Raw genomic sequence first — 102,430 nt, forward strand, 5'->3', positions numbered from 1 at the left:
AGGTAATGAATGGGTTCCATTCAAAAGACAGAAAATACACTAAAAGCTATATGGTAACCATTCCGGCACAGTACCACAAAGAATTTCATTAAAAACAAGCACAAAAAGAAACAAATTACTGAAGTGAATATAGTGCCATCTTAATTTTGAATTCAATATTATGAATGATTGTTCTTAAGTAGGAGTGCACATAATAATTAAAATAAAATAATCAGACACTTAACCCAGGGATGGTCTACATTTTAAAGATTATAATCCAGTCTCCATAGCCAGCCTCTAAGTCATCAGATGCTGGGGTTTCAGTTCTCAGTCTCATTATGTTCTCCAATACAAAATCTCTTTTTTCATTTGTTCTTAAAACACTGTTTTCTAAATGTGTGCAGAATACTTATCTCTATGTAATGGAAATGTACCAATGCCATTCAGAAGTTGGAAAACCATTAAACAAGCTTGGAAATTTAATACTTCACACTTATTTATTCAGTTTATAAAGTTCAAACAATTTCGGTTTAGTACCTTTATGAAAACTGCAATTAAAAAAGGCTACAAGATTTTAACCTAGCATTTCCCCTTCAGGAAATGAATACATTTTATTTCATTAATCATTACTGAATACCCAGTTGTATCATTGATTAGTCATTTTAAGCAAAACAATGCTGCAATTTAAATAATTAGATTGTATACATTTTATGCAGGAAGCACACTTGCAGGAAACTTCCTCCTAAAATGTAGAAATTTCTGAAGAATTTTCACAACTTTCATCTCCAATTTGGGTTTGACATTTAAAGTCAAATTTTCATAGGCAAACAGCAGCTGTGCAGAACCTCAGCTGCCCAAGGACAGTGTTGCAAAGAGTCCTTTCTTCTTTGTTCATAATTATTACAAATAAAGCTTTAAAATGTTTATCAAATTATAAAGCCATTCACAAATTCACCCAGGTTCTCAGTATCTATTTGATATTCCACTAGCAATTTCAAGCAAAAGTCAAAAATGAATATAATGTTTTGCCTTTATATAAAGACTTGTTGTACTGGGATGCCCCTTCACAGATTCCATTAAGTAGAATTTCTTGGTGTTCTACTTTCAAATCTATCTTGTTCATCTTCAGAATCTTCATCTGTGGCTGTGAAAAATAATGAATTTTGGTACATAATGTAGTCTGATACACATGGAGAGAATTTGTAGGTTAAAAATTTGTGTACTACATTTCACTGATCAGCTTAAACTGACAATAACAAATTTTAAGACAATTCTATCTAAATTTCAAGAATGATTCCTGCACCCATGAAAAAGGTGATTAAATAGATTACTATAATATGGCAAAGATTAACCAACAGGCTCACTGCTCTTTGAAACCGTTTGAAACTTGCCATAACTTATTCACAGCTCATCCTAATAGTTCCAAAATTCCCCCATTTAAAACTATTTCCACTCATGCATTTAGGCAGGATATTCATCATCAAGTTTTTCAGCAAACTTGTGATATATTAGCCCCCTCAAAACAATGTACTTTGAATTTTAAAAAAACCTAAACATTCTTCTCCAAGAATAATCAGTTTCATCATGCAGCTGAATCCCTTCGTTATTAGATTTTCAGAAATCGAAAAATTTAGAAGCTTCAAGTCACCATTTGAAACATATCCCGGAGGAAAATCAGGCAGGATCTACAGAGGGATGAACAGTTGATATTTCAGACTGACAACCCTTCATCGTGATTGAAAAGGGAGGGTGAAGAGCCAAAAAACATAGGTGGCCAGGTGGGGGGGGGGGGGGGGGAAGGTGGGGTTTAGAGAGAAGTACAAGCTGACTTTACAAGACCAGGTGGGGGAGGGGGGGTTAGAAGATGAAGTAAGCAGCTGGGAGGTGATAATAAGAGGTAAAGGGCTGAAGGAGGAATGTGATAATAAAAGGGCAGTGGACAATGGAAAATTGGATTCAGCAATGGTTTAGCAAAAGACAGTAATGGTACATGGTTGTCTCAATGATTGGAGGCCTGTGACTAGCGGTATGCCACAGGAGGAGCTGGTGCTGGGACTGCTGTTAGTCATCTATATTAATGTGGTAAATGGGATCAGCAAATTTACAGATGATACCAAGTCTGGGGGAGTAGTGGACAGGGATAGGAGAGAAAAAAAAACAAAAGGGAACTAAAGCAGACACGTGAGGTATTGCATTTTGGGAGGACAAACCAGGGTAGGACTTGCACAATGTAAGACACCGAGGTGAGTTGTAGAACAAACAGAACCTGAGAATACAGATCCACAATTCCTAGAAAGTGGTGTCACAGGTGGATAGGGTCATAAAGACCTTTTGGCACATTGGGCTTTATAAATCAGAACACCCAGCACAGCAGTGGGATGTGAGGTTGAAGTTACACAGGACATTTAGGAGTCCATACTTCAAGTGCTGTGTGCAGTTCTGGTCACCTACCTACAGGAAAGATACCAATGAGACAGAGTGTGGAGAAGATTTACACGGATGTTGCCAGGACTTGAAGCTGAGTTTAGGGAAAGGTTAAACAGGTTAGGATTTTACTCCTTGGAGCATAGGAGAATGAGGGGACTACTTATATACAAAATTATGAGGGGTTTAGATACAGAAAATACACCAAGGCTTTCTCCTCCCCGGACACATGTTGGCTGAGACTAGTACGAGGTCATAAGCTTAGGGTGAAAGGGGAAATATTTAAGGGAACCAGAGGGGGAGCTTCTTCACTGAGGGTGGCGACAGTGTTCAACGAACTGCCAGCAGAAGTGGATGCGAGTTCAATTCCAAAATTTATGGAAAGCTTGGATAGGTATATTGATGAGAGGGTCATGGAGGGCTATAATCTGGATGTGAATACATGGGACTAGACATTAAAATGGTCAGCATGGACTAGATGGACAGAAGGGCCTGCTTCTGAGTTGTAGTGCACTGACAACAAGTGAATGAGTAAAGTGTTAATGGTGCTAAAACAATTAATGCAAATGAAGTGCAGCATCAAATTGAAGGATAAAGTATTCAGCTGACATTCTGGACAAAAATCAATGTTAATCCATCTTTTACAAGTCAGCAGGCTAAATAAACATTATATATCAGAACATCAGATTGCCTCAAAATTACTGCAGTATTGCATCATGCCATTTTGATGGGGAACCATTTTTAGTTTTTTTTAAGTATTATTTCATCCAAAGGTGTGTAAGATCTCAATGACCAGCAGTACATGAATGTCATGATGTCATGTAAAAACCAAAAGCCATTCCTCACTAAGAATCTAAATTAGTCCAAAAAAAAAATCAAAACCAAACTGCTGGAGGAACTAAGTTTCTTGCATTTCCCAGAAACACACTGTTCATCCAGCAGTTTCTTTTTGAAGACCAGAGTAGAGCATCTGCAGATTTTGTATCAATTAAATTCATCACCGGCCAGATTGATTTGCCCAGGTGTCAATGCGAATAGCGGTAGGGCCAGCTACGGATTGGAAAGCCCATCCTTGTACAATCTTTCCCCGAACCGTTAGGGATTCAGCAACCCATCAGCACACAAGTAGTAGTGCTCCCAGTGACATTCAATTTTGAGCTTCAGAGAATGGGCCACCAGATCTGTCTATTTCCTGACCTATCATTTCCTTACCAGCAATACATTGAATTCTGCTGTGCTAAGGCATTCCAAGCCTTTATATACTTTAAAAAAAAACCACAAGTTTCTATTCTATAGTAGCCCCTTAAAAAAAAGAAAGCCATGCATTATTCTGAACTGGGTCTCATTTCGTAAAACTAGCCTCTTTATAATCTGAGGTTTTGAAAACACATCTACATCAGGTCCTGGGAACTTCCTCAAATTAAAAAAAAATCAAGAATACAAAGAGTCTTCGTAGCTAGCTTCTTTGAACCCATTACACCATTCGATAATATCCTGAAGGTCCTTCTAACCCAAGTTTCCTTAACACCCTATTCAATGTCTGAAATTCTAATTGCTCCACCTACAGATTTTGAGCCACTGGAATTTTCTGAAAAAATTTCTTCAGTCAAAAGATAATCTTTATTCAAAAGACTCTGTAGAGATCCAGGCACTCTATCTAACCAACACTCCTTCCCAGCATCTCACAAACTTCAGCAAGCTCTACAGAATCAAGTGTATGCTTCCTCAGGTATGGATATTAGAACTAAACAATCTTCCAGTCATCTCAAAGGCCTGAACAGCTTCAGGGGAAGAAAAATCCTCATTTTTTCTCCAGTAAAAGCAAATCCACCATGTCCAATAGTTTATTTAATTGCAATTTTCTACATCAGCACTCCGATCATCTGTAGCCCATCATTTAATAGGATTTATTCAATCTTCATACCAAAAATCTCATTTTCCCAATACACTCTACCCATCAATGTTAATAAACTATCTTCACTATATCCTGTCAAAAACCATAATTTAAGTTTGGAAATGGACAAGAACCCAGCAATAACTAATAATGCATTACAAAGAGTCACTCTGTGCATTCTGAGTTTGATCCATTTATCCTTACTGTTTGAATTCTGTAAAATATTTGTCCATGTTATCTCCTGTTTCTCCCCCCCCCCCCAAAAAAAATAGTAGTTTAGGGTGAAAATGCACATAGAGAGGTAATTATCAGCTTTTAATTTCAGCAATATTCTTCTGTTTAATAGAAGTTGACAAAGAGTATGCCATATCATTTTTAAATGGGTGAAGATATGTTGGCTGACAGGTTCTGTATGCATGGTCAAATGTAGACATTATGAACATCGATAACAATACATCAGAGCTGTGACTAACAGAGTTACAATGCATTTCTAAACAGCCCTCACTTCTGTCAGGAGGATCAGGAAAGAAGTGACAACTTTCTTTGGTGGGGGGGGGGGAGAGACAAAGAGAGAAAAATAAGTTCAAACAGCCTTTGATTTGTTCACACACTTATAAATGGGAAAAGGAAAGCTTCCACATTCCTTTTGCCATTATGTCCAACACAGCACCAAATGCACAATCCACTTAGTAGGCAGCATCTTCAAACAGCTTACAGTTCTCTCCACAGAGATCATTCTACCAGTAAAATGCAAATGTCCCCAAATCAATGCTCAAGGTTGACATTTACATCTAGCCAGTCTACATTCCAACTCACAGATTCCTTCAATATTGTAACATTCAATGATTAATGTTCACATTGGTACTGTTGAACACAAATGTTTCCTATACAACTTGAAAGACCAAAACTATGTACCTGCTCCTTTAAACCACATTTTTGATATACTGTTTTTTAAAAGCAGCTTTTAGAAGAATTTTACAAATGTTTACCAATTCTTACTATTTTATGCAATCATTAACAGCTCTTCAGTCCTCTGACAAAAACTAACACTGAAGATGGTTTGAAATATCAGTAAAGTCTCCAGTACTTCCAGAATTTCAGTCATTCTGGTATACATTCATTCAACGCCAAATGGTTTTTCCACTTCTGGCTTTCGGGTATTTCAATGCAAACAGACAAATCTAATAAAACCTGTTATTTCATTTACCTTACCAGCAAATACTACTACGTAAATAAACAAGTTAGTGACCTACAGTACATAATTTACAAAATGCTGTCAAGCCGACACTTCCAGAATGATTCACGATTGGATTTTGTAAGTCGTATCAAGTAACTGCACTTGAAGCCTATAATTTGGAGAAACTTCTTGTAAATGGAAATCAATTTCACCACAAACTCCACTATAGAGTATACAAATGAGCAAGGCAAATAAAATTCAACTACATAGAAGAATCATTTCAATGCATATTCCAAACCAAAAGTTAACCTTAAAATGAAAAACCTTGAGAAAAAGCCTCATCTCACTCAAAATAACAAAACCCACAGAAACAAGAGCCTACAAATTTCAACGATTGCAGGATTATAATTGAGATATTATTTCTACTTCCAAGGCACTGATTGTGCTTCTATAACGCTAACTTTATAAGCTTCATGCTTTACTGAAGAATTTGTTGATAAGGTACCAACGTAGCACAACTTACAAAAAGAACGGAACAAGTTAGTCATCCAAATCCAGGACATTATATTTAAAGTCAATGCCACATATTGGAGTTGAGCAATATAAACTTGCCTTTCTCAATAATATTTTCCTTGCAGTTCAAAATTGAATAATCAAGTGTACATTTACAGCAGCAAAAACAACTGCCCCTGATGTGCAAGTTTAGATGATTGTCAAGCAACACGATCATGGAAGGTACTGTTGCTAGAACATTGCTGTTTATTTTTAAATCTGCATCAGTACACAGATTTTGAAGACTGTTCATCTCCAGACAAATTTTACCTATTGCTGCAATATGAAATGCATATATAGTCAAAGTTACATTAACTATCAAGCAAAAATTCTCTAGCAGTATTGACACTTCCTAATTACACTCCAGTACTACCATAAAACGCAACCCTAAAAGCCGGAATGCCCATAGAAAATCAAAGCAGAAAAAGAAATATTTTCTCCATGCACTGAACAATATTCTTCCTTCCTATCTATTAGTACATTTTAACCGGTCTATACCTTACTGCCATTGACACCTTTGAGTGTGGAGACAACTGAACAATGACAGTACACTTCAAACAGATTGCTGGAAGGGAAGCTTTTGAATGTATTGCTATCAAAAGTATCTTATACATGCAAGATATTCTTGGAACTCTTGATGTCTGTTTCAGAACAATTTCTCTGCCATTCCCCCCCCCCCCACACCAAGGGTTAACAATGTTCATTACTGGCCCAAGGAACAAACTTCAAAAAATCTGCCTTGCAGCATTTGCAGAACTGAGTCAAGACAGGTACAAGTTAGCAAGAATCAAGTTTCACAGGCAGGGAATGCTTAAAAAGCTGGTCTAAAAAGGAAGCAGAGCCTGTGGAGGATACATTTCACTGAATGTACATTTTCAATGAAGAAAAAATTGTGGGACAGTAAAACTCAAACCCACTGATGTATATTTATTACAAGATACTTAATACACACAAAAATCGATAAATGGCAAATATAAAAAGGACTTCATTAAAAGTGAGTTCTTTTTATTCAATTGCAATTATTTTTGCAATTTCTCTATAAGAGGTGCAGAAGAAAGACTTGTTTGGAAATTAGCCTATTAGCAACAATAAGGTCAGGATAATTCTATGCAAATACTGCATATGAAGTATGTACAAGGTTCAAACAATCAAGTGAAAGATACAATTTCAAATCCTTTATCAACATCAGATAGGCTGAAATTCCTACATTTTAGTGAGCAGCAGCAGAATGTGGGACTATGGGAATAAAAGATGATTTTCAGATCAAAGACTTGCAGCCATAAAAGATGTTTAAAACAAAGGATGGTAGCAGCCAGTGAAAACAGACGATGCACTGGATGTATAAAATTATGCAGTGCATGGTATCGCATTATGGAGCATTTCATATTGAGGAAGAAGGACCAAGGATGGCATAGACATCGGGTACTAAATAGCACTTCGGTGCTTCAATTAACTTAGAAATGAGGAAAGGGAATTTTTTTTTTATTAAAGTGTTGCAGTATGATTTAGGAGGTATGCTCAATTATCTTGCCTATCTAACCATGATTCTTATTACAGTAAATGAAACTTAGTAACATCATGGACTACCTTATTAAAGCTGGCATTTAAACTATTGATGCATATATCACTTGAACAACATTGGCCATTTTGTTACCCCCCACACGCCCCCTGCCCTAAGAGGTGACGATTTGATGGTGTTTAAATAGATTCTTCTGATACTGTAACAAATTTTGGAAAACTAAAGGGCATCCAATATACTGGGAACTGCAGCAATGTGGGAAACTTAAATCAGCTGTTCACAAAGATTTAAAAAAAAATCTGAAGTGGCCCTGTTATCCGTTCAGTTTTAAAGATTCTTTTAACCCTCATATATGATAACTTTTACATTCCAAAAAAAAGCATTTTGTCTGAGATTTATTTGCAATTTCAATGTGAACAGTTTTAATAGTTTATAATTAAGAGCACATTCCGAAAGGGCACAAAGCACTGGATTGCCCAAGTTAGGGCATATGGGCATCCGAGAAACCTACTTTCAAGATCTTGTATGTGCTGCTGAAGGGTTCTTGCCAAGTGGATGAACTGAAAGCAAAAAGTGGACAATGTCAAAACCATATATCTTCACCCTTTGTACCGAAAGGGTGGAGGGAAAACTCAGAAGCATAATATCATCCTGCTGGTAAATATTCTTGTACAGTTCTGTCATGTCCAATTAAAAAGTTCAAAACTACAACCATACACCAAACATGAAGAATGGACAAAGCATTCTCTAACACAGAAACTGCACTAGTTCAAAGACTGAAATAGACAATTAATTGCATTTTAGTGAAGTGAAAGGGTTGTAAAACAGAGCTATCAAATAAACTTGTTTTTTGTATTTCAATTTTTAAAAATAATTAAAGGACTGGTTGCTCTCCTAGCATTCCAGATGGATTTTCTAAATATTGATCCACAATGAGAAAACACTTAAACATCCTGATTACAAGTTTACTTCCAATTTGATAATATTAATGAAACAGTTTACATGCAGATGGTGGCTAGTTTAATGCCAAGCTTAATAACCAAATGCACTGAAGTTACATCATTTAGATATGTCGACAATCTATTATAGCTCATGCTCACCTGAAGTCTGGTCCTTGATTCACTTGTGCCACCCATTATCTCAGAAAATCTCTGCTCGCACAGATGAAGTAAAAGAACAAGGTAAAGACCAGAACTGATATTACGCTGTGCCTAAAATCATAAAAAGTACAAATGGTTATGAAAATTTCAGTTCAGAGCAACCCATTTTCTTCTGCAGATGTGTTACATTTTGACCATACAAATGATAACATTCTAATACCTTAGTGAAGAGTTAACTAGTTTGGTTCCTCTGTTTTGACAATTGCCCTTTACAAAGTTTCCAATAAACTGCTAAAATTACGTTGTTTCATGGACAACTATATTCCAAAAAAAGCACAGCTTAAAGCCTCAAGCAGTGTACCATTTGAACAATATCCTAGAAATGAGAAACATCTGTTTAAAAGCTCAGACACCTGTTCATGGGTTCTATACAATTCATGAACATCAAAATCTTCCAAATCCAGCTGCAACTTTTCCTTGCACAATTCACATGTGATGACAGCAGTCAAATCAGCACCTGCAATAAATTCAACAAACAATATCCATTTATCTCACATCTTTCCCATTTATCATGTTTACCATTCACAATGTGTAAATAATTGCTCTAGTCAACTTACTCTAATGGGTCCGCTTCGCAAGTTTAAATACATTTCTTGCCCATGAAAAGACTGCATCGGGAGGCAAACCTCCCAGCCCCGCTATCTAACTACACATTTTCTTTAAGTGGCATTGTGTTTCATTGAGTCCACTTGTATAAATTTAGAAGCTGGTTAAATCAGTTATTCTGAATCAAGAGAAAATTCTGAATTTTTTTTTCCATCTGGCTCCTGTAAACAACTAGACCAATGGTAGAAATTTGTTCCTTCTCCATTTCCCAGTGAAAGGCAATCTCCTTAATTGCTACCAATAACAGTGCTCTATAACCCACTATTTTACTTTACATTTTAATGTGGAAGGTTTAATTCCAGCTAGTTTTTTTTTGAGAGATCTGAGAACTTGGAGGTAAAAAACAGGTGAAAAGAATCCAAATTTCAACTTTATTAGATCAGGGAAGGAACAAAACTTTGAGAGTTAAAATTTCAAAATCTCATGGTATTACCAAATATACCATCTACTCCCGAGTTTCATCACACAGAATTTCATGGCACTCTTCACAAGTCACTAAGATGCCCACTTTACCTGAATTTATTTTGGATTGCAACCATTTCTTTATACATTCCTGATGAACATATTGCAAGCTGCCAGTGCAATTGCATGGTTTTAGTAAAGGATTAGATGATGTTGATCTAGCTCCGACTTGGCAAATCCGACAAATATCTTCTTCGTCATCATCAGAATCTTCTAAAAGTAAACTACAAAAATTACACTTTAAATTTCATTCCATTTTTGATTCATTGGCAGCAAGGGCTGCAGCAATAGTATATATATATTTTTTTTTAAATGACAATTCACTCTAAATTACCACTTTTACAATTTTCCTTTCCACATATTACATGGTTTTGTTGTTTATATTGGGTTCTAGAGGTGCTGTTCATTTCACATACAATTTAATTTTGTATTAACATCACTTCTTGTATGTGTAAGGGGCTTTCGACTTTTATGTTACTGCGGAGGCTAATTAAAATGGCGTCTTTGTTATGTTAATATGGGGAATGTGGCTTTGTTGTGTTAAACGCTGAGAAAGTTTGCGCTAGCAGCTTGTTTTGGTTTAGAGAGTGATAAGAGGGTGCGATTAACCAATTGGGATAGTTGTTATGGTCTTGGTGTATTTGAAGATACTGTATGCGCGGGGTTTTGGGGCAGAAAGCGGGACAGCGAGACAGAGGATGGATGAGGTGCTGTGATGTCCGCTAACGGGGTCGGACCCCGAGGAGGGTGTTCAGCGAGGAGACGGAGACGGACTCGTGTGGAGCGTCTGGTCGACCACCGTTGTTGGTCCCAGGTGGCCGGTCAAGGTGGTCCGAGGGGTCGCAGGGTGAAGAGAAGGTCCTTGAGCTCCAACTGTTTTGTGCACGAAGAGAGATAAGTGTGGCGCCTTTTATTTTCCTTTTATATTTTATTCTCTCTTAATTATATAGTTCCAGTAATATCTATAAACTGTATATCATTTAATTGCATCTGGTGTATTGTCTGTTATTTGGGCGGGATGGGGTACCTCACACAGCATCCAAACAAACTATTACCCAGTTTGGCGGGGCCGAGGCTGTTTCCCTAGACGACAGCAAGCCGAGCAACCCTGAGGGTGGCTGGGGGGGTGCTACATATGAAGATATACCTGTATCTATATTTCAGTTCCTGTGCAGGTTAATTTGGATTCAACTTCAAACACACATTGGAAAGACATCCACCTCCATTCTCTACATGCCCTTGAAACAGCAATATCTGAGTCTTAAGTTTTGTTAATATTGATAAACATTTCATAGACATGTTTTGAAGTACTATGTTTATTGTTTATCATTAAGATATTATTACACCATGAGTTTACTTGTTTACAGAGCATAGTCATGGAGTGTTGCATGTGCGTATTTCCCCGGTTAACACCGATCACGAGAATTAACAGGTACACAATTCTGTACTGATTGAATTTAATACATATTTTATTTAACTTTCTACAGTTTCACAAGTCAACTCTCCTTAAAAAACCCCGAAGAAAGCCGTTGTCTCGGGTGATTTTTGACTAAGTGCTTAACTCGCTGCCTAGCTTTGCACATCAGCACTGAGGGCAGTAGAATTGTATTTATTTTTCTACTATAAACTGGAATATATCATAACCATAAAAATGATTAGAAAAACCAATTTTATAAATGATGAGATATTTTGGATACGTTACAAAACTGCTTCAGTGGCATCATTTATGAAACCTCCAGATGTAATGAAAGCAGTCTCTTGTTCAACTCAATTTATAAAATAGATAGAATACCAACTAGATTTGACAGAGCAGTTGTGGAAATCATTTGAGAAAGCTGGACCATTATACTTGAGTAACATCCTAGTAAAGGTTTCACTGCTAACAGTGTTTGGGTTGTTAGAGAGATAAGGGGTGCTTAGGAATGTAGGCCATTCCAATCTGGAGAAAAGGCCAAGCAAGCATTTTTTTTTGTGCCTGACACTGGTGGAGATTTTTACCCCCCCCCCGGCAGAAAATGAAGAGTGAAGATGCTAGAGTGGACCAGTTGCAGGATTCAATGGAGCCAAGGTGCAGGAATCTACTGGGGATCAGTGACTTTTGGAAGATTTGAGCTCCAACCTATGTATATTTGACTGTTTATTAATTATAATGGGCCCTTTTAGTCCCCCCCCCTTTCTTTGCTCTACTAACTCTTTTGTTAAGATAATATTCATAAATACACTTTAAAAAATTGTATGCGATCTGTTATTTCCTGCGCTGAGCTGTAACAGGGTATTACAGTATTCACACAAACCGGGGCCTGGGTGGGCAAGACATCTCAATTTCATGGATTTAGCAGGAACACAGTGTGTCCTAAAACGTATGAGGCTGGAGAAAGGTGAGTTTCACAGCACTGAGTTGGGAGACTGCCAGCGAGGGCTAACAAGCCATTTCCTGAGACACCTGGGAAGAATGTCAGTTTCACCTGCATTTCCATTAAAGACCAAAGTGGCAACACCTGTAATCCCAAGATCAGGAAATAGCTTTCAACCAAGAGAAAAATTTAGAAGGCAGGAATTGAGGAAGTAATTGTTCAATCCTTGCTCCTCCCCCACCACCTTTCTTTCTTTTCCTGAAACGCCAACTATTCCTTTCCATGGATGCTGCTTGATCTGCTGAGTTCCTCTGGCATTTTATGTATGTTATTCTGGATTTCCAGCATCTGGAGAATCTCATGCATTTAGGAATTGAGGTATTTCAAAATACAATCAACCCAGGAAACTTCAGAACTTCACTTCTTTCACACAACTGCTTAGTTTTTGTATTCACAGATTCTCTTTCTGCCAAGGTCACCAAGGAATGAAAAAAGCTCCTGAGCAACAGTACTGTTGTCAATCCTTGCAATATGATAATTTCTCCTCTGATGTTATTATTAAAAAAACATTTCTGAATATTCTATTAAACTACAAAACTGACAGCCATATTCTAAAACTTAAAAAATACATGTTACTACCCTGGGTGTTACTATGAGGAATATGTATATTTGAAGAAGAATCATAATCTGGGCATTGTAAAAGGTCTCACAAAAATACAAAGGACTGGGAATGGAGTGAAAGCAAGGCAGAGCAGGACAGAGTGCTGCTCATGACAGTCTCAGAAAGTTGAAAGACTGCTAATATACCAGAAGAGGTCCAAAAACATATCTGGTATCTGTTACATTTAAAGTGTACCAATTTTCCTTAGAAATCCACTCCATAAGAAGGGAAGATGGCAAAAGAAAGGATATTATAGACCAGTTAGCCTAATCTCAGTGGTTGGGAAAATGTTAAGAGTCCATTATCAAGGATGAGGTTTCAGGGTACTTGGAGACCAATGATAAAACAAATCAAAGTCAGCATGGTTTCCGTAAAGGGAAACCTTACCTGACAAATTTGTTAACAGTTCTTCAAGGAAGTAACAAGCAGAGTGGACAAAAGACAGGCAGTGGAGATTTTCAGAAGGCGTTTGATAAGCTGCTCAACAAGATAAAATCCTATGGCATTACAGAAAAGATACTGACATGGAAAGAGGAACGGCTGACAGGCAGGAAGCAGCAATTGGGGAATAAGGGGGACCTTTTCTGGTTGGCTGCCAGGGACTAGTGGCGTTCCTCAGCAGGTCAGTATTGGGACAGCTACTCTTCACATTGTTTGTCAGTGATTTAAATCATGGAATTGATGGCTTTGTGGCAATGTTTGCAGATGATACAAAGATAGGTGGAAGGGGTAGGTAGTCCTGAGCAAGAAATGCAACTGGAGCAGGACTTAAGACAAATTGGAAGAATGGGCAAAAATGTGGAAGATGGAATACAATGTTGGGAAATGTATGATGATGCATTTTGGTAACAGGAACAAAAATGCAGACTATCATCTAAATAGAGAACAGGTTCAAACATTAGAGGTGCAGAAGGACTTAAGAGGCCTCACGCATGATTCCCAGAAAGTGAATTTACAGGTTGGGTCTGTGGTAAAGAAGGCAAATGCAAAGTTGCTATTTATTTCAAGGGGAATAGAATATAAAAGCAAGGAGATAATGCTGAGCCTTTACAAGACAGGCTGCACTTGGGAGTATCGTCAACAGTTTTGGGCCCAAATCGCAGAAAGGATGTGTTGTCATTGGAGAGAGACCGGAGGAGGTTCATGAGGATTATTCCAGGAATGAAGGGGTAACATACGAGGAGCATCTGGCAGCTCTGAGCCTGTACTCACTGGAATTTAGAAAAATGTGGGGGAGGGGGAAATCTCAGTGAAAGCTACCAAATGTTGAAAGGACTCGATAAGATGGAAGTGGAGAGAATGTTTTCTCTGGTGGGTATGTCCAGAAACATAGAAAATCTACAGCACAATACAGGCCCTTCAGCCCACAGTGCTGTGCCGAACATGTACTTGCTTTAGAAATTACCTCGGGTTACCCATAGCCCTCTATTTTTCTAAGCTCCATGTATCTATCCAGGAGTTTCTTAAAAGTCTCTATTGTATCTGCAATAAAGGGCACAGCCTCAAAATTGAGGGGCAACCCTTTAGAACAGAGGCAAGGAGGAATTTATTTTATATATATATATATTAAGCCAGAGAGTAGAGAATCTGTGGAATACTCTGCCACAGACAGCTGTGGAGGCCAAGACCGCAGATATATTTCAAGCAAAAATTGATAGTTTTCTGATTAGTCAGGGCATCAAAGGTCATGACAAAAAGGCAGTTGTGTGTGGGATCCGGGATCAGGCCTGATGGAATGGCTGCGCAGACACAATGAGCTAAATGGCCTAATTCTGCTCCCACGTCTTACAGTTTAACTCAAATACACCTTAAAAGTCACCAATTCAACTCGTACTGCAAGCTATGTGTGATCTGCCCAAGAAATTTTCTGTAAACTCAACTTATTGAATGCATATCATTCAATACAGCATACCCCATTTCAGGTATGTACAGAGAATCAAAGTGCAATATTTTCCAGTTGAAAACGATGCCACTTTTATTGGGACCCTGCATTCTTAGAGAGTCATATTGTCATTGATTAATATGCAAGCAATGATGCAGCTTGTCAGAATTACTGACTAAACTTATAAATTATAACCCAGAGTTTGGTAGGGAGGACTGCATTTCTCGTGCCTAGGTCAAATACAAATATCAATAAGGAACTGATTTTTGGATTTTCTGATTTTCCAGCAGTCATTTAATCAATTATTGGATTTATTCAGTATGCCCGAAAGAAAACGAATCACAGGGCTGTAAATGGTGACATATGAACTTAGATAATAAACTTACTTTGAAAAGATCAGGCTACATGCCTTTCTTCCTCCAAAAGTCATCCAAATATGCATTAATTTAATATTCAAATAGATCTTATTGTATCATTTTCTTGTACCATTTAAGCTCAAAACCTCCTAAAGGTGGCAGGTAGAGCTTCCCTCCCATTGTTCAAGCAAGCCAGGTTATATTGCAACTTCTAGTGCTGTGAATAGTGTGTACATTCTGAAAAAATACATTGTTTCCTTCAGTTGGTCCAGTTTCCTTCTACATCCCAAAAAAAATGGAGGGGGGAGAAGAGGATGTGCACGTGCGCAGGATACATGGAAGAGAGTACACGGAAAGACTCAAATGGGCTGGTAAAAAAAAAGGAACAGTTTGAGTTCTTGTGCTTCCAATTCCATGAACCAAAACAGCCAGGAAAGATTAATAGGCCATTCAGTGTCCGTGGAAAGAGAAACAGGTAACATTTTGAGTTTGGGATTCTGTAGAATGGAGTAATAAAGGGTCTTGACATGAAACTTCCACATAGCTTCTCTTTCCCTTACTGAGTTCATCCCCTGCCACCCCAAACATTTGTTGTTTTTATTTCAAATTTCTAGCTCTCTTTTTAAAATCTTCATCGCCAAGGGACTTTGGATTGCAGTCGCGTTCTGAGGAGATGTGAGGAACAAAGACATTCACTTTTTCTCCAGCAGCATGTCCTTTCCATTTCAATTTTTTTTCCAGGAATTTTTGATCATTCTTCCTTTAATTCTCTACTTAAAAGCCACTCAATATAAATGGAATACAAGAACAGATCAACAAATGAACATTTATGAAACTGTTTCTATTGAAATGCAGTAAAGTATACCTTTCTTGTATTTTTCTGAGTTTTTCTGGATCCTTTGAAGATGTACTTGCATTTTGCTGTTTCTCTTGCTCAGAATGCCCTCTGGTTGGATGTACGAAGTCTACTGCTATCAGAACATCAGAGAAATCATGTTCTGGGCCACATGGCATAGAAAGGCAAATGAAAGAATTGGACAAGACTTCTCTAAATTCTGCAGTATTTCTTGTTTGAAAAGTTTCTGGCGCTGCATTTCGAGTGGAGCTGCCTGCAATAGGTGAAGGCAAACCACTAAAAGGTGGTGCTGCAGCACCACGAACAACATCTGATTGCTCGCTGCTCGAATTCTGAAATGTCCCAACTGCTCTTTGAGGAGTTGGCAACTTATCTTCCCTGGCTTCATTTAAGACACAACTGGATGCTGCAGTTCCATCCCTTCCTTCTCTTCTGGAAAGAGCATATCTACTTTGTAGTGAAGATAACCACGAACTAGTATTGCTATTTTCTGAATCATCTGGACTTAAGTTTTCTTGACCCATAGTGAAGTTCTGAGATCGCAAAACAGTTGATGGTCCTGGTCTTCTCCATCTCAAAAATCCGAATCCCTCAGAAGTTTCAGGGGACTGATTCTGGGAGAAGTTATTAACAGCTCTGCCAATGGTAGTAGCCTGTGCCAAATTTTCAGGCCTCTCACCACATGATGCATTATTAGATTGCTGAAAAGTATTCGCCCTTTCAAGAGACCTTGTACTTGAATGACCCCAATTAGAGATTCGACTGCCAGAGAAAGTTGAAGACATGCTGGATGCCAGACGAGACAATAGCTGTCTAGGTCTACACCTGCTATTAGAAGATTCTGATGCAAAATTATTTAGGGGCCTTGAATGTAATAGAGAAGTATTTCTTTCAGATTCAGAAGTTTCAGCTCTGTGCATGAAACCACCTTCTGCACTCCTTTGCATTACTCCAACACCAGTTGAACAACTGTTGCTGTCAAAAGATCTGGAAGAATTTCTGGAATCTCTAGAGAACGCAGATGGACTGCCTGAAGATGAAGAAAGTGCTTGACTTAAGCTGGATGTGGTACGCCGTAAAGATCCAAGCAATGTCTCTCTTGGTCTTGCACCTTGTGCATATGATGATAAAACTCTTCCAAAACCTATGAAAAATAAAAATATTCAAGCAATAATTGAAAATACATTTTCAGAAAAAGGTTTAAATATTTAAAACAGGTCTTTGTACCAGATATTCAGTTAGCAGAACAAAACCCAAAATCTATTTAGTTAATAATATTAAATTTTATGGTTACAGCAGTAACATTGCCATGTTGGTTAACAAGGTTTTGATAGCTAAAGGGAATAAGTTGCTATTTTCTCCAGTTAATCCAGCATGTATTACAACACAATTAATTTTAAGTCTGATATGTTGGTTATCCAAGTGAGGAACTCTTCTGTACAATTCAGGACACTGACACACACCTCAAATACTAAATCCTGCAAAGCAATCAAGATGTTTTTTTGAATATTAGAAGGTTTCACCTCTCTTATTGCCATAATATAGGTACGCCTTTGATACTCTAAGGGTCCAGATTTGATCTGCAACCTATGCTATTGATGAGTTAATTCAGGAGCTGATACTGAACATTTGCAACAGCGTAAATGGGTTTTCAACTTTAGACAGTCACCTTGTAGATAACAATCAAAGACAAAGTCTTTGTTGAAAATTCTATGTACAAAAAAAGTTCCTAAATGGTATTTGATATTAATACCAGTATCTCCAATTGGGAAATCAACAAAAATAAGAATCCACACAGAAATATACTTTGAAAAAGAATTTGGCATGCAATTATTCAACTTTCAAAATGCCACTTTTCTAAGCAGATCAATTTTCAAGTACAATGGATTCCAGTTAATTGGGACACATTGGGGCCAGTACATTTTAGTCCAATTAAGTGGCTGCCCAGTTAGCCGGTTACATGGAAATATAGTTAAAGATTTATAATAAAAAAGCTACAGTTCAACTGAGTAATAAATATACTTGAATGAAATACAGAACAAAATAGATCACTAACACTACTACAGTACTATAAAACTGTATTGGTTCCTAATAGTTAGTTATCGACAGAGGATTTCATCCAGTGTATGTAATGAACAAAATCAGCACAGACACCAAGTGCAGATAATAAACTATCTTCATACAATGCTTTTGACAACTGCATAAGCCAAATCTTCAAGTAAAATAGTTTTCATTTTCACTCCCGGCGGTTTCTGGTATTTCCAAGCCTGAATGCTTGAAACCGAATGAGTAAAAACAGTTGAGAAGTTGTCTTACTGCTCATTTCTTGCCGGGTATCAGTGATTTAAAAAAGCATTACTTTTTGAACACAAATACATGTAACTAACACTATTTTAAAAAACTATTTGCTCCAAGCACAGTGTAGCATCTAATGGCCACACAAGTGTGCACAACTGATGCTAGTTGGAACCTGTTCAGCAACAGTCTCCTATGCCAATTAAGTGGCAGAGCGTCCCAAAGAAACAGAGAATCCTGGCAACTTCCGTGATTAGCTTTCGCTCTTTAAGTTGTCCTAAGTAAGTGGCTGCCCCAATTAATCAACGGCCCAATTAACTGGAATCCAATGTATTATGTACATGAACATGTTCCATTCAGTTTCTTAAGCACAACGCAAAATGTAAATTCAAATCCTAATACAGATACAATTCAGTTTTCACACCTCAAGTAACAGAAAATGTGCCAATAGCACACTGATGAAATCATATCAGTTTTCTGTAATTGTTGACCCTACAAAATAGATCATAAATGAGATAATGAACACTGTCATGAAAAAGATTTAAATGTTTTAAATATTCAAATTCTGCACAAATACAGTTATTCTAGTAAGTTTCACGTTTTCCTCCCAATTTCACAATTTCCTGCATCAACTATGCCACATTTTTCATAAATTCCTAACATTAAAAACATAAGCTAATAATCATAACTATCACCTTCGCCATGACTGGATGCTGTCCTTTCCATCTTTGTCTCTTTGCAGAGCGCAGCTTCAGTTCTTGATGTTGAGTTAAGTGGTATTTGTGATCTTGGAAACTGATTCTCCCAAATCGAATCTGAGAAAAAGTTATTCCTTTTGAATTATTATTATTTTTTTTTTTTTAAAAGATGAAGTAAACTAATACGAAATAGGAACCAAACACAAGAATACAATAAACAAGCTGTGTTATGCAGAATCATACTTATTCACAATGGATATTTCGAATACGCAATTAAGTACCTAACAGCATTCTACAGCTTAAAGCATACAGCCAGGTTTGCCACAATAACGCAGAGGTGCTGGCAAAAGCCTATTTTTGCTAGTTACTGAACAACCTTCAAATTGCTTTAGAGTTTTTGCACAGAAATCCAAATCTTTTGAATCATTGATTAAAAATACATATACTGGAAACTACCCTCTAGAAATTTAATTTTATTTAATCTTGCTTTAAAACATGAAATTTACATTTCAATCAATGAAAGGAATATAAAAGCCATCTGAGAATAGTAGTAAAGCAGGTTAGATGTGCCAGCTCATTTCAGATTTGAACTTACATAGAAGCAAGGAGCAAGCTGGTCTGTGTGGTGTCAACAGCAGATCATTCTTTAAACTTTGTGGAAACCCATAGTGATGTTACATTAAGCAGACAATGAAGCTCAAGACAATTTATTACATTCAAATTATTGTTGATGTCCATAAATTAGCCCACTCAACTGACTGAAATAACTCCATACAAACCATCAAAAAGTGTTAACAGGTAAAAATGCCACACTTAATGTGTTTACATTAAAGTGAAATCTTAAATATTTATTTATGGTTATTAGATTCAATTCAACTGTTTTTTTGGCTTATAGGAAGATACAAGTAGCCAGTTTTATGCATTTATTCTAGATTAGGCAATTGCACCATCCCTCAGGGGCAACCAGATCATCGTACACAAATGTTTTTGATATGGTACCAGATAACAAGATCAAATTTGAATCGTAGGGGGCTGAATGGCTTCCTTTATGTTCCAACTATGATCTCTACAGTTAGTCATTTTAAGCTTAATTAACATCTAATTAGAGGAAGAAGGTCAGGTATGACCAGAAAAGTCCATTTTACTTCTTCCTACAAATTTATGGCCAGGCGTCTCAAATCACTTCCACTTCACATTCTACCCAACAGGAAAAACAATTTCAGGTAACGAGCCTCATTTTCATAGGAATTAATTTGCTCTGATTACAATCAACTCAAATTTTCTTCTTCACCTGCTGAGTATTTCTAGAATTCCACTTGGTTTCAGACTTAAAGCTGATATTCTACATCAGAGTCTGAATGTGGACTCTTTCTCCAAAATACTGGTACCAAAAGCAAACATACTTGGACAACCTTTGTCTAAAGCTCATTAAGTGCATTCCCTCGTCATATCTTCTCTTTGCAAAAACTTTCACACTTCCCCAGCTTTGAAAGGCCATCAACTTGAAAACACACTTGTTAGAGCTGCTGGATACTAAGAATTTTCCAATTTTTTTAAAGCAAAATGTTATATTTCTCTTTGTAGATGCTGCGTATTTTGAGACAGCTTTATTTTATTTGCCAGCTGCTACAATATTTTATATTTAGGTCACCAAGTAGATTTGCCCATCAACTCTTACCATTGTGGATTTTTTTTGCTGTGCACAAATTGGTTGCCATATTTCTCAAGCTGTAATGGCTATCTGTAAAACACTTGCTAAATAGAAATGGCAAGTATTACATAATTGCAAGATCTCACCTCACTGTCAAGTTAGGTGCATTTTAACTGCCACCTACAAGCCAAATAATCTGCTCTTCAATTGCTCATATAGAGCAACAGGTAGCCCTTGGTCCCTATACAAGCTCAGCTGGTTCACTGAAAAATTACACCACTGTGCAAAATCTAAAGGGGGAGGGGGAAGGAGTGTGTAATAAGACAAAATGCTGGGGGAAAAATCTATTTAGTCAGCATCTGTAGGAGGGAAATTATTTATGTTTCTGATGAGGGACCATTCAAAAGACTCAAACAAGTCAGTTGAGATAGTAGCAAAGGTGCAGGGGAACAGATGGGGGGGGAGCAGTGAAAGTAAAGAGTAGGTAGTGTGGTGGTGAAGGAAGGCTAAACAATGGGTGGAACAGAGGGAATCTCTCAGATTATTTGGCAGGTAGCTTCATGTTCAGCAGTCCAGCCTAGTCACTGAAGCAAATAAAAAGTAATCAGCAAAAAAAAAGTGGTCCTCAAAAAGGAGCAAGTTATCTCAACTCAGAATACAACTGAGTCTAAGTTTCAATGTACCTAGATGAATGATGGTCATCTAAGAGCTTGCATAGTTATCTCCTTTACTGTTACAATGAGACCCAGACACAGCAGTGAAATGGCATGCTAAAATGAGAAGCAACCAGAATTTAGGAATATTTTCAAATGCAGATGTTCCAAAAAGTAATCACCCAATCTGCATTTGGCTTCTCTCATGTAGAGGAAGCCACACTTCAAACACTAAACAAATACCTCAGTTGTCACAGACTTTAAGCACAGCAGTAGATGAGCATGTCCCCACACAATCATTCAGAGTCTTTCCCAACCAGAAGCTCTGGAAGAACCATGAGATTCGCAATCTGCTGAGGACCAGATCAGCAGCATTCAAGTCTGGTGACCAACTAAAATACAAGAGAACTTGGTATGATCTCTGGAAAACCATGTATGAAATGGCAATTCTGGACCAAACTTGAATCACTGAAGGATGCTCGACAGCTGTGGCAGGGCTTGAATACTATTACCTCCTACAATGTGAAACCAAGCAACATAGATGACAACAGAGCTTCACTCCTGGATAAGCTCAATGCCCTCTATACTTGCTTTGACTGTCAAAACAAGGAGGAACCTTTATGAACTTTCACAGCCCGTGATAAACCTGTGATTTCAGTTGGAGCCTAATGTGAGAGCATCCTTCAGCAGGATGAAGCCATCCGGCCTAGCTGGCCAAGAACTATAGACATATGCTCATCAACTGGCTGGAGAGTTCACCGATATCTTCAACCTCTTGCTTTGGCTATAAAAGGTAGCCACCTACTTCAAGCAGACTTCAATTATACTGACGCCCAAGAAGAATGAGGCAATCTGTCTCAATGACTATCGTCCAGTCATACTTATGATTTAGTGCTTGGACAGGTTGGTGATGAAACACCTCACCTGCTTCCTGAGAAGTGACTTGGATCTGCTCCAATTTGCCTACTGCCACAACAGGTCCACAGCAGATGCCATTTCATTGGCTCTTCACTCAAGCCTAGAACATCTGGACAGCAAAGATACTCTTTATCAACTCCAGCTCAGCATTCAATACCATCATCTGCTCAAAATTAATCAAAGACCTTCAAGACCTTGGCACCAATACCTCCTTGTGCAATTTGACCCTTGAATTCCTCAATTGCAGACCCTAGTAGTTTGGATTGGCAACATTTCATCCAGAATCTCCATCAGCATAGATACACCACAAGGTTGTGTGCTTAGTTCCCTGCACTCCTTACTTTATACTTACAACTGTAAGACTAAGCACAGCTCCAATGCCATATTTAAATTTGCTGATTGTTGTTGGAAAAAAAACAAAGGTGAAGACAAATCAGCATATTGGCGGGAGATTGGCCGAGTAGTGTCACAACAACCTCTCACTCAATATCAACAAGAACAAGATAGTAATTGATTTCAGGAGGAGGAAACCAGAGGTCCATCATTGGGGACTTCAAAGGTGAAGAGGGTCAGTAACTTTAAATTTTTTGGTGTGATCATTTCAAAGTACCCATCCTGGGCCCAGTACGATTACCAAGAAGCACAGCAGCACCTCTACTTCCTTAGATGCTTGTGGAGATTCAGCATGACATCTAAAACTTCTATAGATGTGTGGTGAAGAGTATGTTGACTGATTGCATCGTGGCCTAGTATGGAAATATCAATACCCTTGAATGCAAATTCCTACAAAAAGTAGTGGATTCAGCCATCATCACCATTGAGCACATCTACACAGAGCGCTGTCACAGGAAAGCAGCATCCATCAAGGACCCACCACTCAGGCCATTCTCTCCTTCTGCTGCCATTAGGAAGGTGGTACAGGAGCCTCAAAACCCACACCACCAGATTCAGGAACAATTATTACTCCTCAACCATCAGGCTCTTGAACCAGCGGGGATAACTTCACTTGTTCCATCACTGAACCATTCCCACTACTCATGTACTCACTTTCAAGGACTCTTCATCTCACGTTCTTGATATTTATTTATTTTTTTTTGTATTTGCAGTTCATTGTCCTTTGCACATTGGTTGTCCGTCTGTCTTGTTGGGTGCAGTCTTTTATTGATTCAATTATGTTTTTGCATTTATTGTGCATACCCACAAGGAAACGAATCTCAGGGTACGGTGACATTTATGTACTTTGACAATAAATTTACTTTGAACTTTGAAATGTAGTAGACAGAGTCAAAATGCAAGTAAATAGGCAAATGTCACAGACAATGAATAATAGGTAATGTTCCTCCCACATACCCATTTTCTCCCGTAGTTACACCATGATGACCCCTTCACATTCATGGACAAAGTACTCATGATTTGTTCTCTCAATAAATTCAAGGCACTCCTGCAAAGACTACAAGTAGTCATTGAATTTTCAAACCATGGTGCTGCATAAGAAATAACAAGGTGGAAACAGAGCAAGTCAAATAAGGCCAATGCAGAGAGCCTAAAGAGAAAAAGGACAGAAAGGATCAGTTTTTGAGGCATCCGTAGAGACAGAAATGAGTGTGATTTCATCAGTCAGAAATGTTAACTGTCTCTGTCCACAGATATTGTTTATTCCTAACATTTCCTGGCTCTATCATACAAAAGAGGTCAATAGAAAGGTCAGATGAAGATGCAAGAGCCAGAAAGCAAGTGAGAAAGCTTGGACTAACAAAGCAGCTGAACCAAGTTTAAAAGCCGCAGGGATCGCTCCCTACGCGACTCCCTTGTCCATTTGTCCCCCCCCATCCCTCCCCATCAATCTCCCTCCTGGCACTTATCCTTGCAAGCGGAACAAGTGCTACACTTCCTCCCTTACCACCATTCAGGGCCCCAGACAGTCCTTCCAGGTGAGGCGACACTTCACCTGTGAGTCGGCTGGGGTGATATACTGCGTCTGGTGCTCCCGATGCAGCCTTCTATATATTGGCGAGACCCGACGCAGACTGGGAGACCGATTAGCTGAACACCTACGCTCTGTCCGCCAGAGAAAGCAGGATCTCCCAGTGGCCACACATTTTAATTCCACGTCCTACTCCCATTTTGTATGTCTATCCACGGTCTCCTCTACTGTAAAGATGAAGCCACACTCAGGTTGGAGGAACAACACCTTATATTCCGTCTGGGTAGCCTCCAACCTGATGGCATGAACATTGACTTCTCTAACTTTTTTGATGCTCCACCTCCCCCTCGTACCCCATCCGTTATATATTTATTTATTTATTTATTTATTATTTTTTTTTTCCCCCTCTCCTTTTTCTCCCTCTGTCCCTTTCACTATACTCCTTGCCCATCCTCTGGCCTTCCCCCCTTCCCCTTTCTTTCTCCCTAGGCTTCCCGTCCCATGATCCTCTCATATCCCTTTTGCCCTTTTGTCCAGCTCTTGGCTCCATCCCTCCCCCTCCTGTCTTCTCCTATCATTTTGGATCTCCCTCTCCCCCTCTCAAATCTCTTACAAGCTCTTCTTTCAGTTAGCCCTGACAAAGGGTCTCGGCCCAAAACGTCGACTGTACCTCTTCCTAGAGATGCTGCCTGGCCTGCTGCGTTCACCAGCAACTTTTGTGTGTATTGCTTGAACCAAGTTTAAAGATGGAATAGTAAGATGGTTTTGTTTATATGGACAAAGGCTTGTGGACAGAATTTAAGATTTGAGATCATGAAACAGCCAAAAATTGAAAATTCAGAATAGTAAATGAATAAAGGTTATGGTATACTGTTTAAAAAGAACAGGGGCCTAGATTAAGGACATACTGAGTACTTATCACTTCAGCTGGGAAATTAATTTTGCCATTAATAAAATCTAGTCTCAATATTGGCGGCCATGAAGTTAGATACAAGGTAATCAAATTCAGACAAGCCTGTTCACAACACAAATGACTCTGTAGTCCTATGATCACGAGGACTTGCATTTAAGAGCATTCTCCCAGATTAGTCAAGCAACAATTTGTTACAGTCAAACTCAGACTTGTACCTTTTTGCTCACATCCAGACTACAAACGTTCTTCGGAACATTCTTGTTCACTGATAATATGGTACTATACACACAGTAATGAGCTTGCCAGTGAGATTCTTGGATATTGACTCTGGATCCCATGAGTGTCAAGGAAATCTAGTTACCTCCAGCAAATGTTAGATCAGTTCTTTATTGAATGATAAAGCAGAGTTGCACCTAGCAGGGATGTCATGGTCACCTCAAACGGCCAGAGACTGATTTTATCTAGTCCCAAGGACATAGCTGCCAGACATTTCATCCTTATTCTATTGTTGCAGATGAAATTATCTACAATAGTACTGTTATGAGCTAGTGTTATTTTTACAAAGAGACCATCAGTGGTGGAAGTGCTCAACAAAGCAGCCCCCAATTTACAACAGGTCTCACTAATTTGTCAAAGTTGTGGGGTACTGTTCTATAATAAAATGGGAACAATTCAAATCATATTTCAATTATAGCAGAAAGAAATGCTCTGAAACAAACCAGATTTCTAGCAGAAATGAATACTTTCACCCTGAGATTTATTTTCTTGTGGGCATTCAAAGTAGATACAAAGAAACAACTGAACTGATGTAAAAAAAAACACTCGACAATGAACCAATGTGCAAAAGACAGCAAACTGTGCAAATACAAAAACAAATTAAGAACACAAGTTGTAAAAGTCCTTAAGAGCAAGTCCATAGATTGAGGAATCAGTTCAGTATTGGAGTGAGTGAAGTTATCCCCCTGGTTCAAGAGCCTTACGACTGAGGGATAATACCTGTTCCTGAATCTGGTGGTGTGGGACACAAAGGCTCCTGTACGTAACAAGGAGGTTAAGCAATGTGAAGCAATTATATAAATCCATAGTTCAAAATAGCTACTCTTAGTTATGGTAACTGTGGAAGCACGAGATTGATGTACAAGCAAATTAATTAGTAGGCTATTTAGCCATTGAAATCTGGCCCTATGTTAAGTAACTTAGCATATTTTACTATATCTCAACTCTACTTTCCATTACCCCTTTGCTATCAATTATCACCTGCCTTAAAAAAAAAAGATTTTAATCCACTACTCTTTAGGAGCAAAGTGAACCAATGATGATTTTACCTCATCTGCTTCAATGGGAAGAAAATCTACCATTCTTACCTGGCCTGGCCCATGTGACTCCAGACCCACCAATATGGATGACTTAGCTGCCTTCAGTTCAGAGCAATTAGGGAAAGACAATAAAATGCCAGCATTGTCAGTGTTGTCAACATCCTGTGAACCAATATGGAATAAGTTACCACCCAATTAGTCCAATACAAAGCAGTTAAGTGATGCAACGTATCAGTGCTGTCAAGCTACACATTCACATAACCTGTTCAACCCTCTTAGCAGTTTCGCACACACTTTTCTTCTAGTCTCAGCTCTGGCCCATGGCAAGAATGACTGTCCTTCAACTCTAGACATATTTGATCAAGTGTGGCACAAAGCAACCCAACTGTTCACTGACTGAAATCATACTTCAAACAAGACTTGCAAGTTTTTCCAAGGTGGTGCCCTAGGCCAAACAATCTTCAACTATTTCAAATGACTTTAATCCCAAGGACAGCATCCATTGTTCAACTCTTCATTAACCTTTAGAAAATGAGGTGGCACATAACTGCATACAACATTCAGATAATTACTAGGCAAGAATCACCTCATGAAAACCCACAGCCGAAGTATCTCCAAATGCTCCGCCATCAATATCCTGCAATTGAGGAGAGGTTGTCTACTGAAATCTATAGTATTCTTGAGTAACTGTCATACTACAAGAGCAGAGACTAAACTGGCAGCCTGCCACTTAAGAGCAGCAAATACATGAGAATGCAAAATTACCCCTCAATTCTCAGCAAATGACTTCAGAATTATATCACCACATTCACTGTTGCCAAGACTATACCCAAGAATTCTCCACCAAAAGTGTGTGTACACCTCCATCAGAAAGGCTCAAGCTTCTAGGGCAGGGGTTCCCAACCTTTTGTATGCCAAGGACCCCTACCATTAACTGAGGGATTTGTGGACCCCAGGTTGGGAACCTCTGCTCTATGACAATTCCAGAAAACAAGTTCAGGCTTTGCTAGGTTATGCTCAGCAGTCACAAGCGAATAAAACATTTTAGAAGTAGATGCTGAAAACTCAGGCAGGTCATTGCTGAAGTTATTTTGATGTTTCAGGTTGATGATTTTAAGCATAACTAGGAATGTTAACTAAAGTTTAAAGTTGAAGAAATGTTGGAAAGATAACAAAGGTGAAGGTCAATGATGGAGTGGAGACTGGAAAGTAACAAGTAATGGTGGTGTTGGCTGAAAGTGGAGTAAAATGGAGACATTGAACATAAACCATATTACAAGGTGAAAAATCACCATAACTACTTGCCACGAATGCCCTCCCCTTCTCCATCATAGGCCCTCATTTCATTTTGTTCCTTTCTGTTTTTCACCTTTCCACTTAAAAATCTGTTATATTTTTGATGTTATCACTTTATTCCTCCTCCAAAGACAGTCAGCAGGTCATGCAGCATTTCCAGAATGTGCAGTATTCTGCTTCGATACTCATTACTACTTTATATATTGTTGTGCAGCTTGTCAGAAAGAAACATCTTGTCCTGGAAAGCATAGAAGGATTTGAAACACAAGAGATTCTACAGATGCAGGAAATGCACAGTAACACACAAAATGACGGCGGAACTCAGCAGGTCAGGCAACATCGATGGAAATAACAGTTGACACTTCAGCGTGAGCTGCTTCACTAGACTGGAAACAAAGGGGGAAGGCACCTTTACTTCCTGAGAAAACTAAAGAAATTTGGTCTGTCCCCTAAAACCTTCACTAATTTTTATAGATGCACCGTAGAAAGCATTCTTCTAGGGTGCATCACAACCTGGTATGGAAGTTGTCCTGTCCAAGACCAAAAGAAGCTGCAGAAGATTGTGAACATGGCGTAGCACATCACACAAACCAATCTTCCGTCCTTGGACTCACTTTACACCGCATGCTGTCGAAGCAGTGCTGCCAGGATAATCAAGGACACGACCCACCCAGCCAACAGACCTTTTGTCCCTCTTCCCTCCGGGAGAAGGTTCAGGAGCTTGAAGACTCGTACGGCCAGATTTGGGAACAGCTTCTTTCCAACTGTGATAAAACTGCTGAATGGATCCTGACCCGGATCTGGGCCGTACCCTCCAAATATCCGGACCGGCCTCTCGTTTTTTTTGCACTACCTTACTTCCAATTTTTCTATTTTCTATTTATGATTTATAATTAAAATTTTAATATTTACCAATTTTAACTATTTTTAATATCTTTAATATTTAATATTTGTAATCCAGGGAGTGTGAAGCACAGAATCAAATATTGCTGTGATGATTGTACGTTCTGGTACCAATTGTTTGGCAACAATAAAGTATAAAGTATAAGTACATATTGGAACAAGAATAAGGATAGGAATCGAAATGGTGGGCCACCAGGTAATTCTGCTTTTTGCAGATGGATCCAAGGTGTTTGACAAAGTGGTCCCCCAATCTATGTCGGGTCTCACCAATGTAGGAGAGGCCACATTCAGTACTGGATACAGTAGATGACCCTAATAGACTCACAAGTGAAGTGTTGCCTCACCAAGGACTGTTTGGGGCCCTGAATGGAGGAGGGAGGTGGTGATTGGGCAGGGATAGTTCTGATGCTGCTTGCAGGGATAAGTGTCAGCAAAGTGATTAGTGGGAAGGGATGAACGGACAAGGGAATCAGAGGGAGTGATACCTGTGGAAGGTAGAGTGGGGGGGGGGGGAGAGAGAGAGGAGGGTAAAGATGCGCTAGGTGGTAGGGTCCCATTGAAAATGACTGAAGTTGCTGAGAATGATGTTGGATGCTGAGGCTCATGGGGTGGTAGGCGAGGACAAGAGGAACTCGACCCCCGTTAGAGCGGTGGGAAGATGGGGTGAGAGCAGATGTCTGGAAATTGGAGGACCAGGGGTATACCCCAAATCACAAGTGTATGCCTTCAGCAAAACCTGGACAAATGAGTTTTTCTATTTTGGAAAAAAAGTGGTAATCTTAGTAGCTTACATTCACTAATCATTTTGTACATGGGAAACAAAATGGGAGTACGATGAAGAAACTGCATGAATTCCATGTTAATGTAGAGGGGAAAGCCAGCATCTCCCAGACAACTAAATGCTGGAAACCTTACCAATCAGAAATAGCCTATGATGGAGTTTTCATTATACTTTGCGCTCCAAATGCAATCCATGCTGTGATAATTGATTTGCATGTAACATTTCTGGTAGCACGACAATTTAAATGGAACACAAAACACATGGTGTCACTATCCACTGGTTCAATTTGTGACCTTTTATGGATGAAAACACAGATTAATCCTTACTAAAATTAACACCCCTGTCGGTGGCATTGTCAGAACAATTTCATGGTGAATCTTAGTGAAGAAAGGTTGGATAGTCCACTTGTAGGTAGTAGAAACTTGTCTAATATGACAATCCCACCCAAGTGTCAGAATATAGTGCATTAAAACCATGAGGCATTTTGGATACTCATAAAATGTAGGATAAAACCTACCTAAAAGCCATATGATCTTTAAGAGACCAGGTTAAACCACTAATTGCAGACAAACAAGATAAAAATTAAAGCTGTCCACTAAGATCTGAACTGGTCTACCATTCAGCAAGATCTAAAGTGATCCAAGTTACAACTTTGCATGCAGACATTCCATCCCAAAATATCTTTAGTTAACAAATCTTTCACTTGTCAAATTAAACTGTGCCAACTGCTACTGAGCAAGTTACAAAATCTCCATTAGTTGTGTCTCCCAACTTTGCATTTTAAAGGGCTTGGGGCTAATTTTTTTTGCCAAACATCCAGATATGGGGTTACTGGCAAGAAACTTCCCAAAAAGGTTTATCAAAAAAAAAATCACTTCTAGTGCCCGAATTCCAGTGAATAGAATTGTAGTTTATTTAATTTCCTATTCAGAATCAGATTGTCACTGACACATAGTGCAATTTGTTGTTTTGCAACAGCAGTACAGTGCAAGACAAAAAATTACAAGTTACAATAAATAAATGGCACAAAGAGGCAACAGCAAAGTAGTGCTCATGGACTATTTAGAAGTCTGATGGTTGGTGGGGATAGGAGAAGCTATTCCTAAAATCTTGAGCATGGGTCTTCAAGCTCCTGTACCTCCTCCCCAATTGTAGTAATGAGAAAAAGACATGCTCCTGACAGCAAGGTCCCATAACATTGGAACTTAATCTTTGTCTCCAACTATTATTTAGATCAACTTCTTGTCCTGCTCACAGTACAACACTCTGGACAATGATATAGTTGTTGACAAAGTTTCAGGGTTAAAGCACACCTTTTTTGCAAAATCTTACATTACTACATGTCATGTGTCACCTATTTGTCCATTTCACTGGACTGTGCATCTCCTTGAAAGATATTACTACTTTATACTTGCAAATTTTGCCTCTTCCACAAATTGTGTCCTGTACATCCAGGTTTTAAAGGGCGTCAAGAAAAGCAGTAGTCTTAGGGTCAATCCCCAGGGAAGTGATTGTACACTTTCCTCTGCTGTACAGTAGTGCAGTCGTTAGTACAATGCTTTACAGTACCACCAACCCTGTTTCAATCCCCACTACTGCCTGTAAAGAGTTTGTATGTTCTTCATTCTCCCTGTGACTGGGTGGGTTTTCTCTGGGTGCCCTGGTTTTCTCCCACAGTCTAAAGATGTACCTGTTGGTAGGTTAATTGGTCATTGTAAATTGTCCCCTGATTAGGGTAGGGTTAAGTTGGGCATTGCTAAGCAGCATGTCTCAAGGGGCCTATTCTGCGCTGTATTTCAACGAAATAACAAAAAAAGAAAAAACAATTTCCTGTTCCCAAGTTCATTGTCTACTCATGTGGATATGGCTCTTATTTCATGACCTTCAACTTTAATGGTCAACTTATTATACAGTACTAGAAACAAAAACCAGTTAAATTAACTGATCTATAGTTACTGGTCTTATTCATGTCATCATTATATGTTGTATTTGATGTGTTTATGATCATAACCTTCCATTCGTCTTTAATCTGACAAGTTCTAATAAGCTGTTTAAAATTTTTACTTGTCCATCCCTTTATGTAACTCACTGTAACATCAGGCAGCACTTGCAAATCTATAGATATTCATCAGATAGTGCTAAGCCTCTACAATTTCTTTTGCAAACTGGAATTCATGATATTTAGGACAAGAGATTTATTCACTATATCAAAGCCATCTTTCTAGCATTGCCAACAATAATAAACTCAATTTTGAACACTTTCTTCTTGCAGTTTCTAGATCTGTTACCACCCAGTACTGAACTTCTAATCCCTGCCCTCAGGTTTGCCTTTAATTACATAGAGTATACATTAAAAAAAAATCAGGTGGGTGCAGTTTTGAGGAAAATACCTGAACAATTGCTAAAGCAATTGGCATTATTGTTGGATGAACAAGATGATACAAGCTTAGGCCTCTTGTAATCGCTGTTCTCAGATGGGTTTAAAAATCCTGAAGGCGCCCCTGGAAGTGTGTCTGCTTCATTATATAGAATAGGCTGCAAGAATGAAAATAAATGACAACTTTCAGATATTGAAAACTATAATCAAATAATAATAATTTTTCAGATCCGCTAACTTAAGTGCAATTCACCCAGCATAAACAAAAATATTTCAGAGTTTCAGAATTTCTATTTTCTGCAATACTGAAGCCACACACACACATTATCTTACAGATGAAACCGTACCCACAATTTTTCAAGTTTAAAGTGTAAATATTGAACAGACTCACACATCAACTCTAGCAAGCTTATAGTAAAAAAAATACACCAAAATTCTTTCTTTCACCTCCTAATCTGGATCCCTGTAGATCCCACTGAAACTGACAGTTCAAACCTGTTGCTAGACTCAAGTGTTCCAAATTTGCAAGGCCAGAACTTCCGCATTTGACAGCATGTGCTCAGAAGTCAGATTTATTCTTGTTAATGAGCTAAAACACTAGCAATTCCAATGAGATTTTGATTTTATTTAAATAAGCAAATTTGTCCTATACCTTTGATGCCTCTGCCATAAGCAAGTTCAACTATGTTTACTGAATGCTTGCTAGTTCAAGCTCTAAATTAATGACTTGCTTCTTTTAAGAAACAAACACAAACAGAATACTTGGAGACATACAACGATCTTCATACTCTAGGGCCATGAAAGATAAAGTGTTATTTGTCAAGGGAATTACTTAGTCAGTTTGTTCACTAAAAGGAAACAATGACAACTTCAACCGTGCAAAATTACTGATGTCCGTGGGGTGGGGGAGGGAGGTGGGAGTGGAAAGAGAGCATTGAAAAGCAAATCCATTACTCTGATGAAAAAAAACATGTTACTATATTCACTTTAATGTATAGTTTTAAAAAGGGCAGATTAACGCTAAATTGTGCAAACAAGTTTCTGAATTAGCATTTCCCTTACTGCTCCATTATAATCATACAATTTAGAAAGAAAGAGATTGAATGGCATCAGGGGCAGCTAAAGGCTGCATGAGGGATCACTCTTACCCATAACTTTGAGCCTTCAACAGCATGCTCGAGTCTTAACTGCCAAATAAAATTTGCCATGGACTGCTATCCTAACTCAGGCAATTAGTACGGATACTGAAACATTTTCAGTGATACTCATATTTTAAAAACACACAAGTCTGACCTAGCATGGCTGTCTTTAGATTTAAACTAACTCACTTAATATCAAAAAATTGTATTAACATTTCCAATGACCAAAAGCCACAAATTCAACACCTTTACCAAATACTTTCCACTTTACTTACAAGCCCATTAAGGTCATATCAAATATTAGCAACTTTCAAAAACTAGATTAAAAAGCCTTCACCAAGGCCACCGATTTTTTTGCCCTCAAAAGACGCGTGTACAATTTCTCACCAAACTTAATTGCAAGCAATTCTGTCTTCTCCTGTCATCAATTATGGCTGTCTTACCAACAATATTCTTTTTTTAAAAAAAAAATGCAAACACACATACTACCCATCTGTTATACCAGCACAACACCAGCCACAACCTCTGCTCTTTCCCTTCTGGAATTTCCAATATTTTGCCTGGCATTACAAAGATGCCATAAAACATTTTGTCCAGTCATATTCAAAAAACTGGCACACTTCCGTTCATTTTCTCTTCCTTAGTACACAACTTGTGCAGTTTTAATTCATTAACAAGCATAATATAGCTATTTATTTCACAGCTGCAATAGACAAGAGTGACTAAAAAAGCTGTTACCTGAAATTCAGCTTCTTGCTTTTCACTTTCCCTTGTTGCATAGAAGTCATCCAGGACATTCAACCTATCCTCGTACAACATTTTTGCTTCTGTTGAAGATGTAGAAGTATTATGCACTTCCACTGATACTTTTCTGGGTATCCTCGAAGGCTTGGGATCCATCCTTAAAACATAACATCAGGAAGAGTTTGTACTTTTGGAAAAGGAATCAGACTTGTTTAAATTTATTTTAATCCTTCATGCATTAAGATTGTAAAATAGTTATTATGTTGCTTAAAATGTGACAAAGCTCTCATTTTATATTGATGCTCCGATGTTTTAAATTTGACCAGATCTTGCTGGCCGGTGGACTGATTTACAGCAAACTGAGCTTCCCATTAAAATGCAACCAAATCCAAGCCACAGCAGATTACACTTTTCACAATTGAAACTCCAACACCAGAAACATTAAAAACAGTTTAGTCTTCACATTCAGTTTACCTACTGTCACAGCAAACGTCTACAAATGCCCTTAAAATTTTAACGCTTCAAAAAAAATCATAAAATTAAAAATAGAAAAGAGACAAACAACAATTATTCAATTTCAACTTTTCTGTCCATGATCTTTTAAAAAAAAGGCATCGAACTTGCAAGGTTAATTAGTGGGCAGCTTAAATTCAGATTTTATGTTATTACCTGGAAGTACCCCCCCCCCCAGTGCAAATGGATACAGCTTTCAGAAAGATGTATCAGTAGTTAAGTGCCCCCCCCAGTGCAAATGGATACAGCTTTATCAGTGAGATGTATCAGCTAGTCAAGTGGTGTCACAACAACCTTGCACCAATGTCAGTAAGACCAAATAGCTGATTGTGGACTTCAGAAAGGGTAAAACAAGGGAACAAACATCAGTCCTTAGAGAGAGAACAGAAGTGGAAAGAGTGAGCAATTTCAAGTTCCTGGGTCTGAGAATCCATCCTGGACCCAACATATCGAAGATGTACTGTGAAGAGCATTCCAACTGGCTGTATCATCATCTAGTATGGGGGGGGGGGGGGTTACTGCACAGAATTGCAATAAGTTACAGAAAGTTGTGAACTCAGTCATCTCCACCATGGGCACTAGCCTTTATAGCATGCAGGACATCAAGGAGCAATGCCTCAAAGGTGGCATCTATCATCCAGCACATGCCCTCTTCACATTGCTACCACTAGGAAGGAGGTACAAGGGCCTGAAGGCAGGCAGGCAGGCAGGCGCACACGCACACAGTGATTCAGGAACAGCTTCTTCCCCTCTGCCATTCCATTTCAGAATGGGAATTGGACCCTGGAAGACTACCTCACTTAATTAAAAAAATACACACACATAAATAAAACAGTCACAACACTTTGGATCTGAGACCTTCTGCCAGAATCCTAAACAAAATGATACCTTACTGTTGGCAAAAAAATGAAACAGATACTCTTTGCTGATTCTCAACTTTACCAAGACCAGCTTTACATATTATCAGCTTTTGGCTTAACGTCACCTCCTTTCTGTATTTACATTCAACACATTCTAACTTTAAGCAATTCAACAATTCTCTTTTTAAAATAAGCATTTTTACAAAATTCCCATTCTAGCTACCACCTTGCATCCAAGTAACTAACTTCCAATTCCCTTTATCATTCTGTCTACATTATTTTTCTTGCAGCCATCGAATCTTTGCTTTCCTGGCCACTGACTACTCACCTTCCACTTCTTCCCCACCCCCACCTTGGAGCCATTCACTTACCAGGAAAGGATAAATCGACAAAATTCTTTTAACCAAGGATGATAGGAGTTGCAGAGTGAGAGACAGAGACAGAAATAAGTTTTAAAATTATAACAAGCAAATCCCCACTAATCTCTCCACTGGTGTGTGACACTCTTCCCTGCACACCTCCCTTCAATGTGTACTTTATTTTCAACAAGACACAAGGCAGCACCTTAGAGCTGCAAAATCACAAGGGACAGAGTGAATGGGAAAGGGAAACAAAAACAAAAACTAGAGGGCATAGGTTTAAGGCAAGAAGGGAATACTGTACTTTAAAAGGAACTCAAGGGGCAAATTTGTCACACAGAAGGTGGTGCACATATAGAAAAAGCTGCCAGAGGAAGTGGTTAAGGTAGGTATGATAACATTTCAAAGACACTTGAACAGGAACAAGGTTTAGAGATATATGGGCTACACACAAGCAAATGAGACTTGCTTAGCTGGCAAAGACAAGTAGGGCCAAAGGGCCTGTTTTTATGCTGCATTACTCAATGACACCAGAAACACATTCTTAATCCTGACTGAGTGCCACCTGTGTGGGGTTTATATGTTCTCCTTGTGACCAACATCAGGTGTACTGGTTTCCTCTCACATCCCCAATGTATGCAGGTTGGTAGGTTTATTGGCCATTACAAATCCCACAGTGTGTGGGCAAGAATAGGGAACACTGACAGGAATGCAGAAGAAAAAAGAATTGGTTTAACATAAAATTATTGTAAACCAACACTTGCCGTTTGCTACAGATTCAGTGTGTTGAACAGCCAGATACTCTACAAACCTTAGTGGGTGATTCATAATTGTGTTTCTCACTTCAAAAATCTACAATTCCTACATCTCAGCCAAGGTCCATTCCTTATGCTTGGTTTAAAAATTTACCAAAGTTCAACATACATTTATTATCAATGTACACATTATACAACTTTGCGATTCAACTCCTTACAGGCAGCCACAAAACAAGAAATCCAAAAGAACCCATATATAAAAAAAGACCGACCAACACCCAACGTGCAGAGAGAAAAATCATGAAAACAAAATAAAAGTAAGCAAATAGCATTTAGAACACAAGTGAATCCTCAGACATGAAGCTTGGAGCAAGCCACAGCCTCAGTTCAGCACATAGTGGAGTAAACATCACAGAGCCTGCAGATATGAAGCCCAGAGCAATTCACAGCCTCAGTGCAGAGAAGAGCAGAGCAAATGTTGCAGAACAGCAAGCAGAATTAGCCCTACCCTCATTTCCAGTCCTGACTCCCTGCCTTTTCACCCATTTAACTCTCACTTCTGTACAAAGGAACCCAGCATCCTTTGGATTTCAATTCTTTTTTTTTGAGTTTAACAGCCTCCCATACCTTTAAACCTCCTCTTTCTTTCCATGTTTACGTTTCCACCATTCGGCTAACATGGAAAAATATTAGATTAGTTTGTTCTTCAAATCTCTTTTTCCTCTTTGAACTCATTACCTTGTGAACTCATTCAGATAAACCCTCTGCTCTAAAATACTTCAATGATTTTGAAAACTTTTTTGGCCATTTTACTTAACATGACACACCTGCAAATGACAAATCATCTCAATTAGCTAAATCGGCTTTTGATAGCCCTGGCCTTGAAAATGCTCATTCCCCTTAGAATGATCTCCACCTTAAGGTCAAGAGACAGACTTGCATCTTTATACTTCTAACTGCAAAATCTGGGGTGGATCAGCTCAAGTTCAAGCTTAATTATCATTCAACCATACATGGATGCCCATGAATACAGCCAAATGAAACAGTGTTCCTCTGAGTCCAAGATGCAAAACAAAGTACAGTGCACAGGGCAAATACAGTACAAGAGATAGCGGTAAGGAAACAATCACAAATAAATATATAGGTCAAGTCCCTGAGTGACAAGTCCAGCAGATTGATGATGTCTGGGTATTGTCAGAAAGAACATGCAATTCTCAGCATTCTGTAGATGAGTGTACGTACACAATCCAGCCTGTCTTCCCCTGAGCGAACACTGGAAGACAGCACCAAAATGAAGGGCCAGATCCCAATCCAGCATGAGTATTACTCCATATCACCTCCAGCATCTCCCCTTCTGGATGCTTGCAATTAGCAAGCCAACAGCAGGAGGCCTATTCTTCACTACAACGGAAGCTGTGAAGCTCCCCCACCATCAATCTCTCCAACAAATCAGTGAACCAGACTTGTAGTATTTTACATTACCAATGTCCAAAAAGGTCTTGCGATCGCAAGAAAAACGTCCAAGACAAATCACTACACCGCCTTCATGCAGACTCTTTTCTGTAGCAGACAGAAACACAGTCCGTGCCAAGTCCAGCTCCTCTGCCAGTGAGCAATTTACTGATGGTGTTGTCCTGCAATACCAGAGGTTCTCCAGTGACTCATACTCTGATCTCACTTGAAAAATCATTCACAAGTTTGCAATCACCTGAGAAAACAAAGAATTCTTGCCTCCATCTGCTCATTTTTTTGAGAGGCTTTTCTTCCTTGTCCAGAACGAATATCCCTGGAATCACTCAAGATGCTGTCCCTAATTTTACTCTAACTACTGCCTGCACGTGACTGGACCTTAAAAGGCAACCATTAAACAAGGTAGGATCTTTTCCTGATATTATCAAAACAGATTTGCATTTATAAAAGTACCACTCATCACTGTCAGGCATTGAAAAGTAGTTTAAAGCCAAATTAAATAGAGAAAGAAATAGGAAGTCGCATAGAGAAGCTCATGTAATTAAACCAAGCAAATGTGGATATTTGAAAGATAGAAACAACAGGAATTCTGCAGATGCTGGAAATTCAAGCAACACACATCAAAGTTGCTGGTGAACGCAGCAGGCCAGGCAGCATCTATAGGAAGAGGTGCAGTCGACGTTTCAGGCCGAGACCCTTCGTCAGGACTAACTGAAGGAAGAGTGAGTAAGGGATTTGAAAGCTGGAGGGGGAGGGGGAGATGCAAAATGATAGGAGAAGACAGGAGGGGGAGGGATAGAGCCGAGAGCTGGACAGGTGATAGGCAAAAGGGGATACGAGAGGATCATGGGACAGGAGGTCCGGGAAGAAAGACGGGGGGGGAGGGGTGACCCAGAGGATGGGCAAGAGGTATATTCAGAGGGACAGAGGGAGAAAAAGGAGAGTGAGAGAAAGAATGTGTGCATAAAAATGAGTAACAGCTGGGGTACGAGGGGGAGGTGGGGCCTAGCGGAAGTTAGAGAATTCAATGTTCATGCCATCAGGTTGGAGGCTACCCAGACGGAATATAAGGTGTTGTTCCTCCAACCTGAGTGTGGCTTCATCTTTACAGTAGAGGAGGCCGTGGATAGACATGTCAGAATGGGAATGGGATGTGGAATTAAAATGTGTGGCCACTGGGAGATCCTGCTTTCTCTGGCGGACAGAGCGTAGATGTTCAGCAAAGCGGTCTCCCAGTCTGCGTCGGGTCTCACCAATATATAAAAGGCCACATCGGGAGCACCGGACGCAGTATATCACCCCAGTCCACTCACAGGTGAAGTGATGCCTCACCTGGAAGGACTGTTTGGGGCCCTGAATGGTGGTAAGGGAGGAAGTGTAAGGGCATGTGTAGCACTTGTTCCGCTTACACGGATAAGTGCCAGGAGGGAGATCAGTGGGGAGGGATGGGGGGGACGAATGGACAAGGGAGTTGTGTAGGGAGCGATCCCTGCGGAATGCAGGGGGGGGGGAGGGAAAGATGTGCTTAGTGGTGGGATCCCGTTGGAGGTGGCGGAAGTTACGGAGAATAATATGTTGGACCCGGAGGCTGGTGGGGTGGTAGGTGAGGACCAGGGGAATCCTATTCCTAGTGGGGTGGTGGGAGGATGGAGTGAGAGCAGATGTACGTGAAATGGGGGAGATGCATTTAAGAGCAGAGTTGATAGTGGAGGAAGGGAAGCCCCTTTCTTTAAAAAATGAAGAGATCTCCCTCGTCCTAGAATGAAAAGCCTCATCCTGAGAGCAGATGCGGCGGAGACGGAGGAATTGCGAGAAGGGGATGGCGTTTTTGCAAGAGACAGGGTGAGAAGAGGAATAGTCCAGATAGCTGTGAGAGTCAGTAGGCTTATAGTAGACATCAGTGGATAAGCTGTCTCCAGAGACAGAGACAGAAAGATCTAGAAAGGGGAGGGAGGTGTCAGAAATGGACCAGGTAAACTTGAGGGCAGGGTGAAAGTTGGAGGCAAAGTTAATAAAGTCAACGAGTTCTGCATGCGTGCAGGAAGCAGCGCCAATGCAGTCGTCGATGTAGCGAAGGAAAAGTGGGGGACAGATACCAGAATAGGCACGGAACATAGATTGTTCCACAAACCCAACAAAAAGGCAGGCATAGCTAGGACCCATACGGGTGCCCATAGCTACACCTTTAGTTTGGAGGAAATGGGAGGAGCAAAAGGAGAGATTATTAAGAGTAAGGACTAATTCCGCTAGACGGAGCAGAGTGGTGGTAGAGGGGAACTGATTAGGTCTGGAATCCAAAAAGAAGCGTAGAGCTTTGAGACCTTCCTGATGGGGGATGGAAGTATATAAGGACTGGACATCCATGGTGAAAATAAAGCGGTGGGGGCCAGGGAACTTAAAATCATCGAAAAGTTTAAGAGCGTGAGAAGTGTCACGAACATAGGTCGGAAGGGATTGAACAAGGGGTGATAAAACAGTGTCGAGGTATGCAGAAACGAGTTCGGTGGGGCAGGAGCAAGCTGAAACAATAGGTTGGCCAGGACAGGCAGGTTTGTGGATCTTGAGTAGGAGGTAGAAACGGGAAGTGCGGGGTGTGGGAACTATAAGGTTGGTAGCAGTGGATGGGAGATCCCCTGAAAGACAGATCGTTTAACAAATTTGCCCATTCTCTGAAGACAGAAGAAACTGAGATGACCAAGAGGAACCTGTAGTTGTAACGTAACTGGATTTTCAGAAGATTTTTTTTTATAAAAGGAGTCACTTAAAAGCTGGTACACAAGCTATTAGAGGAACTGTTATGGACTGGTCACCTATGTAATTCACAAGAGGGATAGAATAAACATGTCATTAACAGTCTGGAAGAAAACAACCAATGGTGTGAAACAAGGATCGGTCCTTATCCCTCATGTTAGTAACCTGTGACACAAAAAAAATAGGTGTGAGGTTACACTGCAATAAGAATATTAGGATCCTTCAACTTGATATCAACAAGTCAAGCGAGTGGGCAAAATACTTGGCAAATGAAGTTTGGTGGTAGAAAACACAAGGTTATACACTTACTTAGAGGGATCCAAAGTCAGATTTAACCAAATGAAAAAAAACATCATAGATGACTGAAGAAAGATAAATCTAGCTGTTCTTGTGCAGAGAAGTTAGTAAGCAAATACAGAAAGTGGCTAGGAAGACAAATGGCACATTGATCTCAACTGCATGCAGATCATAGTTTAGTCATAGGAAAGTAATGTTACAATTATAAAGGATGCTGGAAAGACTACACATGGATTACTGCACATAGTTTTGGCACTCTTATTTGAGAATATACTAAGACTGGAGGTAGTCCAGAATTGGTAATCAGGTACAGCAAAAAGCCATTGTTTGCATGCCATTCAGACAGATCGTAAAATGCGAGGGCCACAGTGAGGTGGATTAAAAGATCAAGAGCTCATCTTTATGATAGAAGAGGAATGTTTAAGAGTCTTATAACAAAAGGATTTAACTGTCCTTGACCTGATGGTACATGTTCTCTCGCTTTTATAACTAGTGCCCGAGGGGAGAGGGGAGACAACGAATGGGGTCGGGAGAGGTCCTTGATTATGTTGACTTTCCCGAGGCAGGTGGAAGAGTGGACAGAATCAATGGAGGGGAAGTTGGTTTTCTGATGGACTAGTCTGTGTTCACATCTCTCTGCAATTAAGAGGCTCACTAACTCTGGAAAGAAAAATTATTTCCAGAAATAATTTCTGGAAAGAGAAGGTAGTCTCATCATAAGCTGAAGAAATTAGGCCCACATTCTTTGGAGCTTTGAAGAATGAGGGATGATCTTATTCAAACATACAAGATCCTGGAGAAGGGTGTGGAAGACATAACAACAGCTAGATATACAAAATGCTGGAGGAACTCAGCAGGCCAGGCAGCATCTATGGAAAAAGAGTATAGTTGACATTTCTGGCTGAGACCCTTCATCAGGACTGGAGAAAAAAAGACAAGGAATCAAGAGTTAGGAAGTGTGTGGAGAGGAGGAAGAAACACAAGGTGATAGGTAAAAAGGTGAAAATCGGGGCGGGGGAGAGACAGGGATGAAGTAAAGAGCTGGGAAGTTGATTGGTGAAAGAGATGCAGAACTGGAGAAGGGGGAATCTGATAAGAGAGGACACAAGGCCATGGAAGAAAGAAAGAGTGAGGGGCGGGGGCATTATCAGAAATTCAGGAAATTGATGTTTAGGCCACAAGGTTGGAGGCTATCCAGACAGAATATAAGGTGTTGCTCCTCCAACCAAAGTGTGGCCTCATCATGACAGTAGAGGAGGCCATGGACTGCCATGTCGGAATGGAAACGGGAAGTGGAATTAAAATGGATGGATAGCCACTGGGCGATCCCACTTTTTTTGGCGGAGGGAGTTAGATATCCAGTTTCTTCCGCTAACTGGAGAAACTCAAATAAGGGGTCATAATCATAAGATTAGGACTATTATTGAGATTCCCAGAAATCCAACACAGAAACAGACCCCTCAAGCCATCAAATCCACACCAACCATCTCTTCATTTATTATTCTCGACAGTTCCACCCAGATTCTACCAGTGAGCTATACAATGTACAATTTACAGTGGCTAGTTAACCAATAAACCAACAGATGTTTGGGACATGGGAGAAAGCCCATGCAGCTACAGTGAGCAAGCTCAAACTCCAGTCAGGTTTGAACAGTGATCTCTAACGCTGCGTCACCCAGTAAAACTGAAGTGCACAGGAACTCCTCAGAAAGGTGACAAGTGTCTAAGATTAGCCATGATTAGCACTGCTGGGCAAGACAGTCTTTAGCAGCTGACTGACCAATTACTACTCCTATTTTCAAATGTATTTATATGGGAATATTCTTTATAGTGCTGCAGCCAAATTAAATATAACCCTGCTACTAAACAGCAATATCATATCAGCCAGATAATATTTTAGTGATGCTATTTTAGTAATAGCACAGAAGCCAATGATAGCTCCCCTGCTCTTTAAAACTACAAGCAGAACATTCTGATCAATAATATTCCTATCAATGCCTAGTTGAATTTTCAAGAGGACACTTTAACTTCATACTTCATAATTCAACTAAACATGAATGGTCAAAGACTTAGGACAGATGACTCCTTGTTGAGAGAGAGAGACCATGACAGAATTTCAAAGTCCTGACAAAACTGAAGTCAATATGCATTAAGAGGAAAATGATCCAATGGCTGCAGTCTTAACTTGTATGTACAAAGCAAGACTGCTTAGATTGTCAAAAGTTTTAGATTTGAATACTTACATCAGAGCAGGATTTCTTCAGGTCTATATCCCAAGTCCAACCAACTTCAGCCACTTGATCAATAACACTGCACCAATGAAGTCAGAGGCAAACTTCAAGCCTAATTTCAACGGCAGTGATAAATTCCATTTGCAACTCCTCAACAAATGAATCAGAGCATGGTAGCAGTGCCCAAACAACTTTCAGGCCTAGGCTAACATGTGGCATGATTGCACCACAGCCACAATAATCAATCACCATCTGGCAGCACAGGGTCTCAGGTTAACAGTAGATGCCTTTTTGAGCAATCACGACCCTAAGTGTCATCTATGTGCAGTCTGCTTGTTCTTGTGATCACAAGGGCTTTTCTCCAGTTGCTTCAGTTTCTTTCCTATATCCTAGAGACATGTAGCCTTGTAGGAGATTTGGCCACTCTAAACTGTCCCTGCTATGTAAGGTATCTTAAAATGAAAACAATTACTCAACAGGTCAGACCTTTAAGCCAGAAATATCAACCCAATTTCCTTTCCACCGGCTACCTGAGCTGCTGATTATTTCTAGCATTTTGTTTTTATTTCAGATTTCCAACACCTGCATTTCTGTTCTGATTTTCACTTACTTGGAAAAGAAGTGAATGGATATGTTGGAAGAACGAAATGGTTGGTTGAAGTAGGTAATTGAAGGTCAATATGGGCCCTTGGGCTATAAGGCATAGGAGCAGAATTAGGTTTTTTTTTGTTTTTTTATTTATTCATTTACGGGATGTGGGCATCGCCAGCTAAGTCAGCATCCCTACTTACCTATCCCTAGTTGACCTTGAGAAGGTGGTGATAAGCTGCCCTTCTTGAATCGCTGCAGTCTGAGGTGTAGGCACACCCACAGTGCTGTTAGGGAAGGAATTCCATGAATTTGACCCAACGACAATGAAGGAACAGCGATATGTTTCCAAGTCAGATTATTTAGCCCTTCGAGTCTGCTGTGCCATTTCATCATGTCTGATCCATTTCCCTCTCAACCTGTCTCCTCACTTTTCCCCAAAAGAACTATCAACCTCCACCTTAAATACACCCAATGAGCTGACCTCCAGCCACCTATGATAAGGAATTCCAGATTCACTATCTGACTAAAGAAATTCCTCATCACCATTTTAAAGGATGTCCCTCTATTCTGAGGCTGTGCCCTCTAGTCCTAGACTCCCCCCCACCATAGGAAACATCCTCTCCACATCCACCAACTCGGCTTTATAAAATTCAATAGGTTTCAATGAGACCCCCCCCCCACCACCTCCCTGCCCCATTTCTTCTGAATTTCAGTGAGTACAGGCCAAGGCCATCATTGCTCCTTGTACAAGCCTTTCATTCCTGGAATCAATTCTTGTGAACCTCCTCCAAATCCTCTCCAATGTCAGCACATCCTTTCTTAAAGAAAAACTGCTGACAATGCTCTGAGTGAAGCCTCACCAGTGCCTCATAAAGCCTCAGCACTACATCTTTGCATTTATATTCTAGTCCAGTTTATATTGAACCTGTGAATACTACCTCGCTTTTTTGAAATACATATTGTTTTTTGCACAATTTTTAATCTATTCAATATACATGTAATTGATTTATTTATTATTTTTTCCTTCTTCTATATTATGTATTGCAATGCACTGCTGCTGCTAAGTTAACAGACTTCAGGATACATGCCGGTGATAATAAACCTGATTCCGATTCCTCTCAGAATGAATGCTAACCTTGTATTAGCTTTCCTCACCCAAGTTCAAAGTAAATTATCAAAGTTCACATGTCACCATATAAAACCTCGAGATTCATTTTCTTTTGGACATACTCAATTATATAGAATAATAACAATAACAGAATCAATGAAAGACTATCCAACTTGGGTGTTCAATCAGAGTGCTGAAGACAAGAACTCTTGTCCTTGAAAGTGAGTCCATAGGTTGGGGAGCAGTTCAGTGGTGGGACAAGTGAAGTTGAATGAAGTTATCCTCTCTAGTTCAAGAGCCTGATGGCAACTGTTCCTGAACCCGATGGTGTTAATCTTGAGGCTTTTGTACCTTCTTCCTGATGGCAGCAGCAAGATGACAGTATATCCTGGTGGTGGATCACTAAAGATGGACGCTGCTTTCTTGTGACAGCATTTCATGTAGATGTACTCAATGGTGGGGAGGGCTCCACCCATGATGAACTGGGCTAGATCCACTACTTTCTGTAGGATTTTCTGTTCAAAGGCATTGGACCAGGGTCTGTTACAGCCAGTCATTATACTCTCCACTACATATCTATAGGAGTTTGTCAAAGTTTTAGATGTTATTCCAAATCAGCTTGCAAATTAACCCTTAGGGCATCTTGCACGAGCGCTCCCAAGTCCCCTGGCAGCTCAGATTTTTGATTCCACCCCCCCTTTAGAAAATAGGCTATGCTTTTATTCCTTCTACTGAAGTGCATGACCATTGAATTCCAGACACTGTATTTCATTTGCCTAGTATCCTAATCTGTCCAAGTCCTTTTGCAGCTCTCTTTGTACCATCTGTAAAGTTATCCAGTCTTTAACTACCTCTAAGAATCCTGGGGTAATAGGATTCCGCAGGGATTTAAGATTCAGATTTTAGCATCCTCTCCAAACTACCTGACATTTTCTAATTTTTCTGATTTTATTTCAAACTTTCAGCATCTATTTTTTTAACTTCTAAGTAAAATACTAGAACTCGCACAATGCAACTGAACAATTAATCAAAGTTTTAACAAAATTTGAAAAAGCTGATTTGAAAAAGCTATAACAGGGTTTCAGGAATTGCTTTCAAGATCAGAAAAAAAGACAATCTGTTCGAAGACCATTTGCGTTCGATATTTCTGTTATTGATCTGCAGCACCGTTATAAAACTGAACTAAAGATTAGGCAAAAAAGATCTAAAATGCGTTTTGAATTGCATCAAAAATTAATTTATGATTACGAAAATTGGACGCGATTTTGCTGCTAACAGCAAATAAAAATGGCACCTTCTCAGGCAGTGCATTTTTCACGAAGGACAACGAATTGACTTTCCTACTTAAGCGACCTAAGATATGCAGCAAACACTTACTCAGCTGCGTACTTCTTTACTCCTGGCCCTGGCCCAATAGGAACATTTCAAAAACAATTTGGGCACGACCTTTACCGGATAAACGCTGTGAACGCGTTAATATATGGTTTTCTTTAAAAAAAAACACAAGAAATGGAAGGCATACTTACGTGGACTCGACCCACGGTCAATCTATTCATAAAAGAGACTGGTAATTAATCGGTATAAGTACAAACCGCTCATTACACCGCCTTTATAATGGCGTCCATTGGTGGGTCCCCAGCTCAGGCAACAGGAATCACGTGACGCGGTACTTCCGTTTACAGCCATTCTGAGGTCAGGGGGGCGGCGGCGTCCGCTCGGTGTGCCGGAGTCAGTCAGATGTCGGAGGGGCGTGGGGTTCTCAGTCAGATGTCGGAGGGGCGTGGGGTTCTCAGTCAGATGTCGGAGGGGCGAGCGGTTCTCAGTCAGATATCGGAGGAGCGAGCGGTTGTCAGTCAGATGTCGGAGGAGCGAGCGGTTGTCAGTCAGATATTGGAGGGCGAGTGGTTGTCAGATATCGGTGGACGAGCGGTTGTTAGACAGGTATCGGAGGAGGGAGCGGTTGTCAGTCAGATATCGGAGGAGGGGGGGGTTGTCAGTCAGCTATCGGAGGGGCAAGCAGTTGCCAGTCAGTTATCGGGGCCGTTGTCAGTTAGATATCGGAGGAGGGAGGGGTTGTCAGTCAGATATCGGAGGGCCAGCAGTTGTCAGATATCGGTGGACAAGCGGTTGTCAGTCAGATATCTGAGGAGGGAGTGGTTGTCAGTCAGATATCGGAGGGGCAAGCGGTTGTCAGTCAGATATCGGAGGAGGTAGCGGTTGTCAGTCAGATATCGGAGGAGGTAGCGGTTGTCAGATGTCGGAGGGCGAGCGGTTGTCAGTCAGATATCGGAAGAGGGAGTTGTCAGTCAGATATCGGAGGAGGGAGCAGTTGTCAGTCAGCTATCGGAGGAGGGAGCAGTTGTCAGTCAGCTATCGGAGGCGCAAGCAGTTGCCAGTCAGTTATCGGGGCGGTTGTCAGTCAGATATCGGAGGAGGGAGCGGTTGTCAGATGTCGGAGAGGTGAGCGGTTGTCAGTCAGATATTGGATGGCAAGCAGTTGTCAGATATCGGAAGAGGGAGCAGTTGTCAGTCGGATATCAGAGGAGGGAGCGGTTGTCAGTCAGATGTTGGAGGGATGAGTGGTTGTCAGTCAGTTATCAGAGGAGGGAGCGATGGTCAGATATCTCGAGGGACAAGCGGTTGTCAGTCAGATATTGGAGGGGCAAGCGGTTGTCAGTCAGACATCAGAGGGGTAAGCGATTGTCAGTCAGATATCGGAGGAGGGAGTGATTGTCAGATATTGGAGGAAGAATGGTTGTCAGATATTGGAAGAGGGACTGGTTGTTAGTCAGATATCTGAGGGCGAGCAGTCGTCAGTCAGATTTCGGTGGAGGGAGTGGTTGTCAGATATCTGAGGGCGAGTGGTTGTCAGATATCGGAGGGGCAAGCAGTTGTCAGATGTTGGAGGACGAATGGTTGTCAGATATTGGAGGAGGGAGCGGTTGTCAGATAATAGAGGAGGGAGTGGTTGTCAGATATCTGAGGGGCAAGCGGTTGTCAGTCATATATATGAGGGCAAGCAGTTGTCAGATATTGGAGGGGCAAGCGGTTGTCGGATATCAGAGGAGCAAGTGGTTCTCAGTCAGATGTCAGAGCACTGAGCAGTTCTCAGATATCGAAGGATAACCGGTTGTCAGACAGATACCGGAAGGGTGAGCGGTTGTTAGTCAGATGTCGGTGGGGCAAGTGGTTGTCAGTCAGATGTCGGAGGGGAAGCGGTTGTCAGTCAGATGTCAAACAACTTTCAAAATACAAGTCACAAATTAACACATTGATATTTATAATTTTTTTAAAAAGCAGATGCTAGAAATGTGAATTAAAAACAAACTGCATGAAAGAGTCAGCAGGTCTCACTTGACAACATATAGGTATGTATAAATGATAATAAATACATGTTAAATGACAATAGACGACTTGACTTACGAACATTGATCATCCTACCAGATTTGCCCTCCCCTACCACTCTTCCCATTTAGAATTGGAGGTGAATAATTGCACAATATTGGTTGGCTATACAGTACCTCTTTTCTTATCCAACTCTTTAAGTTTTTGTAGTGAATCTAAATGAATACGCCACAATTGTCACTGATTTCACCAAGACCAGGGTGGATGAGTGTGTGCCTTCGAGAACATACCAGACAAACCCAAACAAAAAGATGTAGATGAACCAGGAGATTTGTAGTTTGGTGAGGGCTGGATCTGTGGCAGAACAATACGAGAAATCCAGATACGATCTACAGAAGGCTAGTTTAAGAGTGAACAAACAATTCTGATTGAGGTTAGAGATGGAATCCGATGCACATCAGCTTTGGCAAGAGTTTGCAGGCCATTACTTCTTACAGAGCGAAACCCAACATCATGAATGGCTGTGATGCTTCACTCCCAGATCAGCACAATGCCTTTTATGTGCACTTTGAAAGGGGGAATGAAACTACACCTGTGTGAATCCCTGCAGCATCTGGTGACTCTGTAATCTCTGTCTCGGAGGTCAACCTCAGAACATCTTTCAAGAGGGTGAACTCTTTCAAGGTGTCAGACCCTGATGGTGTATCTGGTAGGGATCTGAAAACCTGTGCCAACCAATTAGCAGGAGTGTTCAAGCACATCTTCAATTTCTCACTTCTGCAGTCGAAGGTTCCCACCTGCTTCAAAAGGGTAACAATTATATCGGTGCCTAAAGAGAGCAGTGTAAGCTGCCTCAATGGCTATCGTCCAGTGTTACTCACATCTACTGTGCTTTGAGAGGTTGGTCATGGATCAGACTGAACTCCTGTCAAAGCAAGGATCTGGAGCTCCACTTGGCCTAGGATCACCTGGACAATTTCAGTACCTACATCAGGCTGTGGATTATTGATTGCAGCTCAGCATTCAATACAATCATATCCTCAGTTCTAATCAACAAGCTCCAAAACCTGAGCCTCTGCACCTCGCTCAGTGTCTGGATCCTTGACTTCCTCTTCAGGAGATGACAGTATGTGCAGATTGGAAATAACATCTCCTCCTCACTGACGATCAATATTGGGGCACCTCAAGGATCCGTACTTAGTTCACTGCTCTACTCTCTTTACATGCACGACTGTGTGGCTAGGCACAGTTCAAATGCCATCTATAAATTTGCTGATGACACAACTACTGTTGGTAGAATTTCAGACAATAATGAGGAGGTATATAGGAGTGAGATAGATCAGTTGGTTGAGTGGTGTTGCAACAGCAACCTTGTACTCAATGTCAGTCAAACCAAGGAATTGATTGTGGACTTCATGAAGGAGAAGTCGAAGTAACACACAACAGTCCTCATCAAGGGATCAGCAATGGAAAAGTGAACAGTTTCAAGTTCCTGGGTTAAGCATTTCTGAAGATCTATCTTAGGCCCAACATATTGATGCAATTATAAGGAAGCAAGATAGGGGCTATATTTCATTTGGAGTTTAGAGAGATTTGGTATATCATCAAAGACTCTTACAAATTTCTACAGATGTACAGTGGAGTGCATTCTAACTGGTTGCATCTCTCTCTGCTATGGAGGGGCCATTGCACAGGATTGGAAAAAAAGCCGTAGGAAATTGTAAACTCAGCCAGTTCCATTATGGGCACTAGCCTCCCCAGCATCAAGAGACACCTTCAAAATGCAATGCCTCCATCATTAAGAAACCCCATCCACCAGGACATATCCTCTTCTCATTGCTACCATCAAAAAGGAGGTAGACAAGCCTGAAGACACACAGTCAACATTTTAGGAACAGCCTTTCCCCCTCAGCCATCAGAATTCTGAATGAGCAATGAATCTACCTCACTTTCTTTTAGCCTATATTTTAGCACTACCTATTTAATTTTTTTACATGTATACTTCTAATTGTAATTTATAGTATTATTATGTATTGCACTGTACTACTGCAAAACAACAGATTTCACAAGATGTATCAGTGACATTAAACCTCTTATTTGATCTTATCTTATTGGATTCATTTTGCTTCAGATTTTTTTTGATGTACACATTAGAAATTATCTTAACCTGAACATAATTTCAAAGTTAATAGATCATACAAACTGAGAAATGTAATGAAGATTGCAAGGTATGTACTCTTCTGAGTTCTTAATATATGGGCTTTGGAGTAATAGCAAAAAGTAGAACTCTGAAAAGGATGTCAGGTTTACCTCAGAATATACTGTAAATAGGAACAGGAAACTGCCAACTGCTTCCACTCCAATAAATTTATGTTTTTTTTCTTTTATCCTAGTGCCATTTTTCTGCAGTAACATTATTTTCCTGTTGCTCATGTCAAATTTTATCAACCTTTCTCTTGAGTATATGTACACAGTGACTAAGCGTCCATTGTCCACTTTAGGACAATTAATTCCATCGATTTACTGCCTCTGAAGAGATCTCATGCCTGTCTTGAATAACCACCCCAATTTTAATTATGTGATTTCAGTTTCTATACAGCCTGTGAAAAGAAGTATTAACCCCATACATTTTATATATTTGAGATTCTTTTTTAGACTGTTGAATATATACACATTGACAGCCACTTAATCAAGTATGCCACAAATATGTACTTTAGACCATAAGATATAGGAGCAGAATCAGGCCATTTGATCCATCAAGTCTGCTCCACCATTCATTCATGGCTGATCCTTTTTTCCCCTCCTCAGCTCCACTCCCCGGCCTTCTCTACGTAACCTTTTATGCTGTGTCCAATTAAGAAAATATCACGCTCTGCCTTAAATATACCCAATAACCTGACCTCCACAGCTGCCTGTGATTATAAATTCCACAAATTCACCACCCTCTGGCTAAAGAAACTTTCTCCACATCTCTGTTTTAAATGGATGCCCCTCTATCTTGAGGCTGTGCCCTCTTGTCCTAGACTCCCCCACCATGGGAAACATCCTTTCCACATCTGCTCTTAGGCCTTTCAACATTCAAAAGGTTTCAATGAGATCCCCTTTCATCCTTCTAAATTCCAGCGAGTACAGACCCAGAGCTATAACATGTTCCTCGTATAATAACCCTTTCATTCCTGGAATCATCCTTGTGAATCTCCTCTGAAAAAGCTTTTACTAACCACTTTGGTGTGCTTTCATATTTCATCTTTTCTCTCCTAACGATTCTTTTAGTTGCACTCTGTGGGTTATTAAAAGCTTCCCAATCCTTTTTTGCTTTGTTGTATGCCCTCTCTTTTGCTTTTACTGTAGCTCTGACTTCTCTTGTCAGTCATGGTTGTACTATTTTGCTATATGAGTACTTCTTCATTTTTGGAATACATCTATCCTGCACTTTCCTCATTTTTTTCCAGAAACTCACACCATTGCTGCTCTGCTGACATCCCTGCCAACATCTCCTTCCAATTTACTTTGGCCAACTCCTCTCTCATAGCACTGTAATTTTCTTTACTCTACTGAAACACTGCTATGTCAAACTTTACTTTCTCCCTTTCAAATTTCAAGTTGAACTCAATCATATTGTGATCACTGCCTCCTAAGGTTCATTTACCTTAAGCTCCCTAATCACCTCCATTTCATTACTTAACACCCAATCCCCTAGTAGGTTCAACTACAAACTGCTCTGAAAAACCATCTTGTAGGCATTCAATAAACTCACTGTCTTGAGATTCATTTCCAACATGATTTTCCCAATCGACCTGCATGTTGAAATCTCCTATAACTATCACAACATTGCCATTTTGACATGCTTTTTCCATCTTTTGTTGTAATCTGTGGTCCACATCTCAGCCACTGTTGGGAGGCCTGTATATAACTGCCATCAGGGTCCTTTTACCCTTGCAGTTTCTTAACCCAACCCACAAGGGTTCAACATCTTCTAATCCTATGTCATATCTCTCTACTGATTTGATGTCATTCTTTACCAGCAGAGCCACACCACTCCCTCTGCCTACTTTCCTATCCATTTGATATAACGTGTAACCTTGGACATGCCTCCGAAGGGGACCAATATCCTGGCGGGAAAGTTTAATAGATCTGTTAGGGAGGGTTTAAACTAATTTGGCAGGGGGATGGGAATCGGAATGATAGAGCAGAGGAAGGGGAAAATAGAAATAAATCTAAGGTAGTGAGCAGTAAAGATGTCAGGAAAGACAGATAGGTGATGGGGCAAATTTGTAGCCATTGGGATAAGTTGCAGTGCAATAAAGTTGCAGTGAAATCAAAGCGAAAAGTACCAAATACTGGTCTTAAGGTGTTATACTTAAATGCACACAGCATAAGGAATGAGGTGGATGATCTTGTTGTACAGCTACAGATTGGCAGGTATGATATTGTGGCCATCATTGAGACGTGGTGAAAGGATGCATGTCTCTGGGAGCTGAACGTCCAAGGATACACGGTGTATCGGAAGGATAGGAAGGTAGGCATGGCTTTATTGGTAAGAAATTATATTAAATGATTAGAAAGAGGTGATATAGGATCTGAAGGTGCAGAATCTTTATGGGTTGAGCTAAGAAATCACAGGGGTAAAAGGACCCTGATGGCAGTTATTTATAGGCCTCCAAACAGCTGTAGTGATGTGGACTACAAATTACAACAGGAAATAGAAAAGGCTTGTCAGAAGGGCAGTGTTATGATAATTGTGGGGGATTTTAACATGCGAGTGGATTGGGAAAATCAGGTCAGCACTGGATCTCAAGAGAGAGAATTTGTAGAATGTCTGCGAGATGGCTTTTTAGAACAGCTTGTTGTCGAGCCCACTAGAGGATCGGCTGTACTGGATTGGGTATTGTGTAATGAACCGGAGGTGATTAGAGAGATTGAGGTGAAGGAACCCTTAGGAGGCAGTGATCATAACATGATTGAGTTCACTGTGAAATTTGAAAAAGAGAAGCTGAAATCTGATGTGTCGGTATTTCAGTGGAGTAAAGGAAATTACAGTGGCATGAGAGAGGAACTGGCCAAAGTTGACTGGGAAGGGACACTGGCGGGAAAGACGGCAGAGCAGCAGTGGCTGGAGTTTATGCGGGAAGTAAGGAAGGTGCAAGACAGGTATATTCCAAAAAAGAAGAAATTTTCAAATGGAAAAAGGATGCAACTGTGGTTGACAAGAGAAGTCAAAGCCAAAGTTAAAGCAAAGGAGAGGGCATACAAGGAAACAAAAATTAGTGGGAAGACAGAGGATTGGGAAGTTTTTAAAAGCTTGCAAAAGGAAACTAAGAGGGTCATTAAGAGGGAAAAGATTAACTATGAAAGGAAGCTAGCAAATAATATCAAAGAGGATACTAAAAGCTTTTTCAAGTATATAAAGAGTAAAAGACAGGTGAGAGTAGATTTAGGACCGATAGAAAATGATGCTGGAGAAATTGTAATGGGAGATAAGGAGATGGCGGAGGAACTGAATGAGTATTTTGCATCTTTCTTCACTGAGGAAGACATCAGCAGTATACCGGACACTCAAGGGTGGCAGGGAAGAGAAGTGTGCGCTGTCACAATTACGAGAGAGAAAGTACTCAGGAAGCTGAATAGTCTAACGGTAGATAAATCTCCTGGACCAGATGGAATGCACCCTCGTGTTCTGAAGGAAGTAGCTGTGGAGATTGCGGAGGCATTAGCGATGATCTTTCAAAAGTCGATAGATTCTGGCATTGTTCCGGAGGAATGGAAGATTGCAAATGTCACTCCGCTATTTAAGAAGGGGGCAAGGAAGCAAAAAGGAAATTATAGACCTGTTAGCTTGACATTGGTGGTTGGGAAGTTGTTGGAGTCGATTGTGAAGGATAAGGTTACAGAGTACCTGGAGGCACATGACAAGATAGGCAGAACTCAGCATGGATTCCTTAAAGGAAAATCCTGCCTGACAAACCTAATACAATTTTTTGAGGAAATTACAAGTAGGCTAGACAAGGGAGATGCAGTGGATGTTGTATATTTGGATTTTCAGAAGGCCTTTGACAAGGTGTCACACATGAGGCTACTTAACAAGATAACAGCCCATGGAATTATGGGAAAGTTATATACGTGGATAGAGCATTGGCTGATTGGCAGGAAACAGAGAGTGGGAATAAAGGGATCCTATTCTGGTTGGCTGCCGGTTACCAGTGGTGTTCCACAGGGGTCCGTGTTGGGGCTGCTTCTTTTTACATTGTACATCAATGATTTGGATTATGGAATAGATGGCTTTGCGGCTAAGTTTGCTGATGATACAAAGATAGGTGGAGGGGCCAGTAATGCTGAGGAAACGGAGAGTCTGCAGAGAGACTTAGATAGATTGAAAGAATGGGCAAAGAAGTGGCAAATGAAATACAATGTTGGAAAGTGTATGGTTATGCACTTTGGCAGAAGAAATAAACGGGCAGACTATTATTTAAATGGGGAAAAAAATTCAAAGTTCTGAGATGCAACAGGACTTGGGAGTCCTCATACAGGATACCTTTAAGGTTAACCTCCAGGTTGAGTCAGTGGTGAAGAAGGCGAATGCAATGCTGGCATTCATTTCTAGAGTAATAGAGTATAGGAGCAGGGATGTGATGTTGAGGCTCTATAAGGCGCCGGTGAGACCTCACTTGGAGTACTGTGGGCAGTTTTGGTCTCCTTATTTAAGAAAGGATGTGCTGACATTGGAGAGGGTACAGAAAGGATTCACTAGAATGATTACGGGAATGAGAGGGTTAACATATGAGGAACGTTTGTCCGCTCTTGGACTGTATTCCTTGGAGTTTAGAAGAATGAGGGAGACCTCATAGAAACATTTCGTATGTTGAAAGGCATGGACAGAGCGGATGTGGCAAAGTTGTTTCCCATGATGGGGGAGTCTAGTATGAGAGGGCATGACTTAAGGATTGAAGGACGCCCATTCAGAACAGAAATGCGAAGAAATTTTTTTAGTCAGAGGGTGGTGAATCTATGGAATTTGTTGCCACGGGCAGCAGTGGAGGCCAAGTCATTGGGTGTATTTAAGGTAGAGATTGATAGGTATTTGAGTAGCCAGGGCATCAAAGGTTATGGTGAGAAGGCGGGGGAGTGGGACTAAATGGGAGAATGGATCAGCTCATGATAAAATGGCAGAGCAGACTTGATGGGCCGAATGGCCGACTTCTGCTCCTTTGTCTTATGGTCTTATTTAGCTCCCAACTACAACCATCCTTCAACCACGATTCAGTGATGGCCACAACATCAGACCTGACAATCTGTAATAGTGCAAAATTTGCGGATGATACGAAGATAGGTGGAGGGGTGGGTAGTGCTGAGGAAGCAATACAATTGCAGCAGGACTTAGATAAATTGGAAGAATGGGCAAAAAAGTGGCAGATGGAATACAGTGTTGGAAAGTGTATGCATGTTGATAGAAGTAACAATGCTGCGTACTATTATCTAAATGGGGAGATGGTTCAAACATCAGGGGTGGAGAGGGGCTTAGGAGTCCTTGTGCAAAACTCCCAGAAGGATGATTTACAGGTTTGAGTCTGTGGTAAAGAAGACAAAATGCAATGTTGGCATTTATTTCAATGGGAATAGAATATAAAAGCAAGGAGATAATGCTGAGCATTTGTAAGACACAAATCAGGCTGCACTTGGAGTATTGTCAACAGTTTTGGGCCCCATATCTCAGAAAGAAAGTGTTGTCATTGGAGAGAGTCCAGAGGAGGTTCACGAGGATGATTCTGGGAATGAAGGGGTTAACATATGAGGAGCATTTGGCAGCTTTGGGCCTACACTCAATGGAATTTAGAAGAATGTAGGGGGACCTCATTGAAACCTACTATATGTTGAAAGGACCAGATAAGGTGGATGTGGAAAGGATGTTTCTTATGGTGGGGGTATCCAGAACTAGAGAGTACAGTCTCAAAACTGAGGGGCAACCATTTAGAACAGAGGTAAGGAGGAATGTTTTTAGCCAGAGAGTAGTTAATCTGTGGAATGCTCTGCCATGGACTGCGGTGGAGGCCAAGTCCGTGTATATAGTTAAGGTGGAAGCTGATAATTTCCTGTTTGGTCAGGGCATTAAAGGTTATGGAGAGAAGGCAGGTGTATGGGATTGAGTGGGATCAGGATCAGTCATGATGGAATGGCAGAGTGGACTCAATGTGCTGAATGGCCTAATTCTGCTCCTATGACTTATGGTCTTATGGTCTTACTTTGTCAACCAAAGTGCATGACCATACTCTCCTCAGCACTGTATTCCATCTGCCATTTCTTTGCCCATTCTCCGAATCTGTCTAAGTACTTCTGTAGCATCTCTATTTCCTCAAAATTACCTGCTCCTCCACCTTTCTTCATATCATCTGCAAACTTTGTAGCAAAGCCATCAATTCCATCATCCAAACCATTGACATATAACATAAAAAGAATTGGTCTCAACAGAGACCCCTGTGGAACACCACTAGTCACCATTAGCCAACCAGAAAAGGCTCGTCCCACTCTTTGCCTCTTGCCAATCAGCCATCCTTTATCCATGCCAGAATCTTTCCTGTAATACCATGGATTCATAGCTTATTAAGTAGCCTCATGTGTGGAACTTTGTCAAAGGCCTCCTGAAAATCCAAGTACACAACTGATTCTCTTTGTCTATCCTGCCTGTTATTTCTGGGTATTTTAACACGAGATCATATCTTGGATGCTAAATCACTTTGGACTTCTAACGCTTTTTCTGTCATTCATTCTTTGATTTTTTTTTCTCTCGCTTTCGTGGATGTCTGCAAAGAGTAAGGTTGTATACTGTATACATTCTCTGACATTAAATTGAACCATTGCAATCAAAGTTACCATATACTACCTTGAGGTTTATTTTCAGTTCACAGATTCTCCCTTGTGACCCGACAGGTTTCCTCCAGTTGCTGTGGTTTTCTGCCAAATCTCACAGCGTTGTCAAGGATCCCTCCTGTCCATCTCACAATCTTTTTGACCCCCTACCATCAGACAGGAGGTACCACAGCATTAGGGTAAGGGTAAGATGGGAAACAGCTTCTTCCCCAAGCTGTATGTCTACTGAACTCCCTGCCACTACCCAGGTTTCATCACTTATGAAGCACCAGTGGCATTATACTGTTTACCTTATAACTTGTGTAATAAATGCACCTTATGTTAAATGTGAATCTTCTGGAATATATTTTATTATTTGTTAATTTATTTGTGAGAATATTACTTTATGCGTTGTGTGTGAGTTATATGTGCTGTGCAATGCACCTTGGTCTGGAGGAATGTTGTTTCATTTGTTATACATTTATACAGTTGGAACAACAATAAACTTGAACTAGAATCAGTGAACTAGTCACTGTACATTGTCCTTGGTATGTAGATGTGCAGAATGAGGACGGGTTGATGAGAATTTGGGGAGAATGAAATGGGATTAAGGTAGGATGAGTGTAAAGGGATGGTTGATGATTGGTGTAGACCTGGTGGCCACAGGACCTGTTCTCTACTGTATTTCTCAATGATTCTATGGTTATGACTCTCTAAAAATGTTTTTATTTTATTTTATGTTGTTAATATTATTGAGATACAGTGCTGAATTGGCCCTTCAAGCCCGATTTAAACCTAGCCTTCTCACAGGACAATTTACAAAGACCAGTTAACCTACTAACTAGTACAACTTTGGAATGTGGGAGGGAACTGGAGCAACTGGAGGAAACCCATGTGGTCACAGGAAGGACCTACAAACTCCTTACAGACAGCAGTGGGAATTGAACCTGGGTAGCTGGTACTGTAAAGCATTGTGCTAACCACAAGTTAAAGTGGCAGAGAAGGTGCTCGAGGTGGGTGGGTAGAATAATGAGTCTAATAGGTTGAAGATGGATGACCTAATGTATCAGTTAAGAGGGCCTCCTGAGTCCTTTCTGTGTGTTTTATACCAGTTAACAGGGCACTTAAGATCAGATTAACCTTCTTTGTGTGAAGTGTTTCTAATGGTAAGGCTGTGGTGCTGTAGTGCAAACTATACAAAAAAAGGGGGAAAAACCTGAACCAACTTGATAGCAGGCAGAAATGGTCAGTCCTGATCCCAGTTGAAAAATGAGTTCTCTAAAGACGTTGTGAGTTGTGGACATAGCTCCGCACATCATTGAAACTAGCCCCCCCCCGCCCCCCATGGATTCTGTTTACATTTCTCACTGCCTTGATAAAGCCTAACCAGAGACTCCACCCACTGGAGATCCCCTTTTCTCCCCCCTTTCACTGGGCAGAAAAGACAAAGCCTGTAAGCACATACCAGCAGGCTCAAGGACAACTTCTATGCCACTGTTAAAAGACCACTAAACAGTTACACTCCACCTGGGTACCCTCCAACCTGATGGTGTGAATATCAATTTCTCCTTCCAGTTAAAAAATTCCCCCACAACTCCTCTATTCCCCACTCTGACCTTTTAGTTCTTCTCATCTGCTTATTACTTCCCCCGGGTCCCCTTCTCCATCCCTTTCTCCTTTTGTTCACTCTCCTCTCCTATCAGATATTTTATTCTCACAGCCCTTGACTTTTCTCAACCACCTGGCTTCACTTATCACCTTCCAGCTAGCCTCTTGCACCCCCCCCCCATTTTATTCTGGTATCCTCCCCCTTCCTGAAGAAGGATCATGGCTCGAACCATAGAAAGTCTACTGTTTTTCATAGAGGCTGTCTAACCTGCTGAGTTCCTCCAGCTTTTTGTGTGTGTTGCTTTGGATTTCCAGAAACTGCAGACTTTCTCATGTTTGGTATCTAGACCTCACAATCTACAGTAACTTGATATCATCCTGTATGTTATTGTCTATATGTACTGCACTTTCTCAGTGACTGTAACACTTTGTTCTGCATTGTTATTGTTTTAACTTGCACTAACTCAATGCACTCATCTGTATGAAGAAAGCATGGCATAACTTCTACTTCTTTAGGAGTTTGTGGAGATTCAGCATGACATCTAAAATTTTGACAAATTTCTATGGATGTGTAGTGGAGAGCATATTGACTGTCTGCATCACAGCCTGGTATGGAAACACCAATCTGCTTGAATGGTAAGTCCTACAAAAAATAGAGGATATGGCCCAGCCCAATACAGGTAAAGCCCTCCCAACTATTGAGCACATTTACATGAAACACTGTTGCAGGAAAGCAGCATCAATCATCAGGGACTACCACCACCCAGGACTTGCTCTCTTCTTGCTATTACCGTCAGGAAGAAGCTACAAGAGCCTCAAGACTCACACCACCAGGTTCAAGAACAGTTATTACCCCTCAACCATCAGGCTCTTGAACCAAAGGAGATAACTTCACTCAACTTCACTGGTCCCATCATTGAAATGTTTCCACAACCAATGGCCTCACTTTCAAGAACTCTCCATCCCATGTTCTCAATATTTATTGCTTATTTATTTGTTCTTATTGTCCCTTCTTGTATTTGCACAGTTTATTGTGTTCTCCACTCTGGTTCCAAGATTGTCAAGCCGAGGAGTAGTAGTGGGGCCAAGCTCCCACTACCCAAAAGTGCTCCTCATGGCATGGGCCTCAAATAGCCTCTGACAACCAAGTCCAACTCCTGGCCTTCTCGTGTGGCTTAGCCTCTAAGCCCGGTGGAACTGTTTCTACTGACAGAAGGTGTGAATGCGGGTCCTGGCACCTTAAAACCAGTGCTTTGGGTAGATGGAGCTCATCAGCCTGGCAAGGCAGTCCATCTAAGAGAGGGAAAACTCTGTTTTCAAACCTCTGCTGCCTTGCGGCCATACCCACTTATGGGAAAGGCTTCGGAAGTAAACCCTGAGGACAAATCCGGAGCTGGAGTCTGTAAGGTGATCCGATGTTGCTTTCAACCTCGCTCTGTTAACTCCTGTGACATCACTGGTGCTAAGCTGTATCAGCCCTTGCCCTTCCTTTGGACAACATCGGTGGTGTGGAAAGGGGAGACTTGCTGCTTGGGCAACTGCCGGTCTTCCATACAACCTTGCCCAGGCTTGTGCCCTGGAGAGACTGAAGCAAGACTTTCCAGGCGCAGATCCATGGTCTCGCGACACTAACGGATGCCATCCACTCTGGTTGAATGCTGCCCAGTTGTGTGGTCTTTCATTGATTGTTATGGATATTATTCTATAAATTGAGTATGCCCTCAAGAAAATGAAACTCAGGGTTGTAGATGCTGACATATTTGTACTTTGATAATAAAATTTGAACTTTCAGTTTTTTCATTGTACCTTGGTACATTTGGCAATAATAAACTAATTTGCCAGTAATATGTTTTATAGGTTGCCTTGTGCCTCGAAGATGAGGTTTTACTCTTCAAGCTTGAATTGGGCCTTGTCATAGTCAAAAAGGTGAAAGTGTTTCTCCTTGTGTGTGAAGCCTTGAGGTTTGCCAGAAGTGAAAGTGTATCTGCACCAATTTCTACCTATAAGAATGCATTCTAATGCGGCTTCACTTTGCTCTGGCCTTGATTTCAGAAAGAACACTGAAGCTGGCAGATTCATTCAAAATTCTCTTTAGATTGCAGACTATACAATGATATAAATGTGATCCAATTAATGATTAGTTGTCCATTGTATCTGATAATGAGTTAGATTTGTGCAGATTTTAGTGAACTGCATTTTAGAAAACTGCAAAGTAGAGTTTTTAAAGTGGAAAAGCCATTGCACAGGGGCAATTCCATTCTCTTGACCTCAGAATTCAAGGTCCAGTGGTACGAGTAGTCATCACAACTGGGGTCTTCCTTGGTCGTAGTAAATAGCCAAGAATTCTTCCGTGCCTTGTTATGCCCTTCAATCCATAAAGCATTGTAGAACTGCCTTCCTGGTTATTGGACTTCACTGTTGATTTCATCCACCCAGTCCACTGGAGCTAACTTCGCCTGCTAGGACAGGCATATCCTTATCTTATTGGAGTATGGGGTCTGCTGGCTATCCTCACCTGGTTTAGCCTGCCCGTTGAAGCGATGGATCACAGTATGGCTGCTGTCGCATGCAAACCACTTACTTGGAGCCTCAACTGAGAGCTGAGTGCCTAATGGGGACCAAAGGTGAGTGAACTGCCTCAGAATGGACACAAGCCCCTTCACCAGAAGTTACTCTTCCTGGTCACCCCATACACCCCAATACATAAGAGATAACATTTATGTTTCAACAAGAATTACGGAAGGATGTAAAGTGGTGAGATTAAATTTAATGTGAAGTATTGCACTTTGGTATGAAGACTGAAGAGGAGTAATGTAATCAAGAAGATACAGTTTTAAAGCAGGAATGACTGGTTTGTACAGCAGCCTAAATAATTGATTAGATAGCAATCTTCTGCAAAGTTTTGCAAAAATCAAACAGGTATGATATCAATTGAATAGCATTTTGAAAAACATTGAAGTGTGATAATTTCAATGGACTCTCATGCTGTGTCCACACAAGAGCAGTATTGGAATAAGCAAGTCTTTCTCAGACTGGTGTGCTCCAAGGATCAATCCCTGGCCTCTTTATCTTTATTAATGATTGGAAGAATGGCAGAGTCGAAGTATCCAAATTTGCTGGTAAGTAAAACAAGTGGGAAGGCATGTTAAAATAAGGTTATTTGGACTTTGCAGCTGAACATATAAAAGGATGTAAAAAAAAATGTAAAGGAGCAAACACCTGCTGAATGAAATTTACTTTTGAGTCATTGGAGGTGCTAGTCCTCGACACTAAAATCCCCACCTAGAATACATCTTGGGCCGTGTAACAGTGCTTCTTCAAATGTTGTTTAAGATGAAGGATTGCCGATTATAGGTAGCATTGACAAGGCTTCATTGCCCACATTTAAACCGATGACATGTGACTTGTTGGGATTTGAAGTCAATGTTAAGGACTCTCATATATCTGATGGATTTCTTCTGCCCATGAGATACAATGTGCAAGTTTTCAGATTGTTATCACTAAGAGAATCTTGCAAGATCAACCAGGCTTGGAGTGACTCTGTGGTGTCTGAACTGTAGGCTTGAATTGATGCTATATAATACTTTAATACAATTGAAAGGCCTACTGGGCCATTTCAGAGAGCAACACTGCAAAATGCTGGATGAATTCAGCAGGTCAGGCAGCATCCATGAAAATAAATAGACAGTTAACTTTTCAGGCCGAGACCCTTCTTCAGGACTGAGAAGGAAGGGAAAAGATGCCAGGATAAAAAAAGTGGGGGGCGCGGGTTTGGAGGGGAAGGAGGCTAGCTGGATGATAGGTGAAGCCAGGTGGTGGGAAAGGTAAAAAGCTGGAGAAAGAGGGGACCTAGGGAGAAGTAATAGGCAGGTGAGGAGAGGTAAAAGGTCAGGGTGGGTAATAGAGGGATTTTTCAGTTAGCAATTATAAAGTCAATCACATTGCTGATGATCAAGAATCACAAAGAGCCTGGATCAAACAAGATCAGTAAATATCCTCCCCTGAAGAATTGTAGTGCAGAGCTTTACTATATAATAGTCAGAATTTCTTTAAACAATTAAACAAAAAAAACTACAATGTGTATATATTTTGAACAATAATTTTAATCAGGTCAAAACAGTAAAAAATAAATCAATATTCTTCAAAATTCATTGAAATGACTGACCTTAATAGCAGAACCCCATGCAGAACAAATAACTAGAATGAATCACATGCTGTTCCACATTCTTAATACTTAATATAGTCAACTCAGAACAAAAAATCCTAAATTATTTAAAGATGAGTTAACTACTTTTTAAAATAGATTTTACATAAACTGCATTTTTTGCAGGTTTAAATGGTAACATTTGGTAAGCTTTGTGAAACCATAGTTTGAAATTGCAAAAAAAGTCATATACTGTATAAAAATTCTTTCAAACCATTAACTGCAGCAACATGTTCCATCATTTATTGTACAATTTATATTTAATATCACATCTGATTAAAAGGCTATGCTTCGTATTCCCTTTCTTCATTCTCTACTAACGTGCTGTTGTCTGTAATTTGATCCGCTGCATTGTACTGAATAGAACTAAATCTATTTACACAGAGATATTTCTTTTTGTACGCATACCATGAAACTATTGAAATTACCATCAAAATCAATGCAACTGTGATGACTAATACTGTTGGTAAGATATTTTTGCCACCTGCAAAAAGAAAGAGAGAGATATTGGAAAAAGTTCTGGTCGATAGAGAAAACAACTTATGATAATAGTCTTTCTGGTCCAAGAGGATAAGATTGTGTTATCACTATTACAAGGTGATCGCTAATCAAAGATAATTAAGGGACAATATATAAAAATGATGGAGGAACTCAGCAGGTCGAGCATCTATGGGGGAAGAAATTATTGATGTTTAGGGCCAAGTGTGAGGATATGGGACAAACACAGGTAAAAGCAGATACATCACCTCAGCAATGATTTCATGGAATGTCACTGAGCCAAAAAGATAACTTGCCTATTCAGGTTTCTGCTTTTAAAAGCCATATGAAATAATGAAATGTCATGCATTCCTTAAGATTACATGGATATACTATGTAAAAATGGACAGCATTTGCAATGTGAAAGCAAATCTGCTCCAAAAAGATGTTAGATAGAAATAAATAAGGGACCCCAAATATCAAAAGCTATTATTTCTCCCTGCTCATCCTACTTAGTTTTATTGTACATGCCAGGATAGATATGGGGCCAGAAATTCTGGGAAGGCAGCTCATAGTAACGATCACCACCTTTACTGGTGGACTGAAAGAGCTATACCATATATTCTAATTCTACACAACTGCTGAACAATCTATGTTGCTCAGTTACAACAATATTCATTTGATAGTGCTTATTTACCAACTATTTTAACACCTTTACTCGGGGCTGGTAGTTAACATGATTTATGCAGACATGATTTATGATCCTTAACAGATACTGTAACTTAAGGATCCAGAAAGGGTACAGTGAAGCAATGGAATTCCATTCTAGCAAGTTGTAAATTATTCTGTGAGGCTTCTCATCTTTTTACTAAGATGTTTTGGTGGTGTTTTTATGCTATTTTTGTCACCTATGCAATTATTTGGGTAAGAAGCCAGTATTTTAGTGAACATAAAGGTGGCAATAGGGTGGCATGGTAGTGTAGTGATTAACACAAGGCTTTACAGTACAGGCGACCCAGGTTTCAATTCCCGCCACTGTCTGCAAGTTCTCTCCGTGACTGTATGGGCTTTCTCCAGTTCCCACCACCTCCACAGTCCAAACACATATACTGGTTGGTAGGTTCACTGGTCATTGTAAATAGCCCCATGATTAGGCTAGAGATAAAGTGGCATGGCTCAAAGGCTCAGAAGGGCCTACGCCATGGTGTACCTCAATAAATAAATTCAAAAGATGGCAATCATTTATACACAAATTTGAGAGATTTCATACAGTAAATGCATAATTGTGATGTGTGTTGGATGTAATTATGAAAGAGAGTGATGACCTTGACCTCATTTGTTCTGTTTAACGATAAAATACTGCACATTTGTTCTGTTCAACGATAAAATACTGCACAAAAGCAATATTACTAAGGGTAGGTTGCACTAATGATTACATTTGAAATCACGCCCATTAGGAAATTGGCCTGGTCACATCCATGCAGTAGTGTAACCAAGGATACTTACTGGCTGAATGTTGATTTTTTAGTGACAGTATACAACCTTCTGCCATTCACTGACTGGAAAAACTGGGAATATATCATACAAGGAATGAAAGTGAATCAGTAATTAGTAGGCTGTGCTATGACATCAATTTCTTCAACACGGCATCTGCCTGCCTCAAATTTCAGTAGAAAATACTGCTCTCTTCACTAGAAGAGTCTAGTCTCTATATGTATATTAATTCTGAAATATATCCTATAATCTCTGACTCTCTGATTATCTTGCACCTCACAGTGGCTCAGTCTCAGTTGTAACAATTGAACTGTCTTTATTCCTTCATCCTTCATATACATGAGTAAAAATCTCCGTCTAAATGTGCAATTTATAATAAATAGTATGTACAACAATATAACACAAAAATACAGTTGTGTAAGCATCAATTAATCAGTCTGATGGCCTGGTGGAAGAAGCTGTCACGAGCCTGTTGGTCCTGGCTTTTCTGCTGCAGTACCATTTCCCAGATGGTAGCAGCTGGAACAGTTTATGGTTGGGATTCTATGGGGCTAGACTGTTGCAGGCAAGATGTCCAGGCAAACCAAACGTTATCTTTTACTCCTCCCACAGATTTTCCTTCAAATCCCTGGTGACTTTTCTGTGCAATTTTGCAGAGGCTGCCACAGAAAAAAAGTCAGGCTTTCTGGAAGACAGGTGGTGGTAATTCAAGAGCTGTGAACTCTGCCTGTAGCTCCTGATGAGTACTACACAAGTTCCATATAAACCCCAAAATCCCCATGTAGAATGCAATCACGCAGCTTTATGAACTTCTGCTCGAGTTTGACTTTTTGTTTGTGAGATGATTGTGGACAATTACAAGATAAACAACATATATTTTGTATACCAAGACAGAGTGAAATCCAATTTCAAGGTAATGTTTCCTAAAGTTTTCAAGTGCTAGAATTTGCCTGTATTGCATAATAATTGCCAGAGTCTAATATGACTAGTTAACTATCTCAATTTGTCTCTATCATCAATTGCTAGAATATCATAGGTGATCTGTAAACAACTGTCTTCTATTATTTTCATTTTAAAATTTTTCTTCTTAAATAATTATTACTCCACATCTGATAGTGTTACACTGTTCATGATGCATGGGTGATAGTTTAAAAGACCAGAATATTTGTACATTTTCACATATCAATGATCCATTAACGTCATCAAACACATACCTTAAGTTGAACCTTATTGTTCCAATTTAGAGCAATATAGCATGGATTTGGTTGGCAGGGTAGAGATACATCTCTACCAAAGGAGAAGCAAGGTGCTCCTTCCCCCTGTGAGCCTACAGGTCACCCTTGGGCAAGGTGTAGCACCTGCTTAGCCCCCAATCAGGGTCATGTGAAGCCACAGGAGCAGGTGGTGGATGGTCGTATGAGTAGCTGGTGCATATCACAAATCCCGGTTATGTGACCATTGATGCCGGCAGACAGTCTCTGAAGTGTATTGATAATGGTCACCCGTCTTCTAAAGACACTACTCAGAAGGCAGCAATGGCAAACCACTTCTGTAGAAAAATTTGCCAAGAACAATCATGGTCATAGACCATGATTGCCCACGTCATAATGACGATGATGATGATAGTATAGATGATAGTATTGGCTTTTCAGCCAATTTGTCCACGCTGAACATGGTGCCCACCAAACTAGTCCCATTTACTGCATTTGGGTCATATCCCTCTAAGCCCTGCCTACTGGTGTACTTATCCAAATACCTTTGAATGTTGTTTCTTTACCTGCTCGAACCACTTTTTTGGGCAGCTCATTTCATAAACGTATCCGCATGAAGTCCCTTAAGTCCCAACTAAATCACTAATGTCAGGACATTTATGTTAGTAGAAAAAAACACAAATAATTTTAAGGTACGATGCAAAGTAGGTATTTTCAGATTTGAAAAGATTCCAAGAAGTTGTTAGTCAGATATATACTTACTTCTTGTGCATTTTTCTCCATCAGGTATGGCTACTGAAAAAGAATATAAAAAACTTAAGCTTATGTCCTATATTACATTCTGGATGCAAAGTAGATTATATATTCTCCATGATTAAATTAACTAGTGGAACTCTAGCTTGTAAACCTACATTATGACTGGTAATGCAGCCTAATGTTTATTTCATTAACTCTGATGGATTTATATGTTAGGATCATTCAAGGCTTGATAATAAATATGTTCGTACTTTCTTTCTTAGCATTCTGAAATTCCTAGATCAACTTAAAATAAATTCTTTGGTCGTCAAGTCACTTCTTATTATCATTTCGACCATAACTGCTAGTACAGTACACAGTAAAAATGAGACAACGGTTTTCAGGACCATGGTGCTACATGAAACAGTACAAAAACTACACTGAACTATGTAAAACAACACAAAAACGACACTAAACTACAGACCTACCCAGGACTGCATAAAGTGCCCAAAACAGTGCAGGCATTACAATAAATAATAAACAAGACAATAGGCACAGTAAAGGGCAGTAGGTTGGTGTCAGTCCAGGCTCTGGGTATTGAGGAGTCTGATGGCTTGGGGGAAGAAACTGTTACATAGTCTGGTTGTGAGAGCCCGAATGCTTCGGTGCCTTTTGCCAGATGGCAGGAGGGAGAAGAGTTTGTATGAGGGGTGCGTGGGGTCCTTCATAATGCTGTTTGCTTTACGGATGCAGCGTGTGGTGTAAATGTCTGTAATGGCGGGAGGAGAGACCCCGATGATCTTCTCAGCTGACCTCACTATCCGCTGCAGGGTCTTGCGATCTGAGATGGTGCAATTTCCGAACCAGGCAGTGATATGGCTGCTCAGGATGCTCCCAATACAACCTCTGTAGAATGTGGTGAGAGATGGACTTTTCTCAGCTTTCGCAAAGAGTAGAGACACTGCTGGGCTTTCTTTGCTATGGAGCTGGTGCTGAGGGACCAGGTGAAATTCTCTGCCAGGTGAACACCAAGAAATTTGGTGCTCTTAATGATCTGTACGGAGGAGTCGTCAATGTTCAGCGGAGAGTGCTCGCTCCATGCCCTCTTGAAGTCAACAACCATCTCTTTTGTTCACAGAGACAGGTTGTTGGCTCTGTACCAGTCCGTTAGCCACTGCACCTCCTCCCTGTATACTGTTGAGACATCGTCTCAACATCGTTCTTGCTGTTGAGGACCCACCATGGTTGTGTCATTGGCGAACCTGATGATATGATTCGAGCTGTGTGTTGCAGCACAGTCATGGGTCAGCAGAGTGAACAGCAGTGGGCTGAGCACACAGCCCTGGGGGGCCCCCGTGCTCAGTGTGACGGTGTTGGAGATGCTGCCTCCAATCCCGACTGACTGAGGTCTCCCAGTCAGGAAGTCTAGGATACAGTTGCAGGCCCAGTAGGCTCAGCTTTACAATTAGTTTCTGAGGAATGATTGTGTTGAATGCTGAACCGAAGTCTATGAACAGCATTTGAATGTACGTGTCTTTTTTGTACAAGTGTGTTAGGGCCAGGTGGAGGGTGATGGCAATGGCGTCATCTATTGAACGGTTGGGATGGTACGCGAACTGCAGGGGGTCCAGTGAGGGGGGAAGCAGTGTCTTGATGTGCCTCATGACGAGCCTCTCGAAACACTTCATGATGATGGATGTGAGTGCAATGGAACGGTAGTCGTCGAGGCAGGACACTGAAGACTTCTTTGGCATGGGGTCGATGGTGTCGGCCTTGAAGCACATAGGAATGACGGCACTGCTCAGGGCAACGTTGAAGATGTCAGTGAGAATCTCTGCTAGCTGGTCCGCACATCCTCTAAGCACTCTGCCAGGAATATTGTCTGGTCCAGCAGCCTTCCATGGGTTGACCCTGCACAGGATTCTCCTCACATCGGCCACGGTAAGACACAGCACCTGGTCATTTGGAGGAGGGGTGGTCTTCCTCGCCACCACGTCACTTTACGCCTCAAAACGAGTGTAAAGTTGTTCAACACATCTGGGAGGGAGGCATCACCAGCACAGGCAGATGGTGTTGTCTTGTAGGTGATGTTCTGAACGCCCTTCCACATGCGCCTCATGTTGCTGCTGTCCTGGAAGTGGCTGTGGATTCGCTGGGTGTGTGCACGCTTTGCCTCTCTGATGGCCCAGGACAGTTTGGCCCTCGCTGTTGTTAGGGCTGCCTTGTCGCCTGCTCTGAAGGCGGAGTCACAGGTCCTCAGCAGCGCACGCACCTCTGTGGTCATCCATGGCTTCTGGTTAGCGCGTGTAGTGATGGTCTTGGCCACAGTGACGTCCTCAGCAATAAACTAATGACATTTTGAAGGATAAGATTTCGAAGTTTACAACTGCATTAAAGATAAATAAGATGGCTGAAGGAGCAGAGATCATCGCTCATGATTAGCATCTAACTCTCAAGTTTGATTCACTGTGATGTTGCAGCATTGTGTAAGAAACCAAGATGCACAACAGGGACATGTGAGATCTGTTTTTCAACTACCTGCAGGGAATGCAAAGAAAATACCTGAAATCTGATGCTAGTGATACACAAAGCCACAAAAGTGTCACCAAAATGCAGGAAACACTATAAAATTTTGTGGTCTTTATACATCTCAAATCCCGCCAGTCTCACAATCTCCGAACTGCATGAATATTCTAAAGGTACCATTTCATGATATCATGAAAATTTCTAATTTAATACCCCCTAGCCTTCTAAATTTCACAGAATACTGCCCTAGTTTCCATAATTCCTCACTGGTTTTATTCCAGTAAATTTAATCTTTCATACCACCAAATCGTCCTTGAGGTTTGGTAGCCAAAGCCATTCATAATATGCTGGTTACTATACTGTACTCCAATCATGGTTTTGAAAGATGTAACACAAGTTCTATGACGTGTGCTCCTCTACTCTACATACAAATGCCAGCATGACAATTGCCCTTTTGACCACCTTAAACTGATTACTGCTTTCCATTTATGTTTCAAGAAATAAACACTGGTTCCCAGGATTCTAATTCTACAGGATTACCAACCTGGGGTCCACAGACCCCTTGCTTAATAGATTTGGTCCATGACATAAAACTGTTGGGAACCTCTTGTTCTAAAAGGAAACCCCTCAACTCAGACACAGTATTTAACTACATTCATTCATTTTTCTAGCTTCGAGTTGCTTGTAAGCAGCAGGGGAATTTTGATAAGTCTGCATAGGGAAGACCTTATAACAAAATTAAATTTTACTTTTCTCCATTTATTGACTTAATAGCCCAAGGCAGAAAATCCATCCAAGTATCAATGTTTCTCTTGGATTTGCCAGAACTATTTCTTGGAATTTCTAATATTCATTGCCAGCCTGGGCACATCCCAACAGCGGTGTCTTCTCTTTTACCGCCTGTGTGAATGAGAGCCCATGCACTGTGTCATGGATATTCACTTTCTCAGCCAGAAGGTCTCTTGTTTTACCAAGCTCAGCTCTCTAAATACAGCAGATGCCACTTGTATAATCAAACAGTTGTAAGTAAACTACTAACTAACATTGTTTAGCTTCTGTTTGTAAATGGGAACCAGTGTTTATTTCTTGAAACATAAATGGAAAGCAGTAATCAGTTTGAAGTTTAAAACATAGCTTTGCAAACAAGCTTTGTTCATGGTGGACCGCTAGCCCATAACATCTAGTTTATTGCTGCTGAAGAGGTGCAATATAACACAATAAGTTATTTAATTTGGCTTCTTCAAAGAGGGTGACCATTTTTAAATAATAGCACCCACTACAAGACTGCTTAAGTTGCTGGCCACTTATTGTGGTTGTCATCAAAGTCACTGGAGAGACACTGAAGCTAGTGATATAGAAGTCTTTATTCATCATGACAAGTAGGCATTCTCTAGAGACATTTTTGGTTCAGTTCTCACAAACTTAAAAATACATCACATTTTTATACCATTAAGATCAATGGTAACAGTATGTGACACTACAATTTCAATAGTTACAATGACAATTTTTTACTTCAATATTTTGGATTGACAATGCTTCCTTTGAATTACATATCTACAGTGGGAAACACTTCTAATATTCAAACACCCCTGCCTAGACAAACCAACTGACAAAAGTATTCTAAGAATGTCTAAAGACAGATATCCAAACACCCAAGGTTAGCATCTGTGTGAGCTGACTTTCTGCGTACACAATAGATCAGCTATTAATTGAAACTATACTGATGTGTCATGTTTGATATTCCAAGTGACACCACCAGCCTATTCTGCCAGCTTGAACTCAAGTTACAATGGTGCAAATAATTTAGCCGTGTTGTCTGGTTTGATGCAGGCCAATGAACACAATCCCATTGTCTTAACATTTGGCTGATGCATATGTGAATACTCATAGTCATCATTTTGCAAACCATATCTCTTAGTCTGTGCTGTTAACTTCAGTCTACTGCCTACAATTTACAATACGAATGAAGACTGGTTCTTGTTTGAATTAATATTTGCTATATTCACATAACTCAAGAATACTCCCTGATATACCCTCCTCTTGTCCCTGGATATAAATCTATTCCAGCAAGGCCAAACTTTAACAAGGATTGATCAAGTAGGGACAGAATTAGAACTATGATAAAGGTTGTATATTTTTGAATACACTCTGCCCCTGAAAATGTTAATTCTTGCATTTAACTTGAATTTTACAATATACAAAGAAATTTATTAGGTAGAAATAGAATGTTCCTAGGATTTAGGCAGTTTAGGCATTTTGTCATGAGAGCTGCTCATAATCTGCAAGGTTATGTAATTATGCCTATATTCATGTTAAGTATGGCAAAAGAATTTTTATTCAAAAGCAATCAACACATGAAAGGTGGCACCTTGGAACTTTGAATATGATTTTGATTAGGTAAAACAGTAAATTATCTCGACTGTTGATTTATGTAACCATATACATTGCAATGCAAAGCTTCAGTTACTTCCTTAATTGAAGGCAGCATGACAAATAGTACTGATAAGTAACAAAAGACTTATGATGTAAACAATGGACACAATATTTGATGGTTCAGATTATGAACATCATTTCAGATCTACTTCAGTCATTCAATCACCTCAATTACAGGCTCCCTGATCAGTACTGTCCATTTGTGGACTTGTGCAAATCATTGCTACAGCAGGAACAAAGAGTTTACAATAAATCATGGGTTTTGTGCTCCACACTCCCAGGATTCTTTCTGATCCCAGTGTTAGACTGCCATTCTTCATAACTAAGACATTCCTACTTTGATAACTTCAATCTTTGTTGAATTAATTGAATCCATTTTGATCCAAAGTTAGCTCTCTTTTCCTACATAATTCTGAACCACTGATCTTTGGGAAGTCTGCTGTTTTTATGAATTATTGATTTTGTTTTTTTTAAACAATATTATTGCATGAAGGGAAACATGGATTTTTAAAAATCCATTAACATCTTTTGCTGGACATTTATTACTGTTCATAAATTTTGAACATTTCCTAAAATTAAAAAAAAACATGTTTGAAAGGAGATGGACAAATTGATGTCAATTTGTAGTAAAGGAACCTTGTTAAAATTGGACAGATTCATTTTGGACATGTAAAAAAAAAACAGGCATATAAATGTAAACTTTTCCAAAGCTAAAATACACTGAAAATAGCCAATGCATATTGATTTCAGAATTTATTACAACTTTATCTGGATGATGTATACAACATCACTAATAATGCTCCCCAGAATCAGCAATAATTTGTTGACAATGCAAAGACAGCTTGTTAGAGAAATTAATACCATGTAAAGAATGGAGCAGAAGTTTCTAATATTTCATTCAAGAACTAGTAATCATGTGATGTAAAATATACAGTGCAAGAAAAAAATATTGTATCTTACTCACATGTTGTTGTTTCACACATGACTGAGCTTCCAAAGTCATCATCACAGTTAACAGTTTTCCATTTCCCTGACTCTATGCCCATGACAGCGCATGTGTCAATGTTACTTTCTTCCGTTGGCTCACCAGGATCCCAATTTGAGTAATTTACTGCAGACTGATCAAGCCAAATGAAGGTATCACCTGAAAGAGAAAGAAAACCATTTTTTGGTAGAGAGCAGGAAGTAATCACCAGAGAGAAGTTTATCTTAATAAAACTTGATATTTCACTGCATGTTACTCTCAAATTTTCGTAGTATCAACATTCTGTTCAATATGATTGTGCGTGATCATATTATGATTGTGTTCAACTTGAAATTTGATAGGGATAAAGTATGATGTAGCAATATTTCAGTGGAGTAAGGGGAATTACAGCAGTATGAGAGAGGAGTTGGCCAAAGTAAATTGGAAGGAGCTGCTGGCAGGAATGTCAGCAGAGCAGCAATGGCGAGCGTTTCTGGGAAAAATGAGAAAGGTGCAGGACATGTGTATTCCAAAAAATGAAGAAATATTAAATGGTAAAATAGTATAAATGTGGCTGACAAGGGAAGTCAAAGCTATTGTAAAAGCAAAAGAAAGGGCATACAACAAAGCAAAAATTAGTGGGAAGATAGAAGATTGGGAAGTTTTTAAAAACCTACAGAGAGCAACTAAAAAAAAACCATTAGAAGAGAAAAGATGAAATATGAAAGCAAGCTGGCAAATAATATCAAAGTGGAGAGTAAAAGTTTTATCAATTATATTAAAAAGAGAGATGAGAGTGGATATAAGACCACTAGAAAATGAGGCAGGAGAAATAATAACGGGGGACAAGGAGATGGCTGATGAACTAAATGATTATTTTGTGGCAGTCTTCACTGTGGAAGATACTAGCAGTAAGCCTGATGTTGTAGTGTGTGAAGGAAGAGAAGTGAGTGTAGTTACTGTTACAAGAGAGAAGGTGCTCAAAAAGCTGAAAGACCTAAAAGTACATAAGTCAGTTGGACCAGAGGAACTGCACCCTAGAAGTTCTGAAAGAGGTAGTATTAGAGATGTGTGTGTGTGTGTGTGTGTGTGTGTGTGTGTGTGTGTATGTATGTATTTGCTCACAGGGTGTGTGTGAAGTGTCTAGTGCAGTAGTGTAGTAGTGCTTGTAGTTAGTGCATGCTGTATACCACATAGTGCTCTTCGCTTGCTACTCTCTGCTTACAGCTATTGCCGCTGGCTAGTCTTCTTAATAAAGGGTGAAAAGAGGAGCCAAGTGTGTAAGCCTCCTCCTGCCAGTACAGGGCCTCTCCACCACCAAGACTCCTGCAGTGCCTCCTTGGGGCCACACATGGAAACTGGGTATCTTACAGTCCCAGGCTAAACTACAGGGGATCTCGGAGCAGCAGTGGGCCCCAGAGACGTGGCGTGCAAGCCCACCACTGTGTGGATATGCCCTGGTGCCCGTCAACCACTGCCCCAGCTATGGGCAAATAGCCCCACTGCCTTGTAGTAGGTCTGTTGAGACAAGGCTAAGGGAGAACACCCTGACAGAAAAGCAATGCGCGGGCGGCGCGCAATAGGCGGGCCTTAGCAGACAAAGGACCCGGAAGCCTCCTGCACCCAAGATGTGGGACCGATTGTCCTGGGATCATCCTTGCCATCGGGATTTACCTCAATATGGTGAAGATAGTGCTACAGGGGACGGTGCACCCCCTGTGGCACTTTAAAATCTTCCTTGCATAGGTCCCCACCCCTGACCATGGTGAACAATACCTGGACCCTACAAATGGTTGAAGTCTGACAGTAATGGGGCTTCTGGCAATGGGAGCAGGTACGAATGGACTGGGAGCTTCTAGTCAGAACCCTGCATGGCAGCAGCACAGGGTATTTGGTTGCTAGCAGCTGGGACTGAGTGGCAGCTGTTTTTGGCAGACCCCTGTGCAACTGAGCAGCCTTATTTAGGGATCGCACTGCCCACCCCAATTGGGGAAGGGCTTAGAAAAGGTGGCCTAAAAATTGCCCATTCAATCACTCACCCGGATAGGTTACCGCTCCTATCGGGTTATTCCACCACTGCGGTCGAAATAAGAAACAATACAACCTAAAACTGGCAACACGGCATGTAAGGATTCTCCTGGACTTGTATGGCATCTCTGACAGACCTCACCGGAGAACAACCTTGATCGCTGCTGAGCTGAGGTGCTACAACCTCGACATTGCTGCCCTGAGTGAGACCAAGCTGCTGGATGAAGGCTCTTTAACAGAGGAAGGGATGGGTTACACCTTCTTCTGGAAAGGTTTCCCCCCATGTGAACAACATCTCCACGGAGTAGGATTGGCCATCAAGATCACCTTTCTCCCAAGTCTCTCAGAAACACCTGTTGGCATTAGTGAAAGACTAATGACCCTCCATATCCCCCTGGCAAAGAAACGTTATGCCACGCTTCTCAGTGCCTATGCACCAACTTTGTCATCTGAGAATGAGGCCAAGGAATGCTTTTATCAGACATTGGATGAAGCTTTTTGCCGGATCCCTTAGAATGATAAGATCTTTTTTGCTTGGGGACTTCCAACGCCAGGGTGGGACAGAACAACAGGATATGGAGTGGAGTGCTAGGTAGGCATGGTATTGGCAAGGTGAATGCAGATGGCAGGAGGCTACTTACTCTGCTCTGAACATAACCAACACCATCTTCCAGCAGAAGGCAAAATATAAGACCTCGTGGATGCACCCTCGCTCTAAACATTGGCACATGATCGACTTCATCATTGTGAGACGTAGTGACATCAAGGATGTTCTCATCACCCATGCCATGAGAGGTGCAGAGTGCTGTACTGACCACCTTACGATTGTGGCCAAGCTCCATATGAAAGTGCATCCCCCCTTGCAGCTTCAAAAACCCAATAAAAAGTGGCTAAATTGCAACCGCCTGAGAAACACAGAAGCAAGAAGTGAGTTTTGACGCATCCTAGCTGAGAAACTAAGGGAGCTGGAACCTTGTCTGAGCTCAGAAAATACTATGGAACAACAATGAACCTATCTCAGCTCTGTGCTCTATGAGGCAGCAGCCTAATCCATCAGCCGTAAGAGCAGGAACCACCAAGACTGGTTTGACAATAACTCAGACACCATCCACAACTTGCTTAAGGATGTGCACAAAGCACACCAGGCAACTTTAGACAACCTGTCATCCATCAGCATCAGGCAGCATTGGCAGGCAGCTTGGAGGAAAGTGCAAACGGCAATATGGGTCATACAAAATGAGTGGTGGACTGAAAAGGCACATGAAGTCCAGTCCTTTGCTGATAATAATGACATGCATAATTTTTACAATGCTGTCAAAACCATCTACGGCCCAATAAATCGATGCGTAACTCCCCTGAAAACAGCAGATGGTCTAACACTTCTGAAGAATCAGAATATCATTCTGCTGAGGTGGGCTGAGCATTTTAACACCCTGCTTAATGAGGACTCTGACGCAGACCCCACCATCCTGTATGAACTGCCTGAACTTCCTCTTATCCACGACTTCAGTCTACCACCAACCTTCCAGGAGGTTTTATCAGCTGTCCATTCCCTTAAGAACGAGAAGTCCCCTGGCACTGACAATATCCCTGCTGAATTACTGAAGAATGGGGGGTACATGTGTATGCGCACCCTCTACCAGTACATCACCAGGGCCTGGACTGATGAGAACATCCCACAGCAATGGCGCAATGCAAACATCGTTGTTATTTATAAGAACAAGGGTGACAAGGCTATCTGCGGCAATAGTAGGGGCATATCACTCCTTTCTGTTGCTGGAAAGGTCCTGGCTAAGAGACTCATCAGCAACATCTCCCAGTCAATGCTGCCTGAATTGCAGTGTGGATTTAGGAAGGACAATCGACATGATCTTCACAGCCCAGCTGCTTCAGGAAAAGTGCCGGGAGCAACATCAGGACCTGGTTATGGCCTTTGTAGACCTCTCCAAAGCATTCGACACTGTGCAAAGAGAGCTCTTATAGGATGTCCTCCTCAGGTTTGGCTGTGCCAATAAATTTGTTAACATCCACTGCCAGTTCCACGATGGGATAACTGCTCGCGTGACCATAGGAGGACAAGAGTCCAAGCCCTTCCTTGTACGCACAGGGGTGAGGCAGGGGTGTGTGCTAGCGCCAGTGCTCTTTAACATCTTCCTCTTGTGTGTTACCAAGCTTCTCCACAACGAGATTAAGGACAGCAGCCATGTGGCAGTGGACGTCAGATTAGATGGCAACCTCTTTGACATCAGGAGGCTCCACACAATCACTAAACTCCGTAGGGAGTGGGTCCTGGAGCTGCAGTGTGCAGACAACTATGCTCTTGTGGCCCATACTCTGGAGGATCTTCAGACTGTCCTTGCTGTGGCGGTGAGAGCGTACAGCAGGATGGGGCTGACTGTCAATACCACCAAGACAGAAGTGGTTTGCCAATGGAGTACCAGTGTCCCACCCACTCTACCTGCCCTCACTGTTGGTGATGAAAAGCTGTCAGTAGTGCCATCTTTCAAATACCTGGGGAGCATTCTCTCTGAGGATAGCGGCATTGACGACGACATCCAGAGCTGCATTAAACAGGCATCAATTGCCTTTGGGAGACTTCGGCGTAGAGTCTTTCAGAACGGGAACCTTCATTCCTCCACAAAGGTCGCCGTATCCCAAGCCATCTGTGTCACCACCCTTCTTTATAGCTGTGAAGCTTGGGTAACCTACAGCCGTCACATCAAGTCCTTGGAGCGCTTCCATATAAGCTGCCTCCAGCGCATCCTAGGAATTACCTGGCGTGAGCAGGTGCCTCACACTGAAATACTTGTAAAGACCAACTGCAGAAGTACTGAGGCCATGATCACCCAGCGTCAGCTGCAGTGGGTGGGGCACATGATAAGGATTTCCCCCATGTCGGCTACCCCGCAGAGTGTTATACTGTCAGCTACATCATGGTCGACGCTCAGCTGGAGGGCCAAAGAAGTGCTATAAAGATCAGATGAAGAATGCTTTAAGGAAGTGCAAGATTAGACCCGAGGACCTAGAGGATGTTGCTGCTGACTGTACCACTTGGCGACAGCTGTGTAGGAATGGGGTTCGTATTCTGGAGATGGAAAAAAAACATCCAGAAGACTGCAGAAGAGAGCCAGGAGAAATGCAGCCATGGTTGCCACCACTACCACATATACATGTCCCACCTGTAATCGAGCTTGTGGGTCCAGGATAGGACTGTATGGACATCAAAGATCTCACCATTAAAGGAGTGGACATCGTCATTGGATTTCAATGGACAACCGAAGAAGTGTTAGAGATTGTGGTGGCATTAACCAATTTCCCCCGGGATCAATAAAGTATTACCATGACTACTATGAAACTATTAGAAATGATCTTTCAAAAATCATTGGACTCTGGCATGCTGCCAGAGGACTGGAAAATTGCAAATGTCACTCCACTCTTTAAGAAAGGAGGAATGCAGCAGAAAGGAAATTATAGACGAAGTTAGGCTGACCTCAGTGGTTGGGAAGATGTTAGGTTCAATTGTTAAGGATGAGGTGATGGAGTACTTGGTGACACAGAACAAGATAATACAACACTGACATGGTTTCCTTCAGGGAAAATCCTGCCTGACAAACCTGTTGGAATTCTTTGAGGAGATTACAAGTAGGATAGATAAAGGGGATGCAGTGGATGTTGGATATTTGGAGTTGCAGAAGGCCTTTGACAAGGTGCCACAGATGAGGCTGCTTATCAAGTTAAGAGCCCATGATATTACAGGAAAATTACTAATGAGGTTAGAGCATTGGCTGATAGGTAGGAGGCAGCCAGTGGGAATAAAAGGATCCTTTTCTGGTTGGCTGCCAGTGACTAGTGGTGTTCTGCAGGGGTCAGTGTTGGGACCACTTCTTTTTATTTTGTATATAAATGATTTAGATGATGGAATAGATGGTTTGTTACAGTCAATGTTGTAACAGAGGAGACCCAGCAACTGTTTACCAAATAATCTCCACTCAGTGGCAACTTTATTAGGTACACCTTCTCATAAATGTGAAGATCTAATCAGCCAATCATGTGGCAGCAACTCAATGCATAAAAGCCTGCAGACATGGTCAAGAGGTTTAGTTCTTGTTCAGACCAAACATTACAATGGGGAAGAAATGTGATGTACGGTGTCTATAAAAAGTATTTACTCCCCTTGGAAGTTTCTGTGTTTTATTGTTTTACAACATTGAATCACAGTGGATTTAATTTAGTTTCTTTGACACTGTTCAACAGAAAAAGACTATTTTGTGTCAAAGTGATCGAAATTAATTACAAATATAAAGCACAGAATAATTGATTGCATAAGCATTCACCCCCTTCAAGTCAGTATTTAGTTGATGCACCTTTGGTAGCAATGAGTCTCTGTGGATAGGTTTCTATCAGCTTTGCAGCTTCCCCCCCATTTTTCTTTACAAAACTGCTCAACCTCTGGACTCTAACTTGGCCACTCTAAAACATTAACTTTATTGTTTTAAGCCATCCTGTGTTGCCCTGGCTTTATGCTTGGGGTCATTGTCTTGCTGGAAAACAAATCATCTCCCAAGTCGTAGTTCTCTTGCGGACTGCATTAAGTTTTCCTCCAGGATTTTCCTGTATTTTGCTGTGTTCATCTTACTCTCTAACTTCACAAGCCTTACAGGGCCTGCTGCAGTGAAACATCCCCAACAGCATGATGTAGACACAACCATACTTCATGGTAGGGATGGTGCGTTTTTGATGATGTGTGTTGTTTGGCTTATGTCAAGCATTCATCAGAATATAGAACTTTCTTCCAGCTGACGTTAGAGTCTCCCATATGCCTTCTGGCAAACTCTAGCTGAGATTTCATGCAAGTTTTTCTTTCACCGTGGCTTTCTCTTTGCCACTCTCCCATAAAGATGCAACTGGTGAAGTACCTGGGCAACAGTTGTTTTATGCACAGTCTCTCCTGTCTCAGCCACTGAAGCTTGTAACTCCTCCAGAGTTGTCATAGGTCTCCTAGTGGTCTCCGTCATGTCTCCTTCCTGCAAGGTCACTCAGTTTTTGAAGATGACCTGCTCTTGGCAGATTTACAGCTGTTCCATATTCTTTTCCTTTCTCGATGATTGACTAAACTGCACTCCAAGAGATATTCAGCGACTTGGAAATTTTCTTGTATCCACCTCCTGACTTGTGCTTTTCAATAACCTTTTCGCGGGTGTTCTTTTGCCTTCATGGTGTAGCTTTTGCCAGGATACTGACTCAACATCAGGTGGACTTTCCAGATACAGGTGTATTTTCACTACAATCAATTGAAACACCTTGACTGCACACAGGTCTCCAAAAACAGATCTCTATTTAACTAATTATGTGACTTTAAAAACCAGTTGGCTGCACCAGTGATGATTTGGTGTGTTATTTTAAAAAAAGGGGGGGGGGATTTTGAACACTTATGCAATCAATTATTTTGTGTTTTATGTTTCTAATTACTTTGGATCACTTTGTAGAGATCTGATTTCACTTTGACATGAAAGTCTTTTTCTGTTGATCAGTCTCAAAAAAGTCAAAATAAATCTACTATGATTCAATGTTGTAAAACAATAAAACATGAAAACTTCCAAGGGAGGTGAATACTTTTCATAGGCACTGTAAGTGCTTCGGCTGTAGAACGATTGTTAGTGCCAGACAGGGTGGTTTGTGTACCTCAGAAACTGCTGATCGGGGATTTTCACACACAACAGTCTCTTAAATTGTGCAGAGAATGGTGTGAGAAATGAAAAACATTCAGTGAGCAGCGTATCTGTGAGTGAAAATACTTTGTTAATAAGAGACATCAGAGGAAAATGGGAAGACTAGTTACAGCCGACACACAGGTGACAGTAACTCAAATAACAACAGTGGTGTGCAGAAGAGCATCTCCGAATGCAAAAGAAGTCGGTATTGAAGTGGATGGGTTACAGCAGAAGACCACACTGGATTTCATTCCTATACTTAATAAAAGTGGCCACTGAGTACAGTTTTATCATGATGAGATATTTATGTTTGCCATAGCTCAATAATTTATGCACTCATTGGATGTGCATATTACAGGTTGGTCTGTTACTTATTACCAATCATCATTACATCATGAACTGAAGACAGTTAAGAGTCTCTTAATTGGGGAAGTGAAGGGGTGTGTTAGGAGTCATGGAGACCATAGAGTTATAGTAGAGTACAGCATAGAAACAGACCCTTCAGCCTATCTAGACCATGCTGAGCCATTTAAATTTCCCAGTCCTATCGACCTGCAGCGGGCCCATAGCCCTCCATACCTCTACCATCCATGTACCTATCCAAACTTCCCTTAAATGTTGAAATCCAGCTTGCATGCACTACTGGTGCAAGCAGTTCATTCCACACTCTCATGGCCCTCTGAGTGAAGAAGTTTCCCCTTATGTTCCCTGTAATGTATGGATCTATTTCTTTTAGAGCAATGAACCTCCCCCGCCCCCCCACCGACTTAGAACTAAGCATCGATCTGTTGTCTGTGCATGCACTATTGTCTACAAATGCGTATTGCTCTCTCTCTCACTGCAATGTGAATACACCAGTTAAGGCCATCACCACATGCTTTTATTTAATACATATGTACAAACGTAGTTGTGCACAGACACAACAAATCGGCGACAAGTATGAACCTGAATGTCAGAAAATGTTATGAGCTGCACCAATAGTTACGGGACAAAACAGCAAGAGTAAAATAGTACAGAGAAGGCTGTCATGGACACTAACAAAGGCATGAGTACAGTGCATTATACACAATGAAATACGTGATGAATTTAAAGTGAAAATAACATGGTGATGGCTTCAGTTGGAAAAATTAATTAATTTGATAGTGCTAATCAAGGCTGGGAGTCATATCAAGAGGGTTGAACTATATTGTAATGTGAACAACGTAAAGGAGCAAAAGAAAGCTCCTACAATTCTTAACTTAATGTGCGCAGGAACATACCTTTCGCAACCTAGTAACCCTGAAAAGCCAGCAAGCAAGACGTTTGATGTAGTTGTTACAATTGTACATAATCAATTGAATCTTAAACCACTGGTATTAGCTGAGAGATTTAGATTTTACAAAAGGAGCCAGTCAAAAGATGAAAGTATTTCTGAATACATTGCAGAACTGCATCAACTTTCCCAGGACTTTAGATATGGACTTTCTGATGCATTAAGGGACCGGCTTGCATGTGACATGCATAGTCAAAGCACTCAAAAGAGGCTACTGTCCAAAAGAGACCTAACCTTACAACGGGCATTGACTATTGCAATATCATTAGAGACTGCAGCAAACGATGCAGCGGAACTACGGAAAAGGAGTTTAGAATGTGAAATGCACAAAATGACCCTGAATAGTGCAAAAAGCTGAAGATGTTATCGATGAGGCAAATCCTCCTATGATGCAAATGACCGTTGATTCGAAGAAAAGGTCTGCAGACAAGGTCGCAAAGAAAGAATTTGCAAGGCAGACGAAAAGCACAACCTAGTGAAAAGTTTCAAACACTAAACTAAATAAATGCATAAAGTTACCGAACGTAAAACAGAATCAGACAACATAGAGCCTGCCAAAGGTGTACTGTCATGCCTAGAATTGCATAGAAAAGCAGATTACAAAATCATCTGGATCACAACAGATGTGTCTGGTGTAAAACTGAAAATTGAGCTGTACACAGGGTCAGCTTTGTCCATAATTCCAGAGGCTGACTACAACAGACTGCTTTCTAAGATACCATTAGAGAAGACCTCAGTGATGCTAAAGACTTACCCAGGTGAAAAAGTATCTCCCAAAGGCAAACTGAAGGTAAATGTGATATGTGGAGGCCAAGCACAACAGTTAGAGCTTTATGTATTGAAAAGTGGAGGACCAGCACTTGTTGGATGTGAATGGTTGAGAAAAATCCAACTAGACTGGCATTCAAGCAAAGCTCTCAGTGCGATATCAATAGGTAATGGCAGGCAAAATGGTAGCACTAATCAGAGGCTGTCACAGCTGCTTAATGCTAATATGGTGTTTGAGAAGGGGATTGGTAAACTCAAAGGCATGAAGACCAGAATTGAACTGGATGAAACAACAACACCAATATTCTATAAAGCCTGTACACTGCCTTACGCATTATGTCCTAAAGTTGATGCTGTACCTCAGAACCTGAAGGTGTCTGGAATTCCCTTCAAGTTTGAGCGCAGCGATTGGGCCATGCCTATTGTCCTGGTGATCAAGAAAGGGAAGGCTGGAGCTGTTCATCTGTGGGGATTTCAAGATGAGCATCAATCCAGTGCTGTGCACTGTGCAGCATCCCCTGCCACGATTGGAAGACATTTTTGCATCTTTGGCAGCTGGGGAGAGGTTTTCAAAGATTGACTTGTCACAAGCCTATCTGCAAATGGAGATTGAGAAGTCAAGCAGTAAGTTCCTCTCAATCAACACTCACACGGGACTGTTCCAGTATAACTGACTCATCTTTCAGCTCCAGCAATTTGGCAAAGAACAATGGACCAAGTGCTCCAAGATATCCCAAGAACATAATGTTACCTTAATAACATTATCGTGACAGGTAAAAATGATGATGAGCACCCCCAGAACCCTAGTAAAGTGTCTACCAGGCTGAGTGAATATGGTCTGCACTCAGAGAGACAAATGTGAGTTTTTCAAATCTCATATTGTGGACATGTCATTTACAAGCATGACTTACATAATAGAAGATGGACGCAGTGATTTAGGCACCCAAACCAGAAAATATGTCACAACTCCATAAGACATAAGAACAGAATTAGGCCATTTGGTCCATCAAGTCTGCTATGCCATTCATTCATGGTTGACCCTTCTTCCCTTCCTCAGCTCCACTTACTGGCCTTCTCCTCGTAACCTTTGATGCTGTGTCCAATGAAGAACATATTAAGCTCTGTCTTAAATACACCCAACAACCTGGCCTCCACAGCTGCCTGTGGTGATAAATTCCACAAATTCATCACCCTCTGGCAAAAGAAACTTCTCCTTATCTCTGTTTTAAACAGATCCTCTCTATCCTGAGGCTGTGTCCTCTTGTCCTAGACTCACCCCCCCCGCCCCCATGGGAAACATCCTTTCCCTATCTACTCTGTCTATGCCTTTCAAAAACTGAAAGGTTTCAATGGGATTCCTCCTCATCCTTCTAAATTCCAGCAAGCACAGAACCAGAACTATCAAATGTTCCTCATACGATAAACCTTTCATTCCCAGAATCATCCTTGTGAACCTCCTCTGAACTCTCTCCAATGCCAGCCAGTACATCTTTTCTTAGATGAGGGGTCCAAAATTGTTCACAATACTCAGGTCATACTTGGACCCTGTAAACTACTACCACTGGTTTCTCCCAAAGATTGCTACAGTGCTGCATCCATTGAACGCACTGTTGCAGACTGAAGCAAAATGAGAATGGTCAGAAAGATGTGAAAGATCATTCATGGAAACAGAAACTAATAACATCCGATGAACTGCTCACCCATTATGACCCATCCCTGCCCATCAGGCTGGCGTGCAATGCATCCCCTTATGTCAAACAAGGAATGACCCAACATTGTCAAAAATTTATGACATCACTGTGCAAGGACGGCCAGCTCAGGGTAATCCTGTGTTCCCAGAATTCTCTGCGAGTGGAGACCAACTGTCTGTATGTCAAAGAACCCTCATGTGTGGATCTCGTGTTGTGGTTCCATCTAAACTGCACACCAGAGTGTTAGAGAATCTGCATGAAGGAGACCTGGGTACAGTCAAGATGAAGAACCTTGCCCGGAGCTACGTGTGGTGGCCGGGAATAAACAGATTGAAGACTTGGCCAAAAGCTGTTTGAGATGCTACAAAGTTCAAAATGCACCTCCACAGGCACCGTTACACCTGTGGGAGTACAGTCAACACCATGGCAAAGAGTGCATATTGACTTTGCTGGGCTATTCATGGACTCCACGTTTCTGATTGCAGTGTATACCCATTTGAAGTGACTGGAGGTTATATCAATGAAGTCAACCACCTCAGAAAAGACCGTCTCCACTCTGAGGACTATCTTTGCAAGAAATAGCTTACCAAAACAAAAATTCAGAGTGAGAACTGGACCACTGATGTACACAGTGGGTGTTGGATATCAGACATGGAGACGTCATGTGGACCAGATACTGGTTGCTCAACTGAAAAACACGAGTCGATTGCATCCATCAAGATGTACACATTACAGTCACCAGACTTAGCTCTCAATGATAATCATGTCACTGACAGCAATGTGATACCGAAAACCGAGAATGTTGTCTTAGACAAGACACCTACCAAACCTGACACCACTCCGCAGATCCAGAGGTGCGACGAGAACGTTATCATTGACTAGACACCTGCTAAACCTGATGCCACTCCACAGGTCCAGAGGCACTATCCTGAAAGGAAGGGTACCTCCCTAAAGACTGAATCTTTAGACCTGTGAAGTTGATTAAGGACTGCTATTGTAAAAGCATGTTTATTTGGAACATGGGTTTATGAAAGGGAAATTAAATGTTTTGTACATATACAGTTTTATGTTGCACTAATCCAAAGGGAGAGGAAGTATAATCTATGGATTTATTTCTTTTAGCGCAATGACACCTGCCCCCCAGCACTACGTATTGATCTGCTGTCTGCGCATACACCTTTGTCTATGCATGCACATTGCTCTCTGCAACGTGAATACACAAGTTAAAGCCACCACCCGCATGTGTGCTTTTATTTAACTGCTATGCAGATGTGCACAACTTTTCATCTTTCACCCTTAACACATGATATTTAGTCATAGTCCCACCCAACCTCAGTGGAAAAAGCCTGTTTGCATTTACTCTATCTATATCCCTCACAATTTTGTGTACCTTTATCAAATCTTCTCTGAATCTTTCACATTCCAAGGAATAAAATCCTAACCTATTCAATCTTTTCAAATAACTCACATTCTCCAGATCCAGCAACATACTTGTAAATTTTCTCTGTACTCTTTCAACCTTGATATCTTTCCTGCAGGTAGGTGACCAAAACTGCACACAATACTCCAAATCAGGCTGCACCAATGTCTTGTAGAACATCAACATAACATCCTATCTCCTGTCCTCAATGCATTGATTCATGACGGCCAATATACCGAAACTTTCTTTGCGACCGTATCTGCTTGTGACACCACTTTTAATGAATTATGGACCAGTAAGTTTGGTAGATTTCATTCCTTGAAGGATGTTGGTTAGTTTAGAAGAGTCTTTAAAATAGTATGATAGTTTCATTTTCAATCAATATTAGTCTTTATTCTATTTGCATTATTTTGCAGTAGCAAAGTCTGCATGTGAAACTATTGTATTTGTATATTACATGAGTATTAGCTATTCCTGATTAAATCTGTAGCCCAAAGGATGTTCCTTTATCATAAATATCCTTCAGCCTGACATGCCCATGCTGTCCAGTGAATATGTTTATGCGTTCTTTCTAGTTCTAGTTCTTGGTCCATAGTTTTCTCCAGTTTTCTCCAATTTAAGAACTCATCCTGAAATTTTGCGAGAATCTCTCATTCTACCACCTCTTCAAGCAGTGTTGTCCAGATTTAAAACTGTCTCTCAGTGAAAATATTGTTCCTTAGGTCCAATTTAGAACTTAACACCCAAACTTAAACCTCTTGTTGTTTGACCATACACCTCCACTATAAAGAAAAAAATCACACAAGATTTAAACACACAAAAGATTATTGAGAAAAGTACAGCACAGAAACATGACCTTTGGCCTATCTTCTCTATGTCAAACTATTTAAACTGCCTACTCCCATTGATCGGCACCAGGACCATAACCCTTCATCTTCCTCCCATCCATGTACCTACCGAAGTTTCTCTTAAACATTGAAGTTTGTGCTTGTGCTGCCAGCTCATTCCACAACAGAGGACCAATCATCTCTGTACTGTTTTACTGTAGTATCTCTTCCTACTTTGCAACTGCTCCATTTCCTTTCAATTGTCATTATCAGCTTTCCACTTGCAGCGGTTTGCCAGCATAGTTTTTGAGATGCCTTGCTGTGCATAAACTTGAATGATTTAACCAAGTTTTAACTATAGCTAGAGCAATGATTCCCAATGGAGGTGGTTATTTGTGCTTAAGGGGGTGTTAGAGGAAATAGAAGTCGTCGAGGGGCATTCAGGGTTCTTGGGGGGAGGGGGCGGTAAGTGGCACCTTAATCTGAGGCACGAGACCTGATCGACCATTAGTAGAGCAGGCACTTCCAAAAAGAAAAAGAAAGGATGAGGTAGTAGAACACAGGAAGTGAACCTGCCGATCCAGAGGATTCCTCAAGATGTACAAAGTGACCTCGGCTTCATATGTGCGGTCCAGAACCATCTTTGGGGATTATGAGACTTTACGTGATCGGTCAATTGCGCTAACTGGAATAGTATAAAGGTAGCTTGCTGAACACCAGCTCTATCCCAACTAACATTCAGATTCCAATCTGAATCCTTGTCAGTGTAATTTTTGCTGTTGTGATCGTTTCCATCTTCGCCTCACCGTTCCTTTGTGTGCTGCTGCCATCATTCCACCTGTGTCAACTCGCTGCTGTCATCCACATCCGATAGGCATTCCCAGTTTGTGTTAATTTTTTATTTTAATTTAGCCCTGCTAATGTCGGATAAATACATACAGCGCGATCACTGAGAGTCTGAAGGCAATGAAGCCTTGCATTCTAATCCTGCTAAGAAACTACAGAAAGTGTGTCAATACAATATACCTGCATTTTGGTTTTATTCCATTCCCACCAGATCTGCGACACTCCACGTGTCTTATTTATAATACTGAACTGTCTAATGAAGCCATGAAACCATCAAGATTGCAGAAACACTTCTGTAAAAGACACCCCGAGAAGTCTACTTATGGTATTACTCAGTTCCAGAAGATAAAAGCATTGCACACTCGAGTCATTTGGTTGAGTCAAGAAGAGCTTGGGAAACAAGACTGAACTTCTACGTGGAGATGTGGCATACCTAGCTGATCTGTATGACAAAATGAACATTCCAGATACGAAACTTCAGGGCAAGAATTTCAATTTAATCCAGGCAAAAAGTGCAGTGTCCACTTTTATCAGAAAATTGGAAGTATTTAAGCAAAACATTGGGAGAAGAATGTTCTCACCGTTTCCCTGCATGGAAAGTATGACACTCTCTTTCACAGACAGTGATTTGCAAGAGTACTACTTACATCCGCAGTCAATGAGGACTTTCAGAATCAATTCAAGTAATCAAACGATTTGGAAATTCTGGGTTGGGTAATTAACCCAATACTTTGCAAGGTGTAAGAACAGGAAGAGAGCTTGCAAGAAGAAATTACTGAAATTCAGAATGATGAAGAAGCAAAAATGCTGTTCAGAAATGTTAGCTTTTTTGGTATGTGGCTACACTGTCATACAAAGTTTCTTAGGTTTTGGAGAAGAGCCAAACTGCATTTCATTGGATTTTCAACCTCCTACCTTGCTGAAAGAGGCGTCAGTGCAGTGAACCTCATAGTCACAAGAAAAAGAAACAGAACATTGTCATGCATAGGGGACTTGAGGCTTTTGCTGTCACAACTTGAACCAGATATTTCAACTCTTGCTAAAAGCCATCAAGCTCAAGGATCACATTAATATTGAAGCTGTTGTACAGGGCACAGGCACTGAGTAAGCCAGGTTTAAAGACAAATAAAAATTGAAAGCAGAATTATTTTTCTCATGTTAGCACATGGTAGACATGGTTTTACACTTACGGGGTGCTGGAAAGTATATTGTGCCTTAGAGAGCATTGGCAAGTAGGAAGGTGCTTTAGGAAGGTGTGGCAAATATGAAATTGCATTGGGGGGAGGGCGTTGGGTTAAAAAAGGTTGGGAAACACTGAGCTAGAGTAACACATTTTTACCATAATTAATGCACTACTGTTGAACTCACTTGAGACTCTCTGGAGCTGGGCACCCACATGATATAACCACAATACTACAGTCGAGATGTTACATTTATTGAAGAGGTCTTTGTGCACATCTTCACTTGTTTCCTCCTCTATTTGCTGCTTTCTTCATATGACAGAGCTCAGAACTGGGCATCTATTACATGGTTTAAGGAGCCTACTATAGGCAGGCCAGACATCAGAAGCATACAGGAGGACAGGAATCACTTGCTGCCCAGGAGTCCTAGAGTTTGGTACCAGATTTGAGATCTTGATCTTCATACATCTTCTGTCCATATTTACCAAATAATATATGGGTTCATTGTTGAACGGGGAAACATACAAGAACCCACATGGCCCACTTGTGCTCTGATTTATATTTTTATGGTACAAGTGTAAAAGGGAGGTGAGAGTTGATATTGGGCCACTGGAAAATGATGCTGGTGAGGTAGTAATGGGTGCAAAGAAATGGCAGATGAACTTAATGGGTACTTTGCATCAGTCTTCACTGTGGAAGACACTAGGAGGGTGCCAGAGGTCCGTGTGTCTCAGGGAGCAGGAGTGAGTGCCATTGCTACTACAAACGAAGAAGTTCTAGGCAAGTTCAAAGATCTTAAGGTGGATAAGTCAGCTGGACCAAATGGACTACATTCCAGATTCCTGATGAGATAACGAATGCATTAGTTGTGATCTTTCAAGAATCACATGATTCTGCCATGGGTCCCAGAGGACTGGAAGATTACAGATGTCACTCTTTAAGGGAGGAAGGCAAAAGAAAGGAAATTATAGGCCAGTTAGCCTAACCTCAGTGGTTGGGAAAGTGTTGGGAGCCTTTATTAAAGATGAGGTTTCGGAGTATTTGGAGACTAATGATAAAATCAATCAAAGTCAGCATGATTTCTGTAAAAGGAAATCATGCATAACAAAAAGGGAGTTCTTCGAGGAAGTAACAAGTAGGGTGGACAAAGGAGAGGCAGTGGATGTCATTTACTTGGATCTTCAGAAGGCATTTGATAAGGTTCCACAAATGAGGTTGCTGAATAAGATAAAATCCTATGGCATTACAGGAAAGATACGGGCATGGATAGAGGAATGTCTGACAGGCAGAAGGCAGTGACAGGGAATAAAGGGGGCCTTGTTTGGTTTGCTGCCGGTGACTGGTGGCGTTCCTCAGGGGTCAGTACTGGGACCACTACTTTTCACATTGTTTGTCAATGATTTGTGGCAAAGTCTGAAGATGATACAAAGATAGGTGGAGGGGTAGGTAGTGCTGTGGAAGCAATGCGATTGCAGCAGGACAGACAAATTGGAAGAATGGGCAAAAAGTGGCAGATAGAAAACAGTGTTGGGAAATGTGTGATAATGCACTTTGGTAAAAGGAACAATCGTGCGGATTAATACCTAAATGGGGAGAAAATTCAAACATCAGAGATGCAGAGGGACTTCGGAGTCCTCGTGCAAGACTACCAGAAGATTAATTTACAGGTTGAGTCTGTGGTAAAGGTGGCAAATGCAATGTTGATATTTATTTCAAGGGGAATAGAATATAAAAGCTAGGAGATAATGCTGAGCCTTTATAAGACACTAGTCAGGTCACAAACAAGAGAAAATCTGCAGATGCTGGAGATTCGAGCAACACACACAAAATGCTGGAGAAACTCAGCAGGCCCAAAATGTCAACTGTACTTTTTTCCATAGATGCTGCCTGGCCTGCTGAGTTCCTCCAGCATCTTGGAGTTTTGGGCTCCATATCTCAGAAAGGATGTGTTGTCATTGGGAAGAGTCCAGAGGAGGTTCACAGGGATGACTCCGGGAATGAAGGGGTTAACATATGAGGAGCATTTGGCAGCTTTGGGTCTGTACTCACTGGAATTTAGAAGAATGTAGCGGGATCTCACTGAAACCTATCGAACGTTTAAAGGAATAAATAGGGTGGATGTGGAGAGAATATTTCTCATAATGAGGTATCCAGAACTTGAGTGTGCAGCCTCAAAATTGAGGGGCAACCTTTTAGAACAGAGGAAAGGAGGATTTTTTTAAGCCAGAGAGTAGAGAATCTGTTAAATTCTCAGCCACAGACTGATGTGGAGGCCAAGTCTGTGGGTATGTTTACGGCGGAAGTTGATAAGTTTCCTGATTGGTCAGGGCATTAAAGGTTATAGACAATAGACAATAGGTGCAGGAGTAGGCCATTCAGCCCTTCAAGCCAGCACCACCATTCACTGTGATCATGGCTGATCATCCACAATCAGTACCCTTTTCCTGCCTTCTCCCCATATCCCTTCACTCCACTATCTTTAAGAGCTCTACTTCACTCTTTTTTGAAAGAATCCAGAGAATTGGCCTCCACTGCCTTCTGAGGCAGAGCATTCCACAGAACCACAACCCGCTGTGTGAAAAAGTATTACCTCAACTCCGTTCTAAATTGTCTACCCCTTATTTTGAAACTGTGGCCTCTGGTTCTGGACTCCCCCAACATCGGGAACATGTTTCCTGCCTCTAGCGTGTCCAATCCCTTAATAATCTTATATGTTTCAATCAGATCCCCTCTCATCCATATAAATTCCAGTGTATACGAGCCCAGTCGCTCCAATCTTTCAACATATGACAGTCCCGCCATCCCAGGAATTAACCTCGTGAACCTACGCTGCACTCCCTCAGTAGCTAGAATGTCCTTCCTCAAATTTGGAGACCAAAACTGTACACAATACTCCAGGTGTGGTCTCACCAGGGCCCTGAATACAACTGCAGAAGGACCTCTTTGCTCCTATACTCGATTCCCCTTGTTATGAAGGCCAGCATGCCATTAGCTTTCTTCACTGCCTGCTGTACCTGCATGCTTACTTTCAGTGACTGATGAACAAGGACACCAAGATCTCATTGTACTTCCCCTTTTCCTAACTTGACTCCATTCAGATAGTTATGGCGAGAAGGCAGGTGTACGGGGTTGAGTGGGATCCAGGATCAGCCACGATGGAATGGCAGAGCAGTCTCGATGAGCTGAATGACCTGATTCTGCTCCTATGGCCCTATGAACCCTGGACCCACAGTGATATGGTTGACTGTTAACTACATCTTGTAAAAGCAAGATTCAGGGTAGACAGCAAGCAGCTCCCGTTAAGTCCTGTAGCTTCAAAACATTAAACTAATTCAAAGGAAGTCACGGGAGTCCAAAATGCAGGTCTAACTTCGAGTTTACTTTAAAAGAGGTGCACATGTATCACATGGCAGCAGACGACGTAAGCAATTCACGTATTTATACATATGACTGGGAATGAATTACTTAAAGGAAAAAAAATGCACAGATACTCAAGATTACTCAAGTATTACTAAAATATTAAATACATAAAAGCTCACTTGACAACAGTTCCCAAAATAACAATTCTTTGAAATACAAGAACTGGAGGAATTTAAGGTGGGGGGTTATATGGGAGGCAGGGTTTGAGGGTCGGCACAACATTGTGGGCTGGAGGGCCTGTACTGTGCTGTACTATTCTATGTTCTATGTTCTTAACTGTCAAACTCAACTTTTTTGAGACTTACTCTATTTAGCTTTAGTATTCTGTAGTTCGAAATACAGCAAGACACTTAGGTGGTGACACAAAATCTTTGCAAAGACGTGTATAAACTCACTTTTGTTTTGAAAAGGACTTATTAACAAATAGACCAATACTTACTGTCTGTATCAAAAATCATGCCCAACCAAATGGTTTTAGACTGCATATTCTTTTTCAATTGATCAACAATGAATTTATTTTCCGTTTCACTAAGTACACTGACAATATTGGCACCTGGAACACAAAAGTAGATGTAATTTGTCAGAGATCAAATCAAATAAAATAAAGTTTGAATAATTTATTTCAAAACAAAACCATCAAATGCTTACTCTGAAACTGGACTTAATAAATGAGCTTGTCTGTATTCCTTAATATTTGTAGGTAACACGTCTTTTAAGAGTGAAAAGTTAAGAATAAACTAAAATCTGTGACTTTGTAATGAATCATATTTCCATACTTTAAGCAATACTTCAGTTCAAAATGACGCATAGAGAATGGGCAAAAGTAACGTCCCTGAAAAAATATTTAGTTCTAATCTACAACTCAAGGAGGATAGATCTATGATAAAGAGGTTGTAACAAAGGCTCACCAGATTCCTGAGGTGAACGATATATCCTCTGAGGAGAGATTAATCCATATTCTCTAGAGTTTAGAGGACTAAATGATTATGTCATTGAATAACACAAAATTCTTACCAGGAATAGAAACAAATGAAGGGACGATGTTTCCCCAGCCTGTGTGCTTGGAACAAGAGACTGCGGTCTTAAAATAAGCATTAGTCATTCTGAGGTGAGAAGAATCTCCTTCTGCCCGAGCCTGTTGAACACTTTAAACTCTCTAGCCACCACAACTGTAGGGATCGAGATACTGAGATCTTCAAGGTAGCAAATTGATAAACATTAGGTAGGGGAATTGAAGGACATGAGATTGATACAGGAAAGTGGCATGGGCATTAAAAATATGGACACTATCTTGTTGAATTGGAGAACAGGCTTAAAGAGTCAGATAGAATACCCCTGCTTTTATTTCTCATTTTCTTAAGTATCAAAAAATTATTAAATAATAGAAGAGTTCAAAGAAAATATTTCCTAATACAGTGTCTGTTATTCATGACTCAGAATCTTAAAGATCTCCTTTGACGATTTGTCATTTTATCCATCTGCCTCTGAAACCACTGGTGATGTTAGTCTCTTAAGACCATGAGACCATAAGGTATAGGAGCAGAATTAGGCCACTTGGCCCACCGGGTCCTCTCCAGCATTTCATCATGGCTGATCTATTTTCCCTCTCAGCCCCAGTCTCCTGCTTTCTCCCCGTATATCTTAACACCCCGACTAATCAAAAACTTATCAAACAGCCTTGAATATACTTAAAGACTTGGCCTCCTCTCAATGAATTCCACAGGTTCACCACTCGCTGGCTGAAGAAATTTCTCTTCATCTCCATTCTGAAAGGATGTCCCTGTATTCTGAGGCTGGGTCTTAGATTCTCCCCATCATAGGAAATATCCTCTCCACATCCACTCTATTGAGGCCTTTCAACATTCGATAGGTTTCATGCTTCTGAATTCCAGTGAGTACAGGCCTGATGCCATTAAACATTCCTCATACGATTAGCCTTTCAATCCCAGAATCACTTTTGTGAACCCCTTTCTAACCCTCTCCATTGTCAGCAACTCCTTTCTTAGATAAGGGAGCCAAAACTTGTTACAATATTCCAAATGAGGCCTCACCAGTCCTTTATAAAGCCTCAATATTGCATCCTTGCTAGTCCTCTCAAAATGAATGCTAACTGCATTTGCCTTCCTTTCCACTGACTAAATGTGCAGAAGAAATACAAGTTACCACTCAAATGGCAACCAAATTTTAAACATATTGCAAGTATTTTGCTTCTTCATTCAAACGAGAATAAGGCTAAAAGGAATTTTTACCAATATCTTTGCAACACTCTTGTGCTTCTTCCATTTCATAGCCAGTTCCTTGAGTTGGAAAAAAGGAGTACCATTTGTTTTCAAATGGAATCCACGTGACATCACAACCTTTAGAAAAGAAGAGAAAGATATGTATAGTCTGAGATTTCCAACATTAAATTTTGTGCAGTTGAAGCTTCTGTTGTTAAGTCAGGATTCAAATTTCTTGTGATTGTAATGATATACTCATATCCTCATATCCTCCACTAATGTTAATTAGGGTGACAATGAGGAAATTACACTTAGTTCAGTAACTGCATTCCAAACTTACATTGCAGCAACCAGCAGTGCGCGGTACTATTAATCAACAAACTTCTTATTAGTGGCAGTAAATAACTCAGTGAACCATTAAAGTTGTACTCAGGCAATTTCAAGAGATTATTGAATCATATTTTCTAAACTATTGCAATCACAGGTGCTTACAGTAAAAAAGGAAACCATGCAGTTTAGCAGGTTAAATCTGGGACTTTGCTCAGAGAGTCCAAAAGCAGTGCCAAAGTTCTGCTTTCTCTTACCAATCCTTGGTTCACGCGAATGCTAACTACCTCCGGTGGTAATCATTTTGTTTGATAAGTCTCAGTATTAAATCCAAGTTTCTTTCTCGCTCTTAATGAAAATTATAAAATTAATTTCCAATCCTCATATACAACCTGAATTAATCTCAAAATATTTCATAAATTCAATTTCTGTATTGGGGGCATGAAGTGGAAGTGGGATTGTGATGGTTACCAACTTTCTAATTTTTTTTTACAGCTGCACAGACCAAACATTACTCTGAGCAGGAAATTTTTACATGGCCTGAAAACTGCTCTGCACTTTATATTAACATTATATGAAACAAAAGTCCAGCTGCATGGCAACAAAGGCTATGTGCACAGGAGCATTTCAGTAACTGCAGGGCCACGTTCCCGTGCGGCTTAGAGCAAACACTGTTGGAGACTCTAATGAATACAGTAAACCTGTATTCGAAACCCACTACAGTAGCTGGAAATTCTAATTCTGTTAATTATAAAAGAATATTAAGTTATCAAGCTACCTCATTAATGGCAACTATTAAACTACCACATTGCTGCAAAGATCCATCTGATTTACTAATATTGATTACAGAAGAGAATCTGCCCTCCTTGTCCACAGAGGCCTTCAGTAGATTCCCAAGCTACAACAATGTTTGATTCCTAGCTGCTCAGTCTGTGTGAAGATGAAGTCCTATCTATGAAATGAAGAACCAAGTACATCAAATTGTGCCCAGGAACAATCCACAAAACAGGGGATCCAATGGTAGCAATAAAAATAATCCAAAATCTATAACCCCATGACCTAACACAATATAATCAGTGTGGAAGAGGCCAACCCTGAGTGCAGTGAGGTGGTGCAGAGTTCCAGAAAACATCTCAAAGTATCTGCCAAGCTGGTATCTCTTCGAAAACAGGAAAACATTGTATTTGGAACAGCTAAGCAAGTGAGTTGAAATAAATAATAGAAAGGTATGGTTCACTTAATTATGTAAAAATAGAGCCTATTAGATTATCCTCATTTCCAGACTCTTGCTCACAGTATTTTTCTGCCCTCTCATCAGGCACAAAATAGAAAAGCCTGAAAACACATTCTACCAGGCTCAGGGACAGCTTCTATACTGCTGTTATAAGACTATTGAATGGTCCCCCAGTACAACAAGCTAGACTCGTAAGCTCACAATATACCTTGTTATGACCTTGCACCTCATTGACTGACTGCACTCTTTTACTGTATCTATTTATTCTGCCATCTTTTATTGTTTTCCCTTGAACTAAATGCACTGATGGGATGAAATGATCTGTATGGATAACTTGCCAAAGTTTTTCCACTGTACCTCAGTATATATGATAATAATAAACTAATTTACCAGCATTGTAAGTCATGGCTCTTACGTGGTCATCCAGCAGCTTTAAATGACTTGCCTTTTGAGTGGAAAATCCTACAAAAGGTAGTGGATTCAAGCTCAGCACTTCACAGGTAAAGCCCTCCCAACCATTGAGCACATCTACGTGAAAGATTGCCATAGAAAAGCAGCATCCATCATCAAAGATCCTCACCACCCAGGCCACACTCTTTTCTCACTGCTGCCATCAGATAGAAGGTACAAGAGACCCAGGACCTGCACTACCAGGTTCAAGAACAGTTACTATACCACAACCATCAGGCTCTTGAACAGAAGGGGATAACCACACTCATTCTATTTCTGGTGTTCCCACAATAGATGGGCTCACTGTAAGAACTCTTTATCTTGTTATGTCATGCTCATTATTTATTGCTATTTATTCATACTTGCATTTGCAGTTTGTTACTCATTGATCCTGTTAACAGTTACTGTTCCATAGATTTGCTAAGTATGCCCGCAGGAAAAGGAAACTGTGGGTTGTATGTGGTGACACGTATGTACGCTGATAATAAATTTTACTTTGAACTTTTAATTCTTTTTCTGTTTTTGCCTTACATTGATCTCTTATAAGTAAGGTTACAACATTAAAAACCTATTACACTAATAACTGTCCCTTCCATGGTTATATTATTTCATTCTATCACAGAAATTCTCTTTGTTCTAGCAATTGTACTTCTGCACCCTCTATACTGCATATATCAAATAGATTTCTCTCTTTGTCTAACCTGATATTTCACCTGAGATGCCAATCTGTTTCTCTTCTCACAAATGCTGCTTGATCTGCTGAGTTTTTCAAAAATCATTTTGTCTTCTTTTGGGTTTCCAACATCTTGAGTTTCTTTTTATGTTTTCAGTTAACTTAAATATAACAAGCATTTTCAATTTCATCACTCTTGTATTTCATTACTTTGGCTCTAAAAAGTTAATTTTCCCAATTCCTCTCAAATCCATAAAACAACATCTTCAAGTTGGCAATACCATGGAACACTAACCTTATCTGTTTATGCCCATCAAGTTTTATACACCCAATCAAATCTCCCTCTGTATCTCCATTGTTCTAAAGAATGCAAACAGACAATGGATACAAACCAACTGGAAGCAGCCTCCAAGTGATGGTGCAGACCACTGAATCAGTCAGGATACTTTCAACAACCCATCTGTGGAGGTAACATGCCAGATCCTCTAACCAATTTTTAAGAAAGTTGAGGCACTGGTGCCCAGTTTTCGCAATTACGCCTAAATGCTGTGACCGGGAAAGGTCATCCAAGGTGTTCATATCCTAAAATTTGAACTGCTTTCCTCACCACCTCTGACCCACCAATGAGAACTGGCAAATTTCAAATGGCTGAACATGCTCCAAGCTACATTAAGGACAAAATAAAAACAAGTAATGGAACTTTCTTGAAAAATAATTTGAGATAAGAAAAGGTTGCCTGTACTCTTTTCTATTTGGTCTGCAGTACATCCTACAGTTGTCATGAACCAATTTGCAATGCTATAAGTTTACTGAAGCTTTACAAGTCTGTAACTATAGTTGGTTAAACAAAAATGTTTTTCTCACATAATTGTTCCTATTAATTTTTTTTAAAAGCAGCAGAGTCAGTCTTTAACTATTTACTTATCTCCAGAAATATTATCCTTCAAAAAGTAGTGGATGTGGCCCAAAATGCATTTACGCAGTTTGTTGTCTTTTGCACACTGCTTGTTTGCCCGCAAGACAAGTAATCTTTGGGTTGAATATGGTGACTTGTGCGTACTTTGACAATAAATTTACTTTGACCTTTGGTAAGAGATGAGTCAAGATGTGGAAATTCTCATGTTTTTACAATTCCCAAATCTTCATTGGACTTTTATTTAAAAGAGGGCTCAGCCAGCATCTTCCTTCACCCGGCTGGAATTGTTTTCACACTGATCAACTTAACCTTCAACTCCACACATTTCTTTCAAATCAAAAATGCATCCATGGGAAAAACTATAGTCATCTCTTTGTGGTATACATTGAATAGTTTCTAATTAGACCCCTCTCTCACCCCACTTTCTAGTATATTGTAGTGGTGTGGCATCTGCTCTGACAGTCAGCACAATAGTTTCATCATCTTTGGCACAAACATCCACCCTGCCCTTATTTTCACATGCTCCAACTCTGTTTGACAAGGGTAGGTGGTTAAATTTATCTCTTATTGCACATGGCGGCTGTATGGCACTTTTCTGGCACAAGTGTTACTTGTATTTGTCAGCTCATGGCTGAATGTTCATTTGCTGTTGAATAATAAATGGAATTAGACATCACATGGGTAACATCCCTGTTTCTCACCTGATAATGGAAGAAAGGACTCACAGAAGAAATTTAGTTAAAATAGATCCCACCATTAACATCCTAGGGCTCACCACTGATTAGAAACTTAACTGCACCAGCCACATAAATACTGTGGAGAGAAGAGCAGCTCAGACACTTTGTATCCTGCTGCGACTAAACAATCTACAAAGCATTTCCGTCACCTACACACCAAGGGTCACAAATCTTTTGAATCACCCTCTGCCAGTTAGCATTCTAACTGGCTGCATCACCATCTGGTGGGGGAGGGGGAGGGGGAGGGGGCTGTGGTCACTGCACAGGATTGTAATAAGCTGCAGAAGGTTGTAAACTCATTCAGCTCCATCATGGGCACCAGCCTCCCCAGCATCGAGGACATCTTCAAGGATGCCTCAAAAAGGCGGCATTCATCCTTAAGGATCCCCATCACCCAGGACACAAACATATATACATATGAATTGAAGCAGCAGAGATGTGGCTTTTGAGGAGAATGCAAAGAGTATCATGGACAAAACAAATATCTAATGAGGATGTCATGAACAGAGCAAACACAAAACAAAAATAATGTATAAGATCATGAAAAGGCAACGTGACTTAATTGGACATGTGATTAGGAAAGAGGAGTTAGAATGCACGGTAATTATGGGAAAGACTGAAGGGAAGGCAAAAACAAATGATGATGAAGACAGCAGTCAGAGAACTGGAAATGAATACCAATGAATTGATCCACTTGACCTGAAACAGGAGTGTGTGGGCCTTGGCAGTCAAAGCTCAAACTGGGCACAACACCTGATGATGATGATGATGATTGCATTGTACTACTGCTGCAGAACAACAAATTTCATGACATATGCCACTGATATTAAACCTGTTTCTGATTCTTATGTAGGTGATTGCAGTTATAAAAACACTCAAAGTAAATGCTATTGAGGACAAAGAAACATGCTTGATTTGTATGCATCATTCAAAATAAAATTAATTTGCTTAATGACAAATATATGATGGCTTCAGTGTGTAGATCTACAAAATGTATTACACTTTTTCACTCAAGCTGCTTGAAGTGTGTCCCCCACTTCTCAACCTTTAGTATGAAGAAAGTAGCAAGCGCTTGAACACTGCTCACCGCAGTTCCCCCAGACCACCACACATTATCTTCCTTTGGCTTTATTGGACCTAAATCCCGAATTTTGCTCCAGACAACCGTGTGGAAGTACCTTCACCACATGAACTGCAGAGTTTCAAGGCGGCACTTTACCACCACTTTCTCAAGGCAATTACAAATGGGCAACACATTTTAGCCTTGCCAGAAATGTTCTGATTCTACAAGAACTTAACAACACCACCAGACACCAGACAAGCTTTGCCTTCTCCTCACTGCTTCTTTAAGCACTCCAAGGACTTTTTCCTGTGATTCCCTGGCCCTTTCTTCTATTTCCATTAATATTTAGGTCCCAATCTTCCCACAAGAGGAAGTAACAGGCAGGATAGACAAAGGAGAGTCAATGGATGTTGTCTGCTTGGATTTGACAAGGCGCTGATAAACAAAACACACAAGGCTGATAAACAAGATATTTAGAGCCCATGGTATTGCAGGAAGCATGCTAACATGGATAGAAGATTGGATAACTGGTAGGAGGCAAAGAGTGGGGATAAAAGGGGCCATTTCTGGTTGGCTGCTAGTGGCTCATGGGGTTCCACAGGGGTTGGTGTTGGAACTGCTTCTTTTCACATTATACATCAATGATTTGAATGATGGAATTGTTGGCTTTGTGGCCAAGCTTGCAGACAATAAAGAGATCGATGGAGGGGTAGATAGTGTTGAGGAAGTAGGGAGTCTGCAGGGAAACTGGGCAAAGAAGTTGTAGATAGAATATAGTGGTAAGGATGTGCATGCTCATGTACCTTGGTAGAAGGTATAAAGGCACAGATTATTTTCTAAATAGTGGAAAACAAATCAGAAATCAGAAGTGCAAGGGGACTTGGGAGCCTTCATGCAGGATTCCCTACAGGTAAACTTGTAGATTGAGTCAGTGGTAAGGAAGGCAAATGGGATAGCATTTATTTCGAGAGGACTAGAATATAAAAGCAGGAATGTAACACTGAGGCTTTATAAGGGAGAGGTCAGGACACAATTGGACTCTCTAAGAAATAATGTCCTGCCACTGGAGACGATCCAGAGGAAGTTCACAAGACTGATTCCAGGAATGAAAGGCTAAATGTATGATGAAAGTTTGATGGCTCTGTACCTGTACTTGCTGGAGTTGAGTTGCTGGGGGGGGGGGAATCTCATTGAAACCTATCGAATATTGAAAGGCCTACACAAAGTCGATGTGGAGAGGACGTTTCCTATAGTGGGCTCAGTAAAGATGTCCATTTAGAACAGAGATGAGGAGCCATTTTGTTAGCCAGATGGTGGTGAATCTTTGGAATTCATTGCCACAGTCAGCTCTGGAGGCCATGTCATTGGATATATTTAAAGTGGTGGTTTATAAATTCTTGATTAGTAAGGCATCAAAGATCACAGGGAGAAGGCATGAGAATGGGCTTGAGAGGGATAATGAAATTGGCCATGATGGAACAGCAAAGCAGACCTGATGGGCCAAATTCCCTAATTCTGCTCCTATGTTCCATGGTCTCCTGCCTTCAATCCGCTCTTAGCTGGATTCATTTATCGCCTTCCATAGTTACCAGAGTTCAGTATCTGCATCTCATCACCGTTTAGCCTCTCTCTCTCTCTATGATCAACCAACTATCCCCTGGCTCCTTTGGTCTCTTTTCCCGTCCTTGTTTCTGCCACTCAACTCCACCCCCCCCCCCCGCTCAATCGCCCCTCATATCTCACTCCACCTAACACCTCTTCCCTCTCTTCCCCTCATTACCTGAACATCAACTATTCCTTCCACTCCACAGATACTGTGTGACCCAGACAGAGTTCCCTTTTTTTTTGTTTTGTATAGAGATAACGTCTCTACCAGAGGAGGTGTAAGGTGCTCCGTCCCTCCGTTAGCCTGCAGGTCGGTCACCTTTCGGCAGGGGGCAGCACCTGCTTGGCACACCCCCCTCCCTCCCTCCACCACCAGGGTCACATGAAACCACGGGAGCAGGTGGTGGATGGTCTTATGAGCAGCTGGTGCACATCACAAGTCCTGGTTATGCGACCACTTAAGATCAGGCAGACAGTCTCTGAAGAGCATTGATAATGGCTGAGTTCACTCATCTTGTAAAGGCACTGCGCAGAAGGCAATTGCAAACCACTTATGCAGAAAAATTTGCCAAGAACTATCACGGTTATGGAAAGACCATGATCGCCCACGTCTTTCGACATAGCACGTGAGGAACGAACGAGCCCTCTCTCTCTTGCAGCATCACTATCATTTATGTCAGGCTCTCTGTTTCCATCCAAATCACAGATCTCCCTCTAGCAGCGCCAATCTTTTCGCTTCCCTCCAAGCCCTAACACAGGGTCCATGTCCAAAAAATTTGGACATACTTTCTGCCTCCGTGGCACCGTATTCTTTGTTTCAGATCCTAGTATCCACAGTCTTATGTGTCCTCACTGATAATTGTTTAATCTCCGCGACTTTAAAACAGCTATTTTCTCCCCAGCTCCAACTGAAGTCACAGGCCTGAAACTCCGTTTCTCCCTCACCAGATGTGGTCTGACTGAATACACGCAGAATTTTCTAATTCAACCAAATCTTTCACCGTTGGAGGGCGTTAAATACAGCAAGCGTCCCTGCTTCTAATTCCCCTTAATGTTTGCTGTTGTAAACGGTATAACAATTGCCGCATCGTGACGTACGTTAGAAAACACGAACCTCTGTCTGAATGACTCTGAAATGTCTGAAAAATCGGAGTTATTTTCAGCTGAGGATGGGTGGGTGGTCCGAACATAATTACACAGACCAAAACCACGAATCGCGACTGCAACTTCTTGACTCTAACTTTGTACAAGAGTACGACTTCCAAAGGTTGCCGGGGGGGGGGGGGGTTTGCTTTCGCAGCACGAATAGAGCACACAAAAATCCCGACAGAAGAAAAGTCCAAATAAAAGTTAAGAATTTACCCGGTATGTTAGCGGAAGACGCGGAGAAAAGGCAGAACGCAGTCAAAAAAACAATGCCAAAAGCTGGTAATGTTTTCACATCCATAGTTCAATCTCCGGACTTTTCATGGGATCGGAAAAAGGCTGCACTGTGCCATAACGATGAACATTTGAACTTTAGATGCGTCATGTCTGCGTTGCTGTGTAATATTTGGCAAAACGCATCTGCAAAAAAAAACTAAATCATTGAGCGGAAATGCTGACTAATTAAACAAGATATTGCAGGAATTTCAACAGATAAACACACTTTATTGGAAAAAGTTCAAATCGTTTCCCGTTAATTTTTTTTCCGGGCATGTTGATTGGTCTTTCTGATGCCATTGGAAGTTGACCGAATA

General features: G+C 40.7%; 2 protein-coding genes across 4 annotated transcripts; both read right to left on the minus strand.

Annotated features, from left to right (window-relative positions):
• Positions 1-434: 434 nt before the first annotated feature.
• Positions 435-46,094, minus strand: marchf7 (membrane-associated ring finger (C3HC4) 7). 2 transcript variants are annotated; one of them, XM_063052311.1, is made up of 10 exons: positions 45,952-46,094; positions 33,485-33,647; positions 31,621-31,765; positions 18,873-18,992; positions 15,892-17,026; positions 9,825-9,997; positions 9,059-9,162; positions 8,646-8,756; positions 8,057-8,105; positions 437-1,123 (listed from the first exon to the last, which is right to left on the minus strand). In XM_063052311.1, exons 2-10 carry the CDS (start codon positions 33,644-33,646, stop codon positions 1,056-1,058), a joined length of 2,067 nt encoding a protein of 688 aa, XP_062908381.1. In that variant the 5' UTR covers position 33,647; positions 45,952-46,094; the 3' UTR covers positions 437-1,055. The 2 variants fall into 2 exon arrangements, with proteins under 2 accessions (XP_062908382.1, XP_062908381.1); XM_063052312.1 differs by lacking the exons at positions 31,621-31,765; positions 33,485-33,647; positions 45,952-46,094 and adding an exon at positions 26,299-26,420 and having other exon boundaries at positions 435-1,123.
• Positions 46,095-62,312: 16,218 nt separating this feature from the next.
• Positions 62,313-102,209, minus strand: cd302 (CD302 molecule). Of its 2 annotated transcripts, none has more exons than XM_063050135.1 (6): positions 102,054-102,209; positions 93,717-93,824; positions 91,907-92,020; positions 72,264-72,443; positions 66,368-66,397; positions 62,313-62,907 (listed from the first exon to the last, which is right to left on the minus strand). In XM_063050135.1, exons 1-6 carry the CDS (start codon positions 102,136-102,138, stop codon positions 62,708-62,710), a joined length of 717 nt encoding a protein of 238 aa, XP_062906205.1. In that variant the 5' UTR covers positions 102,139-102,209; the 3' UTR covers positions 62,313-62,707. The 2 variants fall into 2 exon arrangements, with proteins under 2 accessions (XP_062906205.1, XP_062906204.1); XM_063050134.1 differs by having other exon boundaries at positions 66,368-66,400.
• Positions 102,210-102,430: the final 221 nt, after the last annotated feature.

Source organism: Mobula hypostoma, chromosome 6 (assembly GCF_963921235.1).
Source record: "Mobula hypostoma chromosome 6, sMobHyp1.1, whole genome shotgun sequence".
Taxonomy (NCBI): Eukaryota; Metazoa; Chordata; class Chondrichthyes; order Myliobatiformes; family Myliobatidae; genus Mobula; species Mobula hypostoma.

Coding starts and splice junctions, on each gene's coding strand:
- cd302 (XM_063050134.1), bottom strand. CDS start 102,138: ATGGATGTGAAAACATTACCAGCTTTTGGCATTGTTTTTTTGACTGCG. Junction 72,444..91,906: donor CATGATTTTTGATACAGACA/GTAAGTATTGGT, acceptor TTTCTCTTTCAG/GTGATACCTTCATTTGGCTT. Junction 62,908..66,367: donor TGGAGAAAAATGCACAAGAA/GTAAGTATATAT, acceptor TTCTTTTTGCAG/GTGGCAAAAATATCTTACCA.
- marchf7 (XM_063052311.1), bottom strand. CDS start 33,646: ATGGATCCCAAGCCTTCGAGGATACCCAGAAAAGTATCAGTGGAAGTG. Junction 31,766..33,484: donor AGCAAGAAGCTGAATTTCAG/GTAACAGCTTTT, acceptor TCATTCTTGCAG/CCTATTCTATATAATGAAGC. Junction 8,757..9,058: donor TGTATAGAACCCATGAACAG/GTGTCTGAGCTT, acceptor TTATGATTTTAG/GCACAGCGTAATATCAGTTC.